Here is a 144179-nt window from a genome sequence, read left to right as displayed (position 1 = left end):
GCTAAAGATATTCAAAAGTGTAAGCACTAGTGGAAACTTTGCAATTAGCAAAAAAAGAAAATCATAAGAAGAACAAAAGATTCAAGAAGGTATTGCACTACTCGTAGAAAGAGAAGCTGATGGTGAGAGAGTCTTTAAATGTTGGAGTTGAAATGAGCATGGACATTTTGCATCTAGATGTCCTAAGTGAGTAAGAAAATCTAGAAAGAATTCGTTGTTAGATGAAGATGAAGAATTAAAAGAAAGTATGGAAATATTCTTGAACGATAATGATAGTAAAGATAATGAGCCTAAATTAGTTAAGAAAAATAAAATAATTGAAGAAATGGCTTCAATAACTATTGTTGATAATAATGAAGAAGACAATCCTAAAATTGTTAGATAAAATGTAGAAGTTATCATTGAGAGTAACAATAACTTGCATAATGGAAATTTAGTTGAACAACATGGATCTAGACCTAGAGTAGAAGAAAGAGTTGAGTTGTCAACTCCTAGTAGAAGTATAAAAAAGAATCACACTTCTAAATAGATCATTAGGAGCAAAAATAGTCGAGTTTAGACAAGAAATCATGTAAATGAGGAAGTATGTGATCTATTTCTATTTTCTCAAGTTGAGCCTAACAAAAAAGAAGAAGCATGCAAAGATGATCATTGGATTCAAGAAATGAAAGAAGAGTTGGATAAGATTATAAATAATGAAATATGAGAATTGGTTCCAAGAAATAAAGACAAAAATGTGATTGGAACTAAGTAGGTATTTAGGAACAAGATGAGTGAACAAGGAGAAGTATTTAGAAGCAAAGAAAGTCTTGTATGAAAAGAATATTTGCAGCAAGAAGGAATAGACTATCAAGAAACATTTTCCCCTTCTACCAGAATTGAAGCAATAAGAATATTTTTGGCTTATGGAACAAACAAGAAATTAAAAGTGTATTAGATGGATGTGAAATCAACATTTCTGAAAGGAGAATTTGAAGTGGAAGTGTACATTGAATAGCTTGAAGCTTGCCCGTTGATAGAAGAAAAGGATATGGTATGCAAATTGAACAAGACATTGTATGGATTGAAGCAAGCACCTAGAACTTGGTATGCGAGAGTAGACAAGTATTTAGCACAATTGGGATTTATTAAAGATACTATAGATAGTATTCTTTATCTGAAGGAAAAAAAGAAGGATTGTTCATAATTGTAATATTTGTTGATGATATAATCTTTCAAGGTGAAGATGAAGCAAGTGTTAAGTTTGCTGATAAAATGAAGAATGAATTTGAGACAAGCATGATTAGCAAGATGAAATTTTTCTTGGGTTTGTAGATTGTGCAAAACAATGAAGATATATTCATTTCTCAAAAAAAGTATTTGAAAGACTCGTTGAAAATATTTGGATTAGAGAGTTGTAAACCTATTGGCACAACAATTATAACTATGTCACAAGTTATCCATCAAAGATGAGACGCCTATTGTAGAGAAGAAGAACTACAGATCTATGATTGGTGGATTACAATATCTTATTCACACAAGGAAGGACATAGAGAATCTAGCTGGAATAGTTGTAAGATTTCAAGTAGATCTTAGAGAGATACATTTTGAATCAATAAAAATATTTTTAAGATATCTGAGGGAAGCACCTAATTTTGGCCTATGGTATGCTAGATCAAATGAATTTATCCTATGTGTATATACATATGCAGATTGGGTAGACAATATGGATGACAAAAAAAGTACTAGTGGTGGAGCATTTTTTCCTTGGAGGAAGATTGGTTTCTTGGTTAAGCAAGAAACATGATTGCATCTCACAAAGAAGGGTAAAAGTAGAGTATGTTGTAGCACCAAATAATTGTAATCAGGTTATTTGGATGAAACAAATATTGAAGGATATTAAATTTTTAGAGCCTATTGTTATATATTGTGACAACACAACCATAATGAGTATGTCCAAGAATATAATATTACACTCTAAGACTAAGCACATATCTATTAAATATCATTTATTGAGAGAAAAGGTTGTAGAAAAGGAAATCACATTCGAGTATGTCATCATGGAGAAGAAAATTGTAGATATTTTCACTAATCCTTTACCTAAGGTCACATTTGAGTATTTCCATGGTATGCTTGGTGTTATGCTACTTCCTACCTCTAAGTAGATGTTGCAAAGAGTGAATCATTCCAATGGTACATGTTGTGGTTTCACAATGCATGACTCATTTCTCCTAGAAATGGGGACCCCCTAGTAAATTTTTTGTTTATCCAGACTCCTAGTCCAGGGCTTGGGTTAGTTTTGGAACTCCACTGAGAGTTTAAGTCAAGCCCTAGTCCTCTAACTGAGAAATCTAGATCCCAAAAATGGGAAATTTTGGCCAAAGAGTGAATTTTTAGTGCTAAATTGTGCACTTGTGAACCTAGTGCACATGTGTACCCTTCTAGGGTGTGCAGGTGTGCTAAATGCACAAGTGCACACTTATCTCACTTTGGAGATGCATACATGCATAGGTGCAAATATCCAAAGGTGTGCACTATCCAAGGCCTATAAAAGCCTAGGACCCCCTCCTCTTTTCTCCATTATGCTCTAAACATAGTCAACAAGCACACCTCCACACCTTCAAAGGTGCAACACTCTGCCAAATTGCACACACACACAAACAGGCATAAGTCATCCAAGGTGCACACATGCAGACCTGTTCAAGGTGTACATGTGCTCACCTTTTCTCACACTCAAAACCAAAAAGGGATAAAAGAACTCAGTAAGGTGAAAAACTAGGGCTTTTTCACATAAATCATAACACATTGAAGATAATGGTTCAAAAATGTGCATCATCGGCAGACCATTATTTTAGCATTATACCACTAAGTATAAGGGTGTGCACATGTGCACCCCATCAAGGTGCCCTAAATTTTTTCAAGATTACCTTTATTCTCCCCCCCCCTGTACATACTTTGCAATGTGCTCAATGACACATATGTGCACGTGCACACACCATCAAGGTGCACACCTATGTAGGTGCACAATAGTACATGAACTAACCTCTTTAAGGTTATTAAGCACACCTAGCACACCTATTAAGGTGTGCAAGGTATGCTAAAATGTATATCAAGGCTATTAAGTTGGTTTTAAGTGATTTTCTACTATTTTGGTGTTGAGGGTCTAATTTTTTAGCACTTAGGGTTTGTTTAGGGTTTAATTTTCAGCTCTTTAGACTAGAGATTTTCTCTTATGTGTAGATAAAATGGCTTCCTTGTCATCATTGATTACAAAAAAGATGATATAGGGAGAATGAGAAACAGGTCATAGAGATAATACAATCATCATTTTTTATTGATAGAACACTAGTGGGATGCAAGGCAGGAAAGGTAGAAATGACTAGAGGGTATATGAAGGATAACATTAGTTATGTCATTGTACTATCGAGCAAAATAATTGGTCTACTAGTAGCAGGACATCTTTATATCTAGATGGTCCATTTCATAAAGACCATTAGAATAGTCAAAATGCCAATTGATTAGGCCACAATACTAAGTGCAAACTTAGATAAATAACTAGTAGGAGTTAAATCTAACACCAAGTTTTACATGACATCATATTTGGTGTACTAATTGGTAGCAAAGACAATTGACTATCCAAGATTGTACAAGAAGGAAAGCATGCAAGATACCAATGATTGGCCTTATGTGATATATCCTTGGTAATGAAAAAGCTCTCAGATCAAAGAAAAGAATTCTATATAGTGAATGATGCTTTCATATTTGCAATAATTTGATTCATATAAGGTGATTATGCTAAGAGGATGTTAGTAGTGGTAGTAGCAAGGATTATAGAAATCAATGACTATTACATCAATTTTAAAACATCCACTTACCCAAGGGTAGGTGGTATGGCAATGAATTCAAAGAAACTCCCAAGATATCCATCAGATAGGCTCATACTATTGGAGATTGTAAGACAACTCAGATTTGCATATGGCAGAGTGAGAGAATACCATAAGAAGACATGGGTATGGCCTATTACTAGAGGTGCATTTGTAGTAAAGTAGAAGTAGGATATCATGACTTTTGAATTAGAGTGGGTTCAATATCCATTGGAAGATTACAACTCCCCTCATCTCTATTTTGACAATATTGGTAGAGTTCAACATTTGGCAGGGAAGTAGTTTGTGCATGAAGAGGCCATCAAAGACTATTGGATGAACACAATAGATGACTATAATATCCAAATAAGGGATTATTGCAGGTTGACTTTATATTAGTTAGGGAGCACCTTAAAGATAAAGGTCTCACTCAAGGTTGTTTAACAAGGAACTCAAGATGTCTTGGATCCCTTGTATAATAGAGACAAGATATATGATAGGCTAATTATGAATGCTGAGATCATTAGGGATGAAAATGAAAATATAAACCATATGGCTAGGATTATAATTTAGTTGAAAAGGGACTAGATCAAGAAGCCTTTTGACCTTGACCCAGTTCCATAGAATATGACCTTTTAAGCCACAACACACCTAATCAAGGGTAAAGGTGCAAAAGTTACAATACCAAAATTCCCTTCTCAACATCCAGTTAGGCCAAAATTGGTATATCAACATGACATGGATGTTGGGTCCTTTAGAGTAGATAAAGGAGAAAATAAGAGGAAAAGGGAGTCCCCAAAACAAGATGAGCCTAAATCTAAAGAGCCTTAAGAAGAGGTGACTCAAGCACCCAAGAATGAGGAGCCTCAAGATAAAGAAGCAACTTAGGCTCAAGATACTGTACAAGTGCCACTACCTAAATAGGAACAAGAATAGGAACCAAAGTAGGAAGCATAAGAGGGGACACCACCATCTTAAGAGGAAGAAACCTCTCCTATAGTTTCTAAGAAAGCTAGGGTTGGACCGATTGTGAGAAGAACCAAAAGAAAAAAGATACAAAATAAGATTATTCCCATCCCTCAAGTGCCTGAAACCATCCCTAAGGCAAATGATGATAATGAAGAAGAAGATAATATCCCTTTGAGTCAAAGGTCTCATTTAGCTAGGGATACAATAGAATAAAGAAGAAGGAGCTCAACCATATTGTTGTCATCTATTCCTAAGGAACCTATTTAGGTTACCATTTTTGAAGATGAGCAGAAGTAGTGGATTGAAGAATAGGAGGGGCAACAAAAAAATGTCTTTAACATATTTTATTTTGATTTTATGCCAATGGGAACTAAAATGATGGCTGATAAGATATGAGATACACCTATGATCCAACCTTTGGGAGAGTATTGGAACAAAAAACCACCTTAATCACAAGGGTTTCTAGGTACATCACCCCTACCATTTTAGGGCTTTTCTTTCTTGGAAAAAGGTTCAACCACTCCTCTTCCTTGTGTCATTGAAGAAAAAGGAAAGGTAGTACATGGAGAAGATCCAGAACATAGGCTAGCTAATGAAGTATCAGAGGAGGGGTAGATACATGAAGAACCTCAAAAAGCTTCTTAGGATATAGAGAAAAGAACTATGGTTACAAAAGATTAAAAAAACTCTCAATGTAGATCTCTCTCAGAAGGAGAAGACATAGGAAAGAAGTGACAAGTGAAAAGGGCTTGCAAGGGAAACCTTCTCTTTATCCAAATACATGTCTCCTATGGGCACTACACTAGCCTAGTTGAAGAGGAAGGTTATGGTTACACAAAAGAGGCAAATGAACTTGAATGAAGAGGAGAGTATGGATAAGCTAGTAGAAACCATCAAGAAGCCTAAGCCATCTATGGATGATGCAATAAAATTGCCCTTCATAATGAAGAACCAAGATTATGACTTGTTTGCACATATTGCTATCCCTCCTCCACATGTTGACATCAAGGATTTGACTCCTAATGATTACCCAATCATGGTGGTCCTGTTAGGAAAGCCCATATTAGAGACTCTGCAGGTAGAGAGATATGAGTCAAAAATTTTAATATTGAGGAATAAAAAAGAGCTTTTGAGAGGCTATTTGTTTAAGGTTGCAGGTGTTGTTGACCTAAACAGTCTAGAGATCACTCTTCTTATGACACTAGACAGGAGAGATAATGAAAGTGTATATATAGATTCATTTTTGGGAGCATGTTACACCATGTTCAAACTAATGCTAATAAACTAGTATCCATAGTGAACTAGGATTTTGGGTTGATAGATGAGGTACATACTTGGGGAAAGGACCTTTAGTTGCTTCAAACAATAAAGGGTCAAAGGTATCATTCACTTAAAGCGGTGTATACAGTGGATGAGATTGATAAATTGAAAGATTGGATTAGAAAGATATCCATCAAGGATAAGGTAATCAAAGGATTTCACATTCAAATATTTAGAAGTTGAAAGATCAAACACAAGAGCAAAATTTGGAAGCTGAGAAGTATTACAATGATGCTTGCCTTGATATTTTTGAAGATGAGTCTAGTAATAAATTATTTCCACTAAAATCAATGGTTCAATAGTTCTAAAAAACCTTTTGAAGATGCTTTATGAGAAGAAGATATCAGACAAGCATTTAGGACTGAAGTGGTTCTATTGGAGTTGGATACTAAACTAGATGATTTTGTGGATATTGCTACAGAGATTAGTAACTATTGATAGATAGTTAAAGGTAAGTATAAAGCATTGGATTTTGTAGAAGCTTCCCAAATTGTGGAGATTATAGAGAAAGTCAAGAGCAAAAATCCAGACATAGCTCTGGTATAAAATGGAAGAAAACCCAAAAGCTAGAAATTCAATTTTGACACGTGGGAAAATTTTGGATTTTTTGAGCCTACCATCAAGGTGCACAAGGTGTGCTATTCTAGATGTGTACTTTTCTAATTGCTAGTTCCAAATCTAGAGTTTCACATGCACTAGAAATGCATTCTAATGATAGTTCAACTCCCAGAAATGCCTAGTTCAAGTCAAACTTCCATTTTTAGAGTTTCCACTAACTCTTAGATCTTCTTACAACTTCCTTCTTCTTATCTACTTCCTCTTTCTTTGTTTTAAGATATGTAAAGGCTTGTGTACCCATTAATTGATATAAAGAAGGGTGGAGTCCTACTTAGTACCATTTAGAGATGTAGTTTGTACATAATTAGATTTGTTTTATTAGTTTAGAAGCATCTGTTTGCATTAAGAGATTTTTCACTCTCAAATACAAATTGAGGAGATGATTTCTTATGAATTTAGGAATGTAACATGTATTATAGGCCATTATTTTGATGCAATAATATATGCTATTGGTTCTCTCATTCTGAGTGTAGTTATTCTTGCCAAAGTGTGTTATTTTTTGTGAATTCTTATTCATGATAATAATGGAGCCAATAGTTTTGTTGTGTTATTTTGATTGTGTGATTTTTTAGTTTTGGTGTTTGCCACATGTTGATGAATTCCATTAATGTACTATGTTGGAGAAAAGATAACCCTTTTGATCCTACATAGCTAGTTGTCTCACATGAGCACACTTCTCATAGCCTTGCAATTTGATAAGAATTGAAGCATCTTTCAGTTTTACTAAATTACCATTGATAATTGGATCAATGAATATCAGGAAGCACTTTTCCTATTTTCATTGGTTTCCTATCTAACCTTTTGATGATTTAGCTCACAAACATGTTGTTACCATGGTTTATGTCCATTAGGGATTTCTCTTTCATCCTATTTGATTTCATCTCTTGTTACATTATCTTTGTTATTTTATTTGCTAACACTTGGTTAAATTAGGGATTCATATAGTTGGATTGATTAGATTGCATTCATTTTAAAAATAGAAAATACCAAAAAATATATCTCTTTTGTTGTTAATTTTGAAATAACAAGTGGATTGAACATCTTATCTAAAATTGGTCAGAACTAGGAAAGGCCTCCCTATGAATAAACCCATTTATCTTCAACTAAGTGCATTTTAGTAGGGCACAAGATCATCTGGAACCTTGGAGTTGATGAAGATTATTTTTTCAAGAGTTCAGTTCAAAAGGATTCCTGCCATTAAGCATCGTGCAAAATAACAACTCAATAGAAGTGGCGCTAGAAGGATGAGCTAGAATAATTCAAAATAGAAAAAAAAATTCAAAATTCAAAATTATGCATTTCTTACAAGTTTAGAAAATTTTCCATTTGTCACTATCTGAATGTGCACAAGGTATACCATATTTTTGACAAAGTGTGCATCTGTAGGGGTACACTTTTTTGAGAATTGACATAATCTAGAAGATCCTAATCCAACATGCCTATTTCAATGAGCTTTAAGATCTTTAGATATTGAGAAAGAGTTCTTAGAACTCAGTCATTTTCATAAGCCTCATAGTGACAAAGAATTTCCCATAATTCTCTTACTTTCATTCAACATTTCATCATCTTCCTTAGTTTTGCCTCCAAACCAACCACCCATTGTTCTGCCAAATCCTTGACCAATGGCCTTCTTTGAAAATGTTGCAAACTCACCAATAAAGTTGAAGGGTGTCATTAATGATCTTCCTAAAAATCCTAATAAATTTTTCCCAAGGCTCATCTATGGAGAGACAAGAAAAACTAAAGATCACATCAAGTTATTCAAAGAAATTTGCAATCAAAAGAAAATTGTTAATGAGAATGTGGCTCTTCAATTACTCCCATACTCATTGGGAGAGGTTTCATTTAATTGGTATGTTAATTTTCCTCCAAGATCTGTTGGAAACTAGGACACATTCAAAAAATTATTCTTGGAACAATTCAAAAATTTCATCAACCCAGTTGTGATACATCATCAATTCATATCAATCAAAAGATACCTAGTCGAAATGGTTTCATGCTTTAATCATTGCTTTCAAAAGATACCTAGAAATGCCATATACTATACTAGTTGAGGTCACAATTCAGACTTATCTAAATTCTATGGACCATCTTATGGATATTTTCCTAAGAAGACTTCCTACTATAAATATCAACACATTAGACAAGGTCTTATCAGAAGCAACTACCTTCACAAAAAAATCCAATCCTAATGGAGGAGGATTGATGCCCCTAGCTCAAGTTATTACCACAATAGAAAAATATCCTATTGGAGCATGGTTGATGCCTAGCCAATTTATTCCAATGAATCCAAATACACTATAGAAGGCACCCACTCCACAAGTTCCTACTATAATATACCCAGAATATGAATAGCCAAAAGTTTCTTTCTTTGAACAAAAGACAGCCACATCTATTGAAATAGAGAATGACATTGCATCTAAGCTTGGTCAAAGGAAGAAGAACATGTCTCAAATTACCAATGAGCTAACTTGTTTGAGGTTGTCACAAGGATAGAATAACAAATTTCAATGAAAAAATGCCAGTCCTTACAAAAGAAACAATTACAGTTAGAACTACAATAGGAATTTTAGCGAAAATAAAAATGGAGGAAACAACAATGGAGGAAACAATTCCAATCCTCCTGATCACAACAAAATATTCCAAAGCTAGAATTGACAATGGATAATGGAAATAAAGAGAAGACACATTCCAAAAGAAATACCCATGGAAAATCCAAGTTCCACATACATATCAAAAGTTATGGGGAAAGATGGAGAAGAAAAAGATCTTAATGCATCATATAGTGATACCTCTTCAGATGGTGGAGGTTCATCTTCTCCTCCACTATGAATGATTAAGATCTAAAGAAGGAGATTTTTCATGAAAGGCCAAGGTTGGAATTTGGTATTTGTTCATCCTAAGCCTAAAGTTGACATAATTATAGAATTGATTGGGGAAATTCAAGATCAACAAGAGAAGCATACGCCCCCCATATCAAAGATAAATAATGAAAAATCATCAAGTCCAACCTTGAGAGATTAAAATGGATCCCAAAGAAATAATATTTTAAGTTTTAAGTAAAAGAAAAGCTATAGAAAAACAACCATAAGTCTAGGAAGATCAAAGAAGATCCAATCTGAACACTCTAGTTTGATGACTCTAAATGAAAATTAGGAGCCAATATAAGCATTCAATTAATCAACACAAAAGGTACATCTTTTTATGAAGCATAATTATTATAGTTTAGATAGACTAACAATGTTGTAGAGTATGAATCCTTGATTCATGGACTTCTCTTTGCATTAGAGAAGAAAGTCAAAACTCTCATAATCAAATGAGACTCCTAGTTGGTTACTAGACAAGTGAAATAAATTTATTCTTTCTATGATAGGAGATTACTCGCTTACTGAAAGAGAGTATGGGATCTAACGGATGACTTCAAATATTTGAACATAAAGTCCATCCCTAGGAGGAGAAACATGGTAATAGATGCCCTGGCAATTTCAGCTAGTACGTTACAACTCGTCAAGAGAACAAAATTGAAAAGATTTTTAGTAGAATTGACTATTGTCCATCTATCCTAGACAACATTATGAACTTCCAAGTTTTCTAGGATGACCTAAACATACTTGATTTTATCATGTGCAATGACCATTTTAAAGGACAAGAGATTGATGACACTGCAATTGACAAACCTGAGGATGAAGAACTTGAAGATGAAGATGAGATTCTCAATTTGAAAACCAACACTATTCCTAAGGGAATGATTGAGTTGGAATGCATATTTGATCATGATGAATTAGCAGTTACCAAGAGAATGGTCAAAGAAGAGGGGATCAAGGAATGTGATTTATATAATTTGGGTACATATCAAAATCCTAAAATGGTAAGGGTTGGAAAGGCTTGCAATGATCAGGAAAGGGAAGATATGCTCCAATTTTAAAGGGAATACAAAGATGTCATTGCTTGGAGTTATGAAGAATGCCAAACTTATGATCCTTAAATCATTCCACATGAAATTCTATTGAAATAGATGCCAAACCTTTATGACAAAGGAGAAGACCTTTTAATTCCATTATTGAACCATTCATAATGAAAGAAGTCAAGAAATTTCCCGATGCTAAGATCATCTTACCCATTCTCTATTATACATGGGTAGTTAACTTGGCTCTAGTGAGGAAAAAGACTAGAGAAATTTTCCTTTGTGTGGATTTTTGCAATTTAAACCTAGCATCTCAAAAGGATAACTACCCTTTACCTTCACTTGATGAAGTATTAAAAGTTGTCAATGGATCCAAAATGATGTCTTACTTAGATGGATATTTTAGATACAACCAAGTTATGGTTGGTGAAGAAGATAGACTAAATACTACTTTCACAACAAAATGGCAGACTTTTTCCTATAGGAGAATGCCCTTTGGGTTGATCAATGCAGGGTACACATTCCAACAAGCCATGGAAAAAGATTTCAAGGGGCTAATAAACAAATGTATAGTCATCTACATGGATGGCTTAAAAATCTTTTCAAAGGTTCAAAGAACTCATATTGCTGATTTAAGATAGGTATTCAATTAGTGTTAGAATATGGCATATTGCTTAATCCCAAGAAGTGTTCATTTGGGGTCACTAAAGGAAAGATCCTAGGTCACATTATCTCTAAAGTTGGAATCTCCATTGATCCTAAGATAATTGTAGCCATTCTAAAGTTGTCACCTCCACATAGTCATAAAGAACTCAAGTCTTTCTTTGGGAAGATAAATTTTGTGCAAAAATTCTTAAGTGGATTTGTTGAGATAGTTCACCTCCTTAATGATTTTCTCAAGAAGGGAGCAAAAATAGAATGGGTTCCATAAATTAATAAATCATTTAGAGATATCATAGTGGATATTTCCATAGCTCCAATAGTTGTCAATCCAGATTATGAGCTTCCATTTAAAATATACTATTTTGCTTCAAAATATTCATGTGTTGGGATTCTTATGTAGAAGAAAGAAAAATAAAATGAAAAACCCATTTCTTTCATGAATTTTCCTCTAAAGAATGTTGAGTTGAACTATTATAATCTCAACAAAAAATCTTTTTCTTTGATAAAGGTAGTCAAGAAATTTTACCATTATATACTAAGGGGCAAGTTGTATGCAATTGTGACTGATCCTCCTGTTAAGACATTACTGATGCAAAAAAATTGGGTGAGAGACGAGAAAAATGGATGTTGATATTGCAAGATTTTGATTTAGAGATTCAACAAATGAATTTGGTGAGAGGACAAGGATTGATGAAGATGATAGCTAATAATGAGATAAAAAATGAGAATAAATTCAGATTTGATGATGAAATTAGCATAGAAGATGAACAAAAGAAGATTATAGTATCTCAAGTTGATATTGATCAAGGTATAACAATGGATGTTTGGCATTAGGATATTTTTTACTATCTTTTATGAAATCAATACCCCAATTGGATGAATAGTTCCTAGCACTGAGGTCCGAAGATGAAGTGTGAATCTTACATGTTGCAAAATAGGAAATTGTATAAAAGGAACTATGACGGAATCTACCTAAAGTGTTTGGGATGGGAAGAAGTAAAAGAGGCTTTGGAAAAGTTTCATAATAAGTATGGCATAAGACATGCATCAATAGAAGCTACAACCCATATGATGTTAAGATCAGGTTATTTTTGGCCTGCAATCTTTAGGGATACTTTTGAACATGTGTGTACATGGCACATTTGTCAAACTAGTGTTAATAGAGAGAGACATCTGGGGATTCCATTACAACTAGTGTTTGATGTACGCTCTTTTGCAAAGTGGGGGATAGACTTTATTGGTCCAATAAACCCACCATCATCAACATGATATAAATTCATTCTCATAGCTATAGACTATTGCATGTGTTGGACTAAAGCTAAAACCTTTAGAAATTGCACAATGAAGGTGGTTACATATTTCCTAGAAGAACACATTATTACTAGATTTGTGATGCCATTCCTTCTAGTTTGTGATAATGGATCAGCTCGTGTCAATATTCCCTACCCAATAGGCCTTGGATGACTACGTTATGATCAAGTTCTCTTAAAATTACCATATGCAAGGAAATGGTGTGGTAGAATCTACAAATAAGAACTTGATCATGGTGATAAGATGTTTGTTGAAGGAAAATCCTAATGGCTGGCATACTCAACTCAAATATGTATAATGGATGGACCAAGTCAAGGTTAAGAATGCTTTGGGAACATTCATGACCTCCATAGACAAGAGCTAGTGTTCCCACTTAACCTCAAGATTCCTATTTTGAAATTCATGAGTGGGTACACTAAACATGCTGCCAAGGTTCAAATTAGATTAATGAATCTCTTGGAAATGGATGAGAAACTGATAATTGCTTTAGAGCATATGAAAAAATATCATGTTATTGTTAAAATGTGGTTTGAAAAGTGGGCCACAATCAAGTCTTTTAGAATATCTAATCTTATTCTTCTGTGGGACAAGGCGAAAGAAAAGTTGGGCAGCCACACTAAGTTTCAATTCTTGTGGATTGGCCCTTACAAAACTATTGAAATTCTAGGAGAAAATAGTTTTAGGTTAAGATCCTTACAATGGGAGTTACTTCCATTTCCAATCAATGGGCAATTCCTAATACATTACTTTGAGGCCTAAAACAAAATAAAAATAAAAATAAATCATTTTTACAAGTATGTTTGTTTTCAGTTGTGTGTTTATTTTCTAGAAGTGTGTTTTCTTTTAGTTGTGTGTTTGCTTTCAAAGTTGTGTTAGTCCAAGGGTTATGTGTCATGAAGATTCTATCTTGCCACATTTTGTTAACTATTTTTTCTATTTTCAACATTTGGGAAGAGGTATTTCTTTGTCAAAGCATTTAGACAATTTTTTTTCTTGTACCAACTAAAGAATATATGTTACTTGTAGTAATAAAGGACTTCTAGTCTTGAAATCATAATTGCAGATCAATAGCTCTTTACACTTTGCAAATTTAAAAGATTGACTATCTTAGTGTTTTAAAATCAAGGTTGATGGTAGTGAGGGTTAGTCCAAACCCTACCAATTCAAATGAAAGGTCTTTTTAAAGGAATTTCTAAGGTCATTATTTGACATGAGATTTTCCATAAAGTTCCTAAAAGAGGAACACAGAGGTTAACAACTAAAGAAAGAATCTAAGAAATGACACTAAATGCCTTGATCACCCAGTCTAAGTGTGGTTAGGGTACAAAAAGAAAATTGAAGAAGAGAGGTGGTGATAAGAATGAAAGATTCCAAATGGTCTAATAAAGGTAATATGATAGTAGGGATATGCACTCCAAAATGGTTATCCAATATTTATACAAATTTCTTCATGGAAGAATCAAATGGAAACATGTAAGCTATGTGAAACAAAATTTAGAAGAATACCTAGGACTTCAAATGAAAAATATGATAACCCATAAAAATCCCTTAGAAAATATTCTCTTATCTGGTCAAATAAGTGATTGATAAAAATGTTTTGCAAGGATTCCTAATGAATGGACCAATGGGATGAAAGATTTTCTCCAAGTTGCTAGAAGCTCATTATTGACTACATCTAAGATGTTGAAGGAAAATGAATACATTGAGCACACACTAAGCCTGAAGATTCAAGATTCTAAAGTTTTTACTATGAAGCAACCTAAAATATGCTTTAAGTATTCAAGATTCAGTTGGTACTGGAAACATGTCAGAAGAATGCTTGCTGATGAAGCAATGCCTTTTGTCATTTTTTACCTTTTGTTGGGGCTATTTGTTGTGATTTCACAATGCATGTTCCATTTCTTCTAGAAATTGGGACCCTCTAGATTTTTTTGGTTTTCCCAAACGCTTAGTCTAGGGCCTGAGTTATTTTTGGAACTCCACCTGGAGTCTGGGTCAAGCCCTAGTCCTCTGACTGAGAAATTGAGATCCTAGAAATGGGAAATTGTGGTCAAAGAGTGAGTTTTTAGTGCTAAAGGGTGCACTTGTGCACCTAGCCCACATGTACACCATTCTAGGGTGCATAGGTGTGCTAAATACACATGTACACTTATCTCCCTTTGGAGATACACACCTACACACATGCACAGGTGCACACCTCCAAAAGGTGTACACTGTCCCAAGCCTATAAAATCCTAGGGCCCCCTCCACATCTATTCATTATGCTCTCAACACCATTGACAATGACACTTCCACACCTCTAAAGGTGTGATACTCTACCAGCGTACACACACACAAACATACATTATTCATCAAAGGTGCGCACATGCACATCTATTCAAGGTGCACATGTGTGAACCTTTTCTCACACTCAAAACCCAAAAAGGCTAAAATAACTCACTAAGGAAAAAAACAAGGGCAAGGTGCACATGTGTGCACCTCCCCAAGGTGCTCACATGCACACCTTTCTCACACAAATCATAATGCATTGAAGATAATGGTGCATAGATGTGCACCTAGTTAAGGTGCACATCTATGCACCATTGTTTTAGCCTTAACGCACTAAGTATAAGGGTGTGTGCATGAGCACCCCATCAAGGTGTGCATATGTTCACACTTAACACTTTTAATATTAGCTTTATTCCCCCTGCCCTCATACAAATGGTTTGTAATGTGTGTAGTATTGCACATGTGCGTGTGCACACTCCATTAGGATGTGCATCTATGTAGGTGTGCAACTATGCAAAAAATGACCTCTTTAAGGTTATTAAGTACACCTAGAGAACTGATCAAGGTGTTGAAGGTGTACAAAATTTCATATCAAGGTTATTAAGGGGGGTTTAAGTGATTTTCTACTATTTTGCTATTCTCGGTCTATTTTTCAGCAATTACGGTTTATTTAGGGTTTAATTTTCAACTTTCTAGGATAAATATTTTCTCTTATATGTAGATAAAATGGCTTCCTCATCATCCTCACTTGTAGAAAAGATTACTTTAAAACTCATTGTACTTAAATTTCAAGTTGAACCAACGAAATCATATTTTCATGATAATCATTCAGAGATCAGAGATAATGCATTAGGACACATAGACAAACACATTCCTTGTACTCTACAATAAGCCTAAAGAGAGGTCTTTGACGGTATCAACACTTATCAAATCAAAATGCCACATCACATCCTACATCAGTGTAGTATTCTAAGCTTGTTATGACTCTAGTCAAGAATTATGTGTGAAAAGAAAGAGTTGTCAAAAGTGTCACATGGAGGATAGTCCTAGACCTAAGACTAAGGAACATTAAGAAAGTTTTCCATCTGCCATGATTGGATCAATATATGAAGATAACTTATCATCAATAAGAAAGACAAGTATAGGGAGAATGAGAAGAAGCACACAAAGATAATACATTAATCACTTTTTATTCATAGAACACTGATGGGATGTAGAGCAAGAAAGGTACACATGACTAGAGGGTATATGATGGATGACATCAATTATGCCATTTAACTTTTCTTTAGAATCATAGGTCTACTAGTAGAAAAACATCTTCATAGCTAAATGGTCCATTTCATAGATACCAATAGAACAACTAAAATTCTAATTGATTCAGCTACAACACTAAGTGACAACTTAGATGGAAAATTGGTAGGAGTTAAAGCTGACCCCAAGTTTTACATGACATCATATTTGGTGTACTTATTAGTAGCAAGGATAATTGACTACCCAAGACTGTACAAGAAGGGAAGTGTGCAAGATGCCAATGCTTGGCCCTATGTAGTATATCCTTAGTTGGTAAAGAACAATCTCTCATATCAGAGAAAAGAATTCTAGATATTGAATGATGCTTTCATATTTGCAATCATCTAATTCATAGAAGGTGGTTATGCTAAGAGGATGTCAATAGAGGCAAAAATAAGGATCATAGAGACCAATGCCTATTACATCTAGTTTGAAAATTAATTTACCTAAGGGTAGCTAGTACGATGGTGAATCCAAAGAAACTTTTGAGATATCCATCTTATAGGCTCATTCTATTGGAGATTACAAGACAACTCACATCTGCATAAGATAGAGTGAGAAAACAACATAAGAAGACATGGGTGTGGCCTATTACTATATGTGTAGTTGAGGTAAAGAAGAAGTAGGATATGATGACTTTTGACTTTGAGTGGGATCAATATCCCTTGGAGGATTACAGCTCTCCTCGTCCTTATTGTGACAATATTGGCAGAGTTCAGCATTTGGTAGGGAAGTGGATTGTGCACAAAGATGTCATTGAAGACCATTTGATGAACACAATATATGACTATGATATTCAAATAAGGGATTATTGTAGGATGACTCTATATCTGGTAAGGTACATGTTAAAGATAAATCTCCCACTCAAGGTTATTTAGAAAAATACTCAAGATGTCTGGGATCCCTTACATAATAAAGATAAGATATATGATAGACCAATTATGAATACTGAGATTGATAGGGATAAAAATGCAAATATAAACAATAGGGATAGAAACATAATTCAATTTATAAGGGACTAGATCAAGAACCCTTTTAATATTGAACTATCTCCATAGGCTATTTCCTTTCAAGCCATAGCACACCCAGTTAAGTGTAAATGTGCAAAAGTTATAGTACCAACATTCCTTGTTCAATCTCTAGTTAGGCTAGAAATCGTATATCAACATGACAAGTATGTTGGGTACTTTAGAGTAGATAAAGGAAAAAATAAGAGGAAAAGAGAGTCCCCAAAATAAGCTAAGCCTAAATCTAAAGAGCCTCAAGAAGAGGTGGCTCAAGGACCCAACAATGAAGAGGATCAAGATAAAGAAGCAACTCAATCTCAAGATACTGCATAAGTGCCCCCACCTGAATAGGAATAGGAGAAGGAAATAAAGTAGGAAGCACAAGAGGTAACACTAGTGGCTTGAGATGAATAAGCCTCTCCTTTAGTTGCTAAGAAATCTAGGGTTGGACCTATTGTGAGAAGGACTAGAAGGAAAAAGTTACAAAAGAAGGTTATTCCCATCCCTCAAGTTCTTGAAACCATCCCTCAAGTTCTTGAAACCATCCCTAAGGTAGATGATGAAGAAGAATAAGAAGAAGATAATCTCTCTTTGAGTCAAAGGACTCATTTAGCTACGAATATAATAGAAGAAAGAAGAAGGATCTTGACCATAACACCAACACCTATTCCTAATGACCCTCTTTAGGTTACCATTTCTAAAAATGAGCTACAACTGTGGATTGAAGAACAAGAGGGGCAAGAAACAAATGTCTTCAACATATTTGATTTTGATTTTATGCCCATGGAAACTAAAATGGTGGGTGCTAAGATATGCGGTACACCTAAAAACCAGCCTTTAGGAGAGGATTAGAACCAAATGCCACTTCAATCATAAGGGTTTCTAGGTACATCATCCTCACCATTTCAAGACTTTTCTTTCTTGGACAAAGTTTCAGCCACTCCTCTTCCTCCTATCACTAAAGAACAAGGTCAAGAAGAACATGGAGAAGAGCTAGAACAAAGGCCAATAGATAAAGTATGAGAGGAGGGGTAGATACATAAAAAACCTTAACAAACTTCTTAGGATATAGAGGAAATAATTATGGCTACAATGGATACATAAACTCCCAATGTAGATCTCTCTCAAAAGGAGAAGATGCTAGAAAGGAGTGAAAAGGGAAAAGGGCTTGAAAGAAAAAATTCCAAGCTTTAGCCAAATACATGTCTCCTAGGGGCCTACATCAACCTAGCTAGAGAGGGTGGTTATGGTCAGACAAAAGAGGCGGCTGAACTTGGATGAAGAGGAGAGTATGGATGAGTTTGTGGAAGCCATCAAGAAGCTTGAGCCAACTATGTGTGATGCGCTAACATTGACCTTTGTAATGAAGAACCAAGACTAGGAATTCTTTGCACATATTTCCATCCCTCCATCCCTCATCCACATGCTAACATTGAGCATTTGACTCCTAGTGATTACTAGATAAAGGAGGTCCTCTTAGGAAAGCCCAAAGTAGACATTGCTAAAGTTTTGATCACTATGGGTGTAAAGGAGGATTTTAAGAAAGTGGACATATATGAGTTAGAATATGTAACATTGAGGAAGTAAAATGAGCTTTTGAGAGGCTATTTTCTTAAAGTTGTGGAACCTATTGACCTAGATAGTACAGAGATCACTCTTGTTGTGGCACTAGAGAGGAGAGATAAGGAAAGTCTATATATAGATTCGTTTTTGGGCACATGTCAGAAATGGTGTGACAATTTTGAGGATAAAGGTGTACCAATTATATAGGCTAATTTGAAACTCTCACACCATGTTCAAACTAATGTGGATAAATTGGTATCCATAGTGGACTAGGATTTTGGTTGATAAATGAGGTGCACGGCTAGGGAAAATACCTTCAAGTGCTTCAAATGATAAAGGGTCAAATGTCTCATACACTAAAAGAGGTGTATGCAATGGATGAGATTGATAAACTAGAAGATTGGATAGAAAAAATATCTATCGAGAATAAGGTAATCAAAGCATTTCATGAAGATATTCAGAAGTTGAAAGATCAAACATAAGAGTAGATTTTGGAAGTTGAGAAGTATTATAACAATGCCTCCTTTGATATTTTTGAAGATAAGTCAAGTAGTAAATTGTTTCTAGTACAGTTAGTAGTTCAACAGTTCTGAAAAACCTTTTGAAGATGCTTCATCAGAAGAAGATATCAGATAAGCATTTAGGATAGGAGTGGTTATATTAGAGTTGGACACTAAACTAGGTGACTTTGTGGATATTGGTATGGAGATTAGTAACTACTAATAGAAAATCATAGATAAGTATAAAGCACTAGATTTTCTATAAGCTTCCCAAGTGTTGGATATTATAGAGAAAGTCAAGAACAAACATCTAGAAACAACTCTGGTATAAAGGGGAAGAAAACCCAGAAGCTAGAAATTCAATTTTGACACTTGGAAAATGTTTGGAATTTTTTGAGCCTGCCACCAAGGTGCACTAATAGTTAACTACTAGTTCCAAATTTATTGCTTTCTATGCATTGGAAATACATTCTAATGATAGTTCAACTCTCAAAAATTCCTAGAGAAGGTCAACCTTCCATTTTTAGAGTTTCCAATGACTCTCAAATCCTCTTACGATGTCCTTCTTCTTAGCTGCAACTTCAATCTTTGTTTTAAGACATGTAAAGGCTCATGCACCCATTAATTGATATAAACAAGGGTGGAGTCCTACTTATTACCATTTAGAGAGTTAGTTTGAACATAATTAGATTTGTTTTATTATTTTAAAAACATATGTTTGCATTAAGAGATCCATCACTATCAAACACAAATTGAGAAGATGGTTTCTTATAAATTCAGCAGTGTAACATGTATTCCAAGATATTATTTTGATGAAATAATATATGCTATTGGTGCTCTCATTCTAAGTGTAGTTATTCTTTTCAAAGTGTGTTATTTTTTTTGAATTCTTGTTCATGATATAGTGGAGCCAATATTTTTGTTGTGTTGATTTGATTGTGTGATATTTTAGTTCTAGTGTTTGCCACATGTTGACAAATTCCACTGACATTCTAAGTAGGAGAAGAGATCACCATATTGTTCATAGATAGCTTCTTATCTCACATGAGTGCACCTTTTGTGGCCTACAATTTGATAAGAAGTGAAACATCTTTTGGAATTTCTTAAATTCACATCAATGATTGCATCAATGGATTTCGAAAAGCACTGCTTCTATTTTCATTATTTTCCTACCCGATCTTTTCAATGATTTAACTCTTAAACATGTTGTTACCATGGTTTATGTCTATTATAAATTTCTCTTTCATGCTATTTTTTTAAACATCTCATTACCTTATCTTTTCTATTTTCTTTGGTAATAATGGATTACATTAGGAATTCATATAGTTGCATTTATTTCATTACATTCATTTTAAAACTAGAAAATACTAAAAATCATATATCTTTTGTGGTTAATTTTGAAATAACAACTAGATTAAACATCTTATCTGAAATTGGTTAGGACCAACAAAGATGTCTCTATGAAAAAACATATTTATCTTCAACTGAGAAGATTGTTGTAGGTCACAAGATTACTCAAAACGTTGGAGTTGATCCCAGATCAGCTTTTCAAGAGAAAAGTTCAAAAGGATTCATGTCATTAAGCATCATGAAAAATGAGAACTCAATAGTAAATAATACTATTGGACTAAATGTTGATGCTTCCTATATCAGGGAGTATTTTTGGTTGAGCAAAGTCAACAAGAACTCTTGGTAGCTGGTAAACTAGTGTCTTTGGACACTTGAGCTAATTGGATAGATTGATTTGAAGATTGACATAATGATACCTTTGTCATTGATGTCAATGAGGGAGAGATGCACATAAAAAAATCTTCTGATAGTATGGGGGAGATTAGTGAAAGATTAAAGAAAACACTTCTAATATGGGAGAGATGAGCATATCTCTATTAGGGAGATTTAGAAGGATTCATGTAGACAAGAGTAAGGAATATCTCGATGGAGGAGATATTAGTCATGTTTTTGCCTCATGTTTTTATGAATATGCCATTTTGTGAATTTTACTACTTCTTATCAGAAAATTAGGGTTTGGTTCCTTTTCAAATGATTAACCCTAAGAAAAATGCTAATCAAACCAAATTTGTGTCCTAAGTAAGCCCTTTAGGTCGTATGCCTTTACTTTGAAGATCGAGGGGGAAAATCATTTTTGAAAAAGGTACATATATTTTGGGAACTTTTTAAAGAATTTTCATTGTTGCTTCATTATTCCCTAAAAGGTTCCTTACTATCAAATCCTTTTATGATCTATGATGGTCCTCTTGTTGTTATAAAAAATTATGTCCATTTTACTTCATGCGACATAGTGACCAAGTAAGAATTACAACTAGGATATAGTCAAATAAGCATGACTTTAATGTGTTTTTCCCATGCTATCTGATCCTTTAAGATCTATTATGGTTGCTATGCCACCACTGAGAATTGCAAGGTTTTTACTGGTCTTAACATGGCAACCTTCTATAAAAGTGAAAAATGAATGGACCAATCCTAAAGATGGGTGCTGGGATTTTGGTTTGTTATAAATGAGCTTCACCAGCATGATTGATTGTCAAATGTTTTAGGTGCAATAAAGGAGGTACCAAGGAAAGAACGTGTTATTTTCTCTTTTCACGATGCCAAATTTTTGCAAAGTCATGATGGTCATTATGTCACCACTAGAAATTGTGAGAACTTCATTGGTAGTGACATGGAAACCTCTGCAAAAGTGAAAAATGGTGGGGCCAACACTGAAGATGGGCATTGCAAAGTTTCTTTGTCAATTAATAAGTTGTGTCATCATTTTGGAATGTCAGATGTGTTAGTGTAGTAAATAAAGTATCATAATGAGAATGTACTTTTTTTAGGATGCTAGATTTCCTTGAAGTATATGGTGGTCGTTATGTTGCCACCAAAAATTGTGAGACCTTCTCTGGTAAAGACATGGTGACTTCTTCTAAATTAAAAACACAGTGGGACCTAATTTTTAAAAAAAAACAATGCCAAAAGGATTAATTTTCATAAACAGCCTTGTCAACATGACAAGATGATATCATGTCACATGCCACGTAGATTCAGACTCAGAAAAGGATACATGTTGATAGAAGTTGTCAGATCAAAGGTGCATCAACATTAGGCACCATGTCACTATGGAAACTTGCTTGACTTTTAGTGCATGTGACATAGCGACCAAAGGAAAAATATACGGACCCACCATAGTTGCATTAAACCACTCATAAAATGTACATTATCAGATCAAAGATGCATCAATGATGGTCACTATGTCACATGCAGAAGTTGCTTCATTTTTATACATAGTGACATAGCAAGAGTGTGACATGTGTCCATGAGTGCTAGTGGGTCCCAAATAAGTTGCCAGTAGTGGAAGGAAAAGCTTACGTGGAGAAACATGATTGGATTGATAGCCAACCTAGCAAAGTGAAAGTGAGTCATTCATGATTTTATTCCTGGATCATGGGATTTTTTAAAATCGACAGTGTGTTTTCAAAATTTGAAGGTGGTCCCATGATGTTTCTCCTTACAATTCATTTATGAAAATTGAAAACTCCCTATGTAAACAAGAACTAGACGTATCTTGCAAAGATTTTGCCATTTCTTCTCTATGCAAATGAATTTTAGAATTTTACAGAGCTAAGAGAAATTGAAGAATTGTTCCTTGTGTGATTAAAATGTGAAAGAATTTCTAGTATCCATAGTGTGTTATAGAATTGCAGTAAAAGAGTAACAAACAACCAAGTATCTGAATCCATTAGACTGTAAAGAATTATGGTATTTTGCGCCACTAGAGAACATGCCTCCAAAGAAAGTTTTCTCAGGAAAGGTAAATTATGCAAGTAGAAATATACATGATGATTTTCTTAAACTATTGCCTGAGTTTACAAATGTGTCTGCTTAGATGAAAAAGTTAATTTCTATTGACCCTAGGCTCAAGATTGTGGATTGCCTATATGATAGAGGGAATTGGATTAGGGATGCTACCACTACTAAAATAGGGCTCCATCTTTTAAACAAGTGGTTTTTAGAAAGAATTTTTTTGCTCCGCATGGAAACATTTGGAATTTTGATTTGGGAAAACTAGTGGTCCCTAGTGTTTTTATAGATTCTGACCTACTTATGCCCATAGCTAAAAATCATGACCCAGTAGAAAGGATAGTGAGAAGAATAGATGGGGACTGCTTGGTAAGAATAAATGCTGAGGAAATTTGAGAGATCTTTGGTCTGGAACCATTTTCATATTATCATGTAACCATTGACCTACTAGGACTGAAGAAATAATACTTTTCTAAGAGGGATAAGAGCAGGCAAGGTGCACTTAGGGCACACTACGGTTCAATTGGAAATTTGTAATTGGTTACAACATCTACTAAAGAGCCCTTTAAAAATGAATTTTTCACGTCTAGGGCCATAGAAATATATTTGACTATATGTAGGGTTTTTGGTTAGGATGAGCAAAATTTTGTGCTAATAAAATTTATGTATATGTTGACTCAGATCTCTTCTTTTGGTGTCGATATTATTTTTGATTTTGCATCCTATATAGTAGAAGAGATCCATATAGGGTTTAGTTGGAATTGTAAAGAGAAAGGTGGAAAAGACTTTTGGCCATTATTCACTATTAATGCACATGTTCCTATTTAAATGGTTTAAATATTTTGAAAATGAGATGGTCCTAAACGAAAAGTATGAAGAAGAGGCTCTACTAGTCCAATTGTGGAGAGAAAATATGCCCTGGGATGCAGAGGAGGCTAGTTTTATTAGGTTTGATAGGTATTTTTCCTCTAGATTGAGAAGCCTCTTGTTAACAAACAATCCCAGAGTCCCCCATGAACAAATGGATTTTATTAGACCTATGGATAATCCTTCTAGTAACCGATATCATACCTTACCTTGTTTCTAAAATTTTTAACGTATATGATTTTCAAGGGACTCCCCATGTATTTCCCTACTAGGTGCCTTTGAAGGTAGGGATAGTTGAGATGTTGTGGCAGATAGGGGGATTGGAAGAAGCACAATTGGTCAAAAGAAATAGAGGCTCAAATTTCCCCACTTACACTTTGGCCCACCATTTCATAATCACAAAGGGTGGTTGGTTATACTTGTATTAATTCTTGGAATAGTATAAGATGGTTGTGTCTCATCCCCATTTTTGTGATACTAGGGAATTCTTTGATATATTTAGGAAAAGAGCTAAAGTTGGTTCTAAAGAACACTAATTCTACTTTCCTGAGGATATAATAAGAAATGAGTTCTCTTGGCAAGAGCAAGAGATCAAGAAAGAAAAATGTAGAGTTTATTCTAGAATTATGGAATTCATTCATTGTTTTGATAATAATTACGAGCCTCTAGCTGATGCAAAAATAGAGGCAGATAAGTTAATTAAACTAATTACTACTTTTCCTAAAATTATGGAGGTCATGAATGAAAAAAAACTATGTTTTATCAATTCTATTCCAGAAAAAGTCAAAGAGGTCATGAGGAGATTATCTTTTACTCGTATAGTAGCATTAGGGTAGTTGATTATTCAAAAGAGACCTTGCTATAATGTGATCCAAAATAAAAAGGAAACTGTAGATAAAGGAAAATAGATAATAGGATCAACCAATGTTGTTCTTGAGGAAAGACATGATGAGCCATCATCCAAGAAGTAGAAAATAGTAAAGGAACAAACACTTCAAATTGAGGAATATTCACCCACTTAGTCTCCATTACAAATAGGAGATGAACAACTCACTAGGGAGAAAATGGAGCAATTGGGATCCTACGGGGGAGTATTCATTACTCAAGAAAAGTTAGAAGATGGAAATCCTTAGGAAACTCCAATGCCAAGCCTTGAATTAACTGTGGTAGTTTACAGAGGAAGGGAGTTAGACCCTCTAATGGAACATGCTTGTCATGAATTCATCTTTGATGATGATTTTAACAAATCTAAAACCTTTTATCAATTTTCTTGGATAAAAAACATTGGAATGTTTGAGGAAAGATGCAACAAATTGAAAATAGAGCATATAGAGATGGAAGAGGTGAATGTGTAGAACCAAGTCAAAGAAGAAATGATGCAAGAATTCAAGAGCTTGACCCCTGAAGAGGGGAGACAAATGATAAAGGAATCCAAGGTATTATTGCTACCCAATTTGGATATTGTTGATGCTATGGTTTTTAATTCTATTATAGATAAAATGAGTGTAGAGGATATGGGGAAGAAAGAAATGAAAGGTGTTAAGTTTAGTGAGGACAATGTTGCATTGGTCATTTGGTCAATGAGAAAAGGATCTAGGATTGCCTCTTCCTAGCTTGATGATACTAGCTTAATAGGCAACCTAATTATGAAAAGAGTTGAAGAAACTATTAGTGTAGAAGCAACACATCTAGGTGTTGGATCAGCTATCTTTACCTTAGGCACAACTCAAAGAGATGAAAGGGAAAGGCTGGAATTGCAAGACAAATATGAGAAATTTCAGGCTATATATAATAAAGAAGTTCAAAAGAGGATTGAACTAGAGAATAAAGTGATGGGATGATCCACCAGGCCAAGAATTACTTATCCTTTCCCTTTGGTAGAGCCCTTTAAATCCAATCCTCTCATTGAGATTTTAGATACACCACAAAGGCTGTAGTATTACATTGTAGAAGATTTTGAAGAAGAAAAGAGCAAACTATGGGCACTGCATGTGGAACTAGATGTACAATATTAGGATAAGCTAAGGAAAGCCCTCATGTATTTAGTTAATAAAATTGATTGGCCCTCATTTTATGAGCAACTAACAAAGACAATAAATATATGAGATGATATAAAGGTAGATGATGAAGCCTTCAAGCCAATTGTCAACAAATGGAATAAAAGGAGTAAAAAGGTTACTCTTTTATGTTTTTCTATCATTATTTTATCTTATGAGTACATGGAAAAAAATTATGACATTGCCAATGATCTCTTGGAATTTGATGATAAAAGAGTTGAGCTACAAAGGAGAGTTATTATTAATCTAGAAAAATATAAGAGTTTTAACTTTAGAATGTTTCCACATGCTTTAGATAAAAAGGATAGATTGGAAAATAAGGAAGAGTGGGCTAGGAGTTAGATGTTTTATTCTACCTTCGAATGAACGAAGTCATAAATGAAAAAGGAAATGCATGATGGGTACCCACAACTAAGGAGATTGTAAAAGCTTAGTTATTCTTAATTATTTAAGGCAAGATTTTGTTGAAATTGATAAAGTTGCATAATATGTTATAAATAAACAATATGACATTCTACAATTTAATTGGCCAAATGACACACTTTCTGACAAGTGAATGGTAGAATTAGTTGATACAAAGCAATTAGAACATGCTAAAAAGGATGATGAAGATATGGAATAGGATGAGGTACATAGTATTGACACATCACAAAAAGAGGAAGGGGACAAATGTGAGAAACCAATTGTAGTTGCAAGCATAGAAATCTAGACTAGTGACTTGGCAAAAGAAAAATTAGATATAACTGCGCTCTTATCGGTTCATGATGATATTGTTGGTATAAATAAGTATTTACTTATTACACTTTACTTAAGTTTACTTAGGTAAATGTGTCATTTTATTATTTATTAGTTGACACTTAGGAGTTTGGATAATTAACTAAGTTGTCATGTAGATAAAATAGTTATTTGCACTCTTAATTAAGCACATGGTGTCTATAACATAATTTTATGTGCTACACCTTTGTAGGCTTATCCTCTCATCATTGCACTTACTCCTGTGCTTAATGGAGGATAATCCACTCCCAGTGGACATGTGCTTGGTTGTAAGACTTATCAATGTGTTGACTCTTAGGCATTCTAGAAGCATTCCAAAGGCCTTTATATTCAAGCACTCCTAGTGTATATGTAAATGACATATCATCAATTCATTTTTACATTGTTATTCTAATCATACTCTTTTGGTCTATTTTGTGCTTGTTCTTGAGTTCCTTGATATTGGGTGATTTTACCCTAAGGAAAATTCTTACATGGTATCAAAGCCATAGGAGCATCATTCCATAGCCATTGGAGACTATTCTAGCTCCACGTCTCTGAGCATACCTTAACTTAGATCTAGAATATCCATAGATATTGGGAGTGTCTAGAGCCAAAGAAAACCTCACCATTGCATCTAGAGTGTTGATTCAATGAAAATTGACTATAAATTCACTTATATTGGGCAATAGTCAATTTTGAGGCAATTTTTTGGCAAACCGGCACCCAAAGGCCCAATTTGCAAATTTTGTATGATCATCTTAGATCTTTGAATTTAATTTTTAGATTGACATATTTTATTATTTTAGATTCTACAATTTCTCTAGATTATTTTTTAGATCTGCATATTTTGTCCAAATTCTTTTTTGCTATTAGTCCAGTAAGAGAGATTTTTTGCAGGTGAAGATTGGAGCTTGCTAGTGCTAATCAGATACTAGCATCATATTCAGAAGGTCAAAAAACCCCAAAATTGACTTTTGTTTCACCAAAATTAGACATCTAAGGTGAAACTTAGAGTCATTTGACTTTTGGAGGTGCCGTGATGGCAATTCAAAAATAATAATAATAGAGATGATTTTGAAACAACAATATCTCCCTCATACGGACTCCTTTTTGCAAGCAATTTTTTTTGTTTTGGGGTAGAATTTCATGATCTACACATTGATGTAGGATATTTGACCTCTCTATTCTTGAATTTTTTTTCAAGTCACAAATACCAATTTTTGCAATCTCAAATACTTAATACAAGCTCATTTGGACACATAATTACATTCCATTTTTTGTTAAAGTGCATAATTTTTCATCTACTTTCAAGATCTGCAATCAAATTATAGGCTTCTATGGATAAAAGTATTAATTTCATAATTAGGTATTTTTCTGCATTGTATTGCTTTGATTACTCTTCAAAATTATTGTACATCTAAGCTATAGTGCTTAGTGTAGACACCTAAAAACCTTTAGAAAATAAAGTATTTTTATTTTCTAAAAAAGTCTTGATGACATCATCATTTATTAATTAATTAATTAATTAATTTTTATGCCATTAAATCCCTTTATCTTAATTAAAAATATTTAATTAAGGAATCCCTCCCAAAAATGTTTAAATCTTATTTAAACATTATTTCCTTATTTATTAATTATTTAATTAATAAATTGACCAAAAATCCTAAAATAAATAAAAAATTTATTTTTTGCCCAAAACTTGGCCAATTTCCTTATGACCAATAACCTCTTCCAAAATCTTCTAATCCTTCTTTAATTTCGATTAAAGGCTAATCTCATCAGTTCCTACCCCTAACCCCAACTCAAAATATTTAATTAAAATTAAATATTAATCCTCATGGTTATTAAAAAAGTTTTAATAAATATCTCCTCAACTCAAACCCTTGAAATAAATAAAACTTTATTTATTTCCTAAAAATCTAATTTATCCTCATCCTAGGAAATTCTAGACTATTCTAGAAAGTCTTTATCCTCATCCAAAATCTAGACTCTTCTAGAAGATGTCTTTAAACCTAATCCTAATCCCCTCCTAACCTTGTCACATTCCCTAAACATGGGTTAAGACTTGCTAACTCAAGCCAATGTTAACAAATATCTCCTCCTTCACCCACCCTCATTAATTGCAATCCACTTGCCATCCACTTGCCTAGTCCTAAGCCATCTCTAACCCTTCCTTTAATCATTTTTACAACCCTAAGAAAGCTTGAAACCCCCCTAAACCCTCAAATTTGAATTTCATGGTATCTCTCACAAATATCTCAACCATAAAACTTTATGAAGTCCACTAGGTCATAAATGACTCTTACAAGCCCTTTTATTGCTCTTACAAGTCATTATGAGGGTCTTTATGAAGATTTTATCCCTTGAGCCTCCTTTGTTGACTCATCCTTCCCCTTTCCTCCATCCTCTCACCACGTGACATGTGTCACTCCTTGATTGGCTATAAGGAAGCACAATCCATGTGCTCTCCTCTCATGCAATCTGAGCCCTCCATAAGCTTTTTCCCATCCTTGCATCTTAGCCCTCAAACCCTCAAGCCTTTTGCCTATAAATTGGATCCTTCCCCTTTGCAAAATAACACAATCCATGAAGTAAATTCATAATGCCATTTTGAGAAGCCATTTTACATCAAAACCATACACTTACATCCAAATTCCAACTCCATTTGAAGCCCTTTTTGAAGCATAAGCTTGAGCATACATCCTTTCTATTTAGACAAAGCTACTCAACAAGAGAGCTTCTCATTGAGAGAGCCCATTAATGACTCATATTCTCAATTGAGAGCTCATCTTAGTCTATCTTGAAGTTTATGAATTTTGTTTAGTTTGTAGAAGCTTTATTTAAATTTGGTTTCTATTAGCATACTAACATTGCTCATATACACTTAGCACCAAATTTTAACCTCAAAAGATAGTTGTAAATAACAAAATTAGAAGTCCACGTTGTACTTTTTGACAAGTGGCCTATTGTAAACACACTACCTATAAAGTTCCCAATCATACATTAGGGGGGGAGGGGGGTTCTTTGATTATTATTTTTCATTTTGGGGGGTACATTAATTAGTACATCATGGATAAGGAAGATTTAATTACCTTGGCAACACAAAAATATAAGCAATGGAGTGAATTGGTTCTCACTTATCTTAGTAAGCATAAGGCATTGCCATATGTCAAAGGACTTTCATACAATGATGAAACTATTTCAATCATCTTCCGTGCACTCTTTCTCCATATGGATATGGAGGTTATGGATTCACTTGATGACATGAAGTCAACTAATTTTTATGATATTTGGATCTATTTTTGGGAGATGTATGGAGATCCACACATTCCTCCATTCCCAAAATATTTTTTACCTCCAATTGTAGTTGCATCCTCTCCAAATGAGATCACATCTCCTAATGCTCCTGTTGCTACTACTGATCCAATTCTAGCCACAAATGCTTCTAATTCAATGCTATAGGAAACACCAAATCTTCCTACTTTAGCTTCATGGGACAACTTCCTTCCAGACATTGCAAGGTTGTTCATGGAGTCTCACATTAAAGATGTGGGATACATCATTGATGATAATCATCTTCTCTTTGTTGAGGCAAACACTTCATCCATTGCCATAGTGATAGGTCCAACACAGTATGGTACACCTTGTCTTCCAGCTCCAACATTAGTGGATGATATTTTCATGTATATTTCAGGTTTGTTTGTGGAGTCCCACATAGCAGATTTGGGAGACATCATTGATGATATACATCTTCTCTTTGATGAAATAGATCCTTCTTTAGTTGTCACGAGGGCTCACTCTGACCCTCCTATCCATTATCTACATGATTAGTCTTCACAGGTTGATATGATTGTGGATCCTTATGTACATTAGTTGTAAGAGGCCTCTTTATCATTTGAGGAGACACATAGTTCTTTGGGATAGGTTCTACATCCATCCTTGCTAGATCTAACATTCATCTTTTTAGCAATATTAGAATGGGTAATAATCAATATCAATACAGGGATAGTTGAGCAGGTTTTTGAGACACCATTCATCATTTAGATTCTTTATACACATAGGGGAAGCATCTCACATGTACTTCCACCATTTTTTCTTCCCAAAAGGTGGAACATTATTCAATAGTCATGGATTAGCTTCTACATTGGAGTGGCTATCGCTGATCAACATTCTTCATTTGGGGGTGGGGAACTACCTTGTCTCCTTTCTTCTTCTCTCTTGTGAGGGGACCTTCTCCTCTTTTGGGATTGTGTTCTTCTCATAGTTCTCTATTGTATATACTTGATGTATATCATCCATGCATCTTGTTTTTTCATCTCTCTTTTTGGGGGAGGTTTTTTTCCTTGATATTTTCCCTCTATCTCTGCTTTATGAGAGATTGCATTGCATTTTTTACATGGGTACGTAACATGGCCTAGTAGATAGGACCCACCTTGCATTTTCATCCTAGCTTTCATAAGCTTAAGTGCATTTCCCTAAGTTGCACTTAAGGGGGGGTGTTGGTGTAAATAAGTATTTACTTATTACACTTTCCTTAAGTTTAGTTAGGTCAATGAATTACTTTATTATTTATTAGTTGAAACTGAAGAGTTCACATACTTTTATGAGTTGTCATGTTAACAATATAGGAGTAAGCAACTATAATTCAACACATGGTGTATACAACATTGGAGTCTGCATAATTAATTGAGTTTTCATGTAGACAACATAGTTATTTGCATTCTTAATTAAGCACATGGTGTCAGAAACATAATTTTATGAGCTACACCTTTGTAGGCTTATCCCCTCATCATCACACTTACTTCTATGCTTAATGGAGGATAATCCACTCCTGGTGGACATGTGCTTGGTTGTAAAACTTATTAGTGTGTTGACTCCTGGGAATTCTATTAACATTCCAGAGGCCTTTATATTTAGGCACTCCTAGTGCATATTTATGTGACATAACATCAATTCATTTTGATATTGTTATTTTGATCATACTCTTTTGGTATATTTCATGGTTGTGCTTGAGTTCCTTGATCTTGGGTGATTTTTCCCTAAGGAAAATTCTTATAAATATAAATGGAGATCCTTGAGTTAAAGTGAGTTTACAAAATCAAAGCTAAAAACATCACTATCAATTCCATTAGACACATCTTCCAAGGAGCTACAACAACAATAAAGCCAATCATTGGCCTTTTCATGAATAAAAAGAGTAACAAAAGGATGTAGCAGAAAATGTTCCCACCAAAAGAATATTTATGATGTAAAGTTTTTTTGTTGCAGAATTTTTTGTCTTTTATAACAATAACAATTGTAAACATCTTTTTTTCTTAAGAACAACTATCAGTTCTTTATGGCTAAAGCTTGTTCCACCTCACCCTATATAAGTGAGATCCCAAGGCTAGAGAGTGGGTCCAAGTATTTTACAATTTTAGTGTTACTAAGTATTGTTCAGCCTAGCTTCTTCATTCAAACTTTATGATGTATTTTCTCTACAAGTATCTAAGAATACATTAATGTTATAGGATCTTAATGTCTTATCTTGAGTTATTTTGAGTTCTATTACAATTGTTATACAATTTTCAAAGGAAATTAATACAAACATAAACTGTCTCCATATCTTTTCTATCTGAATCTTGTCTCAATCACCCTTATCTGGTTATCTTTAAATTGTATGAGCAAAGCTTCTTCAATTCAATGTAATTAAATTAGGTTGTATGTCATTTCACTATTTCTTTTAGTTCAATTAATTAAGTAAATTCTTTAGTGAAGTTGATAAGATTTCCAAGGTAGTAGGTGTTAGTATGTGGTGACTGATCAAGAATGTATTGTACATACTAAAGTAATGGCTAATTTATGGATGACATGTAGTAACCCTAAAGTGGTTTAATACTTGTATAAAATGGCTTAGGGGTAGGTTTTTTTTATAGTGGTGATGTGAAATAGGTTCTTGTGATGGTATTGAGCTATAAAGATTATAGATTGTAATGAAGTTGTAATCACTAGATTGTAATAATATTGGACTTGTTGTTTGGTGGACGTAGCCTAGGGATTGGGTGAACCATGTTAAATCTTGGCACCTTGTGTTCTTTTCTATGTGTTCTATTATTTTCTATTATTGGTTATATTTGCATGTAATTGTTATTTTTTATCTATGGTTTAATCCTAATAAGTGGCATCAGAGCCTACTTGTTTTTTAGTTATCCTCTGTAGGAAAGTCTCACAGTTGAGTGGGAGTCTCACGGTTGAGTGCAAGTGATGGAAGATGAGGGTAAGCTAAGGGAAATCATGGGAAATCATGGAAAATCAAGAGGAAATTCAAAGGGGAGGAAGTCTCAATCGAGAGGACCAAATAACTACTGGTACTATGGAAAACTAGGGCATAAAAAGAAAGATTGTTGGAATCAAAAGAAAAAAGAAGGAGATAAATTAGATGGAAACAAGGAGGCAAATGTGCTAAGTAAAAAATCCAAAGAGGATGCTTTTCTTGTATCTTTAGAAAGTGTTGATGATTCATGTGTTTTAGATTCTATTGCTTCATTTCATGCTACACCTCATAGAGGTTATTTCATTGATTATGTCTAAGGGGATTTTGGACTTATTTATTTGGGGGATAATGAACCCTGTCAGATTGTTGGAAAGGGAAAAGTTAAGATGAAGTTGTAGAATGGGAATCATTGGCTACTACATGAGGTAAGACATGTTCCAACGCTGAGTAGGAATTTAATTTCAGTAGGGAAACTCGGTGATGAAGATTGTGTAGTTACTTTTAATGATAAAATTTGGAAGGTTTCAAAAGGTTCCCTTGTAGTAGCAAAAGGTGTGAAAGTAGGCACCTTGTATCTTTGTACAAGTTATATTGTTCCTTCTACTTCAATTTTTTCAAAGAAAAATGAATGTTTAGGAACAATTTTTGTACTTGAGTAGGGAGAACAAATAGTTGTTGTAGATTCTGATACAACACTATGGCACAATAGACTTGGCCACATTAGTGAGAAAGGTATGAAAGTAATTCATTCAATGAAAGTTTTACCAGGTCTAAAATGTGTTAATATGAATTTTTGTGAAAGTTGTGTGTATGGGAAACAAAAGAGAGTGAGTTTTGTGAAGACTAGGAAGGAAAACAAAAAGGAGAAATTAGAGCTTGTGCATACTGATGTATGGGGACTAGCTTAGGTATCTTCCCTTGGTGGCTCTCATTATTATGTTACTTTTATTGATGAGACAACTAGAAAAGTATGGGTTTATTTCCTTAGATATAAATTTGATGTATTTCAAACTTTTAAGAAATGGAAATGCTTGGTTGAAAATGAGACTGGTAAGAAATTAAAATATCTTAGATCTGATAATAGTGGTTAGTATTGCAGTCATGAATTTGAAGATTATTGCTCCACTAATGGTATTCATAGATAGAAAACTATTCCAAGGACTCTAAAGAAAAATGGAGTGGCTGAACGTATGAATAGCACTATAATGGAGTGTGCAAGGAGCATGAGGTTGCATGTTGGGTTGCCCTTACACATGTGAATGGAGGCTATCAATACTATTTTATATTTGATTAATAGAGGTCCCTCTACTCCTTTGGGCTATGGTATTCCAAAGGAAGCATGGACTAGTAAGAAGTTGAGTTATTCTTTTCTCAAAACTTTCAATTGTGAAGCATTTTCTCACATAGATTCTGAAAATAGAACCAAGATGGAAGCTAAGTCAAAGAAATGTATATTTGTTGGATATGGAATTAATGAATTTGGTTATAGGCTTTGGGATTTTGAAAATAAGAAAATTATAACAAGCAGGGATGTCATATTCAATGAGAATGTGTTGTACAAAGATCTATTGCAACAGCATGAGAAGAAAGAAGATGATTAGGTAGTGCTAGCTAATACTCCAAAAGCTGATGTTCTAGCCATTCCTCATGAATTTTGCAACAACTACAACAACAAATAACACACACATCAGTGAATGTTAGATAGTCAACAAGGAAAATTAGACCTCCACAAATATTTTCTCCCTCTTTGTATTCTATTTTATTTACTGATGCTGGTGAACCTAAAAGTTATGATGAAGCTGTGTAGGTAGATACTAAGATTCAGTGGGAGTCTACAATGAAAGATGAAATGGACTCTTTGCTAAAGAATAAGACATGAGATTTGTGTAAGTTTCCTATAGGTAAAATGGCTTTACAGAATAAGTGGGTTTACATGTTAAAAGAAGAGGAAGGAGGTAAGAAAAGATTTAAAGCTAGGTTAGTTGTAAAAGGATTTGCACAGAAAAAAGGAATTGATTTTAATGAGATATTTTCTCCCATTGTTAAGATGACTTCTATTGATACTATTTTAAGTCTTGTGGCTACTGAAGATTTACATTTGGAACAACTTGATGTTAAAACAACCTTCCTACATGGTGATTTGGATGAAGAGATATATATGGCTTAGCCATAGGGATTTGTGGTCAAAGGTAAGGAAAACTTAGTGTGCAAATTGAAGAAAAATTTATATGGCTTGAAGCAAGCACCTCGATAATGGTATCTAAAATTTGATAGTAAGAGTTGTAGTCCTATGTTATACTCTTGTTTTTAGTACAAACTATATAATATGTTATAGCAAAGTTATACTCTTATTTGACTATAAGAGTATACTATCTTATAGCAATGGTATCTATCAAGCAAGAGTTGTAGTCCTATATCCTTTGTGATTGGTTCCCCTATTTGTCAATATATGTCATATTTTCTTATGTCCTTCCTTTGAAGTCAAAAGCTATTTTGTTTCTATGTTTTCGCTAGAATAGGGTGGTGACTCAGTCAAGGTTTTGAAGCTAGTGCTTATTTTATAAGTAATCCCACAAATGGATGACAAAAGGAAATGTACACAAGCTCGTGCAAGAGCAAATCCTAAAATACCATTGTATATTGATTTACACAGGGTGGTAGGAAGAACCCAAAAAAAAAGAAAGTAGATCCAAATCCTACCTAGAAACCAAGGGGTAATACATCTACAAGCTCTCAATACTAACCAGTGGTAGGGAGAGAATTTTCCTCATTAAGTTTAGAATCAGAAACCACAAGGCTCTTAGGAGGAATATTTAGTAACACATTGCAAGATGAAAGAATCTATCAAGATAAGGGTATGTAACCAATGGGAGATGCATTACATAGACTAGATGTAATGGCTAAAATGAATTAGAGGTTGGGATACAAGAATGTAATGTAGGATCCTTTTAATCCTAAAACAGTTCCATATGTGGAGAAAAACCTTATAGATCTTGAGGACCCTACTAATTTAGAGGCCACTTCTATAGATCCAAAAGAAGTATGCTCAAAGATAGGAGTTTTAAAGAAGTGGATTGTAGAAGAAGAAGCCAAATGTTCTTTTTTAGAGAAAGAAAGAGAGCAAGCCATCTTGAATGCCATTGTTGAAAGAGATGACTTGCTTAGAAGGATGGTTACCTTAAAGGAGCAAAATAAGAAGTTAGAAGAAAGGACTTATGTACTTCATGTTGATGTCTTTGGGGATATTAGTAGTCGAAGATCCAAGGTTCAAGATTAAGAAAAGCTCCTAAGCCAAAGGCAAGAACCTGTCATATCCCAAGTCCAACCTTACAAGCCTATTTAGGTAGACCAAGTAGAACCTACTATGAAACCCACATATAAAGGGAAAGGTAAGGCTGTAGGAATCAAAATAAATGAGCCTCAAGTTGTATCAAGTAAATAAATAAACCCTCTCATGTCTAAATCAGATCTAGACTTGGAAAAGGCCTAGAAGGAGAAGGAGGATCTTGCCAAAGAGCTTGAAAAGGTTGAAAATGAAGCTCATGCTATACAAACTAGAAGAAATATTTAGTTTATCATGTCCAATTTTTCTTTTTCCTTGTGGTCAAACTTGTGTACCCAAGTCACAATTTCTACACTTTCTTGTGGACTTGTAGTCTCTAATCAAAACATATCTCAATCTACCCCTACTTCCTCATCCACCACTAGCACCCAAGTCCCTACTATTCAGATGCAACAATCTCAAGGTGTTACCCATAACCAGAATAATATAGCAAGCACCTCAAATATTGTTGACTTTTAGAAGAAACCCATTTACATGGAAAAGTATAGAAAAATGTCATTCTTAGGTATTCCTAGTTCTCCACACCATATATCATTTGACCTAAGAGACAAAGTTGTCAAGTTTTATGGAAATAATGTTGTTACTAGTGATGAGCATTTGAGAATTTTCATAGATATGCTAAATGTTTTGAAGTTGAACATGAGGATCTAGTAATGAAGTTTTTTGTTCATTCACTGACTAAGGATGCAAGGGATTGGTTTAGGAGATTGTCTGATGATAGCATTAGTTCTTGGAGTGATTTGAAAAAATTATTCAAGGAATAATATGGAGATAATACTAATGTTGGATTTATGCTGAATGATTTGAATAATATCAAGAAGAATCCTAATGAATCTATATTTGATTTCAATGCAACATTCCAAAAAGGAATGTAAATTTTTTTCCAAGTCATGACATTGAATGAGGATTTCTACCTTACAACATATTTTAATGCTTTTGATATCAAGATGGCTTATCAGTTAAGGGATAAAAATCCCAAGACTTTAAGGGATGCTTACAAGATTCTAGTGAACATTGATGTAATAGGAAAGCATTTGGTAAGCTTGGAAGGAGAGATGACGCAAAGCTATTCAATCCAAAAAATAATAAAAAATAAGGTTGATAAAACTCCTATAGGTAAGAAGCCTGAAGAGGCCACAATAGGTCAAGTGTTGGACTTATTGAAAAAGATGAACCCTACAACTTTTAATACACACAAAAAAAATCTTCATAAGAAGGCCTTGTCTCACACCTCTTTTCTTGAATAGTAGATACTCTAATTGCATAGATAGGAAATAATGTTCTAAGAACTTTACTTACAATAGTTTCTTTCTTGATTTCTCCTCTAGAAGCTCTAATTGCACTAACACTGGCTTTGATTCTTTCTACATATTTGGCAATATTTTTATCTAATCAAACTATCCTCTAAGGCTTTCTACTTTGGCTCTTGTTACATTTTCATCACCACCATCGATGTTTTTTTAGCTTTCTCCACATACCAAATGTAGTTTTGTAGTCCTTGATATCATCAAATTCATCATAGCTAATAGCAGATGCAATATCAATCATCATGGTGTTATGGTTCTTTTTCTCAACAATTTCTCCAACAAATAGTGTACTAGTGGGAGTTGTGTATTCTTCACCAAGGTATTCCAAGCCTGAATCACTAATGGAAGCTAGATGAAGTCGCATGAGTCCATGCCATGCTGAAAAGTTATCTTTGTTAAGCTTTGAAATCTCTCTCTTCTAAGACATCCTAACCTTTAGCTTAGGTCCTTGAAACCTTTCCTGCAAGCACCAAAAGCTCTGATACCAATTGTTGGAAATATAGGAGTAACTAAGAGGTGAGGGGTGAATTATTTACCACTAAAATATTTCTCAGATCCCTTAGATGTCAGATAAAACTGATTTCTATTGTTATTTGATAAACACATAGAAAATGTTGTAACTTGGTAAATGTGGAGTGTGATTTACTTTTAAATGATCTTAAAACATTAATAGTGATTAATTTGAAAACATAAGAGAAATAAAATGGAAACTCAATATGGAAAAAACCACCAATGTAACTAGTTAATGTTTTCATTCTTCTGAAGTGAGCCCTATTAGGAAGAAACCTGATCAAAGGTTACAAAACACACTATTAGGTGTGACCTTGTTAGAGGATTTAATCACCTTGTATGGAGTGGCCTTGCAAGAGGTCTTAAAAAAATTCAAAGGAACTATCACCTTGTTAGAGGATTTAAAATTGGTTGTTAAATGAACTCTGTTAAGAGATTTTACATCATTATTACAATGGTAAGAAAGTAACAATGAAATGAACTGATTATGATGCAACTAAATTGCTAATTACATATCTCTATTCTATTTCATACTTCACCGTTCTTGATTGTATAACACTTTTCTACTCTACAAGGATACCTACTTATCCTTCAAGTTTGCTCTTACTCTTTCTTTCTCAATTCAATCAGCACATTCACACACACTTAAAAAATCTCAACTTGACCTTTCATTTATACCATCCAAATTGTCAAGTTGGCTCAATTACAAATTACAATTATCAATAATCATCACCATAGTAAGCTAGAAACAATACTTAAAATAATTAAGCTTCTTATGTCAAAAGAACAAAATCCTTCATTGGCCGACCCTGCTCGATAAACACTGGTTTTGAGATGATAACCAACAGAAGCTTGGTTAACACTGTAAACTTGAAAAATCCATTGGAAACTAAGTGAACTTAGTAGACACTAATTCTTTCTAGAATTATTTCAACACCCAAGTGAGCTTGGTAGACACTGTCTTCATAAAGTAATCTTCAAGAATGCTCGGTAGACAAGGAAAATTGTCTTGTTGACCAAGTGAACTTGGTAAGCACTAACTGAGAACTAATATGACATTTGCATAACATCAAAGATAACACACAATTAGACAATTGAATCCAACACCAGTCAAAAACAACAATTTCAATAGACAACCAAGAATGCAAAATTATCCCTCTACCACCCAATGGAAGGATGGTAAACCAATTCCAAATTAGACCCAAAATGTGAAAGATAAGGGTACCCTAGATCTTTTGAAAAGAAACTCTATTAATATGAATGATGATGTACCATGGTGCATCATATGTCAATCACCTCACTCTTTAGATTATTATCTAGTTTCTCAGTCATTTGCATTAGATCAAAATACACAAAATGAAGAGGAGGAAGAAGAAAAAGGCCATGATGATGTAAGCTGTAATATGGTTACCATGTGTGATGACTGTGTAGATTCTAATTTAGAAGAATATGAAAATGATATTAGTAGTCAGAGAGAAAATTTACTAATTGCACCATTAGCAAATATTTCTAGATGATGAAAATTATGATGAAGATTAGGTAACTGTTACATCTTATGAGGTTGGGCATATAAATTTAAGAATGCCTTCTAAGGAGGAGATTGATAGGATTTCAATAGAAATGATTTCTCAAGTTCATAGCAATTATAATTTGAGAAATAGAATAGTTAATAATGAAGTTGGAAAACCTTTTGGTATTTTTATAAAAGACATTACACATAAGATGAAGGATGATAGTAAGAAAACTAGTTTAGAAAATGCAAAATCTAAAGACAACAAGGTTAAGAAGTGGGAGCCCAAGATGAAAGTTCAATTCCAAACAAATGAGACAATAAAGGAAATTTTGTAAGAGAAGAAATTAGGATTTGATACTATTAAGCAAGTAATAATGCTTTTTGTTCAAAAGACTTCTACTCTAGGTATTCTTGTAAAAACCACTATGTTTAAACCTATTGATATGATATCTATGTTGTCACAAATAGTTGTCAAAGTACCTTTGACTAAATTACTTAGAATTGATGAGCATAAGAGAAAAACCTTGTTGTGGTTGGGTGGGATATATTATTGAGCAAAGTATCATTTAGCAAACCTCAATGATAACTAAAGACAGTCGTATTATATCCCAAATTCCCCAAATGTTCCTAGATAACTCATTAGTAGCCTTTTTGGAAGATGTTGACCCATTTTTCCTTAGTTTGATTGTAAAAGGAAAGACTCTAAAAATTTCATGATAGACTTAGGAGCCTCTAATATCATTATGCCTTTCAAAGTCATCGAAGCCTTAGGTAAGAAAGTAGACACTGAAGAAAGTAAATGTAGAGGTATGGGATGCTAGGGAAGTCCCAGTCGTAGGTACTATCAATGCATTTCTATTGAAGCTAGTTGCATACGCTGAGGTAGAATAGATAATGTCAGTCCTTGTAGTTGATATTCCTCCACATTATGGAATGTTGCTCTCTAGAAAATGGAGTGCTGCTATGGGAGGTAGCCTATAATGTGACCTGTCCTATGCAACTTTCAACATAGTAGATAAGGCTATTAGGGTAGACAAGGACCCAAGGGTAAATCACATTTTTGGAGATGAAATTGATAAGGATGACACTTGTTTCCTAGACACTACTGTGAATGAATTTAGGACTAAGCTGATTATTTAGTAAGTTGAAAAAGTCCCTATTGTGATTACACATGAAGTTGAATGTTGCATGGACTCCCTAATTTTGTGGACTATGTACTTTGATGGGGCCAGTTCTAAAGAAGGTTCAAGAGTAGGAGTAGTTTTTGTTTCTCCTAAGAATAACACTTTTAGATAGTCATTCACCTTAAAATTTATCATGCACCAATAATATAATAGAGTATGAGGCTCTTCTATTAGGATTGAAAGTTGCAACTCACCATGGAATCAATAAGCTATATGTCATAGGTGACTCTGAATTAGTGGTTTCTCAAGTTAGGGAGACTTATGCTTCCAAGGAAAAAAGGTTGAAATAGTATATAAATGTTGTATGGGATTAGATTTATTTATTTGGTGCATTTGGTATTTCTTGGATAGATAGAAGTTAGAATAATATGGCTAATCTATTGGTAAATGTAGTTATATGGCCCAAAAATGTGTCATTTGTACGAATTTCATAGATTGAGGTTTAAAGTTGGCCTTCAATACTTGACAACATAGGGCATTGGAAAGTCTTTGAGAATGATAAAGATATTTTGAATTTTATGCTAAGCATGAAGGCAAATACCATGGTCAAGAATTAGATTGCAAAGATTTAATTGAAATCATAGATGGTAATGAAATAATTTTTGGTCAGGAGATCATATAATTGAAGACTAATAAAGTACCCAAAGGGTTAGTTGTTTTAGAGAACATGTTTGACAACCAAGATAGGGTAAAGCCTAGAGTTAAAGACCATAAACCCCAAGAGCTAGAAGAAATAAATCTTGGTACTAATAAAGCTCCCAAGAAAGTTTATATTGGTCAAAACATATCTGCTAGAATTAGAAAGCCTCTAATTGACTTGCTAAGAAAATATAGACATGTTTTTGCATGGTCATATGAGGACCTTAAGTCCTATAGAGAAGACCTAGTACAACATGTCATACCACTAAAAGAGAATCTAAAACCCTTTAGGAAAAAGTAGAGACTAGTAAATCCCACCTTAGCACCTAAAATGCAAGAAGAGATGAAGAAGCTAAGGGATGGAGGGATAATCAAAAGAATTAGGTGCTCCACTTGGGTTTCAAACTTGGTTCCTATTAGAAAAAAGAATGGCGACATAAGGATATGTGTAGATTTTAGGAACTTGAATATAGCTTCCTTGAAAGACAATTATGGGTTACCAAACATGGAAGCTATGCCACAACAAGTGACTGGTTCTGAGTTGATGTCCATGATGGATGCATTATCAAGGTATAATTAGGTCCTTATGAAGGAAAATGAATGATTTAAGACAACTTTTACAACTCCATGGGGTACCTATGTGTATGTGAGAATTCCATTTGGGTTGTCTAATGCAAATGCAACTTTTGAAAGGGCTATGGATGTAGCTTTCCATGATTACCTTAAAAATTTTATGGTAGTGTACCAAGACAACCTTACAACATATTCCAAAAGGGTTGAGGACCATTGTAGACTTTCAGAGAATATTTTCATCAAATCTTTGGAATATGGGGTATCCTTGAACCCAAAGAAGTGTACATTTGGGGTGATAGAAGGAAGATTATTAGGACATATAGTGTCAAAGGATGGTGTAAAGATAGATCCTAAAAGAGTGGAAGCAATTGATAAGGTGACTAAACCAAAGAATGTGAAGATAATACAATTGTTCTTTGGGAAAGTCAATTTTCTAAGGAGGTTTGTTACAAATTTTGTTGAAATTAATAGACCTATCTCCAAAATACTTAAGAAGGGAGCTATTATTAATTGGGATGGTGAACCTTCACTTTCAAGATATTAAAACTACCATAAAAGATGTTCCAATCCTTAGGACCCCAGATGACAACAAGCCAATGAATATATTTTCTTTTGCATCCTTCCATACTATAGTTGTAGTTTTATTACAGAAGAATGAGGAGGGGTATGAAGAACCTATTGCATTTTTTAGAAAATCCTTGCAGCTTGCTAAACTGAAGTATGAAATAAATGAAAAATAGGCTTATTCCTTGGTAGAAGCTATCAAAGCTTTTAGATGTTATTTGGTACGTGCCATTGTCATTGAATTTTACCTAGTGCAACTATTAAAGACATATTTACCTAGTAGGGGGTATCAAGTAGAAGGTGTAGATGAATCAACGAGATCCAAGAATTTAACATTAAAATTTAGATCACAAAATTGTTAATAGGTCAAGGGCTAGCGAAGCTTATGGCTCAGTCCAACTTGGATGCTAATCAAATAAATATAGTAGAAGATGACCTAAGATCATATTTATGTGATATGGATCACTGTGAATGGTGTTACTAATTTCATATATTACTTGCAACACATGGAGGCTCCTTCCCATTTGATAGAAGATGAGAAGAGGAGTACAAATTACAAGCTATTAGATACATTATTGTTAGGAATGCTTTATGGTGGAGAAACCTTGAGGGAGTGCTACTGAAATTTGTTGATCAAGAGAAGGAAAAATATATATTGAATGAAAAGCATGCTAGAGCCTATGGAGGACATGATATTACTAAAACCACTACTCACAAAGTGATGAGAGCTGGGTTCTAGCAGCCTCCCATTTTTAAAGATGCTCAAGTAATGGTTAGAAAATGTGATGCCTATCAATGATTTGTAGGTAAGCTAAATTTTTTAGGGAGTACTCCATTAAAACTAGTTGAAGTCCAAGAACGATTCCAATAATGGGGAATGGATTTTATAGGTGAAATTTCTCCTAGGTCTAGCACTAGTTACTCATGGATTTTGGTAGGTACTGACTATTTCACAAAGTGGGTCAAGGCTATTCCAACAAGGAATGCTACTAGCAAGGCTGTGAATAATTTTCTTCTCAATAATATCATTTCAAGATTTAGATACCCTCAAAAGATTGTGACAAATAATGCAATGTGTTTTAGATCTGAGGAATTCATAAAATTTTGTGACAGATATGGTATAACAAGGTCAACATCTTCCCCCTATAATCCACAAGGAAATAGACAAGCTAAATCCACAAATAAAAGTTTGTTAAAAGTCATTAAAAGGATTTTAGAAGATAACAAGAAGGCTTGGGATTCCAAATTGTACTTAGCAATTTGGGCTGATAGAGTAACTGTGAAAAAAGCCATAGGTGTAGCACCTTTTGACATTCTATATGAGGATCCAGGCAAGGATGCCTCAGAAAAATTTAGTGGGTCTATATAATTACATCCATATGTATGATGAGGACATTATTAATGATATGCAAGAGAGATTGGATGAGTTAGTAGGGCTGACTGAGACTAGGAAGGAAGCCTCTCTCAAAATTCAAAAATTACAATTACAAGTCAAATCACTCTATAACAAAAGAATAGTAAGCAAAAAGTTAAAAATTGAAGATTTTGTTCTCATGTGGAATGCCAGGATTGAGGATAAGGGGAAGCATGACAGATCTTATCCAATATGGTTGGGTCCCTATTTAATTGAAGCCAGATGGGGAGAGGACTCTTATATTTTGAAGAATCTATCTGGCAATATTCTTAGATTGTCAGTTCATAGACAGTTCTTGAAGAGGTATTTTTTCTAAAATACTTGTTTTCTTCCATGAATAATGGTCTAGGGTTTTTCTATACATTCTATAAATACTTTGTGCCTTTTGTATAGCCTTTGTATATTTCTTTTCTTATGTGGTTTCTCTCTCAAAGTTGTTAAGAAAGTTTCTAGGTCAAGTTTGTGGTGTGCTTCTCCCAAGGATTCTGAGCCCTCATATGAATTTTGCATATTCATTGTCCCGAAATAGAGCCATTGTTGGTCATGTTTTTGCCTCACATTTCTATGAGTATATCATTCTATGAATTTTCCTATTTCTTATGAGAAAATTAGTGTCTGGTTCCTTTTCAAATGATTAACCCTAAGAAAATCCCTAATTAAACCAAATTTGTGCCCTGAGTAAGCCCTTTAGATCGTATTCCTTTACTTTAAAGATTGAGTGGGAAAATCACTTTTGAAAAAGGCATATGTTTTTTGGCAACTTTTTTAAAGAATTTTGATTGTTGCTTCATTATTCCCTGAAAGGTTCCTCACCATCTGATCATTTTAAGATCTATAGTGGTCATCTTGTCGTTATAAAAAATTGCCTCCATTTTACTTCATGCAACATAGTGACCAAGTAAGAATTACAATTGGGACCCATTCAAATAAGCATGAGCTTAATGTGTTTTACCTTCATTGTCCAATCCTTTAAGATCTGTGGTGGTCTCTATGTCACCATCGGGAATTGCAACATTTTTACTAGTTGTCACATAGCAACCTCCCATAAAAATGAAAAATGGTGGGAGTAAACCTAAAGATGGGTGCCAAGATTTTGGTTTGTCATAAATGAGATTTTCTAGCACAATGGATTGTTAGGTGTGTCAAGTGTAGTATAGGAAGTACCAGGGAAAGAATGTTCTATTTCTTCTTTTCACAATACTAATTTTCTACAGCCATAGTGGTCACTATATCACCACTAGAAATTGTGAGAACTTTTCTAGTAGAGAAATGGAAACCTCCCATAAAAGTGAAAAATGGCAGGGCCAACACTAAAGATGGGCACCATAAAGTTTATTTAATTAATAAGCTATATCATCATTATTGAATGTCAGAGATGTCAGGTGTAGTAAATAAAGTATCATAACGAGAATGTGCTTTTTCACAATGTTGGACTTCCGTGAAGCATATGGTGGTTGCTATATCACCACTCAAAATTGTAAGACCTTCCTCGGTAATGACATGGCAACTTCCCACAAATTAAAAACACAGTGGGACTTGATTTCAAAAAAAAAAAGGTGCCAAAAGGATTAATTGTCATAAAGAGCCTTCCCAACATGACAAGATGGTATCATGTCACATGCCACGTAGATTTGTACTCAGAAAAGGATACATGTTGATTGAAGCTATCAGATAAAAGATGCATCAATGGTAGGTGACATGTCACTATGGAAACTTGCCCAAATTTTAGTGCACACAACATGGAAACCAAAGGAAAAATAGAGGGACCCACAATAGTTGCATTAAAACACTCATGAAATGTACATCATCAGATCAAAGATGCATCAACCATGGTCGCTACATCACATGTAGAAGTTGCTTGATGTTTATGCATAGGGACATATGGAGAGTGTGACACATGTCCATGAGCACTAGTGGGTATCAAATAAGTTGCCAGTAGTGGAAGGAAAAGCTTATGGGGAGAAACATGATTGGGTTTACTACCAACATGGCAAATTGAAAGTGAGTCATTCACAATTTTATTCCTAGATTGTTGGATTTTTTAGAATCGACAGTGTGTTTTCAAAATTAGAAGTTAGTGCCATCCTATTTCCCCTTACAATTTATTTATGAAAATTGAAAGCTCCCCATGTCAACTAGAACTAGAGGTATATTGCAAAGATTCCAAAATTTTAAAGAGCTAAGAGCCATTAAAGAATTTTTCCTTGCATGATTAAAGTGTGAAAGAATTTCTAGTATCCACAGTGTCTTGCAGAATTGAAGTGAAAGAGTAACAAGTAGTCAAGTAAGTATTTGAATCCATTAGATAGTAAAGAATTATGGTATTTTGTGTCACTAGTAAACATGCCTCCAAAGAAAGTTTTCTCAAGAAAGGTAGGTTATGCAAGTATAAATATACATGATGATTTTATTGAACTATTTCTTGAGTCTATGAATGAGTCTACCTAGATGAAAAAGTTAATTTTTGTGAACCCTAGGCTCAAGATGGTAGAGGGCTTATATGATAGAGGGAATTGAATTAGGGATTCTACCACTACTAAAATTGGGATCCATCTTTTTAAGAAGTGGTTTTGAAAAAGAAAATTGTTTTCTCCCCATGAAAACATTTGGAATTTTGATTTGGGAAAACAATTGGTCCCTAGTGTTTTTATGGATTCTGACCTACTTATGACCATTGCCCAAAATTATGACCCAGCAACCAGTATAGTGAGAAGAATAGATGGGGAAAGATTGGTAAGAATAAGTGTTGAGGAAATTGGAGAGGTCTTTCGTTTGGAACCATTTTTAGATTATCATGTAACCATTGACCTACTAGGACTGGAGAAAGAATACTTGTCTTAGAGGGACAAGATTAGGCAGAGTGAACTAAGAGGACACTTGGGCTCAACTAGAAATTTTTCATTGGTTATAGCTTCTACCAAAGAGCCCTTTAAAAAGAAAAATTTCACTTCTAGGGCCATATAAATATATATGACTCTGTGTAGGGTTTTTGGTAAGGATGAGCAATATTTTGTACCAATAAAATTTATGTATATGTTGACTTAGCTCTCTTCTTTTGGTGTCAATATTATTTTTGATTTTGCATCCTATATATTAGAATAGATCCATATAGGGTTAGTTGGAATTGCAAAGAGAAAGGTAGAAAAAAACTTTTGGCCATTATTCACTATTAATGCACATGTTCCTATTTAAAGGGGTCAGAAAAGGAGATGGTCCTGAACCAAAAGTAAGAAGAAGAGGCTTTTCCAATCCAATTATGGAGTGTAGACATGACTTGGGATGCAGAGGAGGCCAATTTTGTTAGATTTGATAGGTATTTTGCCTCTAGATTGTGAAACCTCTTGTTAAGGGACAATCCCCAGAGTCCCCAAGGTACTGATAGATTTTATTAGACCTATAGATAATCCTTTTGATTTGAAAGTGTCATAGAATTGGGCTAATATCATACCTTACCTTGTTTCTATAGTTTTTAGGGTATATGTTTTTCAAGGGAATGCCCATGTACTACCCTACCAAGTGCATATAAAGGTGGGGATAGATGAGATGTTGTGGTACATAGGGGATTGGAAGAAACTCAATTGGTCAAAAAAAATAGAGACTCAATTTTCCCCACTTGCAATGTCACCAACCATTTCATAATCAGAAAGGGTGGTTGGTTATTCTTATATAAATTGCTTGACTAGTACAAGATGGTTGTGTCTCATCCCCATTTTTTTGATACTGAGGTATTTTTTGATATATTTAGGTGAAGAGCTAAAGTTGATTCCAAAGAACACCAATTCTATTTTCTTGAGAATATAATAAGAAATGAGTTCTCTTTACAAGAGCAAGAGATCAAGAAAGAAAAATGGAGAGTTTATTCTAGAATTTTGGAATTCATTCACTATTTTTATAATAATTACAAGCCTCTAGTTGATGGAAACATAGAGGCAGATAGGTTAAATATACTAATGACCACTTTACCTAAAATTATGGAGGTCATGAATGAAAAGAAACTTCTTTTTATCAATTCATTTCCAAAAAATGCCAAAGAGGTCATGTGGAGATTATCTTTTACTCGTACAGTAGCATTAGGGTAATTGATTATTCAAAAGAGACCTATCTATAGTGTGATCCAAAATAAAAATGCCATTTTAGATAAAGGAAAATAGACAATGGGATCAACTAGTGTTGTTCTTGAGGAAAGACCTGATGAACCCCTACCCAAGAGGTAGAAAATAGTAAAGGAACCAACACCTCAAATTGAGGAATATTCACCTACTCAATCCTCATTACAAATAGGAGATGAACAATTCACTAGGGAGCAAATGGAGTAGTTGGGATCCCAAGTGGGAGTATTCATTACTCAAGCATGGTTAGAAGAGGGAAATCCTTGGAAACCTGTAATGCCAAGCCTTGAATTAACTGTGGAAAATTATAGAGGAAGGATGTTATACCCTATGAAGGAATAGGCTTGTCATGAATTCATCTCTGATGATGCTTTTATCAAATCCAAAGCTTCTTATCAATTTTCTTGGAGAATAAACATTGGAATGTTTGACAAAAGATCCAACAAATTTAAAATAGAGCATCTAGAGATGGAAGAGGCAAATGTATAGAACCAAGTCAAAGAAGAAATGATGTAGGATTTCAAGAGCTTGACCCCTGAAGAAGGGAGACAAACGATAAAGGCATTTGGGGTATTATTGCTACCCAATTGGGATATTGCTGATGCTATTATTTTTAACTATGTTACTGATAAAATGAGTGTAGAGGATATGAAGAAGAAAGAAATGAAGGGTGTTAAGTTTAGTGAGGACAGTGCTAACTAATTGTAAAAAGAGTTGAAGAAACTACTAGTGTAGAAGTTGCACATCTAGGTGTTGGATCACCCAACTTTACCTTAGCCACAACTCAAAGAGATGAAAGGGAGATGTTAGAATTGCAAGACAAATATGAGAAAGTCCTAGATACATACAATAAAGAAGTTCAAAAGAGGATTGAACAAGAGAATAAAGTGATGGGATGATCCACCAGGCCAAGAATTACTTATCCTTCCCCACTAGTGGATCCTTTTAAATCCACTCCTCTCATTGAGATTCCAGATACACCACAAAGGCCACAATATTATACTGTAGAATATTTTGAAGAAGAAAGGATAAAACTTGGTCATTGCATGTGGAACTAGATGTACAATATGAGGATAAGCTAGGAAAGCCCTCGTGTATTTAGTTAACAAAATTAATTGGCCCTCATTTTGTGAGAAACTAACAAAGACAATACATATATGGGATGATATAAAGGAAAATGATGAAGCCTTGAAGCCAATTGTCAACAAATAGAATAAAAGGAGTAAACAAGTTACTCTTTTATGCTTTTCTGTCATCAGTTTATCTTATGAGCACATAGAAAAAACTTATGATATTACCAATGATCTCTTAGAATTTGATGATAAAAGAGTCGAGCTACAAAGGAGAATTGTTAGTTATTTGGACAATTATAAGAGTGTTAACTTTAGACCGTTCCCACATGCTTTAGATAAAAAGGATATATTGAAAAATAAGGAAGAGTGGGCATAGGAGTTAGATGATTTATTCTACCTCCAAATGAATGAAGTAATAAATTAAAAAGGAAATGCATGGTGGGCAGCCATAACTAAGGAATTTGTAAAATTTAAGTTATTATTTGATTATTTAAGACAAGATTTTGTTGAAATTGACAAAGTTGTAGAATATGTTAGAAATAAACAACATGATATTCTACAATTCAATTGGCCAGATGACATAGTTTTTGACAAGTGGATTGTAGAGTTAGTTGATACAAAGTAGTTAGAACATGTTGAAATTGATGATGAAGATATGGAATAGGATGAGGTATAGATTATTGACACATCAAAAAAAGAGGAAGAGGACAAGATGAGCAACCAATTGTAGTTGCAAGCACATAAATCTACACTAATAACCTAGTAGTAGAAAAATCAGATATAACTATGGTCTTATCAGTTCATCATGATATAAATGGAGATCCTCAAGTTAAAGTGAGTTTGCAAAACTCAAAGCTAGAAACATCACTATCAATTCTGTTAGCCACATCTTCTAAGTAGCCACAACAATGATAAAGCCAATCATCAACTTCTTCATCAACAAAAAAGTGTAACAAAAGGATGCGGTAGAAAATGGTCCCACCAAAATAATGTTTATGATGTAAAGTTTTTCTGTTACTCAAATTTTTATCCTTTGTAATAGTAAAAATTATAAATATATTTTGTCTTCAGAACAACTATTAGTTCTCTATGCTTGAAGCTTTTTGCATCTCACCCTATATAAGTGAGATCCGAAGGCTAGCGAGGGCGTCTGAGTATTTTACAATTTTAGTGTTACTAAGTATTGTTCGGTCTAGTTTCTTGATGTAAACATAATGATGTATTTTCTATGCATGTATCTAAGAATAAATTGATGTTATAGGATCTCAATGTCTTATCTTGATTTATTTTGAGTTCTATTACAATTGTTATAAAATTTTCAAAGGAAATTAATACAAAGATAAACTATCTCCATATCTTTTCTCCCTAAGTCTTGTCTCCATCTTCATTATCTAGTTATCTTTAAATTGTATGAACAAAGCATGTTCAATTGAATGCAATTAAATCAAGTTATATGTCATCTCACTATTTCTTTTAGTTCAAAGAATTAAGTAAATGCTTTAGTGAAGTTGATAAGATTTCCAAGGTAGTAGGAAGAATGTGTATAAGAATAAGTTTTAGTAAGAATTTCTGATAATATCGATTTGAATGTAGTCAATTAGGTTTAGAAATTGGATAGACTCTAAATCCCAATGGATGAGGCAATGATTTATCTGTTCATTTTATAAATGGAGAAATCATGAACAAGCATCAAGCTTAAAATCAAAATCAATTTTACTATACTTTGTTTGAAGAATGTCAAAGCTATCTAGCACTTGTTTACATTTAACCACCGAGTCTTAGTTAGCTGCTATTGCCCAAAATTACCTGTAAATCTAAGAAGAATTGTGACCAATCTACTATAAGGGATGTGTATTGCTTTAAAATGTCATGGAATGAGTGAAACATCTATGTAGTTTTAGATTGAAAATCTTTTATCCCTCAGGTGCACCCGCCTTGGTTTTGCAAAGCCAAAAGAGTAGAATTATTTTTTATGATTTTGTTGAAGTTGGGTCCAAATCTGAAGAACAAATAACTATTTATGGGAAATAGCTAATCCTTAGGTTATTGAGATCTTTATTATCTTGGCATTAATTATTTTGTTTCTTAATAGTGTAAAAACACCAATAGGACATACACAACATGAAAAAATATTAATGCCAAATGAGAAGATAAGTCCAAATGGATAGTTGTTCTAGTGAGTTTTAGATTTGATTGATGAAGAGGATTTGAAAAAGAAGAAAGACTATAGTAGTAGTAATTGGTTTAGTATTTATAGAATTAGATGTTTTTAATCTATGTTTCCATCAATGCTAAAGGGGGAGTTTGTAAGAAATAAATACTGATGATATTCTTTGGGGAGTATTTGAGGTAGCTAGAGAAATTGTATGTTGCATTCATGACTATGTTTTCATTGTGTCAACATAGTATTGATCTATGAAGTCTAGAAATGAGACAAAATGAGGTTGAGCTAGCAAAAATATTTGGTATCAATTAGAGAATTGCGCAGTTGCAGGAATGTTTTACTAATAGTCTTGAGTATGTAGTCAAGTGCACAAGCATGGATATTAAGAGAAGCTTAAGTTATGCGATGTTTGGTGAAGATTGTTCTAAAATAGAGCATGTAAGAAGAATTTTACAATTATCATATTATATCTTTTAACAAGGATAGAATCATGATATGCATAGTTATGTATAAGAAGAAGACAATTTCTTGTCAACATGGTTAACTAGGTGAGATCAAGATTGCTCATATGAAAGAATTTTTGATTACTAATAGCTAATAGTAATATGTAATTTTCCAAATAAGTGCTTATCTTATTGAGGTCCTATTTAATTCATTAGAAAAGGCAAATAGCCAACTCAAGTAATTATTTTGAGGATGTGGTATAAAGGAAGAACATTTTCCTTATTTGAGATATGGATTGAATGTGAAGAAGTGTGAATTAGAGCAGAGCATTTGTTAAAGGTGAGTAAGTGATCCAAGGGATTATTGGATGCAAGATCGGTGATCTAATTGAGATAGAGGATTGGTCTAGTTAAAATGATAGAGGAAGAGGATAGTACAATTATAGATCATTATACTATTCTACAAGGAATAATACAAAGACCAATTAGATAGTGAGTTCAGTGATCTTGCCCTTGAAATTGTTTGGATAGTGGGTCCTTCTACCTTCTACAACTCCTAATAGGTTTGGCAGAACTCCTAATAGGGTCCATCCTCTTACAAGAAACTTTTTGATTAGTACATCATTTCGTGGGTACCATTCCAACTAGGGTTTTTCCTCTGATCAAGGGTTTCCCTAGTTAACATATTTGGTGTTATTGTACACTTATGTGTATTTTCTTATGGTTGTCAATTACATTTCTCAAATTGTTAAGGAATATTTAGGTTGATAGATGTTTTAATAATTAGATAACTAATTTAGCCCCCCTCTCAATTATCTTGCTAGAATTATATTTCTAACTTCCTCAAAACCATGATGATTCCATGATGAGGGTTCATGGGGAAGCCACATTTCACAAAATTGTTAAAACAAGAAAAACAAAATGTCTATTTATAAATGATTTTTTATACTACAAACCAATGAACTCCTATCAACCTAAAATCTAAACCAAACTGCACTATAAGAACATTAACTAAAAGGATCAAACAAATAAAAAAAGTCCTATGTATTAAAGCACTTATGCAATGGAAAAACACCAATACTATCAATTCTACAAAACATTTTCATAGTTTTTAGTTTTAGGATTCACTTATTACAAACTCAAACACTTGGAATCAGTCTCCTTAATGGTCTTATATTTTTTCTTAGAGGTTTCAGATAGTTATCCTAACTAACAACTCCATCTCCATGATATGCAACATTCTTGTCAAATCTTGTCATGCAAGTTTTCAAAGTTGTTGACAACATTTGCATTTTCTAGAAAATTTGGCATTTACCATGTGAGAAATTCCAAATTGGCCCACTATGATCTATTTATGATGTCTAAGAATGATTTCTCCTTTAAATCATTGACTTACATGATTTGGACCACTTTGATCTAATTGACAGCTTTTGCAACTTTCACAATAATTATCATCTTTCCCAACATTGTTTCAAATGAAAAAATATGACCTCAAACCTATGCAAAAAGATGTAAAAACATAATGAAAGACATAGTAAACTCAAATCCAAACTTTCTTCAAACTTATAGAGTAGAGGATCCATAACCCTAATATTGCTTCCAAAAAGCCTAAACACAAGGTAAGCAAAAAACATCTAGAATGGATTGAGACAAGTCAAATTCATCTAGGAGAAAAATCACATGACCTTATAAGGTCGAAACACATGAAAATGAATTCGCTAAGGTCAATACAAGCCAAAAAACAAAAAGTGGAACTAGGACTAGGAGTTAGCCTAGGTTCTCCTACACCAATTACACAATCCCACATGTTAATGACTATCTCTGAAGAGGGTAGGCTAACAATATTTGGACCTTTGAATTTGGTGAGATTTAACTTCTACTAACCCATTTCTTGTGCCATACATTTCATGATATTATTAGAACACCTCTTTGTCTTCATCAAGGTCAAAGCACCTGAAATATATCCATTGATAATTTCTCTTGCAAAGATTTTTATCTTCAAGCAAATAGGATTCATATTTCATCTTTAGACCTCTATATTGAGAATAGTTCATACCTTGAGGGAATAATTTCTATAGGAGATAATATGCAATATCCTAAAACCAAAACTTATTTATGATCCCTAAATCTATATAAACATGAGATACTATGCATTGCTATCATTTTTGGACATTATTTTAATCAACCCTTGTCCTCTTACTATTTTCATGGGCTGAACTTCCAAGTCCAATTCTTGTAGGATAGCCATCCACTTCCCCCATCATTCTCCCAACTCATTATACATCAATAGTGCTTTGACCATGAGGTCATGTACTTTGGTATACACATTGTTCTAGAGTATGTAATGATAAAACTTCTTCATCACTTTAACCAATGCAATGGACTATTTATATAGATTTGGGAACTTCAACTCCACATTCTTGAGTGGATAGCTCATGAATATGATTGTCTCTCATCCTCACCATTTTTTATTTTTTGTGAGGATGATATCACTTTAATTCTCTAAGGAAAAAGAGTAGAATTTGAAAGGTAATTGATAGTATAGGATGACAAGGACTGAGGTAGTGGAAATAGCCACCTTGATATCTTCAAAAGACTTTTTGACTTTAGGTGTCCATTCAATATTTACTCCTTTCTCCAATAGGTCATTCGGAAGATGAACTATTTCAACAAAAACGCTAATGATTTTTCACACAAAGTTGATCTTCCCAAAGAAATATTTTAACTCCTTGTGACTATTGGGTGGTAGAAACTTCAGAATCACCTCAACTCTCTATGGGTTGACTAAAATGTCCATTTTTGAGATGATGTGTGGGAGTAGATTCCTCTTAGTAACCCCAAATGAACACTTCTTGGGATTGAGGGATATGTCATATTTTCTACATATTTTAAGTACTTATTTTAGGTCGATGATGCGGTTGCTTCTATCTCTATAGAACACTGTAAGGTTATCCATAGAGATAATGGTGGTTGCGACCCCACTTCCTCTTATACACTTGTTTACTAATCCTTTAAGTACTTTATCCATAGACCATTGGAATTTATCTCCCAAATGGATTAGGACAAAAGGAATTTTCCTATATGTATATATACCCCACTTGGTGTTGAAGGTACTTGTTTTCCATGAACAGTAGTTAGGTTTTTATATCTTTATACATAATTGTAAATAGTCTCTATATATATGTATATACCTTTGTATAGTCTCAAAAAATTGTCTCAAGTTGTGTCTTGTGTGGTTTTCTTAACCTAGAGACTCTAAATTCTTGCATAGATATAGGTATCCATCATCCCTAGATAGAGCCACTAATAGCCCTCATTTTCACTATGCTAAAATTTTGAATATTTATTGTGAAAATGCTCTGAACTGTGTTGTATTGTTAGGGTTTTGTGTTTCATTTATTTTTAGTTTTCAAAAGAATCCTAACCTGGTTATTTTGCCCTAGGTCAATATTGAAAATATTTCCCTATGGGAATAATTTTATATGCTAAGGTCATGGTTTTTCCTTATCACTAAAAGAATTTGTTAAATCTACAACTTATTACCCTTACCCTAGGTTTTATTCTAAGCAAGAGATTGTTTGCTATTCAAATTATCTATTATGATCTCACAATAAGGTTTTAGGAATCTAGTCATAGGCTTCGAGTCTTAGTCTCCTAATCTTAAGATAGGTTATGTAGTTGTAGCATCACTAGGTTTCAAATTGATATCTTTGATCTTGCAACTCCCTTTATATCATATCATCTTATGTTTTTTTTGGAAGGGTTCAAAGTCAAAGTCACGATGCTACAATAAGCTAGCAATTAGGTGACTATAAAAGAAGAAATAAGGACTCTCAACCATACAATGAGTTATGTGTCATAAGATGGTAGAAGTATGAAATGAAAAGGTTAAATGGAGTCTCGATGTTACTACAAACAATGCATCGCAGAATCATGAAAATAGAAGTGAAGACCAATGACTATACAAGAATAAGGTGATTGTAGAATCATAAGGACAAAAAAGTAGAAAGAGTAAGTGGGGTTATCACCATACAAAAAAGGATGGATCAAGGCATCATAGAGAATTTTAAAGGGCTAATAATGATATGAAATGTTTATGATCATAGGATCATGGGAGCATATTTTAGGGTGTCCAATGGTATGATAAAGACATGATCATAAGATCATAAGCTGAAGATGACAAAGCACGATGGTGCAAGGTGCAACTACATGAAGTTTTGAGATGCATGGTATGTTATGTTCTATGATGCTATGAAAATCTATAGAGCATAATATCTTAAGGGAAATTTCAAAGGTTTATGAAGCTATGAAGAAATTTTAGATCATGAGATCGTAAAGGTAAAAAGGAAAGCTTTTGAGGCTATGATAAAGGATAGATAACTGCTAGCATGTGGTTGTAGGTTAGTAATAACAATAAAAGGGTAACCAATGATGCTATGAGATCAATTTCTAACTATGTTCATAAGGTCCTAAAAAATATAATGCTAAAACACGATGTTATGATATCTTTTGTGACTATAACATTGTAGAAGTTTAAAAAGGCAACTATCAAAGTTACCAGACCTAGCATCAAACTACAATTGTAGGATTGTTAGATAGCTAGAGCAAGGACAAGATGTTGTGACTAGGTATGTAAGCTATTTTGTGAGATCATAAGATGCTTAAAGGAAAGTTTCCAAGGTACAATAAATGTTATGTCATAAGATTGTGGAAGCCTTTTCCTAGGCTTACAATGGTGAGATAAGGGGTTATGAATTCAAGGACCCCTATGTAATTTGTAGAGATGCTACATGTCTTGGAGTTACTAGTTAAAAACTTTTTAAAGTATTTCTACAATAACAAAAAGAAGAAGATTCTTGTTTGCAATCCATGGAAAAAGAACCTAGCAAAGTTAATCTTTCAAAAAAATTTGTGGATGTTGATTTGGTAAAGGCCTTGATAAAATCTTATAACCTAGCCACCAAATCATTCCATAGGAGGGATGGAACTATTCTATGTACATTGGACAAAGCTTCTTTCATTGAAGCTTTCAAACTAGATGATACCATGGGTGAACAAGTAGACTTGGTTGAGCTATAGGGAAAATTTGAAAGAAACACCAAGGCATATATAGGGAGGTCAATGCTACAAAATATTTCCATGGACCTAAAGTAGGTGGGAGACTATCCAAAGAAAGTAGAAAAGAAGATGCCACTAGATGAATTTAAGAATGATTTTCTAAAAACTGTATATGGTGTCCATAATGTAATTTGAAAAGATGGAACATACATGGTGTATGGGGCATAATTAATCATAGCAAACAATATGAAAGACTCCTACCATGGAGGAGAGTATGATCACGCTGACTATATTCTTACAAAGATGAAGGAAAAGATTAGATTGGCCTAGAGGGGAGAAATGGAGAAATTTAGTTTCCATCACTACTCATTTTTTATGAACTTGACCCTGCACAAGAATGTGTGGTATGGGACAATTGACGTCAATAGAGAGATGCTAGTCCAATTTTGGACATGGGTATTGGACACTTATCATTATTATAATATTATCATATTTTTCAATAACTTTAGTACTAGTATAATGAAGATGTTAGACCTAGGTTATTTTAGGGCAATTGAGGTATTAAAAATTTATTGAGACCACCCCTCCCCTAGAAAATAAAAGACTAGACCATAATTGGGTAGATATTTTCCTATTTCCTACTTTTTCCTTGATGAGGGTTTAAGTTTGTCCCCAAACCCCACATATTTTTCCAAAATTTATTCCCCTAGACTAGTCATCATTCAATTCATGTGGCAGTTATTTATGGTTAATAAGGAGTATCTAGGGCCTAAGGTGCACAAGGGCACTTTCGTATGTAGGTGTTTTAAAGTATGAGATTTTTCAATTGGAAAAAAATCCCTTGATCAAATCCATTCTTTTCTTCATCATTACAACTTGTCTATTGGGCCATATAGAATGTATGATCCTGATAACTAGATGAGGAAAAACATAAAAGAAATAAGGAATTATGTGATGACTAGCACCAAAGAATCACCCCATGAGGACTTTAGTCCACATATTATTTCTAAGAGGGAGGTAGCTGACAAACTATCAAAGTTTGATGATGTGGTAAGGGTGGAGAGAGAGAGAGCTAAAGAGAGCTGATCTAAACTTGAAAGGGTTTTACCTTGATATCCCCTACCCTCAAAGGGTTAGAAAGATGGTGGTTGACCATGCACAAATCATGGCATAGATGCTAGAGGAGCCACTTGGATATGAAGAAAGGGTGAATCCTGATAGCCCAAAGCCTAATGTAACCTTTGAATTAGAAGAAGATAAGCCCCTTGAGGCTTCATGGGTTACAAAGGGAAACAAGTGAAAAAACATTGTCCACATCCCAAAGAAAGTTAAATAAAGAAAACTATAGATTCTACCTAGTAAAAGTCAGTACTTTTCTAACTTAAGGCAAAACTATATACAAGACAAGGTCATTGCAACTAAGAACATCCTCACTAACCTAGAACTAGGTGCAACAACATTGGATGATAGGATCATCCAAGCCCAACAATTTATAGAAGATGATGAATTCATCAAATGAACATATTTCAAGAGCTTCTTGTAGAAGCTAAAATAGATGAATTGGTGCTAAAGATGAAACCAAGATGATGATATGATAAAAAGAAAGAACTAATTGAAAAATTGCATGCCTATGATCCTATAATGTAAGTCATGACTATGGAGGAGATAATAGATCTAGTATAGAGGAGTGGGATGTTGTTAGTGCCTAGGTGGGATTTTGAATAAGCATTCATGCTTCACTAGATTAGGAGATAAGAAAATGACATTTCCTATGAGGCATATGGTGCTGGAGGACTACAGAGAGGATCTAGTTTTAATATAGACACCAAGTCTGTGGTAGTATGGAGCATGGCTCCTTCAACAAACAAGCCCAAATTAATGGATATGTAGAGCACTAATTAGGGCAACATGATAGTGTGGACACTTCAAGGTACCTCAAGTACATAAATCTCCAAGGCTCTAAAGCATTTTTTGTTTATGAATGAGGCCAAGGTAGAGGAGATAGAGACAAGGCTAGGAAAATCTTTTCATGATTATACTGCTATTAGGAAGCTCTATGAAGAGGAAATAAGAAAGAGCCAAATTTAAAAGAAAAAAATTGAGGAGCTTGAAGCTAAGGTCCAAGGTTTGGGAGCAAAAGTTGCATCTCTCAGAGAGTAACTAGAAAATACAAAGTAAGTGGCTACTACATAATACAATAGAGAATAAGATAGTTAAGATCAACCATCTAAGGTCAAAACAAAGACCACAACATAAATAGATGAGCTAGACGCAGAGGATACAATAGAGCATATAAAGATTAGAATTGATGCTCCACCAATGTAGCAAGGAAATGAGGTAAGGACATCTATCCTTAGGTGTATGATTGGCCATCGGCTTGAGATTCTGAAGAGCATATCACAATAGGCCTATACGTTTTATATTTCCTTATAAGATGCTAAGCAATTCTACAATGAAGCACTTTCATGGCTATCACCCACATTCAATTTGTGGGGGCCATATAGTCAATTCTTAGTGAGGCTTTTTATATTGATGGCTAAAAATGCAAATTTTCCTAATAAGATAGTCCTAGTGAAGGAGATCCTTGATATAGTTAAGGAATTAATTGGCTTCTTCATTGGGAAATTACAAATTATACAAGGAAAGCTAAAAGTTTTATCTTAGGGAATTGAGCCCTACATACCACCAATTTTGGATAATAACAACAATTTGAGAGAATTTCATCAATGGTCTGATACATTCAGTGAAATATTGATTGAAGAGGCCACAATGGCAATATTTGAAGACAATAATGATGCCCCTTTCAATAATTTGATTCACTCCTTATTCAGAGTAGAAATAGATTCAAATAAATTCATAGTGGGGTCTAAAGCCATAATAGATGCTAGGTGGAATAAAGCCACAAAGGAAATAGAAAAGGTTAAAAGCATAGAGTGGCCCACTAAGTGAAAGATTTATGTTTGGTAAGCAGTGGGAGAAATAAATGATTTGCCAATAAGGGGTAGCTGAGAATTAACTTGATTAAAGGAAACAAGAGATTAAGGATAAGATCATATACATTAAATATTTCATTAATAGAATAAATCTCTCGTAGATACATATAATAAATTTTGTAACTTTTGAGGAAAAAAAGGGTAGAAGAGGACAAAAATAATTAATGTTAAAGTTGATGTAGTATAGTGCCACCTGCTGACTTTTCAACTACCTTCTTATTTTTGGATCAAGCACAGAGGAATTTTTTGTATATCTTTTTGTGTATGTCTCACTTTTTTCTGTTCTATTAAGGTTTTGACATGTCTCCTCCTCCCATCTAAATTTTGTTGCAATCCTTTATAAGGATTTCCAAGATGTGAAGTATAGGTCAGAAGTCTATATATTTTTCTATTTTATGTCTCCTTACAATCCATCTAGTTTTATTATTTTATGAATGTGTTCAAAATTTTGAATTTGAAGGAAAAGTGAACGTGAATGATCAAGTTGCCAAGTTTTGAGTTATATTTAGAATCTATACTATTATTATATTTGCCTTCAAAGGAAGTTAATAGAAAAGGAAATTTTACATATCTACATATTTGAGTTTTGTCTCCTTCCTTGCATATTTGTGATCTTGGGATTGAAATGAGCAATGTTATTTTCGATTTAATGCAATTTAGATAAATTGTATGTCTCTTATTGATTTCTTTTGGTTCAAAGAATTAAGTAATTGCTTTTAGTAAGTGATAGGGTTTTGGGTACATAAGGGGAATATGATAAGAATGAGATTTAGAGTTCATTATTGACAAATTTAATTGTAGGTCAATTAAATAGGTCTAAGATTGCTGGTTTTGACTCTATATAACAATGGATAAGGCACTAATCAATTAATTTTAGTTCCAAGTTGATGGTTTATATAGTTGTAAAATGTACATGTATCAATTAAAAATAAATTTTACATTTAATGTAACGAAGAACTAAATTTGTTGGTCAGCCCTTATTTGTAATAGCTTTCCTCTTGATTATAGTTACCTATTATGATCAAAAAGTTCATTAAAAAAAAGAAATAAAAAATTGTGACCAATATCTTCTATAGGGGATAGGTTTGAAGGAAAAATTATTAGTAAGCAAGTGTCTAAAGAGAAAATTCAAATCATCAATTACATTCATATCCCTAAGGTTGACCCACCTTGGTCCTATAGAGCCTAAAGAGTAGGGAGTACTTTTTACTTTGTTGAATTTGGTCCACAACTAAGACTAATCATACTAAATATAGGATTTAGTTAATCCTTAGGTTTGTTTCCATATTTTGCAACTTGGTATTGGGTTCAGAGTACCTAATAGTCCAAAAAACACCAACAAAATGATGGCTCTACTCGGGAGTTATGTAAAGAATGTTCTTATATAAGCTATTCTCCTTGATGTTGGCTTATCTAGTGCCTTGTTAGTAGAATAAGTTGTGTTACTAAGTGTGTGGTGTTCTGATTGGTCATCTTTGTCAAGAAGTTTTCCCATTATTTTTGAGTCTAAAAGGTCATTTTCAAAGTATTTTTCCCTTCAAAGAGTGGCAACTAAAGTCAAAGGTTTTGCAGCTAGTGCTATATATTTGAAATCTTTTCAACCAATGGCTGATAAGAAGAAGAATACCCAAGATTTTACAAAGGCTAACCTAGAAATACCACTATACACTAAATTACCTCCTATAGGTAGGAAGAACCAAAGTAGAAAGAAAGTAGATTCCAATTCCACATGGAAGTCTAGGGCTAGTGTATTAACCCATTCACAATACCAACCTATGGTAGGAGTGTCATCTTCCTTAAGCTTTGAATTTGAAACCAATATACTATTGGGAGAAACATTCACCATCCCATTTCAAGAAAAGAGAATTTATCATGACAAGAATGTGTCCTCTATGAGGAACATTACTGTTGCCTATTTTTTGCCTCTCCCCAAAATTTGAATTCGAATACCTCGCCCCACCCAATGGTCACTCTCCATATTTAAATATTTAAAAAGCCTTGAAATATGAAAAAATTAAATATTTAAAACCTTATGGCATTTTTTTTCTTCCCTAAATTTATTTCTGTCGGCCTGTAACTTTCCACACTGTCAGATCTTTCATGATCTACGATGGGCACTTTCTCACATTCTCCAAATGCACAACCTTTATGTAATGTTAGGAAGCCCCTTTGTGACATGTGGATCGGTGGGTCCTTTCATTTTCTATGGGCCATAGAAAGGAAGAAGGTTAGTCCAGCTAGCAATTCTATTGGCGCCCAATTTCTCACATTCTGAGTTCTATCAAACTTCCTAACAATGTGGGGAGGTTCTTTTCAGCTGTGTGGTAGGTGGGTCCATCTTCTTTGAACTGCCATAGATAGGATGGACAAGGTGGCAGGGTTATTTGGCAGTTCAATTGGTGCTTGCATTCCTACATTTTATCTTTTGTTAGGCTTTCTGACAATGTGGGCATGCCCCATTGTGACACCTATCCCATGATGTCACACATTCCTAGTTATACCTTCCACCATCAGATCTTCATGGATCAATGGCTAGCACATGCCTGCAATATGAAGATGCAAGGACTTTAAGCAATGCAGGCATGCCCCTTTGTGATGTGTGGTTGTTGTGACATCATGGGCCTACTCTTCTTAGGAGAGATAAATAAAAAATTTCATGCAACTTGTCAGAACATGTGGGTTTGAAAAATAAATATTCTATTGAGTATCAAGATCCACTGTTTGATGCAAATAGATTAAGGGTTGGCACTTTCCTGCAAGGTGAAGATACAAGGATGCTAAGGAATGTGGGAAAGTGCCTCACTATCGCGTGTCCTTGTGGGGTCAGGTTTGTTCCATATGCCATAGGGTGAGACCAAGGTGGTGCCAAGTTGCTGAGTTAGGTCACTAAGGTGTATGCTAAGTGTTTTGTGGGACCTAGAATTTTGAAGGACATGCACAATATATGGAGAATCTTCATGGTCATTGATCTTTCAGAGATGAACTATTGGTGCTTCCCCACAATATGAAGATGTGAGGACTTTAAGAAATTTAAGAAAGTGCCTAAAGGACACATGTCCTAGTAGGCCCAGCCAAGGTATTAACAGTTAGCTTTAATAGCTGGGCTGGCAGTTATGTGACTATCACGGTCAAGATTTTGAGGAGGTGGCATAGTTAGTAAAGAAGATGTTGGTCAACTAGGTGGAGACTCTATGGAGTGGCAAAACAAAAGAAGATTTTTGGTCCACGTGGCTCATCCTAATTGTAGAGCTTAGTTGACTTACTATTTTTGTTGACTGATGAGCCAGAGATGAAGAGAGATCAAATTTTCCTGCACGACCTAATCCCTGTGATCAATGCCAACCACTCTTGGATGAATTCTAAACCTAGTGAATGTTGGAAAACACTCCACCACCTTTGATCAGATCCATCTACTTGGTCAGACAATTTAATGTCACCATTTTTGTCTTCTTAGGGCCCTATTCGAATAAAGATTAGATATCATTGCATCTGGATCTATGCTCAGATCACATTTTATTCAGATCTCCATGATTATTCTCTATAGGGTTTAATGGAAATGTTTGTAGAGTAATTTCAGTTGGAAAATATCTTAGTTATGCTTGAGATATAAAGGAAAAAAATCTAGATTTTGAAAAGGTTGACTCTTCTATGATTTCTTTGATATTGCTGTGCAACTTTAGAGTAAATTCCCTTATCCTCTGAACTGTATGGAATTTTGCCTTATCTCCTCTAGCATTGATGTAAAGTGCAAGAACTATTTGCCTCTCATTGGTGTATTGTAGAGATCTACAATCTTGCATGACTGTATCTCGTTTGGCCTATGAATGGTATATAAACGAATCTTCTCTTTCCTTGTGTCATTCATTTGGGTTTTCTGATCTACATGTGATTGTTAGATTAAAGCAAGTCTAAATGTGTATATCTTTTGGTGTCATGATGGTTCAATAGTGAATGTATGGGTAGAGATTGGTTTGAACATTCTATTTTGGTGCATCACCCCCTTAGATTAGAATAGGTAGATTTTCTTCTATGCATTCCTTCTCCCTTTTCCTCTCCAAGAGTAGTTAGGTGCACCCTAATAGTAAATGAAGTTGGCCTTCTTCGGAGACTCAAACTCACAGTTCAAGTCCCATATCTTAGAGGTTGTTTCCATCTTTCACAAGCTTGTCCTTAGGTAAAAGCTTTAGACGTGGGTGCAAACCTCTGTAACAACAATTTTTGGCACGCTTGGTGGGACACTATTTAGAAAATTTCAAGTCTATTGGTGTCAAAAGGAAGATTTCAAGATTAATACTGAGGAGATAGTATTGGCTTTAGTGTTCAAGCCTTCAAGAGGTTCATTCTTCAACTACTTGGCAACTCTAAGCTTCAAATACATCTGGTTCCAGACCAAAGTTGTAGTAATTCATGCCCAAAGTTGAAACAAAGGCATCTTCTAGAGGTAAATTTCATTACCAAGAGCTTTCATTTTCAAATCCTAGAAGAGGGAGGACTAGAGTATCTTTATCACTAGTTAGGAGTGCAATAGTAACAAATTAGAAGATCACTTGTCTATATGGCACAACCTAGAGCCCACATTTTTGCCACCTTTAATGGTGGAAGTCCTCTTTTATTGGCCCAAAGACATGACATACCAATAGCTGCATTCAAACATATACCAAAGTCTACTGGTGAAACTTCTATCTCTCCCTCGGAACACATTCAAGAAGTTGCAAATATCTACAATATCTATGGTATTATAGAGGATGATGTTGTAGTTAGGCTTCTAGCCTCATCCTTGAAAGGAAATTCATTATACTGGTATAGAGGTTTGGCTCATGGTTCTATAACAGATTGGGATGGATTAGGAGTAGGACTATGTAAACACTTTGAGGACAAAAGTGACTATTTGTCACTTTTAGAATAGTTGACTACTATAAAATGAGCCCCCCATGAATGTATGACTGACTTCAACTATAGATTCCAAAAGGCATGGGATAGAATACCCACTTCAGTAAAACCTACCCCTGGTAATGCCTTCTTCCATTACCTTAGAGATTTTAATAGTGACATTGCCACTACAATCCAAACTATGGGAGGAGATACCTTACCTAATTCTTATGACATAGCAATAAGGTTAGAAAATATCCTAATACAAGGAGGTAAGCTAGCTCCAGGGCCTCCCATGCCTTTCTTTCCTGATGTTCCAAATCACCAACTAGTAATGGCTCCTCTTCCCACAATTTCCACATCACAATCCCTTGCTCTAGTCCCTCAACCTTCCACATCTTTATATGGAATAGATGAAATCAAGGAGATGATGCAATTTATGATGCCAAACATAGATAAAAGATTGCAAGGTCAAGAGAAGAAACTGGAAGATAGCTTCTCTATGATGCAAAAAGTGAGCAACAAGGTGGTAACTTTAGAGAGACAACAAGATCAAGGTAGTAAGGCTCACCAATTGCAACATCAAACTTTGAACAGTGGTAGGACTCAAAGTCTTAATTATGGGAACAATTCTTCTGATCAAAATAGGAAGAGTAGTCATGTCTCAACCTCAAATGTAAACCAAAGTAGGGCCATAGTTCCTCAAAACAACATGGCCCAAGATCAGGACTTTTGTCCCTCCTATAACTACTCCTATGCTCGTTGCATGTGTCAGAAGGCTTGATCTTATTTGGCTTTGACCATCCAAGAGCCTACAATAGGACAATCATACAAGGAGGACCAATTTCAAAAGGCCTCATATATGCAAGGACAAGGAGATTGCTCCTTTATGAATCATCAAGTGGAGGAACATTGTAATGTAAACCAAGATTCCATTGCTCATAACACTAGGAGCAAAATAAGGGCTATTGAAGATGCTACCCCTTCTCTTCCCAATCAGGCCTCAACTTCAAATGTAATACCTCATGATCAATCAACAAATGATCAATGAAATACCTTTTAATAGTAGAGGAAAAATAATGGTAGAAAGAATGTAAGTGATCCTTAGGTTGTTCCACCTCAACCTCCTACAAATGTAGCTCCCAAGGTTTCTACCAAAGCACCTACTATGCCATTCAGTGTGGTAGAAAAAATGAAGAAAAAAAATGTGAATATTTCCACGTGGGATGTTGTTACTACTATACCCATGCAAAAGAGGTTGTTGTAGCAAGAATTGGAAAGTATTGAACCAAAGGATCAGCCACCTAGCATGGAAAGTTCCACAAGCCTAGTACAGCCATCAAGGGAGGAAGAAACAAGTAAAAAGGTTAGACCTCCTCCATTTTATGTTTCTTTAATTATAGGGGATAGAATAGTCCACACTTGCATGATTGATTTAGGGGCTAGTAGTTCAGTGATGCCTTGGTGTGTTGATGGTGCTTTGGGAATTAAATATGAATCCATTGTTAGGGATGTGTTACAGTTGGATGGTAGTACTATCAAGACTATAGGGATCCTTAGGAATGTGGAAATGGCCCTACATACATGCCTTGGTTGTATTGTAACTCAAGATATATCTGTTACTGAAGTCAAGCCACATTTTGCCATCTATTTGTCAAGAGATTTCACTACCCAAATAGGTGGTTACATATCTTCTGATTGGTCATATATGTTTTTTAGGACAAGATATGGGGTGAAATATTTGATCAAAGTAGAGCCTCTAGCCCTCCATCATACTAAACCTGACACCCCTAATCTCATCAACATGAATTGCACTATCCTAGAAGTGGATGAGAATGACATAATGAATGAGCCTACTACTTCACTAGCAGAGATACCTATTTTTCTCTTAGATGAATGGGATAATGCATATCAATTTGATCCTCTATTAGAAACCCTTGAAACAGGCCTTAGTAGATATTGTCTATTAGAGAAAGATGCTCTAGGTCCAAATCTTGTGGAGACTAAAGAAGATATGAGTGGGGTATGGAGTATGTACTTTGATGGATCAAGGAATAAGAATGGATCAGGGGCTAGCGTGATGTTGATTTCTCCTACATAGGTAAGGTACTACTTCTCCTTCAGGCTCTATTTTAGTTGCACTAATAATGTGGCCAAGTATGAATCCTTGATTTAGGGTCTCCTACTTGCTCAAAAAAGAGGAATTCAAGCCTTAATTGTATATGGAGATAGTGAGTTGGTGGTTAATCAAGTGAGAAATCTGAATATCACCAAGAATCATTTTCTCAAGTCTTATAAACATGGGTATGGTATTTTCTTGAGGGTTTCAATGTATTTAATATTCAAAGAATCCCTAGAAAAGAAAATAGACATGCTAATAGACTGGCAACAATAGGTGCATCTCATGATGTACCAAGAAATCTTGAGGAGGAGAAGAAGCAACAAATCAAAATGGTAGTAAGGCATGCCATCCCTGACAACAACATCCATTGGCAAGTGTTTAAATCTAATGAACAAATTGTAAGCTTCTTGCAAAATGAAGCAAAATTTTTAAATAAGAACCAGTCAAGACTATAGGATCAATATGGTGATCAAATCATTAACCTCAGTTCCAACAAGCTGCCTATGGGTCTCATTACTTTAGAAAGTGTTTTAATCCTACTAACCAAGTGAGAGGCAGAGTCATGAACCTAGCTATTGACAAAGATGATCACAACCCAGTCATGGTTGCTGATGGAAAATCCTTAAACATGGGGAAGGTATGTTCTGAGATTGATCAAGAAAGTTTTATTCATCTATGTCAAGAATTTAATGATATATTTTCCTAGACATATGATGATTTAAAGGGTTTTGACCCAAGGTTGTTTTAGCATACCATAGATTTAATTGATAATGTCAAACCAGTAAGACAAAAACATAGGCTAGTGAATCCCAAAATTGAACCCTTAAAGAGAAAAGATCTATCCAAATTGATTGAGGCCAATATAATTTTCCCCATCAAGTACTCGTCATGGGTAGCAAACCTTGTCCCTGTTAGAAAGAGGAATGGAGAAATTCTATTGTGTGTGGACTTTAGGGACCTTAACCAAGCTTCCCTTAAAGATAACCATCCCCTCCCTTCCATGGAGCAAATTTTGTCCAAGGTCAATGGTTCAAAGAGGTTTTCATTTCTTGATGGATTTTCTAGCTACAATCAAGTACTGGTTAAAGAGTCTGATAGGTACAAGACAACATTTACCACCAAGTGGGGTACCTATGCTTATTGTAAGATGCCATTTGGGCTAACCAACATAGGTGCTACATTTCAGAAGGCAATGGAGATGGAGAAAGGATAAGTCTAGAAGAAGTTATGTAAGTTTTGGTGATGTCTATTCTGAGATAGAGTTTACAGAGGCATACTCTGGTAAACTTGATATATCTCTTAGCAGAGTTGATATTTTGAGGATGAAGTTTGAGGACATGAAGAAGAAATGCTTTTAATGATGTGGCTAAGTTTCTTCATCATAATATTGCATGTGCAGAAATTTATTCAAGTTGCAAGGCAAAGGATTAATGTTATCATTAAGTGTAATTTGTTCTTAATGTGGTCCTATAATAGTTAATTGAGAAGGTCTAATAGCCAAATTAGGGAATTTTTTTGAGGACTTGGTATGAAGGAAGGAAATTTTCCTTTATCATGGCATGAGATGATATGTTTTTATGATTGATGATAAGAAACAAAAAGAGTAGAATGCAAAGTTGAGTAGAGCAGTGCGGAAGTGAAGGAAACTTCATTACTAAGGTTTTGCTAAGTTATCTAAGGTTTGATATTTGGATTTGAGGTTGGTGACCTTGTCTAAAAGGTTTGATAGTGATTGGTTCAATTGAAAAAATAAAGGAAAGGAGAACATAATAATAAATTACATGTTTGAGTAGTGAGCTCTTCTTGTAGTTTAAATTTCATGTATAGGCAATGGGCTTATCTTGCATACATTGTACTACAACTCCTAACAGGGTTGGAATCTCCTAATAGGAACTCTAATTACTAAATGTTATAATAGACTCCTACCAAGGTCTATCCTCTAATAAGGAATATTTATATTAGTACATCATCTTGTAGGCATCATTCTCACCAGGGTTTTCCCTCTAATCAAGAGTTTCCCTAGTAAACGTATATGGTGCAATTTTCTATGTGCATTTTATTATAGTTGTTGTTTACTTTGGTTGAATGGTTAAGTTTGTTTAAAGAAGATAAATATTTTAACATTTAGATAACTAATTCACTCCCCCTCCCCTTGAGTTATCTTGGTGAACTATTGTTTCTAACAATTGGTATCAGAGCATCAAGTCGTTGAAGGAAAATATTAACATCTTTGGGAGATCCATGGAAACCATGTTTAGGAAAGATAGTCTGAAGTTTGATGGAATAAATTATGATAGCTAGAAGGAAAAGATGAGGACACATTTTTTGTGTATGGGTTTGGGATATTGGATCTTGACAAAATAAGAGAAGACAATCATTTTTGAAAAGGATTTGGAAATTTGCACTGAGGTAGAAAGAGATCTTTTCATGTGTGACATGAGAATTGGAGAAGCTCTATTGGTTGCACTTTCTAAAATTGAGTACAATCAGGTAAAATCACTTGCTACTTCACATTTGATTTAGAAAGCTTTGGAAAATAGTTTTGAAGGTGACAGACATTCTATGAAGTTGAGGCTACAAAGTTGGATTTGTGCATTACAAGATGCTAAAATGATGGAAGATGAATCTGTAAGAACATATATAGGTAGGATATCAAAAATTATTGTAGGTATCAAAGCTCAAGGATGAATCAAAGAAGATGATGAGGTTATATCCAAGATATTGAAGACTCTAACACCACCATTTAAGTCAACAGTTTAGATGATACAATTATTGATATTTTGTACCAAAAATTTCACAAAGGAGTCATTTCTTGGAAGACTTGAAGGAGTTGAGAATGAGCTTGGGTAGTCTAGAGAATTGACTAGAATAGAGACAACATTCAGTGCCATGAATATTTGACCTAGTTTATCAAGGAGTACAAGTGCTTGAGGAGATTTTTCTATCAGCAACAGATCTAAGGAAGACAGAAATATTGAAGAAGGAGTAGCTCTTCTAGTAAAAAGAGAATAATAAGGTAAGAAAAAATTTAATGTTGGACTTTTGATGAATATGCTCATTATGCATCTAAGTGTCCTAAAAGAGAGAAGAAGTATAAGATAAATTACAAGCCTAGAAAAGATAGAGAGTGTTTGTATCCAAATGAAGATAATGATTCTGATGAACAAGCATTAGGTGCTAGTGATGATGAAATTGGGTTTGTGGCAATTAAAGAAGAAAGCCCAAAATAGTTAGCTTTGGTGTCATAGGTTGAGAAGAAATGTAATTGGATAATTGATAGTGATTGTTCACATCATATGACTAGTCATATGAATAAGTTTGTTGACTTCAAAAGTCAGGATGGAGGAATTGTCAGAGTTGGAAACAAATGCAACATGCCAAGTTAAAGGTATTGTATGTATAACTCTTGATGGTAAATCTAACACCAAGGATATATACTTTGTTGATGATTTAAAGCACAATGTTTTGAGTGTTGGACAACTAGTAGACAAAGGTTATCAATTGTAGTTCATAGAAATGACATGCATGATCAAAGATAAATATGGAAATGTAATTGGAACATGAACCAAATCTAGAAGTAATGTATATGATTTGAATCCTACTAAAATGATATGTTTGGTTGCAAAGATAGATGATAGTTGGTTATGGCATGAGAGATTTTTTCATAAAAACTTTGATAGTTGTGAGGTCTAGTAGAGTGTTTGCAGTTAGAGATTTGCCAAAGATTGTAAAGCCTACTAACACAATCTACAAGAAGTGTGTTTTGGCCAAGCATAATAGAACTTCTTTTCCTAGCAAGAATTTTACAACTATAGCAAAGCTAGAGATTGTACACATAGATCTCAGTCATCTTAAAAAGAAAAAAGGATTCTATGGTGAAAGGTATTTTATGATTCTAGTTGATGATTTTTCTAGAATGATGTGGGTTGCATTTCTTAAAGAGAAATCTAAGGCATTTGATAAGTTTAAGATATTCAAGAATAAGGTTGAGAATGAATCTAGTATAAAGATTAAATGTCTAATATTAAATATAGGAGGATAATTTACTTCAAATGAATTTAACATGTTTTGTGAAGTTAATTGAATTAAAAGACAATTATCAACTCTGAGAACCCCTAAATAGAATGGCATTGCAAAGAGAAGGAACAGGTTAGTTACAGAAGCTGCAAGAGCTATGTTAGTAGAGAATGATGTATCCAAAACATTTTGGAGAGAATCTATGAATAGAGTGCAAGTTATGAAACACATAAACAAAACCCCTTATGAACTATGGTTTGGTCACTCAGGTATAGTTAAGTATTTCAAAATTTTTGGGAGTAAGTGTGATATCAAAAGAGATGATGATATTGGTAAGTTTGATGCTAGAAGTGATGAAGGTATGTTTCTTGGTTATTCATTGAAAAGAAAGGCTAATAGATGTTATAATTAGAGAACTAAGACTATTATGGAAAGTGAAAATGTAAGAATTGATGAGAAATTCAGAATACAAGAGAGAATAGTTGATTACGATTATGATGATGATGTTATTACTAAGCCAAGGAATGATGAAGTATTTCTTTAGACTAACAATTATTTATAGAATGAAGGAGAGCCTAGGTAGTAACAAAGCTCAGAAATTTTAGTAGAGTCAAGAGTTGAAATAGAAACTCATACTTTAGGAAAGAATATGATAAAGAATCACCCATCCAAGTAGATCATTAGAAGAAAAGACAAAGGTGTGATGACAAGAAGCAGAATAAATGAAGAACTATGCTTGATATCTTGAGTTGTGCCTAAGAATGAAAATGAAGCATGTAAAGATGATTATTGGAAACAAGCCATGAAAGAGGAATTGGATTAGATAGTAAAGAATGAGACATGGGAATTGGTCCCCAAACTAGCAAACAAGAATGTGTTAGGAACTAAATGGGTATTCAGAAACAAGATGAATGAACAAGGAAAAGTTGTAAGAAACAAAGAAAGATTGGTATGTAAAGGTTACTCACAGCAAGAAGGGATAGATTATGAAGAGACTTATGCTCCAATGGATAGAATAGAAGTAGTAAGATTATTCTTAGCCTATGTAGCATATAAGAAATTCAAAGCATATGAGATGGATGTCAAGTCAACATTTTTGAATGGAGAACTTGAAGAAGAGGTATACATTGAGCAACTTGAAGGATATCCTTTAATAGATGACAAGGATATAGTATGCAGACTGAGGAAAACATTGTATGGATTGAAGCAAGCCTCGAGAACCTAGTATGCAAGTTTGGACGAACATTTGACAAAACTTGGATATAGAAAAGGTATGGTATAGTAATCTGTATTGGAAAGAAATTAATGATGGTTTGATTATTTTGGTAATATTTTTTGATGATATCATATTTGGAGGAAATGATGAAGACATTTAAAAGTTTTCTAAGGTGATGAAAAAAGAATTTGAAATGAGTATGATATGAGAGTTGATTAAATATTTCCTAGGATTGTAGATTGTACAAAAAAAAGAAGGAATATTTATTTCTCAGACTAAGTACTTGAAGGATTTACCGAAAAGGTTTGGTTTGGAAACATGAAAACTAGTTAGAATACCTATGGTAACTAAACACAAGTTATCTACAAAGGATGAGACACCTACTATTGAGTAGAAGTATAGATCTATGATCAAAGGATTGCAATATTTGACTCACACAAGGCCAGATATAGTAAATGCAATTGGAATTGTTACAAGATTCCAAGATGATCCTAGAGAAGCACATCATGCAGTAGTCACAAGGATATTTAGATATCTAAAGGGAAAATCTGAGTTCAAATTGTGGTATGACAGATCTAATGATTTTACTCTAAGTGCTCATACTAATGTAGATTGGGTAGGCCATATGGATGATTGAAAAAGCACCAGTGGTGGGGCCTTCTTTCTCAGAGGAAGATTGGTTTCTTGGTTAAGCAAGAAGTAGGATTGTACATCACAAAGTATAATAGAAGTAGAGTATCTTGTAAAAGAAAATAATTAGAATCAAGTCATTTAGATGATGCAGATGCTAAAGGATATAAGGATAGAAATCAATGAACTGTTATCATACATTGTGATAACACAAGCATGGTAAATATGTCTAAGAATCTAGTATTGCATTGTAAGACCAAGCACATTTCTATTAAGTATCATATGCTAAGAGAGAAAGTTACTAAAAATGAAATTAGATTAGAGTATATGAGCACTAAAGAGAAGATTGCAGATATATTCACTAGGCCTCTTCCCAAAGAGACTTTTGAGTATTTGTGACATATGCCAGGGGTTATGCCCCTTCCTACATTAGAGTAGAAAATGCAAGAGTACATCAGTCTAGTGTAATAGAGCACCATACTTTTTTGGACTTAATGCGGATGCTTCCTATATGGGGGAGTATTTGTGATGGACAAAGTCATCTAGGACTCTTGTTGGTTTTCTTTTTTGAATAGTGCCTTTTGATACTCAAGCTAGTAAACATTTGATATAGTAAATTTAGTTGCTAAAACCTTTGACCTTGATGTCAAAGGTGGAGAATATTGCATGAAAAAAATTATTCTAAGGAAGATGTTTAGCATGAGTATAGTATGTTTTGCATAAGTACAACATGGAATGATAGTTGGAAGAAATCATTTTGAAGTATATCAATAGGGGAGGATGATTTTTGAAGAGGATTTGAAAAGATGAATAGTCTTTTGTTGGTATTATTGGAACTAGATGTTTTTCATCTATGTTGCCATCATTGCCAAAGGGGGCTACTTTTAGAAGATTGGTTGGAAGCATGAACGATGATGATATTCCTATGCAGGAGTATTGTAGATATGTTACTATGATGATATCTTACATTCATGACTGAGTTTGTCATTGATGTCAACATAGTAGTTTTCTATGGTATTTGACAGAAGTACAATGGAAAGCTAAGTTGGTATAGATAGCTAGTTGAGTATTCTAACTACCTGAGGTTATCAAAGATACTTCTAAGTATTTGGTATATGTAGTTAACATTAGAAGGAGAATGGATAAGTATCGAAGAAGTTATGTAAGTTTTGGTGATGTCTATTTTGAGATAGAGTTTATAGAGGCATGTTCTGGTAAAGTTGTTATATCTCTTAGCAGAGTTGATATTATAAGGATCAAGGTTGAGGACATGAAGAAGACATGTTGGTAATCACATGGATAAGTTTTCTCATCATAATATTATGTGTATGGAAAGTTATTCACATCACAAGGAAAAAGATTAATGGTATCCCTAAGTGTAACATGTTCTTATTGTTGTCCTATACTAATTAATTGAGATTGTCTAACAATTGACTTAGGAAATTATTTTGAGGACTTGGAATAAAGGAAGGACATTTTCCTTTATCATGGCATGAGATGATATGTTTTTATGATTGATGATAAGTAGTAGCAAGAGTAGAATGCAAAGTTGATTAGAGCAGTGTGGAAGTGAAGAAAACTTCATTGTTGAGGTTTTGTTGAGTGATTTGAGGTTGGTGACCTAGTGTACAAGGTTTGATAGTGATTGGTTCAGTTGAAATAAAAAAGGAGAGGAGAACATAAAAGTAAATTACATATTTGAGTAGTGATCTCTTCTTATAGTTGAAATTGCATGTTTGAGTAGTGGGCTTATCTTTCATACATTATACTACAACTCTTAATAGGGATTCAAATTCTCCTAACAAGAGCTCTATGTACTAAATGTTGTAATAGACTCCTAACAGGGTCCATCCTCTAATAAGGAATATTTATATTAGTAAATCATCTTGTGGGCATCATTCACACTAGGGTTTTCCCTTTGATCATGGGTTTCCCTAGTCAAGATATCTAGTGCAATTGTCTATGTGTATTTTATTATGGTTGCTATTTACTTTGGTTGAATGGTTATGTAATTTTAAACAAGATAAATGTTTTAACATTTATATAACTAATTCACACCCCCCCTCTTAGTTATCTTGGTGGACTATTGTTTCTAACAACTCCTAGAAAAAGTCCATATGAGGAGAAAAATCTCATAGATCTAGATGATCTAGTAGATTCAAAAGCCACATTTGCAAATCCAAAAGATTTGTTTTTAGAACTAGGAGCTCTTAAGAAAAGGGTTGTAGAAGAAGAGGTCAAATGTATATGTTGGAGAACAAGAAGAAATAGATTACTTTGAATACTCTCATTGAGAGAGATAACCTTCATAGGAGAATGGCTTCCTTGCAAGAGAAAAACAAAATATTGGAAAAGAAATCCTCCAAACTACATTTAGATGTTCTTGGAGACATTGATGTATTGAGATCCAAATTCCAAGACTAAGAGTGCCTTCTTAAAGAAAAGGAGAGGCCAATTATTTCACAAATTTAACCTTACAAGCATGTTGAACCAAAGGTAGATATAACTATGAAGAACCTTAATAAGGGGAAGTAGAAGGTGGTAGGAATCCAAATCAATAAACCCCAAAATCTACCAAAAAACCCTACCATATCTAATCTTGACCTAGAGTTAGAAAAGGCCAAAAAGGAAAGATAAGACTTGGCTAAGGAGCTTGAGAAGTTTGAGAATGAGGCCCTAGTTTATGAAACTAGGAGAAAAATATATTTTATCAAGTCCAATGTTGCATTAGCATCTTGCCAAAACCAATCCTCGCAAGTTGCCCCATCTATCCCTACTGGTGGAGCTATCCCAACTAACCAAAACAAACCTTAGTCAAACCCTACATCATCTTCTAATACAAGTAGTTAGATACCTATTACTTGACAAGTCCAACAGCCCCAAATCCCTATCCAAATTTAGGTTATTGGGCCAAGTACCTCAAATATGATAGGATTCTAGAGGAGACCCATCTATATGGAAAAATACAAGCAAATGTGATTTGTAGGTATTCACACATTCCCACATCCTATTTCTAATGATTTTATTGATAAAGTTACCAAGATTTTAGGCAAAAGTGGTATAATGGTTGAAGAGAACTTAAGAAAGATAATAGACATGCTCAATGACTATGAGGTAGAGCATGAGGATGTAGTAATGAAGTTATTTATACACTCCTTGACTGTAGACGCTAGGGACTAGTTTAGAAGGTTGCTAGATGATAGTTTAACCTCATGGAATGACTTGGAGAAACTCTTAAAGGAGAAATATGGTGATAACAATTATACTAGCTTTGTGTTGAATGAGTTTAGCAACATAAAAAAGAACCCAAATGAGTCTATATTTGATTTTAATGTTAGCTTTTAGAAAGGGATGTATAAATTATTCCAAGTAATTAGACTTGGTGAAGATGTATGCCTTACCACTTACTTTTATGCTTTTAATAGTAAGATGGCATATGTTCTAAGGGAAAAGGATCCTAGAAAATTAAAGGAATCTTATAACATGGTTATAAACATTGAGAATAATAGAAAAAGCCTCCAGTAAAGTGGGGAGAAGGGACAATGTGACCTTAAATTGTTTAATCCTAGGAACAAGAAAAAGGTGAAAGGACTACTATAGGGAATAAACCTAATGAGGGTACATTGTTTCAAGTGTTAAACTTGCTAAAATATTTAAATCCATTAGTAAACTAGACTAGTAAGAAAAATACTGGTGATAAACCTTAGGATAACATCCCTTACAATAGGCATCCTAGAATGCAAAATTATCTATATACCGCTCAGTGGAAGGATGCTAAACCAATCCCTAATCCTACTAAAGGAAACAAAGATAAAATTACACAAGATACTTTATATAGAAATTCTATAAATATAATAGATGATGTTCCTTGGTGTATTATATGCTAGTCCCCTCATTCCCTTGATTACTATGCATTGGCCCAGTCTTTCTCTATGAATCAACAAGCACAAAATGAGGGAGAAAACCATGATGATGTAGGCTATAATATGGTCAATTTTTGTGATGATGGGGTGGAATATAATTTAGAATAATTTGAATATGATGTTGTAAATCAGAAAGGTGCCTATCAATTACACCATCAATAATTATTTTTCAAACAATGAGGCTCATGATGGGGACAAAGTATGCAATACATTGTTAGACATGGATCACACAAACTTAAGGAAACCATCTAAAGAGGAGATTGATAGAATCACTACTGAGATTATTTTTGAAGTTCATAGCATCTACAATCTGGGAAATAAAGCTATCAACAATACTGGTAGTAATTCATCTAGTATATTCATCAAGGATACTGATCATAAAGAAAATGACATGAATAAGAAACAAGATCCATTGGTTGTGAAATTGAAGGACAATAAGGCCAAGAAGTCAAAGCCAAAGAAAAAGGTTCAATTTCAACAACTTGAAATAGTCAAAGCTAAGGAATAATAAATGAATCCAAGCTCTGATGTTATCAAGCCATTGAAGGAACCTACTACTCAAGAGCAAACAATCAAAGGTAATCTTCCCAAAAATCCTGCATATGATTCTTTTGATATGATTTCTATGCCTTCTCAAATTACTGCTAAAGTCCCCTTATGAGAAATATTTAGAATAGAAGAGCACAAGAGTAAGGCCCTGTCTTGGTTGAGTTGTATAGGAAATAGTGATATTGCTGAGCCATAATCATCAGTAGTACAACATATACCAATAATAATAAAAGATAAAGAGGACAAAGGTTGGACAATTCCTTTATATCCTACTTGTAGAATATTGATCCTTTCTTCCTTAGTCTAGTTAGAAATAGTGAACCTTAAAGAATTGTATGATTGACTAAGGGGCATCAAACACTATCATGCATTTTAAAGTCATGGAATCCCTTATCCTAGTAGTGGATACCAAATAGGGTAGATGTAGAGAAATGGATGCAAGAGAGGTTCCTAAAATAGGAATAATTAATGCCCTACCTTTCAAGTTAGTTGCTTACCCTGATATTGAAATGACCATGATAGTCCTTGTAGTTGATATTCCTCCCTATTATGGGATGCTACTATCTAGAAAATGGAGTGCTGCAATGGGAGCTAGCTTGCAATGTAACCTATCATATATAACTTTCCATATAGAATACAAGTCTATCAAAATTGATATGGAGCCAAGGTTTACCTACATCTTTGAAGATAGTATTGATAAGGATGCTACTTGTTTTCTGGACATTGAAGTCAATGCATTTAGGGTTGAACTTATCATTCAAGACATTGAGAAACCATATCCCATGATTACACAAGAAGTGACTAAATGTTTGGATTCACAAAAAATATGGACCATGTATTTTGATGGGGCAAGTTCTAGGGAAGGCTTAGGAGTTTTGATAGTATTCATATCCCCAAAGAAAATCAATTTTAGATACTCATTTACTTTGAACTTCACATGTACCAATAATGTTGCAAAGTATGAAGCACTTTTGCTAGGATTAAAAGTTTCAGTTAGTCATGGAATCAAGATGTTGCATGGTATTGGGGATTCTAAATTAATTTTGTCTCAAGTTAAGGAGAAATATGCCTCCAAGAACAAAAGATTAAAATAGTATAGGAATTTTGTTTAGGATTAGATAGAATCACTTGATGCCTTTGGCATTTCTTGGATGGATAGAAGTAATAATAAGATGGTTAACTTGCTAGCTGATATGGAAATCTAGCCATATGATATATAATTTTCTAGTGTGCCTATAATTGAAGTGTAGAATTAGCTTTCTAGCCCTAATAATGTGGAGAATTGGAAAGTCTTTGATGATGATAAAGATATCTTGAATTTTCTACTTATTGAGGATAAATATCATCATCAAGAATTAGACTATAGTGCTTTTGTAGAAATTGTAGATGGAAAACCAACCAGTTTTAGTCAAGAAATCTTGTAGCTAAAAACCAAAAACGTCGCTAGGGGATCAATAGTTCTTGAGAGTGTTTTTGATAATTAGGATAGAGTGCAAACAAATATCAAAGATAAGAAGTCGCAAGAACTTGAAGAAATAAATTTGGGCACCATTGAATCTCCAAAAAAGGTATACATTGGTAAAGCCTTATCTTCTACAATTAGGAAATATCTAATAGATTTATTGAGAAGATTTAGACATGTTTTTGTGTGGTCATATGATGACCTTAAATCTTATATATAAGATCTTTTTAAGCATGTAATACCTCTAAAAGAAAATGTCAAACCTTTTAAGCAAAAATAAAGGCCTATTAATCCCACTCTAGCTCCTAAAATACAAGAAGAGCTTATGAAGCTAAGAGATGGGGGTATTATCAAACCAATTAGACATTCCTTGTGGTTGTCTAATTTAGTGCCAACTAGAAAAAAGAATGGGGATATTAGGATGTGTGTTTACTTGAGAAACCTAAATATTACATGTTTAAAAGATAACTATGGTCTACCTAACATGGAGGCCATGTTGCAACAAGTCACTAGTTCATAATTGATGTCCATGATGAATGGTTTCTCAAGATGTAATTAGGCCCTTTTAGATGAAAAATAAAAATTGAAAACAACTGTCACTACACCCTAGGGAACCTATGTATATGTTAGGATGCCTTTTGGCTTAATTAATGTAGGGGCAACATTTTAGAGGGCAATGGATATAGCTTCTAAAGAATATATTGACAAGTTTATGGTTGTATATCAAGATGACATAACTACATATTTAGCGAAGGCTAAACATCATTGTAAACATTAGAACATATTTTTATCAAAGCTTTAGAATATGGAGTCTCTTTAAACCCAAAGAAATGTACTTTTGGAGTGACAAAAGAGAAGCTTCTTGGTCACATAGTATCGAAGGAAGGGGTTAAGATTGACCTTGAAAGAGTAGGAAGAATTGATAAGGTACCAAAGTCCAAAATGCTAAATGTATATAGTCCTTCTTTCGGAAAGTGAATTATTTAAGTAGATTTGTAACCAATTTTGCTGAAATTAGAAGACCAAGCTCAAAAATGCTCAGGAAGGGAGAAACTATCAGTTGGGAAGGAGAACCTACTATTGCTTTCCAAGAAATTAAGAATGCCATTAATAATGTACTAGTCCTTAGGACACCTAATTACAAAAAGACTATGCATATTTTTTCTTTTACATCCTTTCAAACTATAGCTATAGTCCTATTACAAAAAAATGATGATGGACATGAACAACCATTTGCATTTTTTAGTAAATCTCTTCAACGAGAAAAAATTAAGTATGAAATTAATAAGAAACAAGCATAAACACTCATTAAAGATATCAAGGCTTTTAGATTCTACCTAGTGGGTGCTATTGTTATTTTTTTTGTGCCTAGTACAATATTTAAGGATATTTTCTCTCAATGGGAAGTATTTGGTGGGTGTAGATGGGTAAACTATTAGAAACAATAGTCCACCAAGATAATTGAGAGAGGGGGATTGAATCAGTTATCCAAAAATTAAAACATTTATCAACCTTAAAACATATCATCTATTCAACCAAAATAAACAACAACCATAACAAGATGCACATAAACAATTACACTAGATCTGTTAAGTAGAGAAACCCTTGATCAAAGGGAAAACTCCACTGGTAATGATACCCACAAGATGATGTACTAATATAAATATTCCTTGTTAGAGGATGGACCCTATTAGGAGTCTATTACAAAATTTAGTACATATGAGTCCCTATTAGGAGACTTTGAATACTTATTAGAAAATTCCAACCCTGTTAGGAGTTGTAGAAGACAGAAGGACCCACTGTCCAAATAGCTTCTAGAGCAAGATCACCGGACTCACTATCCAACTGATCTCTCAACTATTCCTTGTAGAATAATTGTATATACTATACTTTAACTTATTTCTTTCATCCTATCAACTAGACCAATCATTGTCAAACCTTGTCGACTAGGTCACACACCATAGATCCAAGTATTCAACTTTGGATCACACAATAAAACCTCATCAAAAACATTTCCTTCACCTTCACTTAGCTCTACTCAACTTTGCATTCTACTCTTTGTGCTACTTACGATCACTTCACATCCATACTCATGATAAAGGAAAATATCCTTTCTTTATATTGAATGCATAATAAAATTTCCTCAGTCAACTATTGCACCTTCTAAATTAATTATTATGGGACCACATTAAGAAGATGTTACACTTAGAGATAACATTAATCTTTCACCTTGAAACTTGAATGTATTTTCATACACATGAAATTATGATGAGTGAACTTAGCCACATTATCATGAACATGTCTTCTTCACATCTTTAACTTCAGCTTCTCAAAATAACAAATCTGCTCAGAGATATAACAAGAATACTAGAACATGTCTCTATAAACTATCTCTCAGAATAGTCTTTACAAAAACTTGCATAAGTTCTTCTAAACTTAATATCTTATTCTTCCAAGGTTAGCTACATATACCACACATTTAGTAGTATCTCCCTTTAACTTCACTACTAAATTTACTCAATGATCTATCCATACCAACTTGATCTTTCCATTGTTCTTTTGTTAGATACCATAAAAAATTGCTATGTTGACATCAATGACAATCATAGTCATGAATGTAACATATCATCATGATAATGATCTGATCATGTTTCTAAAATACTCCTCCATAGGAATATCATCAATATTCATGCTTCCAATAGTCTCCCACTTTGGCATTGATGGAAACATAGATGAAAAACTTCTAGTTCCAAAAATACCAATTGCAAAAGACTGTTAATATTTCTTTTCAAATCCTCTTCATCAATCATTCTCCCCCATTGATATACTTCAATGTGCTTTACATCAAACTATTTTCCCATGTTATACTTCTTCAACATTTTTTCTTCTTCAACTTGTTTTTCATGCTAAACTTCTCCCCCATTGACATCAATGTCAACGGTTTCAGCAATGAACAATCTCTGCAACAATTATTTCTAACCAGCTCAAGTGCCCAAAGACATTGTTCAAAATAGAAACCAACAATAGTCCTAGATGACTCTATCCATAATAGATACTCCCCCACATAGGAAGCATCAATATTCAATCTAGACAAACCATAGTGCTTTATTACACTAGACTGATGCACTCTTGCATCATCTACTCTAATGTAAGAAGGGGCATAACCCCTAGCATACCTCAAAAATACTCAAAAGTCTCTTTTTGGAAGAGGCTTAGTGAAGATATCTACAATCTACTCTTTAGTTCTCACATATTCCAATATTATTTCCTTTTCTTTAACTTTATCTCTCAACATGTGATACATAAGAGAAATGTGCTTAGTCTTAGAATGCAGCATTGGATTCTTAGAAATATTTACTATACTTGTGTTGTTACAATGTATGATAATAGGTTCACTAAATCCTATCCTTATATCCTTCAACATTTGCTTCATCCAAATAACCTGATTATAATTTTTTTTTGCTACAACATATTATGCTTCTACTATGCTTTGTGAGGTACAATCCTACTTCTTTCTTAGCCAAGAAACCAATCTTCCTCCAAGAAATAAGGCTCCACCACTGATGCTCTTTCTATCACCTATACTACCTACCCAATTAACATCAGTATAAGAATTTAGAGTGAAATCATTAGATCTATCATACCACACTCTGAACTCTAGTGTTCCTTTTTGGTATCTAAATATCCTTTTGACTGTTGCATAATGTGCTTCTCTAGGATCAACTTGGAATATTGCAAAAATTCCAACTACATTTTCTATATCTAGCCTTGTGTGAGTTAGATATTGCAATCCTTTGATCATAGATCTGTACTTCTTCTTCTCAACAGTAGGTGCCTCATCCTTTGTAGATAACTTGTGTCTAGTTACCATAGGTTTTCCAATGGGTTTACTTGTTTCCAAACCAAACCTTTTCAATAAATATTTCAAATACTTAGTTTGAAAAATAAAGATTCCTTCTTTATCCTACACAATTTGTAATACTAGAAAATATTTCATCTCTTCTATCATGCTAATTTCAAATTCATTCTTCATTTCTTTTGCAAACTTGTAAATTTAATCATCATTTCTTCTAAATATGATATCATTAACAAATATTACCAAAATCATCAATCCATCATCAATTTATTTCCAATAGAGATTACTATTTTCCATGCCTTTGCTATATCCAAGCTTTGTCAAATGCTTGTCCAACCTTGCATACTAGGTTTTGGGTGCTTGCTTCAAGACATACAATGCTTTCTTTTGTCTGCATACTATGTCCTTGTCATCTATCAAAGGAAAACCTTTAGGTTTCTCTATGCACACCTCTTCTTCAAGTTCTCCATTCAAAAATGCTGACTTGACATCCATCTAATATACTTTGAATTTCTTATATGCTGCATATGCTAAGAATAACCTTATTACTTCTATTCTTTCTACAAGAGCATAGGTTTCATCATAGTCTATTCGTTCTTTCTATGAGTAACCTTTACATACCAATCTTGATTTTTTCCTTACAACTTCACCTTGTTCATTCATCTTGTTCTTGAATACCCATTTAGCTCCTATTAAATTCTTGTCTATTGGTCTTGGGACCAGTTCACATGTCTCATTCACTACTATCTAATCCAATTCCTCTTTCATTGCTATCTTCTAAAGATCATCTTTACATGCTTCATCTACATGCCTAGGTTCAACTTGAGATATCAAACATAGTTCTTCATTGATTCTACTTCTTGTCATCAAGCCTTTATCTCTATTTCCAATGATCTAGTTAGGTGGATGATTCTCTATCATATTCTTAGCCAAAGTAGGGGTTTCTATCTCAACTCTTAGCTCTATTGAAGGTTTTGAGCTTTGTTCCTACCTTGGCTCTCCTTCATTTTTCAAATCATTGTTAGTCTTAAGGAATACTTCATCATTCCTTGGTTTAGTAGCATCATCATCATCTAAATTGTAATCAATTATTCTTTCTTGTATCCTGAATTTCTCATCAAATCTCACATTTGCACTTTCCGTAATAGTCTTTGTTCTTAGATTATGACATCTATAAGCCTTTCTTTTCAATGAATAACCAAGAAACATGCCTTCATCACTTCTAGCATCAAACTTACCAATATCATCATCTCTTTTGATATAACACTTACTAAAAAAAATTCTGAATTACTCATTGTAGGTGGTGAGTGGTCAAACCATAGTTCATAAGGCATCTTGTTTGTGTCTTTCCTAACATGCACTCTTTTCATAATGTAGACTACTGTATTCACAAATTCTCTCCAAACTATCTTGGATTCATCATTTTTAGCTAACATAACTCTTGTTGCTTCTATTACTAACCTAATTCTTCTCTCTACTATACCATTTTATTCAAGGGTTCTTGGAGTTGATAACTATCTTTTTATTCAATTAGCTTCACAAAAGATGTTAAACTCATTTGAAGTAAATTCTCCTCCTCTATCTAATTTTAAAAATTTAATCTTCATACCTGATTCATTCTAAACTCTATTATTGAATATCTTGAACTTATCGAATGCCTCAAATTTTTCTTCAAGAAATGCAACCCACATCATTCTAGAAAATTCATTAACTAAAATCATGAAATATATTTCACCATAGAATCCTTTAATATTCATAGGACCACTGAGATTTGTATGTACAATCTCTAATTTGTCTATAGTAGATTAAAATTTTTGCTGGGAAATGAAGTTTTGTTATGCTTTGCTAAAACAAACTCCTTGCAAATTGTGTTACTAGATTTTACAATCTTAGGCAAATCTGTAACTACAAACATACTACTAGTCTTCACAATACTATCAAAGTTTATATGACAAAATCTCTTATGCCATAACCAATTGTCATCTACCTTTGCAACCAAACATGTCATTTCACTAGGATTCAACTAAAATACATCACCTTTGGATCTAGTTCCTATTCTAATTGTCTTTCCATCTTCGTTTCTAACCATGCATGTCTTCTCTGTGAACTACAAATAATAACCTTTATTGACTAGTTATCCAACACTCAAAAGATTATGCTTTAAACCATCAACAAAATATACATCCTCGTAGTTAGTTTTACCATCAAGAGCTATAGATCTAATACCTTTAACTTGGCATGCTGCATTATTTCCAACTCTGACAATACCTCCATGTTGACTTTTGAAGTCAGCAAACTTGTTCATATCACCAGTCATATGATGTGAACAAGCATTGTCAATTATCTAATAAGATTTCTTTTCAACATGTGATACCAAAGCTATTTTCTCTAGAATTTCTTCTTTAATTGCTACAAATCCAATTTCATCATCACTAGAACTTACTGATTATTCATTAGAATCATCTTCTTCATTTGCATACAAACATTCTCTATCTCTTCTAGGTTTGAAATTTCCTTTATACTTTTTCTCTCCTTTAGGACACTTAGATGTGTAATGACCAAATTCATCACAAGTCCAACATTTAAAGATTTTCTTACCATCTTTTTCTCTTCTTACTAGAAGGGCTACTCCTTCTTCAATCTTTCTGTCCTCATCAGATTTGCTCTTGCTAGAAAAGTCTCATCTAGAACTTGTGCTCCTTGATAAATGAGGTCAAATATTCAAGGCACTAAAAGTTGTTTCTATTCTAATCAATTCTCTAGACTATCTGAGTTCATTCTCAACTACTTCAAGTCTTCCAAGAAATGTCTCCTTTGTGAAATTTTTAGTACAAGAGATTAACAATTGTATTATATGAAATGCTAACTTAAATGGTGGTGTTAAGCTCTTCAATATTTTCCATATCACCTCATCATCTTCTTTGGTTATTCCTTGAGATCTAATACCTATAGTAATTTATGATATTATGCCTACATATGTCCTTATAGATTCATCTTCCATCATTTTAGCATCTTGAAATGTACAAATCCAACTTTGTAACTACAATTTCTTAGATTGTTCATCACCTTCAAAACTATTTTCCAAAGCTTTCCAACTCATATGAGAAGTAACAAGTGACTTTACCTAATTGTATTCAATTTCAAGAAGTGTAGATAGTAGTCCTTCTCTAGCTCTCATATCACACATGAAAATATCTCTTTCTTCCTTGGTACAAGTTTCTAAATCTTTTTCAGCAATGACTATCTTTTCTAATTTTGTCAAAATCCAATATCTTGGACCCATACACAAAAGATGTGTCTTCATCTTTTCCTTCTAGCTATCATAATTTTTTCCATAAAACTTTAGACTATCTTTCCTAAACATGCTTGCCATGTATCTCTTAAAGTTGTTAAACTTTTTCTTGAAGGACCTAATGATCTGATACCAATTTTTAGAAACAATAGTCCACAAAGATAATTGAGAGGGGTGGTGGGGGTTGAATTAGTTATCCAACAATTAAAAAATTTATCAACCTTAAACAATATTATCCATTCAACCAAAGTAAAAGGAAACCATTACAAGATGCACATAGATAATTACACCAAATCTATTAACTAGGGATACCCTTGATTGCATGAAAAACCTCAATGGGAAAGATACCCACAAGATGATGTACTAATATAAATATTCCTTATTCGAGAATGCACCCTATTAGGAGTTTATTACAACATTTACTACATATGAGTCCCTATTAGGAGACTTTGAATCCTTGTTAGAAGATTCCAACCATGTTAGGAGTTGTTCTAACCCTATTAGAAGTTGTAGAAGATAGGACCCACTATCCAAATAGCTTTTGCGACAAGATCACCAAACACACTATCCAACTAATCTCTCAACTATTCCTTGTAGAATAATTGTATATATTGTACTTTAACTTCTTTCATTTGTCCTATCAACCAAACAAATCTCTTTCATATCTTGTAGACCAAGTCGCAAACCATGGATCCAAGTATCCAACTTTGAATCACACAATAAAACCTCAGCAATGAAGTTTCCTTCACCTTCTCTCTGCTTTGCTAACTCCATATTCTGCTCTTTGTGCTACTTACAATCACTGCACATCCATACACATGATAATGGAAAATGTCCTTCCTTTATATCAAATCCATAAAATAATTCCCTAATTCAGCTATTATACCTTCTCAATTAATTATTATAGGACCACATTAAGAACATGTTACACTTAGCAATAACATTAATCTTCCACCTTGAAACTTGAATATCTTTCCATACACCTAACATTATGATGAGAAAAATTAGTCACATCATGGCTAACATGTCTTCTTCACATCTTTAACTTTGGCTTTTCAAAATAACAAATTTTCTATGAGATATAACAAGTTTACCACAACATGACTATGCAAACTCTATCTCAAAATAGTCTTTACTAAAACTTGCATAAATTCTTCCAAACTTAATATCTTATGCTTTCAAGGTTAGCTACATATACTAGACACTTAGTTTTATCTCCCTTTAACCTTGCTACTAAATGTACTCAACAATCTATTTGTATCAATTTGATCTTTTTGTTGTTCTTCTGTTAGATACCATAGAAAACTATTGTGTTGACATCAACGAAAAACACAGTAATGAATGTAACATATCATCATGATAATGATCTGATCATGTTACTACAATACTCCACTATAGGAATATCATCATCATTCATGCTTCCAACATAAACATGATACAAGAGTTTAATATAAATATCCAAATCACCAAGTTGGGAAAAGGGCAAGGATTAAAAAAGTTAATGGGTCAATCTAATCTAGATGCAAATCAGATAAATGTTTTATGTGAAAATCCCAAATCTGATACATGTGATATGGATCAATGTAACAAGTACAAATATGTAATATACTACTTACAACATACAAAAGCTCCACCCCATCTGAAAGAAAAATAGAAAAGGGCTATAAAATTGCATTTAGTAAGATTCATTATTGTCAATAGTAGTCTATGGTGGAGGAATTTTGAAGGGATACTTTTGAAATGAATTGACCAAGAAGAATTAGAGAAGGTATTAAGTGAGATTCATTTAGGGGTATGTGGTGAAAATTACATGGAAAATACCAGAACCCACAAGATCATGAGGGAAGACTTTTGGTGGCCTAACCTTTTTAAAGTTGTACAAATCCTAGTAAGAAATTGTGACTCTTACCAAAGATTTTCTACAAAATTAAAGTTCTTTAGAAATATTCCCATGAAATATGTTGAATTAAAAGCACTTTTTTAGAAATGGGGGATGGATTTCATAGGTGAAATATTGACCTAGTCTAGTAGTGGCTAGTCATGGATACTAGTTGCAACTAATTACTTTACCAAGTGGGTAGCAGCTATCCCTACAAGGAAAGATACCAGTAAGGTGGTGAATAATTTCTTGCTAAATAACATTATTACAAGATTTTTATGTCCTAAAAAAATAGTAATTAATAATGCTATGTGCTTTAGGTTTGATGACTTTATAAATTTTTGTGACAAATATGACATTACCAAGTCAACTTCATCACCTTATCATCTACAAGGGAATGGATAGGTTGAATCTACTAACAAGAGTTCGTTGAAAATCATAAAGAGGAAACTAGATAATAATAAGAAGGCATGGTACTCTAAGTTTTAGTTAGTAGTCTGTGCAAATAGAATTATAGTAAAGAAGGCAATAGGTATTGCACTTTTTGATCATGTATGGAATTCAAGCTAGAATTCTACAAGAAAATCTTATGGGTTTGTATAATTACGTCCAAATTTATGATGAAGATACCATTAATGATCTAAAGAAAGGATGGATGAATTGATAGGGTTCATTGAAGAAAGGAAAGAAGCCTCTACTAGGAATATAAAATTGTAGTTGTAGACAAAACATCTGTATGATAAGAAGGCACTAGCCAAAAAAAATTAACTTGATGATTTGGTCCTAGTGTGGAATGCAAGTATTGAGGATAAGGGAAAGAATGGAAGATTTGATTTTATCTAGCTTGGCCCCTATCTTGTTGATTCTACATGGGGTGAACATTCATACTTCATCAAAGATCTATTAGGAAACTTTCTTGAATTACCAGTTCATGGACAATTCTTGAAGAAATACTTTTGTTGAAGGTATTTGTTTTCCATGAATAGTAGTTAGGTTTGTATATCTTTGTACATATTTGTAAATAGTCTCTATACATATTTATATACCTCTATATAGTCTCATAAAGTTGTCTCAAGTTGTCTCTTCTGTGGTCTACTTAACCTAGAGATTCTGAATTCTTTCATGGATATAGGTATCCATCATCCCTAGATAGAGCCACTGATAGCCCTCATTTTCACTGTGGTAAAATTTTGAATATTTATTGTGAAAATGCTCAAAATTGTGTTTTATTGTTAGGATTTTGTGTTTCATTTATTTTTAGTTTTCAAAAGAACCCTAACCTAGTTATTTTTCCCTAGCTCAATATTGAAAATATGACCTAGGGAAATAATTTAATATCCTAAGGTCATGTTTTTGCCTTCTCATGAAAAGAATTTGTTAAATGTGTAACCTTTTTGTCATGCCCAAAATTTACAAGACAAAAACACAACTATTATTATTATTATTTAAAAAAAAAAACTAAACTAGGGGTATCATATGTTAACATGTGCATGATTCAACCAGGTTATCAAATAGTTAGGTGACATTTCCAAATGGTTTTCTTGATCGATACTTCATTATCACTACTTATATGCCTTCATGGTAGACCACAAATCATTTTTTGAAGTTCAAGTGATAGCACATGGTCTACATTGTAATTTTTTCTAGGGGATAAGCTTTCCTAAGGCCTTGTTATGCATGTTTTTTGATAAGTGATATCACTTTTAATTCCATAACCTATCTTGAAAACAATATTATATTCCTAGATGTGGGATATCAATTCGTTATTATTTATTCTATGCATTGCTATGAAATGATAACCTCTAACAACTCGTTTGTCCATAATTAACATTTCTATTTCATTGTATTATTATTATTTATATTTTCTCATATGATAGCTTGACCATAAATTTATTATTACTGATACTTAACTATGATTTTAACTTCCTAAGTCCCACTTGAATTTAAACTCTTAATAATTAATACTTTTGATTACCATTCTATTCTATATGTTGATCACCTAAGCTATTCTTTCCATTATCTAACCCTCAACCCCAAACATTATGCTAATCCTACCTTTCTATGTTGACCTGCTATACTCGATAAATTATGTGTTTTTTTAAAAGAAGGAATCCTTACTGATCACCTTTATTCTACTATCTACTAACCCATTTTAGTTTTCTAACACCCATCTTGCATCCTTCTAATAATTAGTCGATTATTGACTAGGAATCACCACTAGCCTCTCTTGTAAAATTTAACATATGAATCTCATTTTAATCTCATACACACACACACACACACACACACACACACACACACACACACACACACACACACACACACATATATATATACACACACACACATATATACACACACACACACACACACACACATATATATATATATATATATATATATACATACATATATGTATATATACACATATATATATATACATATATGTATATATAAATATATATATATACATACATATATGTATATATAAATATATATATATATATGTATATATATGTATATATATACATATATGTATGTATATATACATATATATATGTATATATATATATACATACATATATATGTGTGTGTGTGTGTGTGTGTGTGTGTGTGTGTGTGTGTGTGTGTGTGTGTGTGTGTGTGTGTGTGTGTGTGTGTGTATGTATGTATGTATGTATGTATATGTATGTATGTATGTATGTATGTATGTATGTATATGTGTGTGTGTATATATGTATACATATACATATATATATATACATATACATACACACACACACACACACACACACACACACACACACACATAAAGATTCTCACTAAAAATTAAGACAATAATAACATAATTATAAAATAGGATGATATGCAACCTGCTTTCTAAAACCAAAATTTAATTATATATTTACTAAATAATGTTTCCATGATCTCTTTATTACTACAAATCCTAATTGTTACACATACTATTCTTTAGTTGTTTTATTTTTGTATGTAATATTATCGTTATTATTCCAAACTATCTTATTTATTGATTATGCATAATTGATTATTAAATTAGGTTTATCATATGTTCCTAATATCTTCTCACTCCATACCCTATGCAATAGTAAGAAATCCCTAAGCATTACTAGTAATCCTATCTAATAAGAGTTCTCCTTAAATCCTACTAACCCCCACATTTCTAAAAAGAAAATCCCAATTAATTAAAAAAACACATTCTTTTCACAACACATAATCATAAAATAAGAAAAAGAAAATTAGAACAATTAAAACATTATATTTTAATACAATTATCGTTATCTACTAACCTACCCTAAATTTGCTCAAGTTTCTTTTTGATCACCTTACTTATCCAAACATATAATACTCCTAAATCTACTATTTACCTTTTTTTTCCTAACACTACCTCCTTCCCAATACCACTAATCCCTAGGTGGATGTCCATCTCATCTTGCACAAGCTGGCATGCCTAGGGAAGACTCCTTTGACTTTATGTTAGATCCCAAACATATTGAAATTTCTATGATGTATGCCTAGCATGAAATCTTCCAAGGGATGGAGTATTAAACAAGGCCAAGTAAAAGTTGTTTGATTCTGAGGAGGAGGCACCTTGGTGGGTGGTCCACTACATGTCAGAGGCAAGTCAAAATTTCCATGCACTTGAAAAGTTTAGAGAAGAGGTATAGTGTGAAACAAGGTTTATGTAAAAAGGTATAAGTGCCCTTTCCTAGGTGGGTGCCCATGTGTTTGGAGTTTCTTTACTTATTTACATGTTAAGTTTTCTTTTATCATTTATTTTATTTTATTGTGTACCATCCCTTCATTTGATTTGTATAAGTATATGTCTCTTTCAAAATCTTCTGAGTTTGGGAAAAACTTAGGGGGACCTAGTGTTATCCAACTCATATTTTAACCCCTAAGTCTTTTAGTTTCCTAGTAGAGGGTATCGAGCATGTTCTCTATTATTTTATTGGTCTGTAATTTGGATGCGATCTAATTGCTCACCCCATACAAATTCTAGAGAGAAAAATGATAGCTACATGAGGGTTTTATTCTAAGTTTAATACATTTATCTCCTTTCTCATTTTAGGAGTCCATATTTAATGAGTTGACAAGGATTTTCTCTTTGCTTTCGTATTAATTCTTAATTCGCAAGTGGGAATCACTATAGTATCTTTCTAGCTTATCTAAAGACCTATTAGAACTTGAAACACAAATGGATTAATGTTCATGCATATACAATGACTATCAAATCATAGTAAAAAATTTCTTTCTTCCATTTTATAGAGTGCATTACATATAATTTCTACCATGCAATTACCAAGATTAAATCAACTATATCAAAAGAACATTCCATTATGAAATACTTCCACCAATTGATTTATAAGAAGAAGTGTCTAATTTACATGATCTCCATATTACATGAACTCACATAATGTAAAAACTCACAATGACTATTTCAATACAAGTAACTTTATACAAATTCTCATCCTAACCTTACACCAATTCAACCATATAGAATCTTAATGAATAAACATGTCCCTAATGCATCTTAATGATTAAACATTTCCACATGAAAACAAACAAACATTTATGAAGAAAAAGACTTTCACAATGAGGCTTTTGAATCTTCCAAATATTCACCTTGGTTAAATGGTGTTCACAAGGGTTTGGAACTTGCTTCCCCCAAGAATTTCGATGGTTCCACTTCCTGCACATTAAACTTGAACATCAATAGTCCAAGGAGGTCATATAAATAATATATATCATAAATTCATATAAAAAATCCATATTAACATAATTCAAATTAAATTTCCTTTCATAATCAGTTCAAATAAATCATTCAAGATGTTAGAATATCAAATCTACGTATCATAAACCATCATAATCATTTTAACATCCATCTACAGATCATAAATTATTAAAATCAATTAAACATTTGTCTACATATCATAAATCATCATAATCAAATTAATATTTCACATTGCATTATAATCTAATACTATCTTGTCATAAAGTTGCATCCGTATGTGTTTGATCATTCCATTCACAATATCAGGTTCATAGTACATATCATAGATGTAAAACACTACTAGAATATCAAAATCATTAAATAGGGCAATCCACTGTCCATCTAAGTCTTGAATAACTATCACAATATGAAATTCTCAAATATCAAAATGCTAGTAACATGTCTATGCTACGATAGGTCAGGATGAGGCCTCACACTTTTACCCTTACCCTAGGTTTTATTCTAAGTGGGAGATTGTTTGCTATTCAAATTATCTATTACAATCTCATGATAAGGTTTTAAGCATCTAGTCATAGGCCTTGAGTTTGAGTCTCCTGATCTTAAGATATGTTATGTGGTCATAGTATCACTAGGTTTCAAACTAAGATCTCTAATCTCATAACTCCCTTTGTATTATATCATCTTATGTGTTTGTTGGAAGGGTTCAAAGTCAAAGTCACGATCCTATGATAAGCTACTTAGCGTGATCATAAGAGAATAAATAAGGACTCTCCAACATAAAATGAGTTATGTGTCATAATATAGTAGAAGTATAAAGTGAAAAGGTTAAATGGAATCCCAATATTATGATAGACAATGTATCATGGAATCATGAAAATATAATTGAAGATCAGTGACTACACAAGAATAATGTGATCGTAGAAAAGTACAAAGAGTAAGTGGGGTTAAGACCATATGACAAAGGGGAGATTTAGGCATCATTGAGAATTTCAAAGGGGATTACAAAGATATGAAATGCTTATGATCATAGGATAATGGGAGCATATTTTATGGTGCCTAATGGTATGACAAAGACACAATCATAAGATCATAAGCTAAAGATAACAAAGAATAGTGGGGCTAGGTGCAACTGCATGAAGCTTTGAGACACATGGTATGTTATGTTCTCTGATGCTATGATAATCTATAGAGCATAAGATCTTAAGAGAAAGTTCAAAGGTTTGTGAATCCATAAACAAATGTCAGATTGCGAGATCATAAAGGTAAAAAGGAAACCTACTAAGGCTATGATAAAGGAGAGATAATAGCCAATGTGTCATCATAGGTTAGTAGTAACAATAAAAGGGTAACCTCTAATGCTACAAGATTAGTTTTTAACTATGTTCATAATTTTTTAAAGAATATAATTCTAAGACATGATGTTATGATATCTTTTTTGACCATAATATTGTAGAATTTTGAAAAGGTGAATGCTGAAGTTACGAGACCTAGCATCAAACTGCCATCATAGGATCATGAGATAACTAAAGTAAGGATAAGATGTTGCGACAAGGTATGTAAGTTGCTTCATGAGATTGTAAGAGGATTAAGGAAAAGTTCCAAAGGAATGATAAATTTTGTGTCCTAAGATAATGGAAGCCTTTTCCTAGGCTTACGATCGTTAGATAAGAGGTTTAGTTTTGAATGATCATGAGATCACAAAGCCAAGCTTTCCCTCCTAATATTATATGAAGGAATTTTTCTTTAGGGTGTTGTAAGATCTCAAATCCCTGATCTGACATGAAAAGGAAATTTTTTCATTTTTTAGGAGCTATAATAATGACAAGAAACCCTAGCCAATAAAAATTGAGTAAAGTACAAAGACTTCCTAGCTAGACAGTAATATGGACACTCCTTCTGAGGTGATAGACAACACTAGATTTAAGACTTGAGCATGGAAAATCAATGCATAGAATGGGTTGATGAAGGTACACTCAGCATAAAACATTCCATGATCTAGTATTAAGTTACCATTTGTAGAGATTAGAGTTTTCAGAGCAATCACAAAGCTTCTAGTATCAACGGATTACTATCTTAAAAGCTATTTGTAAAAGTTTTCTAGTATTTATAGTCTATTTTACAAGACCTCTAACAAGGAGGTAGAAGAGATACAAGCATTAGAAATGGAATTTGTTGAAAATTCAACATCAAGAAGAGAAAAAACCATACAAAAGAAACCAAATAGGTTTGTTGAAGAGTGGATAAATTTATTTCTAGGATCCTCTAATGTCATTTCTACAAATGACCATGAATTTAAGGACACATACATGATTTTTAGAGATGTTATATGTCCCAGAGTCACTAGTTATGAAATTTTTAGGTGTTTCTACAATAACAGAGAGAAGAAGATCCCTATTTCCAATCCATGGAAGAAGAACTTGGTAAAGTTAATCTTTCTACAAGTTTTGTGGATGTTGATTTGGTAAAGGCCTTGATCAAATCTTATAACCCAGCCACCAATCATTCCATAGAAGGGATGGAACTATTCTATGTACACTAGAGAGAGCTAATTTCATTAAATCTTTCAAACTAAATGGTCCCATGGGTGAATGAGTAGACCTAGTTGACCTACAAAGAAAATTTGAAAGAAACACCAAGGCATATACAGGGAGATCAATGCTACAACATATTGCCATAATTTTGAAGTAGGTGGGAGACTGTCCAAAGAAAGTGAACATGAAGATGAAATTAGATAAATTTAGGATTTATTTTGTGAAAACTATATATGGTGTCCACAAGGTGATTGGAAAATATGGAACAAACATGGTGTATGGGGTAGAATTTGTTAGAAATAGTAGTTCACCAATATAATTGAGACGGGGGAGGGGGGCAAATTAGTTAAATAAGTATTTAACATTTTAAAACAATCTCAACTATTCAACCAAAATAAAATAGTAACCATAGAGAAATGCACATACACAATTACACCAGATATGTTGACTAGAGAAATCCTTGATCAAAGGGAGAACCCTGGTGAGAATGATACCCACAAAATGATGTACTAATATGAATATTCCTTCTTAGAGGGTGAACCCTCTTAGGAGTTTATTACAACACTTAGTACAAAGAGTCCCTATTAGGAGACTTTGAATCCCTACTAGGAGATTCTAACCCTGTTAGGAGTTGTAGAAGGAAACTAAACCCACTGTCCAAATAGCTTTAGGATTAGATCAATGAACCCATTTTCCAATTGATCTTGGTGCTATTCCTTTCAAAGTAATAGATGTGAGATGATCTTTTGCTTCTTTCTCTATCCATTATGTCAAACTTCTTCACCTTTAGATCATGCAATTAGATATAGAACTATGAACCCATCAATAATAACCCTTGAGGTCAGACATTAACATATTACTCTGCTCCTCTACTTCACAATTTGCAAGTCTTCTTTGCTTCTTTATTTCAATGATGATGTCCAAAACTTAGGAAACATCTTTCATTTATACCACACTCAATATTAATTCCTTGAGTCGGCTCCATACTTTATTATAAGTTAATTAAATGAAATACACATTTAATTAATGTTGTTGGCTCACAGTTATACGCAAACTTTCACACACTTATGTACCTACGCACTTGTTGACATCATTATTGGTCAATATATTTCCTCCAATTAACTGTGAAACCCTTCATTCCAAATACAATGTGCTATATTGATCATATAATAGAAACTATTTTCCCAATGCTTTGTTTTCCTGTGATTCACTATAAATCATCAATATCTTCCATACGCTATTGATTTAGGTTCTATGCACTTGCCCACATGTCAAATACATGCTTCAGTATATGTTGGTAACTACACACAAGCAGATATGCAATGTGATGTCCTTAATACACAAATCTTAGTCTACTACTTTTTTAGTCTTTTACAAACTCATTCCTGTGTTTTCATCATTGACAAACATAGTCATAACACTATTCTGCAATACTCCTCCATAGCATCAACATTCATGCTAATAATCTCCCCCTTTGGCATTGATGGCAATATAGATGAAAAAAACTAGTTCAAAGAATACCAATAAGTTTCTTCATCACTCAAATCTTACTTCATGCAAATCTCTAATGTTTTTCATGTCACTCTCTCCCCCATTAACATCAATGTCAAAGATAGTACAAAGATTGAACATACAAAAATCTACCAGCATGACCACAAGCTAGTAAGTTGCTTTACAACTTTTACATATAGTTCTATAAATAACACAAGTGTCTAATGATATTTTTGCACATCAATTACCTATTTCCAAGAGTCCTTAACTAACTCTATTCATCATAGATACTTTCCCATTGAGGAAGCATAAGCATTTAGTCCACTCTAACAATGGTGCTATGTACACTAGACTGATGCAATTTTGCATCTTCTACTCTGAGCTAGGTAGGGGCATAACCCCAAGCATACCTCATAGGTACTCAAATGTATCCTTTGGTAAGGCCTTTGTGAAAATGTCTACAATCTATTCCTTAGTATTAATGTACTCTAATCTATTTTCTTTCTTATCAACTTTCTCTCTCAACACATGATATTTTATGGCAATGTGTTTAGTCTTGGAATGAGAAATAGGATTCTTAGACATGTTAATTGTACTTGTGTTATCACAATAAATGATAACAGGTTCTCTAAATGTAATTCCAATATCCTTCATCATTTGCTTCATCCATATGACTTGATTATAGTTGTTTTCTGCTACAACATACTCTACCTCTATAGTACTTTGTAAGGTACAATCTTGCTTTTTGCTGAGCTAAGAAATTAATCTTCCTCGAAGGAAGAATGCTTCTCCACTAGTGCTTTTTCTATCATCCCTATCTCTGGCCCAATCAGCATCTATATAAGTACAAAGAGTAAATTTATTACTTCTATCATACCAAATACCATAATTTGATGTTCCTTTTAGATATCTAAATATCCCTTTTACTGCTGCATAGTGATATTCTTTAGGATCAGCTTGAAATCTTGCCACAATTCCAATTGCATTATCTATATCTAGTCTACTATGAGTTAGATACTACAATCCTCCAATCATAGATCTATACTTCTTTTGTTCAATAGTAGGCATCTCATCTTTTCTTGATAACTTATGAAAGGTTACCATAGGAGTTCCAACATGTTTACAATTATCTAGAACAAATCTTTTCAAAAAATCTTTTAAGTACTTGGTCTGAGAGATAAAGATACCCTCTTTGTTCTGAAAAATCTGCAATCCCAAGAAAAATTTCATTTCTCCTATCATGCTCATCTCAAACTCATTCTTCATGTATTCTAAGAATTTTTTACTAGCTTCATCATTTCAATGAAAAATGATGTCATCAACAAATACAATGATTATTAGAAAACTATCTTCTATTTTCTTCAAGTACAAGTTACTATCTATTGTCCCTTTAGCAAATCTAAACTTTGCTAAGTATTTGTCCAACATTGCATACTAGGTTCTTGGTGCTTTCTTTAATCCATACAATGTTTTCTTTAGTCTACATATCATATCCTTCTCTTCCATTAAAGGAAAACCCTCTAGTTGTCCAGTGTAAACTTTTTCTTCAAATTTTCCATTCAAGAATGCTAAGTTAACATCCATTTGATATACCTTTAAATTCTTATTTGCTGCATATGCTAGGAACATTCTAACTACTTCCATTCTAGCTATGGGTGCATATGTCTCCTCACAATCAATTCCTTCTTGTTGAGAGTAACCTTTGCATACAAGTCTTGCATTGTTTCTTATTACTTCTCCCTGTTCATTCATTTTATTTCTAAATGTAATACACCAAAATTGGCTCATTGCCATGTTAACCAATTCTGGTCTATTTTGATCAACTCTAAAGTCCTATTTTAATATGCAATTCTTATTCTAAGTATTGCTACTTGACTTAATTGTAAAATGCCAAAAACCCTAATTTGTATTAGTCATATTACTCATTTAATTCCTAAAGTATTGACTCAGATTAGCTACATTAAACCTATTGATTAGATTTAATTTAAATATAAATTGCTTATACTTTAATTAAATTAAATTATATCTTAAGGCTAATGTACTAAGGAATTAAATTTATTTAATTTAATAATGCGGTTACTTCAATTAATTGAGTGTGATTATTCAATTAATTGAAATATACATTTAATGAGGTCATATCTCACCTTATTAAATTAAATAATCTCTTCAAAATCTTCTCTTCAGTTCCAAAATGGAAACTCTAAGTGAACTATCTTCTAAATTGGAATTAATCTAGTTAACTTGTTCTCACACTCATGAAAAGCTCAATTAACTACTCATCACACTCACATCTGAAATAGATAACTTCACCTACACAAGGAAGTTTCCATTTCAACTAAATCTTCTCTTTGATCTTAACCATTCATCCCAATCAATCTTGACCATTGATGGATTTCGGGATTCCTATATAAGAGGCTTCTAAATCCTCATTACAGGGGTTAGAATTTGAATTGTTTTGAATTGTTGTCAAAGTAATTACTCATTTAAGTTCTAGCTTTTACATTTGGCTTAGCATTTGATATCATTTTAGAGTAAAGATGCATACATTTAGCTTAATATCTTTTGTTTCTCAGATTAATGCTTGCATTATTGGTGTTTTCGAAAAAACTATTAAGCAACAAAATGCTCAATACCAAGATGACATTACTCACATAATCTAAAGACCAGCCAATTCTTATTAACAATTGTATGTGCAAAGCATTTGGGCCCAACTTCAACAAAACCAAGGGTGGTTTTCTACTCTTTTGGCTCTGCAAAACTAGGGTGGGTATACCCAGGGATGATTGAAGACTGGGAAAAACTGTATGAGGATTATTTTAGTTTCATTTTTATTCTCATCTCAAATCCTCAAATACATGCATAAATCATGACAATTTTTTAAACACATCCCATATAACAGATGTGGCCAAAAATCTTCTATAGATCTGTAGGTGTTCTGAGCAATATTGGCTAATTAAAGCTAAAACATTCCATGCAAACAAGTGCAGGCCAACTTTGAAGATCTACAGGAAATACAAGTAAATTTGATTATAATTCTACATTTGAAAATCATTTATGACACATTTCTCTTCCAACTAAATCAATTTGACCAGTGCCTAATCCATTGGGGTTCAGAGTCTACTACAAATTCTTAGATCTAATCTATTACCTTACAACAAATTTTATCAACAGTTCTTAGTAGAATTCATCATTAAAAAAAATAATTTCCGCTACAACAACAACCTTATCAAATTCATCAAAGCTTTTACTTAATCCATTGAATTAATAGCAGTGATGAATATATATACAACCTAACTGGATTGCATTCAATTGCACAAGCCTTTGCTCATACAATATCAAGATAACCAAGTAATCAAAAGGAGACAAGATTCAGAAAGAATTGATATGGGGACAGCTCATAATTTTTATTCATTTTCTTTGAAAATTGTATACAGTTACAGTAAACTTAGAATGACTTTAGGAAGAAACATAGAGATCATTCTATTACTCATGTATTCTCAAGAACTAACAGAGAAAATACAACACAAACTTATTCAAACAATGGACCAAAATAAGACTAAGTATATCCCTTCGAAAAATAGAATTCGAACCCTTCTCTAGCCCTGGAATCTCACTTAAAATAGTGTGAGATGGAACAAGCTTTAGGCTAAGAGAAAATGATAGGTGTCCTTTACAAGAAACATTTACATACACCTATCACAAAATGACAAAAATGTGGGTAACAAAAGATATCAAAACATTCTTTTTGATGGGTTAGCTTTTGTCACATCTTCTTTTGCTGCTGAGTTGGCTATCATTCTGATCTCTCCTTGTATGCAACTGCTAAATTAGCCAACAATGAAGCTTGTTCTGATGATGGCACATCAACCTCCACCTGTGGGCTTTCACTGTCTTTATCTTGTATGGTGGGAGTAACTTCTACCTTTTCCTCTTATTTGGTTGTATCGACATCCTGTGGTCCCAGGTCTACAACTAAAGGTGACAGATTATTCTTTTCTTCTTCTTCTAGTTGGGCTTGAGTAGTGATGGGGTCAATGATTTGGATCTCCTCACCCCATAATTCATCACTATCAGTTTCATCTTCATCAAACTATTCACTAGGAGCCATTTCTACCATTCACTTGTCAAATAATGTGTCATCTAGCCAATTAAAATGCAAAATATCTTTCTATCCTTTTAGTATATAATCAGCCTCATTATTAATATCAACAAATTCTTGTTTTAAAGAATCAAAGAATATTTGGGCTTTCACCATTTCTTCTATTGTGGTGGCCCACCATGCATGCCTTGTTTCATTTATGACTTGATTCATTCTTAGATAGAATAAATCATCAAGTTCCTTTGCCCATTCCTCTTTGCTTTTCAAATTATTTTTCTTATTTAAGGTACGAAAAAATGAACTAAATTTTTGGCTCTTGTATTTTTTTAAGTAGCCTATTATTATCTTCTGTAAATGTATCCTTTTATTGTCAAAATCAGCAAGATCAGAAACAATGTCAAAGGTTTTTTCAATCTGATCATGAGAATTATTTATAATAGATAAACATAAAAAGGTCATTGCTTTCTCCCTTCTTACCCATTTTTTCACAATAGGCTTTAGAGCCTCATCATTTTCTTTTAACTCCTCCTAGATATTAATCACCCTGGCCAATTGATCATGGATTAGAGGCCATTCAACTTTGTCCCCCAGATATGTGAGAGCTTTTCTTAGTTTATCTTCATATTTAGATTCTAGCTCTACATGTAAGGCCCACTGTTTACTCTTTTCTTCTTCAAAATCCTTAGCAGTGTAGAATTGTGGCCTTTGGGGTGTATCTGGCATTTCTATGAGGAGGGTAGATTTGAATGGTTCAATTGGGGGGTGAGGGTATGTTATTCTAGGCCTAGTGGATTTTCCCAATAGCTTGTTCTCAAACTCAATTCTCTTTTTTACCTCTTTGTTGTAGGCATCCACCACTTCTCATACTTGCTATGCAGTTCAAACATGGCTTGTTTCTCCTTCTTAGTAGTGGCCAAAAGAAACTTTGAAGAATCCACATTCCAGTATGCTACCTATACATGGGAGGTGTTAGCAACCCTTCTTACAAGTATATTCCCCATCAATCTAGACTCATCTAGTTGCGATGATGTGGCTCTAGATCCTCTTTTCAATGACCAACTAAGCAATGCAGCTTGATCTTCAATAAATGCAGTGCCTTGGAAGTCCTTTTTATTTGGGTCTTGCAACTCCAATTTATTTGAAATAGAATTGAAAATTAATGCATCTGCAATATCCCAATTAGGTAACAATAGTATGTTAGAAGTCTTTACCATTTGCCTTCCCTCTTCAGGGGTAATGTTCTAGAACTCTTGCATCATTTGTTCCTTTATTTGTTTTTGGATGGAGGCTTCATCCATTTTTGAATTCTCTATTTTCAATTTTTAGCACTTTTCCTCAAACATATTCATGTTTTCCCTCTAGGAAAACTATTGAAAAGCCCTAGATTTCACAAAATTGTCATCAGCCAAAAATTGATGACTTGCCTGTTCTAACACAGGGTCCAATTCCCTTCCTCTATAATCAGCTATTGTTTGGTCCAGAATTGGTAGAGGAGGCTCTGGAGGGTTACCTTCATCCAATTCTTCTTGAGTAATAAAAAAACCTCCCTGTGATCTCATCTCCTCAACTTGCTCACTTGTGAGCTATTCTTCTCCAATCCTCAAAGGAGATTGAGTGGGTGAATGTTCCTTGACTTGAGGCCTCTCTTCTCTTATTACCTTCTGCCTCTTGGGACTAGGCTTATCAAGTCTCTCCTCTAGGACTGCACTGGTGGATCCTATTATGTGTTTTCCCTTATCTACAAGAGCCCTTTTATTTTGAATTACATCATAATCAGGCTTCTTCTGTACAATTATTTGACCAGCTCCTATATTAGGAGTTAAAACCAACCTCCTCATGACTTCTCTGGCCTTATCAGGATAAGAATCAATAAAAAATTGTTTCTTCTCATTCATGGCTTCCATTATTGTAGGGAAGTTACTCATGAGCTTATTTATTCTATTAGCCTCTGCATTAACATTATTTAAAGGACTATAATTTTGATCGAAACAATGAATGAATTCTAGGACCCGAGAGTAAACTCTCCATTTTTCTTTTTTAGTTTCTTGTTCTTGCAATGAGAATTCATTTCTTATAATGTCCTCTAGATAATATGAATCATGTTTGACCAGTCCTAGCTTAATCCTATGCCTCAAAGTCTGATTGAAAAATCCCTCAGGATCACAAAAATGGGAATAGGAGATAGCCATCATATACTGATCAAAAATTTTATACAAAAAGAGCCAACCCCCTTTGGTAATTATGAACTGATGGGCCACTGTGCAGGTAGGGAAAATTGACCCTAGTTGCCTCTTCAATAGAAATATTTCTTCTATTCCTCCTAGTTGCCACAAGACTTCTGCCATTCCTACCTTTAGAGGTACTTGGTAAGGCATGACATGAGGACTCCCCTTAAAACTATAGATTCTAAAAATAGTAGAAATAGAGTAAGGAATGATATCTCCCCAATTATGTGAAACTTTCAAATGATGGGGGATATCCATAGGCCTAATGAGACTCATTAGTACCTTAGGGATTCTAGGATTGTCACTCAATATGAGACATCTCAATTTAGAAGCAAAATATCTATCAAATCTGACAAAACTAGCATTATTTGCATCCTAGGTCCTATCTGTGCTCCACAACTGGATTGGCAATGTTTCCTCATTTTCCTCTCTGTTCAATTCCATCTCATTACTAAAATATGTCACCCCCTTGAACAAGAACATATGCATTAATAGAGAGTAGTAGCCAAAAGTTTTCTCCACCTTGCCTCTCACAATTCCAACCAGACCAATGTGAATCTCTTCAGCTAAAAAGGAGGCAAAATCAAAGATAACATCTACACCAAAAGAATTAATTTGAACCATCATATACATAAGGCCAATGGGCATGAAATCATGCTCATCTTCACCAAAAACATGCCACAGGGTCCTGTATATCTCTATAGCCTGGGAAGTGAAAAGATTCTTCTTAAAAGGTTCTCTAGAGGCTGTAGTAATTACTAGTAGAGTTCCTATAGTACCAATGTGTGCCCTCAGTGCACCTTCCCTAATTACATCTCTCTTTGCTTTGTGTTCTTTTTCTAATTCTAGCAAATTGATTGGCACATAGTAATTTGATAATGGTTCTAAGTGAAAAACCTCTCTAATTTCTTCAGGGCTAATTGAGACTAGAGGCACACCATCAGTTCTTCTCACAACCCTAATGGCTTGGTCAAATTTTTTGGCAATGTCTTCTAGCAAATCATAATCCATGAAAACACTTGGAACTACTAGCTTTCCCAAATCAAAGTTCCAGATATTAGGGTGAGGGGCAAACAACTTCCTTTCTAAAAACCACTTCTTAAACAAAACAAGGCTAGTTTGAGTAGTTACTACATCCCTAACCTAGTTCCCCTTGTCATATAAGCCATCAGCAATTTTAAGCCTATGGTTTAATGAAATTAACCTTTTAACCTGTGCAGGCTCTGTAGTGGATCCTGGGAGTAATTCTAACAAATCATCGTGGACATTCCTGTCCATATAGTTAACTTGCCCAGAAAATGCTTTCTTAGGAGGCATATTGATTGCAATAATGGGAACTAGAATGTCACAGAGGTTATATGTGAGTACTTACTTGATTTGCCAGAATTATCCTTCTTTGAACTTCTATAGTTTCTCTCGAATAGATGTGGGATTGCTTCACATCTTTACAAGCTTAACACAATATGATCGACAGGTTCTTATACTCAGAAAACATGAAATCTTTGTTGGAGTGGGACTATAATGAATGAAAATCTTTTGTATTATACTCTATTTTTTCCCACACATGAAGCTTTCATTCATCATAAATGCATGGAATAGAAAAACTGAGTAGCATCACACTTCCTTTTAAATTTGTGCCATTGATCCTTGAAAAATCCTACAATCTAGGAATGAAAACTAGGCTGACTCAATGTTCCATTTAGCATGCTGGCAGTCAAACCAATAAACTACCTCCATCTGTATATTTCCTTTAAAGCTAGCATTTCAAACTAGGCCCATGAATGACCAAGGACACGTGTCATCAACTCGATAACTTGCTATACTTATCTTTCGAGCACCTTTCCATAGCAAGCTATTGATAATTGCTGATCTTGCTTTGATCATATGGCAGATATTTGAAATGAATTTTTAAGAAAGCAATGATGGGTCCCTCGCTCACTAACTCACTATACTTAGACTTCAAACATCTCTTCATAGTGAGTTAACGAACATTGTTGATCCATACCTAATCTGGTGGATAACAATTTACTGCAACAATGGTGGGGCCCTTGCTCGTTAACTTACTGTACTTAAACTTCAAGCATTTTTCCATAGCGAGTTAACAATGGCCTTTGATCCTATTTTGATCTAACAATCAAAATTCTTTGTGTGCTTTAGCCATGGGGAGTGGGTCTATATACTACTATTGCTGAGATGGATGAACACACTGGCACACACATGTATCTTTTTTTATCTTTTAATGACATCACATGTTCTTAGCCTTGCCACGTTTGTGACTTTCAGGTGGGTCACTACATCGTTATTAGAAAAACACTAAATATTTGGCTAGCAATACAATGAGTTCTAATGAATCTAGATTTTCCAGCTTATAGATATGCAATAGGATGCCACCATGTAATTTGATCTGTACAACTCAACTTTTTCATGTCACTCGTTCGGGGCCCACCTTTGAGGATTTTCTGATAAACCACTACTTTTTGACCAGTCACTACATCACTACTGGCAAAACACTAAATATCTGGCTAGTGATATAGTGACCTAGTAAATAGATGTCAGGAAATAAAGTTCAACTTGCACAGAAGTAAAAGAAAAGACTGCATAAGATTTTCTTTGGGATTCTCAAAATCATTTCTAGTTATAAAAGAACGCCATGTTTTGCAATGATCGAGATCTCGCTATGTTGCTACCGAAAAAGTGGTGTTATTCTGGCAAGCGATATAGCGACCTTCGATGGATTCTCAATTTCGGTGACAGAAAGCAAAACACACATTGATTGAAAAACCTACCAATTAATGCTGGTGTCAGAGAAGGTGCCCATGCACATTTATAATACTGTGTGGGAACTTTTATGGTCATATCAACCTTTTAAAAGAACACTACCTTTTTTGCAAAAGCTGAGCATTTTCTTTGTCACCACTGACAAATCGCATGGATTTTTTGATAGCAACTTAGCGAATTGCCAGAGAAACTTGGATGCTGGTGACACCATTCACAATTTTCTTCACGTGCATTTATTCTTAAAATTGACAAGCTTGGGACACAACACATGCCAAAATTTACCTCATGTTAATAGAATTCTTGGCACTAGATTTGACTTTTCAGTATCATAGACACATGTCATCAACTTGCTAACTCGCTATACGTAACAATCAAGCATTTTTCCATAGCAAGTTAACAATGACCATAGATTCAAAAAAGATCCAACGGTGGGGTAAAACTTTTTTCACAAGGATTGAACAACGACCTCAACATAGGCAGGAAAAGAATATTTGCTTATCCTCTCTTTTTAAAAAAATTTCGCACCAGGGAAAATTTAACTGGAATGGGCCATAGGATTTTAACAAAAAATTTAAAAGGCTAACAAAAAAATTACTTAGCTAGAATCCTATTCACCATTAATGGATTCCAATCTGAATTTTTTTACCTGGACAAAAAAAATTTATTATGCAAAAATTCAGACCAACATGCACTTCATATAGATTTCTAGAAAGGTCTGGTTTCCTAATCCTCGATTTGAGAGCATATAGGCATAATCCTTCAAGTTAGAAAGCAACAAGTCACATTGTTAGACCTCTTAGATAAATGACTCAATGTTTATTCTAGGATGACTCTGCATCTAATGACCATGTTGAAGTGTGTGTGAGGTTCAAAACCCCACAATCTAGACATAGATTTCTAGCAAACACTATAGGGTAGACAAAAATAATTTTTCTAGCCTCATATGTCTAGATTTCTGATATTTTCATCATTCTACCATACTTGTCTATACATTCTTCCAGATTTTCACAAGGAAAATCTATTTTTTGTACAAAAAAATGAGGGTTTCGCCCATTTATTTCCACTTTCTTACATGAAAAAGTACCCTATTGCATGGATTCTCATGTGGCACCTCATTTTCTTGCATGTGTAAGTGAAAGACTTTGTGTAGACCTATGCAAAATCTTGAAATAACATAGTTAGATTCAATTTTTTAGTATGTTGTTTATCATTTTTCACTAACATGCTTTCTCTAAAGCATCTTTATTTTGATTTTCCTAATTTTTTGTAGCCTAATAGTTGTCTGTAGGATGTTTAATGAAGACTCATTTACACAAACCTTCCAAACATGAACTGACTGTGTGTTTGTAGGATGCTATCAAAGATACGATTGTCAAAGACCAATTTTAGAACCCACATAAAATATTGTCTTTTTCTTGCTTTCCAAACACAGTCTAATTAGGGCTTGTGAACTTTGTAGGGTGCAAGATAGAGGAATAGGGGATTATGCTCTTCACCACTTGGAAGTCATGACCAAGGGTGAATCAAAAACCTAGAGGTTTCTGAAAGACAACATCTAAGGGAGGCAAGTAACTTAGTGGTTCTCTAGTGTGAATCCTCTTCTATGATGGGATGCTGATTTCATTTTAGGGGATCAAAATATTTAGAAAGGATAAGTCTAGATTTGTTAAGCTAAGCAAATGATTAAAAAAATTTTTGTGTTTGGGTGGGGAAATAAGGTAGAGGAGTATGCTCTTTCCCCTTGAGGGAAATCATAAACTTCAACCCTTATATTCTAACCACTAGTCTGAGTCAATCCTTTACAGGACCTGTTGGAGTGATCCAACCTCTAAGAAAAACCCAAGTGAGTAGACTCCTTTTGCCAAAGATTCCAACTCACTATAATAAAGAAGCTTTGTAGAGTGAAAGACTCCAAAGCCATATTAATTTCCTCTCCTTCATTCTTGATATTGCATATCAATGAGAGGCTCTCTCTATTGCACTAGCTGGTGTTTGCCCCAATCTTGTTAAGCGAGTGTGTGCAATTTTAGATGCTGGTGTGGGTTGTTGGTCTCAACTCTGCTTGTAGATCCACCAAGGATTAATATGAATGGAAGCCAAGTAAAAACCTTTAGTTAGAGGCCACCCGGTTCACCTCATAAAGGGAGCATAATCTTTGTGCAAGGAGGGGGAAGAATCTCTCCTGTAGAAGTCACCATAGGCATGCTACTAGGTGTTGGAAGGTGGTATACATGCTTGACCCCTACCAAAAGGGTGTTCATTCAACATTTATGTTATTGAGCCCTTTGAATACACCAAAAATATGGGTGCCCTCTAGGGGGTGACATGGTTATGTGAGGTGCATGTATGCACATAAGTTGTGGGACAAAGGTTTTTCCTTCTCTACCATTTTTTATTTTTAGGGATAAAGTGTGTTTTTTATTGAGTCTTAAACATGTCTAAACCTATCTAAACAAACTAAAAGTCAAGACTCCCCTATCCCTTTAAGTTTATTTGTCCTCATTTGGATTGTATTCGACTACTGCTTGCTTCCCATGTCTTGTTGAAAACACTTTGTCTTATTTGAAACCCAAAGCTATTTCACAACTTGAAAGTCAACCTTGTTATTTTTTTGAAATTTGTTAAACCAAACAAAAATTTGTCTAGAATAGTCTAAAATTTTCAAAATCTAGTTCTATTGTTAGTTTGGTCTCAATTTTTGTGTAAGTACTTTTTGTCCTAAACAAACTGAAAGTCAAGACTCCCCTATCCCTTTGAGTTACGTTATCCTCAGTTGGATTGTATTCAACTACTATTGCTTCCCATGTCTTGTTGAAAACACTTTGTTTTATTCAAAACCCAATGCTATTTCACAACTTGAAAGTCAACCTTCTTGTTTGTTTGAAATCTATCAAACCAACCAACAATCTATCTCAAACAATCTAAAATTTTCAGAATCTCTTCAAAATCCAGTTTAGTTGTCAGTTTGGTCTCAATTTTTGTGCATAATTTGCAAAATTTTGTGTGAGTATCCTTTTTCCTATCATTTCTTCATGCAGCTCTATCCAGGTCCTCACACGAGTACTTGTACATTCTCACCTAAGATCTTTCTATCAACATTCTATCTTGTTTTGCCAAGTCTTAGCACTTCTTGATGTGGCCTGTAGCACATCCTAAATGGAGTTTAGATTGTTGTTCTAAGACTTCAGTTGTGCTTGTCTACTTTCTCGCGTGCCTCCCAGAGGGTCTTCATGTAGGATCTTGAGTCAAAATTTTCAAATCAATCTATTAGAGCTATCTATGCTCTATGTCTAGTCTATTTCCTACATTAGTTTACCTCTTCTTTGTTTGTAAATAGTCCCAAATAGTGGCATCTTGCTTGGCTAATAAATCATGGTCAATACTTTAACTAGTCTCATCTCTCAATTGTCTTGTTCTCATTCTCTAGTGTTCATTATATTCTATTTCATGATAGTCATAATCTTCAATTGTTCTAGCCTTCACTCAGACTACTCGTACCTTAGTATACAACACTCCTCTCTTGCTTTAGAAACTACATTTTACTATGATCCTTATCTTGGTCTTCACTTCTTGTCCTTGTCTATGACTATTGCAAAAAGAAGTGGAAATGTGTTTTATCCCCTTAGACTTAGATGAGGTCAAGTTAGGGGTCATAATCATGGTAGAGACCACCTTCCATTTTATACATAGTCTGTATCCAGTTCATCCAGTCAGGAATCTTCATGATTTCCTTCACCTATCAAATCACCTCAAGTCTAATGAACATTCTCCATAAACTTACAAAAAACTAGGAACCCCATGTATCAAGAGGATCTTGAAACTAGCAAAGGTCCCACATCTCTGAACAACACTTCTAAATTCTTTTTCAAAGGACCTTTCTAATAATAGTTTACTAAAAGTGAACACATTCCTACAATGGTTGATTATGAACCTGAACATGGTAATCACAAAAAAAACCATGACCAACCTAGGAATGCCAAAGAAAAAGACCATGACTTTAATGATGACCAAGAAGAGGTGGAAATTCCTAAACATATAGCAAAGTGTCATAAAGACAAAAAAATTTAAAAGGTCATGAAAATCCTACTCAATGAAGAGAAAGAAAAATAATTTCTCAAACATGCCCAAGAGGGAGCTAAGCCACCCCATCATTTCAATGTGGAAACTATCATCAAACCCAAAGAGGAAACTGAGACTTCCAAACTCCAAAAAAAACTAAAAATCATGCAAGATCAACTACCTCAAATGATGCATGATAAAGAAAAATTGATGAAAACATATACTATAGATGCCCTTTGTCCATTTCCATTTGACAAGAGCATAGACATGCCTCCTTTTCCAAGAGGAGTAGAGTTACCTAAGTGTGATAACTACCCATTTTGATTTTTAGGGATAAAGTGTGTTTTTTATTGATAAATACCATTTTTTATTTTTAGGGATAAAGTGTGTGATTCCTTTAATTTTTCTTTGTCCTCAATTGGATTCTATTCAACTACTACTTTCTTTTGATGTCTTGTTGAAGACACTTTGTCTTATTTGAAACCCAATGCTATTTCACAACTTGAAAGTCAACCTTATTGTTTTTTTGAAATCTGTCAAACCAAACAACAATTTGTCTGGAATAGTCTAAAATTTTCAAAATCTCTTCAAAATCTAGTTTAGTTGTTAGTTTGGTCTCAATTTTTGTGCACAATTTGCAAAATTTTGTGTGAATACTTTTTGTCCTAAACAAATTGAAAGTCAAGACTCCCCTATCCCCTTGAGTTACTTTATCCTTAGTTGGATTGTATTTGACTACTACTTCCTTCCCACATCTTGTTGAAAACACTTTGTCTTATTCAAAACCCAACACTATTTCAAAACTTGAAAGTCAACCTTGTTGTTTGTTTGAAATCTGTCAAACCAACCAACAATCTGTCTAGAATAGTCTAAAATTTTCAAAATCTCTTCAAAATCCAGTTTAGTTGTCAGTTTGGTCTCAATTTTTGTGCATAATTTGCAAAATTTTGTGTGAGTAACCTTTTTCCTATCATTTCTCCATGCAATTCTATCCAGGTCCTCACACGAGTACTTGCACATACCGGCCTAAGATCTTACTATCAACATTCTATCTCATTTTTCCAAGTCTTAGCACTACTTCATGTGGCTTGTAGCACATCCTCCGAGAGTTTAGATTGTTGTTCTGAGACTTCACTTGTGCCTATCTATTTTTGCGCGTGCCTCCCAGAGGGTCTTCATGTAGGATCTAGTCAAAATTGTCAAATCGATTTATTAGAGCTATCTATGCTCTATGTCTAGTCTATTTCTTGCATCAGTTTACCTGTTCTTTGTTTATAAATAGACCCAAATAGTGGCATCTTGCTTGGCTAATAAATCATGGTATATACTTTAACTAGTCTCATCTCTCAGTTGTCTTGTTCTCATCCCCTAGTGTTCATTATAGTCTATTTCATGATAGTCATAATCTTTGGTTGTTCTAGTCTTCACTCAGACTACTCGTACCTTAGTATACAACACTCTTCTCTTGCTTTTAGAGACTACATTTTACTGTGATCCTTGTCTTGGTCTTCGCTTCTTGTCATTGTCTATGACTATCACAACAAGAAGTGGAAATGTGTTTTATCCCCTTAGACTTAAACAAGGTCAAGTTAGAGGTCATAATTATGGTAGATGCCACCTTCCATTTTATACACAGTTTGCATCCAGTCCATCTAGTGAGGAATCTTCATGATTTCCTTCACCTATCAAATCACCTCGAGTCCAACGAATGTTCTGCATAAACTTACAACAAACTAGTAACCCCCTATATCAAGAGGATCCTAAAACTGGCAAAGGTCCCACATCTTTGACCAACTCTTTTGAATTCTTTTTCAAAGGACCTTTCTAATCATAGTGTACTAAAATTGGACACATTCCTACAATGGTTGATTATGAACCTAAACATGGTAATCACAATAAAAACCACGATCAACCTAGGAATGACAAAGAAAAAGACCATGACATTGATGAGGAGCAAGAAGAGGTGAAAATTCCTAAACATATAGGAAAGTTTCATAAAGAAAAAAACTTTTAAAAGGTCATGGAAATCCTACTCAATGAAGAGAAAGAAAAAAACTTTCTCAAACATGCCCAAGAGTGAGCTAAGTTACCCCATCATTTCAATGTGGAAACTATCATCACACCCAAAGAGGAAACTAAGACTTCCAAACTCCAAAAATAACTGAAAATCATGCAAGACCAACTACCTCATATGATGCGTGATAAAGACAAATGGATGAAAACATACACCGTAGATGCTCTTTGTTCATTTCCATTTGACAAGAGCATAGACATGCCTCTTTTCCAAGAGGAGTAGAGTTTCTTAAGTATGATAAATACTTTGGAACTATTGATCCCTAGGATCATTTGTGGCAATTTGGTGCCTTATCTATGGAATTAATGCATAATCAAACATATCTCATGCATTTATTCCCAAGAAGTCTAGGTGGTCAGGCTATGGAGTGGTTTTTACACTTGCCTCTTGGTATCAAAATGTTTGATGATATTTCCAACTTGTTTGTCTAGCAATATTCTCATAACATTCAACACCCTATTAATATTCAAGATTTGTGTAACCTTAAGAAGAAGTTTGGGGAACCTTTCCTCACATTCCTTCAAAGGTGGAGACAACTCTATACTAAATATTCATGCAATATTCTTGAAATGGAAAAGCTTGACATCTTCACTAATAATCTCCTACTTGATTTTGGGTATAGAGTCCAACTTCAAGGTCTATGCACCTTTGAGGACATAGTCACACGAGCTATCCACACAGAGGAATCATGGTCAAAAAGGGAAAACTTACCCTTCAAAAGGACACAAAACAAGGATCCACCTCTAACAAAGAAAAACCCAACTACATCAACAAGAAATGAGAAATTTTACATGATGAGGTTGTTGACAATGTCACTCCTAAAACTACTAAGGTAGCCTTTAATCTCACAGATGGTCTCAATGCAGCCAAGAATGTTGAGAAACCTACTCCTAACAACAAGACATCTATAATTAGATTGAGAAACTCATGGGCTACACACCCTAAATGAGAGTATACACCTCTAGGTGAAACTTTGGATGTGTTTTACAAGACCTTGCTACAAAATAAGCTCATTTCACCATTGGAAAACTCTTGCCCTTATGATCTACAACCACACCCACCTTGGTGGAACAAAACCACATTCTACGAATACCACCAAAATAAGGGACAAAAAACTAGAAACTACATAAACCTACACTAGAAAGTCTAGGACATGATCGATGATGGTGACATTGTGGTAGATGGACATAACAAGAACTCAGATCACAAGGCTTCCAAGAAGCCCTTCTCATCTTATGAAAAAGGAGAGAGCTCAAAACCAAAACATAACAACAAGAACAACTATACATATTCTAATGATAACAATGTGATCAACATGGTTAAACCTGTGGATTTTGAGTACTTTGATGTTATCACCATCAAGGGCAAGCACGATAATGATAAACCCAAGACACCATTTGTCTTTGGGGGGACTACTTCCCACACAATTGACAATACATCTTCATAATATTGTGCCAATGTTGTTACACACTCTCATGCTAAGTTGGTGCTCAAAGGCCCTGCACCTTCTACTCTTGATCTTAAACAACATAAAGATAAAACCTTTGTTGGTCCATCTAGCAGAGATGAAAAACTTGCAAAAAATCCATCAACTACTAGCTACAGTATTCTCAATCAATTAAAATAAACTAATGCTCAAATCACAATCTTTGAGCTACTTAAAATCTCACCTACCCATAAGTAGATTATTGACAAAGCCCTCACTAAGGTAAATGTTTCTCAAGATCTTGATCTTAAGTGATTTCAATCTATGGTAGGTCATTTGACCTTGCCTTACTATATGTCCTTCTCTAAGGAGGAGGATAATTCATGAGTCACCCACACAATCAAACTCTACACATTGAGGTCATGATATATAAGACACATGTCCATCAGGTGCTCATCGATAATGGAGTTGGGCTAAACATTGTCTTCGTTGCTCTTTTTTGATAATAAAATTATTCTAAGGACTCTATTGATCCTCACTACAAGATCACTATCAAAATGTATGATGAAGTCGAGTGAAAGTCTCTAGGTCTTGTGGTGTTGCCCCTCTACATTGATCCTATAGAAAGGGATGTCATTTGTTAGGTCCTTGACATTCCCTTGGCTTACAATATTCTACTAGGAAGGCCATAGATACATGAGATGCATGTTGTGCCATCCACATACCATCAATGCATAAATTTCTTGTTTCATGGCTTCAAAGTCACTATCCCTACAAGTACTAGCTATAACTACAATATGCTGAAAGATACTAAGAATTTTGTCCTCACTAATAGGGAATCTATTGATTATCATGATAACAAGCTGAAGCAACTTCAGCACTCATTCAAGCTAAAAGAAACTAGCATGGGAAAATACCACATCAAACCAGTGTTGTCATTAACATCTCTTCCTAAGTCCCCTCATAATTATGGGAGACCATCTGAGGCAAAGAAGCCATTGTATTACACCTCAAACCAAGTATAATGGCACTTTTATCAGGGCTGCAGTCCCCTTAGAGGATGAAAGTGAAAACAGAGCCATTGCTACATGGCTTTACAAAGAAGAGACTCTAGTTGACCTCATAGAACAAGCTCATGAGATTACTCTTGGGAAATATGGCCCTGGTCTTAGACTCATGAAGCACTTTGGCTCTAAGGGAACTTGTCCTATTAGATGCAATAACAACGATCTACTTGATCTTATCAAAGTAATAGCTCAAAGAAACATAGATACATTGAGTCTAGGCTTTAAGAAGGTTCCATTCCATTTAGGAGTTAACAAATTCATCCTAGAGCCTAAGAGATCATCTAGAAATGAATCACAAGATGATTCAAATACTCTAGAAGACACTTCTAACAATGAGGATCCTTATCCTTATCCTATTCCTCATGATCTTGCTAAATTCTTTGCTGAGTTGGATGAGTTTATGACATGTGTCAGGACTATGGATGGTACTAGTGATTCTTCTAAGAATAATGCTGATCCACACTATGCTCATTCAGAATAGGAAGATTCTAGTCAGGTGTTACATGTTGAGTACTTGTGTAAAAATCTAGATGAGGAAGGAGAGTATGTCCATATCACTATTGGGGAATTCTATGACCTATCACCATGCAACACCAATTCTAAGGAATATGAATTTGACTCCCTTTCAAAAGAAACTACAAAGAAAGACATTGACCAAGTTCATGTCTATGAAAACAACTCAAAGTGGGTGAAGTGTCTAGGGTTATGTTAGATAGGTCTAATCCAACTAGTGTCCTCAAGTCTTTGGTTGATAACGTTAGTGCTCCAAGGCATTCAAACAAACTTGTGGATGAAGCTACTCTATGTCTCAAATTGTTAGTCTAAGCATTTAATAACTATACTATGAACACAATCAAACCTACCATTACTCTTTCACTCACATATCCTAAGCTTATAGACTAGAATTCTAATACATCTAGCAAAGTCTCCACATTCCAGAATGACTATGCTCTTGCCTACTACTTGAATGCTATCAAACTAGTAATGTCTTCTAGTAGAAAACAAAGAATCAACATGACTAAAGTTGACATCAAATACCTCAGTCATACAAATTTTTTTTTTTAAAAGAAGGTCTAATGGTGAAAACCACATTGTGGCAGTGTCAAAACCTAAAAAAGTAAAAATAAAAGATGTATCCAAGGGTAAAAACCTCTTTGAGGCACTTGTAGATGAGGTATTTGATGCACTTCCTAGTCACTTTTAGGATAAAACATCATCATTGATAGAGTCAACACAACCAATCAACTTGGGCATAGAAGAACATCCTCACATGATACATCTAGCATAGCCACTGTCTATAGAAGGAAAAGAGGAATTCATTGCCTTCTTCCAAGAGAAGAAGATAAAATTTTCTTGGACATATTCTGAGATGCTAGGACTAGATCCTGATCTTATTATGCATCATTTTTCCATTGCACTAGGCATTGAACCAATTAAATAGAAACTTTTGAAAATGCATCCTCATATTGAATTTCTCATCAAAGCTGAATTGGAGAAGCTTCTAAAAGCTAGTTTCATCTGTGCTATTGATTATGTTGAATGGATATTCAACATTGTTTCAATCTCCAAGCATGAAAAATGTATCATAGTTTGTACTGACCTCCATGATCTCAACTTAGCATGTCATAAGGATGATTTTCCACTTCCCAACATTCATATGATAGTGGGCATGATAGTAGGATATGAGATGTACTCACTCATGGATGAGTTTTCTAGTTATAATCAGATCAAAATTACACTAGAATATTAGGAAAAGACTACTTTACATGTGCATGGGGAACCATTTGTTGGAACATAATTCCATTTGGCTTGAAAAATGTTGGTGCTAGCTATCAAACAGTAGTCACTACAATTTTCCATGATATGATGCATAAGACCATGGAGGACTACATGGATGATACCTTGGTCAAGAGCACAAAACACAATAATCATGTGCAAGATTTGGGACCTATCGTAGATCACATGGAAAAATTCAGTCTCAGGCTTAATCCTCAGAAATGTGCATTTGGTGTCACATCAAAGAAACTACTAGGATACATTGTGTCTATGAAAGGAATTGAGGTGGATCCATAGAAAATTCAAGCAATTATGGATATGCCTCCACCCCTTAATATTAGCCAGATGATAGGTCTACAAGGAAGACTCCAATCTATATGTAGGTTCATCTCATAGCTAGCAAATAAATCACAACCTTTTACAAAGACTATACACAAGGGAGGAAAATATAACTGGAGCCCAGATTGTGAACAAAGCTTGACACAAATAAAACAATATCTTGCTAATCCACCAATATTGATGCCTCCTATTTATGGAAAGCCTCTAATTTTGTACATCTCAATAACTAAAACATCTTTGGGTATCTTATTAGCTCAGGAGGATAACAATAACAAGTAAAAAGCTATTTACTATTTGAGTCACATGCTAATCTCTTATGAGATGAATTATAGCATCATTGATAAATATTTCTTGGTATTTGTCTTTGCTTCCCAAAAATTGAGACACTACATGCTTGCTCACACTATGTGACTAGTGGCTAAAATTGATCCACTGAAGTACTTGCTCTGCAAGGTAGCTCTAATAGGAAGATTAGCTAAGTGGGTCATGATATTTAGCAAGTTTGATATTTAGTATGTTGAATGAAAGGCTATCAAGGGACAAGCAATTACTGATCAGCTAGTGGATGCACTGATGCAGACTCTTCTCCCATAGAACATTGATTTTCTAGATGAGTCAATTTTGATACTCACACACCAAACATGGGTGATGTTCTTCGATGGGTCCTTTATGCAATAGGGATCTGATGTTGGGTTACTCTTCATAATGCCATAGAGATATTCATTACCCAAAGCATACAAGATTTTATTTCCTTGTACAAACAACATTGTAGAATATGATGAACTGATTAATGGCATGAAGATTGTGGCTGAATGGAGAGTGGATTAGTTAAATATCTTTGGCAACTCTTAGCTCATAATCAACTAGGTTAATGATGTGTATAAAAAAAAGGATGAGAAATTGATCCCTTACAAATGCATGGTTGATGACATGAAGAAATATTTTGCTCACATCACCTTCCAGTAAATTCCTTGAGCAGATAACAAAGTGGCTAATGCCATGGCTACTCTAGCCTCCTTACTAAAAATGCCTAAAAATGATCTCTGACATGAGTTCCTGGTGGAAGCATTACTCTACCCTACCTATGATACTCTTGATTTGAGGATGATCTATTCTATTATAGGACAAGACTCATCTCGCTACCACCACATCTACTCCTATCTCTATGACCAAACCATTCCAAATGGTCTAACCTAGAATAAAAAATGTTACATTATCTGGAATGCTTCATAGTATGTCATTATTGTTGATGACTTGTTTAGGAGAGGTCTCAACAAAACACTCCTTAGGTGTCTAGAACCTAAATATTCCAAATGTGCATTAATGGATGTTCACTAGGGCATTTTAGATCTCACTCAAATGGCTTGAAACTAGCTCACAAACTCATTAGAGCTGGTTACTATTGGCAAAAAATGCAGCAGGAGGCAATCAAGTATGCCAAGTCCTACAAACAGTGCTAGCTCCATGGGAATCTGATTCATGCTCCTACTATGGAGCTAATTCCATCTACCACATTGTGGCCATTTCAACAATGGGCCTTCGATCTTGTGGGTCAAATTTACTGAGGCAATACCTCTCAAAATAGAAAATGGAAAAGTTGTAGTTCTATTTATCACAAATCACATCATATGTAGGTATGGTGTACCATCCTCCATCATTATTGACAATGGAGGATAGTTTAAAAATAAAGAGCTCAAGGAGCTATGAAAAATATTCAAAATCATGTAACATTGGTCTTCTATCTACTACCCCTAGGGTAATGGCTAGTAGAGGCATCCAACAAGGTGATCCTCAAGATCCTCCATTGCATAGTCAACAAATCTAGGAGGGACTGGCACCTCTAGATTAATCTAGCTTTATGGGCATACAAAACAATTATCAAGACTCCAATAGGTACAATGCCCTTTGCTTTGGTTTATGGAGCAGATATTGTGCTTCCAATAGAGGATGAGATTCCTACTCTAAGAATCTCTATGAAATGCCTTATCACAAATGAAGATTACAAACTTCAAGAGCTACTGTTACTAGATGAATATTGGCAAGTGGTGTGTGATCATCTACAAGCTTATTAGTAGCATATGTCCAGAAGCTACAATAAGAAAGTTAAGCCACATGACTTCCAAGTAACAATTAGTAACAATGGGCCCAAAAAGGGAAGTTTGAACCAAATTGGTTTGGTCCTTATATCATCACTATAGTGTTTGGATTTGGTGCTTACTAGCTTTCTATAGCTAAGGGAGAAGTGCTCAAGGAGACTATCAACAGTCTTCACCTGAAGTGGTTCTACAACTAATCTAATCTTAGTATCTCTCTGTACATATCTAAATGTCTTGAAAAAAATCTAACAAATTTCAAAAATTCCTAAACAAAATCATTATCTTGTTGAAAACAAGAAAAGTGCCATTGATGAAAACCTAGAAATAGGCATCATGGTAGAAAAAAAATAAAAGCTCTACCAAGAAGGTGAAAACCTAGCAAACAAGCACCTCTTGTTCCCAATGCTCCATCTTAAAGTGCATCCTCTGGCTTGCTATATAGTTTCTTTCCTACTTTAGTTTTGTACTTTTCCACTTAATTACCCTTGAATTGAATCTTGTCACAACTCGAGGGCACCACCCTTCAGTGTTATAGAATCTCTTTTGTGATAGTCACCAGTTGTTCTAACTGCATCTGCCTACTATTGCTAGTGTCACTCTTTGTTGAGGTTCTCCTCATAGAATCTCTTTCATGATAGTCACTAGTTATTTCAGCTACATCTACCTACTATTGCTTGTGTCACTTTTCAAGATTCATTTATTGAAGATCTCTCTTGTGACAGTCACTAGTTATTCTAACTATGTCTTCCTACTGTTGCTAGTGTCATTCTTTGTTGAGATTCTCCTCATAGAATCTCTTTCATGAAAATTTCTATGTCTACCTACTATTGCTCGTGTCACTTTTTGAGATTCCTTTATGGAAGATCTTTCTTGTGTCAATCACTAGTTGTTCTGGCTATATCTGTCTACTGTCGCTCAATTCTACTCAAGTTCTTCATAATAAAGATTCCTCTTTGACTTCAATCACTAGTTATTCTGACTACATCTATCTACTATCATCACCCTAATAAAGAGATTTCTTTCATCCATGTTTTAGATATTGGCGCTTGACATCAATCCTATAACACAAAAACTCTAAATGATATACTTTTATGGATATGCTCATCATTTTATTTGTTTATTTTTCTTTTGTCTCATCATGTCTCCCTAAGCAATTCAATGATGTCATTTTTGACTAGGGAAGTGATGACTGGGGGCATGATCTTTTCTTTTCTTTCTATTTGTGGTTTAGTTATAATAATTTGAAACATTCATATAAGAGGGTTGTCCACTATAAGAGCCTCCATCTCATATTGGATGGCTAAGTGTACCTCAACTCCTTTTATATTGATACATCAATAAAATTGGTTTTTCTCCTTGCTTGTTGGAGTGAACTCTTCATGCTATAGTAAATACTATTTTTCATCCTACTAAGTGAATGTATGGGTCACTGTGAGTATATCTAGCACGCCTTTGTCTCAGGTTATGAATGCAAGGGTCATTGTAGATAGAATACTTATGGAATACTTAGCATAAGATTGATCTCTTGTGTGTCTGATGTGTCTACACACAAGCAATATTCTAGTCATCCTAGTGTTTATGCTTTGATGCTTATTTTAACTTGCTACATTAAAAGAGACAAATGTTCTGATCATTCTGGCTTCTTGTGCCTTGAATGCTTATATTTAATCCTGACAAAACTAAAACATATGTCATATTCATATTTCCATGATTGCAATATCAGTGGGAATTTTATTACATATGCGGTTTCACTATCTGCTCAATGATGAAATTTTTTGAATCTTGGCAACTAGACCTAGGGATGCATCTAACATAGGTTGGCATTGCATACTTTACTTGGTTTAGCACCTAATTTGATTGCAAATCTACTTTTTTCTTTCATGATGAGGGATTGTTCATCTCTTCAAAGTATCATGATTCTTCATGGTTGCATAAGCATTCGATTCTTTGGTTCATCCTCTTGTGCTCCTTGATGGGATAATTGTCACTATCAAGCAAAAACATGAAACACTACATGAGATGTCAATCCATTTACCTGTGCATTTCATCCATAAATCCATAAATTCATTTCATCTACAAATCAAATCAAACATGCATCCATACATCACATCATGTTTTGCATCTTATAATCATAACATAAAACATCTCATGTACATCAAATTAAAAAAGAAACATTGCCAATGACATGTGCACATGATACTCCACTCAAAATCTCATATATATATATATCGATATCAATGAATATGATAGTACAAAAAAATGGGTGCTACTCGAGCACTATTGATAACAAATGATACAAAATGGTTTTGGCACACCAATCGATACATAGCTAGATCAAAACTTGGAGGAAAAAATACATCAATTCTAGCTCTGTCCAGTACCCTCACATCCTAGAGGAGGAGGAGGCAGTAGCATGTTTAGTCTGGCTAGTGGTCATGGACCCCCTAACTCTCAAGTATACTAGGAAAATTTGGGCACCTATTGAGCCTCATCAGGCACCACTATGAAGTAAGCTACAAAATAACATGCTACTTAGGTTGCTTGTAATCAGAACTCATCCTACAACATCTCTGCTCTCTGCTCAGCTACCTATACCTTCTCTTTTAGTCTAAGGATCTCGCATTCTCGCTCAAAAATCCTCATATCCCACATGACCACCTATATCTACAACTCACCTAGCTTTAAAGAAGCTTACCAAATATACTCTGTAGCCCTCCTTAGCACATCTTGGGGCCCAACAGTAGGTTGTTCGTATTAGAATTTTTTTAGAATAACTGAGCGGGGGGGAAGGGGGGGTGAATCAATTATTCAAGGTCTAGATGTCCCTTTAAAACTTTTCACTAAGTGTAGTGAATCCATTCAATCATTCATTCATCCAAACTTTAACTTATCTAATTAGCAAGTTACTATAAATCAACATGTATGCGTAACACATAAGAAATCAACACATGACACAATGATTTATGTGGAAACCCAATTTGAGAAAAACCACCAATAACATGCTACTCAATTTTCACCCTTCTAAAGTAATGCCCTATGAAAGGCCTTCCCTGTGAAGGGCTTAAAAAAAACTATTAAATGTGACCTTATTAGAGGATTTAACCACCCTATTAAAAGTGGGCCTGGTTAGTGGACTTTAGAACATTCACTTGGAATGCCATCCTGTTAAAGGATTTACAAATGGTTGTTAGGCCAACCTAAGTCCATAGGATTTTTAGATCTAATACAATTGCTAGAGAGTATTAGAAAAACTTGACCTGATTACAACATACAACTTATCTTGTAGATCTTAGATCACTTCTTAGCTCATACCCTTGCCTAGTCTTCTATCTTTGCAACTCTTAATTGCTTGCCTTATCTTTAAAGCTTTGTCTCCTTGAGTCTCCATACTCAATGTACTAGTGCAATCATCTCTTCATGACCACTTGTAGAAGTAGAGCCTCAGTGCTCTTCCTTCTCCTAGATGTCTCCCTCTTGACACCCTTTCAACCACTTCACAGATTTGTCACTTCTACAACAATAGTATTAGTAGCTCATTGCTTCTTGGTCTATGACTTCTTAAATAGAATTCTTGGAGTTCTTTTTCCCACTTGATCCTTCCATTTTTTCAATTTCAATTAACATGGATTAGGTAGGATACATTGTATCTAACCCATATTATGTTTCCTCTAGAAACTTCTTAACTAATCTTTTAGCACTTGCCCAAAAATGGTTTACATAGGTTTCTGTGCCAACAACTCATCATCCTTATCCTCCAATTCATTCACAAAATTCAATATAACCACTAAGTTGGCTTGGATTTGAAAAATCTTTGTAATTTGAAATAATGTAGTAGCTCAACACTATTGAAATACTAGTGCATGACACATACTGTGTTACTCGACATCAACTATGTTTTTCCTGATGCTCGACACATACTATGTTACTCGACATCAACTATGTTTTTCCTAATGCTCAACACCTAATCTTTACTTGGCACTTGAAAATCACTCAACACACACTAGAAATGTTTGTTACTCAGCTTCTACTTAGAATTATCTTGGCTTCAACTAACTTGCTCAGCACCCACTAAAGATTTTAGTCTAAGCTTTGCAGTCATCCTTGTTACAACTTCTTCCTCCAATGTTTCTAAGTGTGATCAACCTCCATATCTATGAGTATTTCATTAACACATTACATAGCCATTGTCTTAACTGATCCTTGCACTTCATTACAACATCATAATTGAAACATTCCCTTAGGTACTCTTGTTACATCTTGTTGATCTAATCCTCTTCATCAATCAACTAAGTGATAGTACTTGGATCTTATAAGAAAATATTATCCCTAAAAATAGAAAGTTTGACATCAATGGAAAAATATTGATTGAAAACATTCTTTTACAACAATCTCCCCCTTTGATCTTCAACAACAATGATCTTTTCAATTAGATTTCCAACAATCTCCCTCTTTGGCATTAATGGAAAAGCAAATTGATCAACCATCAGACTAAACTATTCCACCAAAAACTTACCAAGTTAGAATAGTAAGTCAAAATGCCAAAAAGTAAATTGTAACACTTTTACAACAATCTTCTTCTACTATTCTGATTGCTTCATTTCACTTCTCCCTCTTTGTTGCTATATCCTTTATCTTTATCTTTCTTCCTATGTATTTGATTAGTTGTTCACTTCTCCCTCTTTGACACTAATGCCAAAGACATATTAACATCTTAATATGTAGATATACCCCTTACAAGTTCATTTAATGTCTCCCTTTGTCACCTTGCTTGTGACTAATTTGAAGTTTTTAGCACTTCTACTACTTTAGGCATGGATCCCAAAGTAAATATCCTCTGCATCAATGTGTATAATTTTCAATAGTCTACTTATTTGTTGCAGGGCATACTTGCTTTTTGGGTCAAGTAGCCTTAGCTAGAGGTATCACCCCTAACTTATCTCTAAGATACTCAAAAGCTTCTTTAGGTAGTGCTTTTGTGAAGATATCATTAATCCATTCCTTTGAGCTGACATATTCCATCTTCACTTATTTTTCTTCCACTAGTTCTCTTACATAATGATACTTGATATCAATGTGTTTAGTTTTAGCATGCATTACTAGATTCTTTGATATATTGATAGCACTTGTATTATCACAATAAAGTGTCACAGGTTCAATTACTTTTTCCTTTATACCTTGCAAAAAATGTTTGATCCACACAATATTGGTGCAATTTATAGTAGCTACCACATATTCAGCTTCAGCAGTAGACTATGAGGTGCAGCTTTGTTTTTTGCTTGTCCATGTAATCAACCTCTTTCCTAAGAAAAGTGCTCCTCCACTAGTGCTTTTTCTATCATCAATGTTGTCTCCCCAATCTGCATCAGTGTAGGCTTTTAGTTCAAACTTCTCATTCCTCTTGTAGTCTAGACCAAAGTCATCAGTTCCTTTCAAGTATCTCAATATTCTCTTTACTGCCATTAAATAATTTTCTGTAGAATTGGCAAAAAATCTTGCTACTATTCCAATAGCTAATGCAATGTTAGCTCTACTGTGTATAATATATTGTAACTTTCCAATCATTGTTCTATACATTGTTTGATTTACTTCAATAGATTCATCATTTTTGGATAGCTTATGTCCAGTTGTCATTGGTGTGCTGACTAGTTTTGAGTCTTCTAGCCCAAATGTTTTGAGTACTTCCTTGATGTATTTGGATTGAGTCTAAAATATGCCATGCTTCAACTGATGTACTTGTAATCCAACAAAGAATTTGATTTCTCCAAACATTGACATCTCAAATTTATGCTTCATTTGATTAGCAAATTTTTTGCATAAAACATCTTTTCCTCCAAATATTATGTCATCAACAAAGGTTTTTTATATCAAAATGTCTTTACCTTCCTCAGCTTTGATGTACAGGTTGCTATTGTCATTTGTTCTTTCAAATCCTATCTTCACAAGATATTTGTGCAACCTTTCATACCATGCTCTAGGTGCTTTCTTCAATCCATACAGTGATTTATGTAGCTTGCAAACCATGTCCTTGTTCTTTTCATTGACAAATCCCTCTAGTTGTTCTATATAGACTTCCACTTCCAGTATACCATTCAGAAAAGCTGACTTCACGTCCATCTGGTAGACTTTGAAACCTTTATATGCAACATATGCAAGTAATGTTCTTACTCCTTCCATTCTTGCAATAGGGGCAAATGTCTCTCCATAATCCAATCCTTCTTCTTGTGCATAGCCTTTGTAAACTAATCTAGCTTTGTTTCTTGTTATTTCACCATTCTCATCAAGTTTGTTTCTAAACACCCACTTGGTACCAATCACATTCTTATTAGCTGATCTGGGAACTAAAGACCAAGTTTTGTTCTTCTCAATCTGATCTATCTCTTCTTTCATGGCTTTATACCAGTCATCATCTTGTAGTGCATCTTTTACTATTTTTGGTTCAACCTTTCTTAGTAGACATGATTCATTCTTGAGTCTATTCCTTGTCATTGATCTAGCATCCTTATCACCAATGATTTGATCTATAGGGTGATTTCTTCTTACATACTTAGCCAATCTTGGTTCAGTCCTTCTTCCCATGTTTGATACTTTAGCTTCAGAGTCATTTCATTCTTCTTCATCTAGTAATTCATCATTTCTTCCTTGCATAGTATTTTCAGAATTAGAATGTGCATTTTCCACATTCTACAGCTTGGGTTCTGAATGCAACTCGACATTTAGTGGTTAAGACTCGGTAGATACTAAGCTTTGTTGTTGATTCCCAATTTTATTTATAACATTGTCTTCAACTGGCATTCCTTTGTAGAAGTATATAAAGGATCTATAATCCTCTACTTGCTTTGATTTACCATGTTGAACTTTTGCATGCTCATCAGAATTTACATTTGAACTCTCCACAACTTTGTTAGTGTTAGTAATCAAACACTTATATGCCTTGCTTTTAGTGGAGTATCCAAGAAATATGCCATCATCACCTTTTGCATCAAACATGTCATTTCTAGTATCTTTTAGAATATAGCATTTACAACCAAACACTTTAAAGTGTTTAACATTAGGTGAATGACCATACCACAATTCGAAGGGTATTGTATTTTTACCTTTCTTGACTTGAACTCTATTTAGTGTGTAGATTGCAGTACTTACAGCTTCTCTCTAGTACTTAAGCAACATTTTTCTCCATCATTAAGGTTCTAGCACAGTCAATTACTAACCTATTTCTCCTTTCAGAAATACCATTCTATAAGGGAGTTCTTTGTGCTGACATTTACCTTCTGATACCTTTGTCATTGCAAAATGTTTCAAACTCTCTTGATGTGAACTCACCTCCTTTGTCTTTCCTTAGGCATTTTAGATTCTTTCTTATTTCCTTCTCAACTCTAGCCAAATACTACTTAAACACTTGAAATGCATCAAATTTTTTCTTTAAGAACATGGTAGTCATCATCCTAGAATAATCATCTACAAATAGCATTACGTATCTATCTCCTAGGTAGCTTTGTACTTCTATTAGACCACATAAGTCTATATGAACTAAATCTAGAACTTTATTGGAAGTGTGTGCTTTTCTTTTGAAACTAGATTTAGTCATCTTCCCTAGTTGACATTGTTTACACATTGTGTTTTTTGATTTTTGCAACTTGGGCAATGCTTTGACTTTGTTCTTCTTGCTAATGTTGATCAAATTATCAAAATTAACATGACATAACCTTTTATGCCACAACCACGCATCATCAAGTCTAACAATAGGACATGTTGCTTCTTTCATATCTAGGTAAAATAGATTACTCCTAGTTTGTTCACATTTTCCTATTAGATTTCCATCAATATCATAGATCTTGGCAGTTTTGTTTCCAAATTCCACTTTGCAACCTACATTGCCTAACTGAGATGCACTCAACAATTTGTAGTTCAATCCTTCAACATAGTATGCATTATCACATGAAATTTTCTCTATAAGTTTAATAGAGCCTTTTCCTTTGATTTGATATGGGGCATCATTACCAAATATAACACTATTTTCAACATATTGAGTAAAGGTAATGAACTTACTTTTATCTCATGTCATGTGATGTGAACATCCACTATCTAAGATCCACTTGTCATTCTTGTTCACATAGGTAACCAATGTTGTTGCTTCATCTTCATCTTTGTCTAATTGATCCTTCATGGCTACATAGACTACTTCATCATCATTTTGATCAGAATCTTCTTCAACAATGTAGCATCTCTTACTTTTTTCCTCACAGTCCTTACTATCATCTTCTTTCTTGTTCCTGTACTTATTTCCTTCTTTGTAATTCTTATTCTATGTACATCTTGTAGCAATATGACCTACTTCATTACAATTAAAACATATGATAGGAAGCTTACCTTTGAATTTTCCTTTTCCTCTATGAAATCTCCTAGCTAGAAGTGCTTCTAACTATTCTACATCTTCCTCATCTATGCTGCTATCACTAGATGCATGTTTTCCTTTTCTTCTCCTTTTTCTTGGTGTTTCCTCCTTAGTATCCTTCATTCTCATCTTGGCCTTGAAAGTAGATTCAAGGTTCTTAGGTCTGTAGTTGTCAAAATTGGATAGCTCAAATGTAGTCAGTCTTCCAACTATTCCTTCAAAAGTTAATGTGTTCCTTTGTACACACCTTAGCTCTTGCATGGCTGAAAATCTTATAGCATAGATAGGGAGCATAGTTCTCAAGTATTTGCTGATGGATGTTTCTCCTTCTAGTTGACCACCTAGACTTCTTATTGCATTCACCACTTGTTTTATTCTTGTAGAAAACTAAGCAACATTTTCATCTTCCTCCATCTTCATGTCATCAAACTTCCCTCTTAGGCTTTCTCTCTATGCTTTCTAGACATTCTAATCTCCTCCATAGATTTTTGACAGGGTTTTCCACATCTTGAATGTAGTGTTACAATCTTTGACATCATCATATTTGGCATAGCTAAGTGCAGAGGTAATCTCCAAAATTGCTTGATTATGCTCATTCTTTTTGTTCAAATCATCTATAGTAAGAGGTCCTACTGGAGTTACATGTTTTGTTCCAATTGAAGTTTGTGCATAGTCACCTATTGATCCAAGGTGCAATTTCATCAAACTCTACCATGCAGCAAAGTTGTCCTTGTTGAGCTTGGGATCTTCTCTCTTGGACATCTTGATCTTCTTGCTTCTAGTATTTTAAAACTAAATCATTAGATGACTCTGATACCAATTGTTAGAATTCCTTTAGAATAATTAAGGGGGGGCGGGGCATGAATTAGTTATTCAAGGTCCAGATGTCCCTTTCAAACTTTTCACTAAGTGTAGTGAATCCATTCAATCATTCATTCATCCAAACTTTAACTTATCTAATTAGCAAGTTACTGTAAATCAACATGTACACATAACACATAAGAAATCAACACATGACAAAGTGATTTATGTGGAAACATAATTTGGGAAAAACCACTAGTAACATGCTACTCAATTCTCACCCTTCTAAAGTGATGCCTTGTAAAAGGCCTACCCTGTCAAAGGCTTACAACACACTATTAAATGTAACCTTGTTAGAGGATTTAACCACCCTATTAAAAGTGGTCCTAGTTAGAGGACTTTAGAACATTCACTTGGAATGCCACCCTGTTAAAAGATTTACAAATGGACGTTAGGCCAACCTAAGTCAATAGGGTTTTTAGATCTAATACAACTGCTAGAGAGTATTAGAAAAACATTGACCTAATTACAACATAAAACTTATCTTGTAGATCTCATATCACTTCTCAGCTCATACCCTTGCTTGGTCTTCTATCTTTGCAACTCTTAATTGCTTGCATTATCTTTCAAGATTTGTCTCCTTGATTCTCCATACTCAATGTAACAGTGCAATCATCTCTTCATGACCACTTGTAGAAGCCAAGCCTTAGTGCTCTTCATTCTCGTAGATGTCTCTCTCTTGACACCCTTTCAACCACTTTGCAGATTTGGCACTTCTGTAGCAACAATATTAGCAACTGTTTGCCTCTTGGTCTATGACTTCTTAAATAGAATTCTTGGAGTTCTTTTTCCTACTCAATTCTTCCATTTTTAAAATTTCAATTAGCATGGATTAGGTAGGATACATTGTATCTAACGCATATTCTGTTTCCTCTAGAAACTTAACTAATATTTTATAATTCACTCAAAAATGGTTTACATAGGTTTTTGTGCCAACAACTCATCATCCTTATCCTCCAATTCATTCACAAAATTCAATATAACCACTAAGTTAGATTGGATTTGACAAATCTTTGTTATTTGAAATAATGCAGTAGCTTGGCACTATTGAAATACTGGCGCTCAAGACATACTGTGTTACTCGGCATCAACTATGTTTTTTCTAATGGTTGGCACATATTGTGTTACTCATCATCAAATATGTTTTTCCTAATGCTTAGCACCTAATCTTTAGTTGGTACTTGAAGATCACTTGACACACACTATAAATGTCTATTACTTGACTTCTACGAAGAATTTTCTCACCTTCAACTAACTTGCTCGACACCCACTAAAGATTTTAGTCTAAGCTTTTCTGTCATCCTTGTTACAACTTCTTCCTCCAATGTTTCTAAGTGTGACCAACCTCTATATCTATGAGTATGTCATCAATAAATTACTTAGCCATTGTCTTAACTAATCCTTGCACTTCATTACAACATCATAACTCAACCTTTCCCTTAGGTGCTCTTGTTACATCTTGTTGATCTAATCCTATTCATCAATCAACTAAGTGATAGTGCTTGGATCTTATAAGAAAATATGATCCCTACAAATAGAAAGTTTGACATCAATGGCAAAACAATGATTGAAAAAACTCTTTTACAATAATCTCCCTCTTTGATCTTCAACAACAATGAGCTTTTCAATCAGATTTCATACAGGTCATGCATCTCGTCATCTAACATTTCCACCTACTGCTTAGCCAACACTTGCTCCTCTATGCATAGTCTCTGCCACTAACCCTACTACACCCCACTGTCACCAGCACCTAGTTCTAAACCCATCTATTAGGCATGGATCTGCACCTACTTTACATAGTGTCTCACCTACTCTATTGATCCTATGGTGACTGTTATGTTGGCCATTGTACTGGTCCCTATATTGGAACATGCTGAGGTCCTTATAGCCTAGGAGCTGCCATCCATAAGGGGTCTATAAACCATGGGAAGGGATGGCTAACAAAATATCCCTAGTAGGCAGGCATCATCCCAACATCTACTATGGATGGAAGATAGTCCAACTATGTCACAACTAGGTTGCGCACATTGATCATCGACCTCCCCAGGTCCAATCTAGCTAACCACCCCTACTCTAGATCTCTAGCCACCCGAGCATATGAGAAATACTCTTGGCTGATGTCCTAAGGCCACCCATACTATCACCATACCCAAGTGATGAGAAATCTCTCTATAATATGTGTAGCTTAGCCTAATAGTGGCCACAATGTGAACATCTAGCTCAGCTCCTAAGGAGTATCATCCCAATACTTAGTCTCTCTCTAGGGCTACCATATGATGACGACTAGGTCATCAAGATGGGTCCTCCAATGCTCAATCTTCCCTAGACCTACTTGGGTAAGATCGCCCCTATATCTGCATATATACAGCTTTATGGGCTCCTATGCATCCTCAAAAATTGGTTGTGTCACTGGCAGGTGCTCTAATGCCCAGATTTATAAAATATAGACACTGATGGCCATGCTCCTCCACTCATGGTATATAATCAAATGCATCTCGTGAAACATAGGTTTGAGCATGCACTATCCCCATATGAATCTCTCTAGAGCATCTAACATCCATTGTAGGATCACACCCCAACCACACTCTAATGCATGTTGCCCTCTGTCAGTAAGGCCAACCTATGAGTAAGGCCATATGTATGTCATCCCATGTGTTGGCTCACCCTATTGCCAAGTCCCTCTGGAAGATGGTCCATAGGGCCTCCATACCCACTCTTCGCACTGTATCATAAACAACCCTCGGCTGATTGAAGGGTATGTGCAAAATTCTATAGATGTCCTCAGGGCTGATGGTCATCTCTCCCTATGGTAGGTGGAATGTGTTCATTTTTTAATGGAAATGTTCCATTAATGCTATCAATAGGTCATGATTCACTAGCACTGCTAGGATCTGACATAGATATGATAACTCCAATAGATCAATATGTGCCATATCGGCATCGTCAAGACTCTGCAACAAAGCTCCATAGGATGGACAATGGGACCTGAATGCAATGTCATCAAAGAAAACCTACACACATGAGCATGATAATAGGAAAATGGTTAGTTTCAGTTCAAAAATCCAATAAAATGACAAAATTTGAAGTTAATATGCTGAAATGGATACCAATTTTTCACATGAGTAAGTGCATTCTCATGTGAGATTTCATGTCTTCATGTAAGAAAACACATTCTCATGTGAGAAATGACAAGATACACCCAAAATCCCTCACATCTCATGTGAAAGGTGGGTATCTCCCATGCGAGGTTCCCCATTGGTGTGCGTGAAAAAACACTAGGCTATTGTATCTTCATATGAAGATAGATTGGGTCCACACAAGGAACAAAACCCTTGCACAAGAACTGACAAATCTACATTAAAAACATGCAAAAAAGTGCAAAAACACATTAAAATATGTAAAAAATTAAATGAAAAGAGGGATTGAAGGTCTGTAGTTCACCAGCCGGCTGTGTCATCGAGAGCTCTCAAAATGATGTGTATGCACAAGAAGTACCATTCTCACCTCAGAGCTCTCTTCTTCACTAAATACAAAATGCACAATTGATTTGAAAATGACCCTTTGGGCCCTTATATAGGTTTTAAACTAATTTTTTTAAAGTGCTATGATTTGTACAAAAATTACCCCTTGTCTGATTTGACCATTTTGAATCCATTTTTGGGATCAAATTCAAAATCTGACACACTTAAGAAGCTCAAAAATGCATTTTAAAATTTTGGGACTGACACAATCAAATGCTTTTGTAGTCCAATTTTTTTTGATACTTTGTGACTCTCCAAACCTTTTCAACTCAAAATCCTTCAATTTTTTAGACTTTATGCTAGAAAAAGTCAACTATGGTCAAATCTAATCAACTTTTGGTCAAACTTGGTCTTCTAGACCTTGAAATCATGCTAAATTGACTCTGAATTTTCTTCTAATTGTTTTGATCTCTTATTTATTTTACTGAATCTCAAATTTATTCTGTATCTCTTTATCTACTACTTTACATCATATTTCTGGTGTGTTATCTTTCAACTAAGCTCCTGAGGGGGCAGGATGATTACATCATTGAATCTAAATTTCAAATTGATCTAGATCTTCATTACTCAAGGCATCTTGTTCCCATATTATGTCCTCTTTACTAGGGGAATTTCATCACTTGGGGTATCTTTTGGCCCCCTATCTAGCATCTTTGTCATCTGTTTCATCTTTTGATCAGCTAATCAACCTTCTAACATTTTTGGTTAGAGTTCAATGGACAAGTATCGTGACAGTCTATACCCTCACTCCTAAGGATCAAGCCTTATTTTGAGGATGATTCTACGACTCATGATTGGATCCTATTATCTTTTATGCTTAGGTATCTAGGTGTTCTATCTAGATCCCTTAAGGTTAAGATTCATTCTAGAGATAATCTATAAAAGCTTATTCAACTTAGGTATCTAGGTTTTCTATCTAGATCCCTTAAGGTTAAGCTCCATTCTAGAGATAATCTTTAAAAGCGTATTCAACTTAGGTATATAGGTGTTCTATTTGGATCCATTAAGGTTAAGCTTCATTCTAGAGATAATCTTTAAAAGCTTATTCGACTTAGGTATCTAGGTATTCTATTTGTATTCCTTAAGATTAAGCTCCATTCTAGAGATAATCTTTAAAAGCTTATAAATTGGTCCATGTGTCATTAATTTTGGAACCAATCGTATCAACTCTAGGTATCTAGGTGTTCTATCTAGATTTATTAAGATTAAGCTTCATTCTGGAGATAAACTTTAAAAGCTTATCAATTGGTTTCTGCATAATCAAATTGTAGAATCAATCTCATTTCCTATTCTATGCATCATGCTTTCCAATTTTCCTTGAATTGAATGTGTTTCTCACACATTCATTCAAGGAGGAGAAAAATGTAATACCCCGAAATTGGCTCATTGCCATGTTAACCAATTCTAGTCTATTTTGATCAACCATAAAGTCCTATTTTAATAGGTAATTCTTATTATAATTTTCACTACTTGAATTAATTGTCAAATGCTAGAAACCCTAATCTGCATTAATCATATTACTCATTTAATTCCTAAAGTATTGACTCAAATTAGTTATGTTAAACCTATTGATTATATTTAATTTAAATATAAAGTGCTTATACTTAAATTAAATTAAATTATATCTTAAGGCTAATGTACTAAGGAATTAAATTTATTTAATTTAATAATGTGATTACTTCAATTAATTGAGTGTGACTATTCAATTAATTGAAATATGCATTTAATGAGGTCATATCTCACCTTATTAAATTAAATAATATCTTCAAAATCTTCTCTTTAGTTCCGAAATGGAAACTCTGAGTGAACTATCTCCCAAATTAGAATTAATCTAGTTAACTTGTTCTCACACTCATGAAAAGCTTAGTTAACTACTCATCACACTCAGATTTGAAACAGTTAACTTCACCTACACAATGAAGTTTCTATTTCAACTGAATCTTCTCTTTGATCTTAACCATTCATCCAAATCAATCTTGATTGTTGATGGATTTTAGTATTCCTATATAAGCGGCTTCTAAATCCTCATTTCGAGGGTTGAAATTTGAATTGTATTGAATTGATGTCAAAGTAATTACTCATTTAAGTTCTAGCTTTTACATTTGGCTTAGCATTTGATATCATTTTAGACTAAAGATGCATACATTTAGCTTAATATCTTTTGTTTCTTAGATTAATGCTTGCACTTCATATAGATTAATTGCATAATCATACCTTGCATAGAATCCTTCATCCTTGAAAGATCTAGTTTCCTGATCCTTGGTCTAAGAGCATATAGGCATAATCCTTCTAGTTAGAAAGCAACAAGTTTCATTATTGGGCCTCTTGGATGAATGACTCCATGTTTATTCCAAGATGACTCTGCATCTAATGACCATGTTGAAGTGTGTGTGAGGTTCAGAGGCCCACAATATACATTTACATTGAATACCCATTTTGTGCTAATCACATTTTTTTCATAAGTTCTCTGAACTAATTCCCATGTGTCATTTTTAATTATCTTCTAAAGTTCTTCCTCCATTGCTCTTATCCAATGATCATCTTTGATTGCTTCATCTGTGCTTCTTTGTTCCACTTGAGATATTAGACATAGTTCTTCATTAATTCTTCTCCTTGCCATTACTTCATATTATCTAATCAGTAGGATGATTTCTTATCATGTTCCTGTTTGGGGTAGGAGTTTCTTCTTCTACTCTTATTTTAGGCACTATGCTCCATTCTTCTCTTACATCTTCCATTTGCAAATTATTTTGCAAGTCATTGTTAGACTTGAGAAATAACTCATTACTTCTATTAGTCATTCCAAAGTAATCATCTCCATCAAAGTTATAATCCATTATCTTTTCCTTGGTGCCAAACTTTTCATCAATTTTAACATTTGCACACTCTAATATAGTTTGTGTTCTATAGTTGAAACATATGTAAGCTTTACCTTTTAATGAATAGCTAAGAAACATACATTCATCACTCCTTGGATCAAACTTACTGATATCATCATCTCTTTTGATGTAACATTTGCTTCCAAATATCTTGAAGTAATTGACTGATGGTGAGTGACCAAACTATATCTCATAAGGTGTTTTGTCCATACCTTTCCTATTCTACACTCTATTTAGTGTGTATACTACTGTATTGACTGCTTCTCTCCAAAAAATCTTTGGTACATCATTCTCAAATAACATAGACTTTTTTGCTTCAATAATTAATTTATTTCTTCTTTCAACAATCCTATTCTACTTAAGTGTATGGGGTGAAGATAGTTGTCTCCTAATACCATGCTCTTCAAATTAGATACTAAATTCTCTAGAGGTGAATTCTCCTCTTCTAGCTAATCTTAAGCTCTTGATTTTAACTCCAGATTCATTCTCAACTTTGTTCTTAAATATCTTGAATTTCTCAAATGCTTCTAATTTTTCTTTAAGAAAAGCTACCTGCATCATTCTAGTGAAATCATCAACAAAAATCATAAAGTACCTTTCTCCATAGTATCCTCTTGTTCTTGCAAGACCACTCAGATTTGTATGAATCAGTTCTAGCTTTTGTGTAGTACAAAATTGCTTGCTAGGACATGAGACTCTCTTCTACTTAGCCAAAATACATTCCTAACAAATAGTGTTAGTGGGCTTAGTGATCTTAGGTAAATCTCTTAAAGCAAGTGTATTACTCTCCTTCACAATGTTATCAAAGTTAATGTGACAAAATCTTCTATGCCATAACCAATTGTTGTCAATCTTAGCTACCAAACATGTTATTTCAGTTCAATTTAATTGAAGTACATTACCTCTAATTCTTGTGTTAGTACCAAGTAGTTTTCCTTCCTTGTTTTTGATAATGTATCCATTATTACAAAATTGCAATTGGTAACCTTTGTCCATAAGCTATCCAACACTCAACATGTTATGCTTCCGTCCATCAACAAAGTAAACATCATCAATGTATGTTTTACCATCTATTGTGATAGATCTAATTCCTATAATATGAAAGGTTGCATTGTTCACTACTCTGACAATTCCTCCATCATGGCTTTTGAATTTGACAAACTTGCTCATGTCACCAGTCATGTGATGTGAACAAACACTATCAGTGATCCAATATTTCTTTTCAACTTGTGAGATTAGCACAACTTCTTCTCTGATTTCTCTATCAAGATCATCCTCCTTTATAGCTACAAATCTTAATTCATCTTCACTATTATTTTGATCAGATTCTTCTTCCTCTTCATTGACATATAAACAATTTCTAGATCTTCTAGATTTGAATTTTCCCTTATACTTTAGTTCTCTCTTAGGACACTTAGATGCATAAAGACCATATTCATTACATGTCCAACATTTAAAGATATTCTTACCATCTTTTTGCTCTTTCCACAAGAAGAGCCACTCCTTCCTAGATCTTTTCCTCAATAGATTTGCTACTGCTAGCAATATCTCCCTACACTTTTGTGTTCTTTGCTAAACTAGTTTTGATATTCAGTGCACTAAATTATATTTCAACCTTTACTAATTCTCTAGATTGTTTTAGATCAAATTCTCCAGCTTCTAATCTATCGAGCAATGTTTCTTTGGTGAAATTAGTGGTATAATGTAATATTACCCGAATCATTTGTGTTATTTTCTTGAAAGGTGGTGTTAGACATTTCAAGATCTTCCATATAACTTCATCATCGAATTTCATTCCACTAAGAGATGTGATTCCTGCAACAACCTTAGATATTTTTCCAATATAGGTTCTCATAGATTCATCTTCCATCATCTTAGCATATTGGAATGCAAAATATAGATTTTTTAATCTAACCCTTTTTGCATGTCTATCACCCTCATAATTAGCTTCTAAGGTTTCCCAAATTTCATTACATATTTTGACTTATTTTACCTAGCTATACTTACTTTCAAGTAGTGTAGATATTATTGCTTCTCTTGCCCTTATGTTGCACATGAATATTTCTCTTTGTCCCTCGGTACAACTTTCAAGATTGTCTTCTTTTGCAATGTTTTTAGATGCCTTGGTTACAAGCCAATTTCCTAGACCCATGCACAACAAATGAGTATTCGCTTTATCCTTCCAACTATCATAGTTAGTGCCATCAAATCTAGGACTTTCCTTCCTAAATAAATTTTCCATGGATCTCCCAAAGTTGTTAAACTTCCCTTTAAGGACATGATGTTATGATAACAATTGTTAGAAATAGTAGTTCACCAATATAACTGAGGTTGGGGGGGGTGGGGGGCGGGGGGTTTGAATTATTTATATAAGTATTTAACCTTTTAAAAAAATCTCAAGTATTCAACCAAAATTAAACAGTGACCATAGAAAAATGTGCATAGACAATTATACTAGATAAACCCTTTATCAAAGGGAAAACCCTAGTGGGAATGATGCCCAAAAAACTATGTACTAATATATGAATATTCCTTGTTAAAGGGTAGACCCTATTAAGAGTATATTACAACACTTAGTACAAAGAGTCCATACTAGAATACTTTGAATCCCAGTTTAGAGATTCCAACGCTATGAGGAGTTGTAGAAGATAGCTAAATCCACTGTCCAAATAGCTTCAAGATCAAATCAATGAACCCACTATCCAATTCATCTTGGTACTATTCCTTTTAGAATAATATATGTGAGAAAATATTTCATTTCTTCCTCTGTGAATTACATCAGACTTCTTCACGTTCAGGTCATGCAATCTGTTGGAAATAATCAAGACTAACAAGGTTACTGAGAGGGGAGGGGTGAATCAGTAACTCTAAAACTTTAAATTAATTCTGCATAATAACATATTTACCATTCATCTATCTAATCTACTATATGCATGAAAAGATAAACATTTATAACACATGAACACACTGATTTGGTGACCTAGAAACCTTCCAATTAGAAAGTAAAACTAGGGTGGGGATGATGCCCACAAAACTTCAATACTGCAGTATAAAGTTGGCCTCTTAAGGCTTACAATGATCACTTCTGATGATCTTCCCTATTAGGAGCAAGTAGGATTGCTAGATCCACCTTGTTAGAGGATTTACAAACATACAATGAAGTATGCACTCTGTTAGAAGATTTACAAAAGACTGTTAAGTCTACCCTGTTAAAGGATTTACAAACTAATTCACCTATTAGAATGAAGCAGTGGATTTGGTTACAACTGACTTCTGATAAGATCCTTTATGCACTGATCATCTGATGTGATAGATATGACTTTTCTGCACCAATGTTGACCTTGTTGTATTCCTCTATTCTGCTAGTGATTCGCTTTTTCCTCTTCTCAAAAATTTCCATACAATACCAACAACAACATACAACATTGCTTCTTTTCAAATGATATATATCATTCCAATATTTACACTGGCAAAGTCAGCCAAACACAAGTGATCAAAACATTACTGAGTTGTCCAGATGGTAGAAAACTCGGGTTCCTCAAACTGACTCGGTGACCTTCTGATACTTGGCATCCACTACAATACACTACATCATCATGCACTTGGTAAGAGTAGAGGCATAGTCCATACTAATCATTCTAAGTAGCTTGGAACTCGGTAACCATTGGAGACTTGTTGAATATTGTGTCACGCGGTAAAAATTGAATCCATTGATAACCTTCTTCACTTGATAAACACTGATTCCTTCATTTACTTTGTTTACCTTGATCACTCGGTAAACACTAAGTCCTTCATTTACCTTGATCATATGGTAAACACTAAGTTCTTCATTTACCTTGATCACTTGGTAAACACTAAGTTCTTCATTTACCTTGATCACTCGGTAGACACTGATTTCAACTGATGACTCGGTGAGCACTGAGAACTTGGTAAATACTACTGAACTGCCCATATGCTCTGTTTCGAAGGGAATGCTCGGTATAAACTGTAGACTAAGTGATGAGCTCGGTAAGCATTCATAATTGAATAAGTGTTGTAACTAATCACAAATATATCATAATTCCAACAATCTCCCCTTTTGGCATTAGTGACCAAAAACACTTATGAGCCAAAACTTATATACAATATCTGACATACTGAGGACTGATTCAGCTAAATATACATGGCTTCCTTACATATAACTCCCCCATACAATATACACAAGGTATTTGCATGAGTTATATGACTCTTATTTACAGTATTTCTTTGTCCCTTTTGTACATTTATCTCACCAATATTTCTTCCCGAGTATCTATTTTTCCTCCTTTTTGACAATAATGTCAAAGAATAAAATAATGTATTTACATAGAGACATCGAAATGTGAGATAAACTTAGAATGTACCTGGAGAATGAGTTGTAGAGTTTTATCCCAATTCTTTTATAGGATTTTACATGTGGATAGAGCTACTTGAACTTCTGCAGAGAGTTCAATCACATGTTCTGCAATAGAGAAATTGTTGTCATGGATCAATGTTTTTGAATGTGCAATGTGCTTTTGCATTGTGTCCATGATGGGAAGGATCATATTCTGAATATCTAATAATGTAGATTGGATCCTTGCCTCTTCCCTCTATAGACACCTAAATTTGATTACACCGCTTTAGTAATCCTATTTAGTTATCTCTAAAGGCATCATTAATTAAATTTTTATTTAATTAATCCTTTGCCATCCCTAGTTGATTAATTTAATTAATCATCTATAGTCCTAATTGATAAATCAAATAACCTATTATTTATCAATTAAATCCTATTCTTCTATCTAATTCCAAAAATCCCCATTTATTAAATAAATCTATTTGATAAATAAAATCTTCAAATCTAAAAACCCCTAACTTATCCCTAATCCTCCATTTAGCCTAATCCACCCCATCCACCCATACTAAACTAGCTTAGCCACTAACTCACCCACCCTCATTAATGCCATCCACTTGCACATCTCTAACATCCCTAATCTAATCCTAAACCCAAGCCTAATCCACCCCCTAATGTTGTCACATTCCTTAAACAAGTTTAAGACTTTCCTAATCCAAACCAAAGTCTCCCCTCAAAAATCCCAACCACCAAGTCATGAGTGCTCTTACAAACCATAAAAGACACTTACAAGCCCACACATGACTCTTACATGCATCTTCCACACTCTTCCCTCTTCCACACTCATTCCTCTTACATCCCTCTTACATACTCAACCCCACTCATCATGCCTTTAACCAACCCTTTACCCTACCCTCTCACACTCATCCTCCTTGTGACAAGTGTCACCTTCCCATTGGTGCTAAACAAGCACAATCCATGTGCTCCCCTTTGAGTGCATCTTAGCCCTCCTTAACCATCTCCCCATCCTTGCATCTAAACCCTCCATCCCTCTACCCCTTGGCCTATAAATTGAATCCCATCCCAAGCCATTAAAAAAAACAATCTTTGAGCTAAAGTTACCATGCTATTTTGAGAACCAAAGCCATCAATCTTACCCTTATAATGCCAAATTGAGAGCTCACAAAGCTACCAATTTTCCATTACCCACCTCCATTGAATAATCTTTTGAGCATCTTGAGCATACATCCACATCAAAGGACACATCTACAAAATCAAGGAAGCATGGAGTGTTTCCTTTGTCTAATCTCATATGTGAATATAGTTTTAGTTTGTGAATGTTTGCTTTAATTTTAATGTTCCTTGCACACTAAAATCTTGTTCCACACCCTCAACAATTCTGCCTACTTCTCTGACAAAAATTTGATCCTAAGGTGATGAGATGAGCTTGAACTGGGGTCAAGGTTCAGGTTTTGTGTGCTTGCCTTCAGATCCTCATCTATCTTATTCAATTTCTCTCTTATCTCCTTAGTATATTTGGTAACATCACAAAGCTTAGCAAAAAGAGATGTTACATTATTAAAATAATTTTCAATGTTGGCCAAAACTATGGTTAATTCAACTTGTTTTATTGCTATATGCTGAGCAATGTGCTCAAGCACCTTATTATCAAACTTCTTTTCTGCCTTCTCCATCAACTTTTCTTGACCAGAGGTGTCCTCAATGAATTTATTTACAACCTCTTCTAACTGAATCAAAATGTGTTGAGTAGAATCTACTTCAACACCTATAGCTTCTATAATTATATTCCAGGCATTCTCAATTATTCTATATTCCTTATCCCTTTCGAACCTTAGCTGCTTTTGTGTAGCCTTCATCTCAATTAGTTGACTAGCATACCTCATTTCTTCAATGGTAGCATTTTCATAGTCAATATTTGGGATTACTATCTCTATGTCTAAGTCAATATCTTCAGGAATTTCCTTTCTAGTGATCATAAGTCTTAATGGTTTCTTTTGTTTGACTTCTGTGATGACTAGTTTGACCTTAGGAATAGACACAATAGTAGAGATGGAAGGACTAGCAGTGAAAATTGGGATGCTTGAGGGTTGAGTGCCAATAGGAGTATATACCAGATCAAAAATTAGAGTACTTACCAAAAATGTTGATACACTCGGTAATGCAGTATCTGAACTAACTAGGTCTAAAGTAGATGTAGATAATGCTGAAAAAATTATGGAGCTTACTGTTATATTGACTGATGATGATGGAGCTGAGGAGGCTAGCTCGGTAGCTGAAGAAGAGGGATGCAACTCAGTAGATGAAGTGGTAGACACTTCCATTGGTGATACCTAGAGCTGAGATGTGGCAGGTGCAGATGATAAATCTGATGTAGATGTTATCAAACCTGCTGAAGCTGACTCCAACCTTGATGATGTCATAGTTTTAGGTGGAGAGTGAGGAAGGGATGCAATTACTGCTGCTGCAATTTTCACCAGATCATCTTCCTCCTTATCTTCCTCTTTAGCTTCTTCCTCCTTGTCTTCTTCCTCTTTATCTTCCATCAGTGTATGCAGCTCTCCTGGTGAGACTGTGATGGATGGAGTGCTCTAAAACTCATCATCTTTGCTGCTATCATCATCTTTGATTTCTACTGGGTCTTCACTGGGCTTATGTAGATGATAGATGTTTGTCCACATGTTTGTAGCATCATTTACAACATGTTCAATGTCTTTAATCAAAATCAAACAGGTGTGGAATCTGATCATCATTTTACCTTCATGGCTTTTCATTTCAGTTTTTACTTCTGCTCCAGTGAGACTTGGTCAAAGATTCTTCAGGGATTGCTCATAAATATCTTTTACCATTTGGGTGGCTGAATCCCATCTTGGTTGCAATCTCTCTAGTAGTTCTTTTGAGATTAGAGGGGCAATCTGGTCTGGGGAGTATTTCCATTTACCCATCTTATTGAGTACCAGTTCCTCAATCTGCATTTTCTCAGCATCTGTTCTAGTTTCAAATTTCAATGCCTTGAAATTTGTGATGCCAGCTCCTTCTTCCAATTGTTTGAGCCTTTACTCAAATGTGGGTGCAAGCCTGACTAGTATAGGTTCCTGCTTACCTTTTCTGGTTCTTCTGGTAAATACGGATTCCTTCATTTACCTTGTTTACTTGGTAAACACTAAGTTCTTCGTTTACCTTGATCACTCAGTAAACACTAAGTCCTTTGTTTACCTTGATCACTTGGTAAACACTAATTTCTTTGTTTACCTTGATCACTCGGTAAACACTAAGTTCTTCATTTACCTTGATCACTCGGTAGACACTGATTTCAACTGATGACTCGGTGAGCACTGAGAACTTGGTAAATACTACTGAACTGCCCATATGCTCGATTTCCAAGGGAATGCTCGGTATAAACTGTAGACTGAGTGATGAGCTCGTTAAGCATTCAAAATTGAATAAGTGTTGTAACTAATGACAAATATATCATAATTCCAACAGCAATCATCTCTAGAAATCTGAACCCGTCAAAAGTAACCCTTGAGGTCATGCATTAGCAGATTGTTCTACTCTTCTTCTTTACAATTTGCAACTCTTCTCTGCTTCTTGATTTCAATGATGATATCTAAAACTCAAAAAACATCTTTGCTTTATACCACATTCAAAATTATTTCATTGAGTTGGCTCCATACTTTATTATAAGTTAATTAAATGAAATACACATTTAATTAATCTTGTTAGCTCACATTTATACACAAACTTTCATGCATGTGACTTCCGTGCCTGCACACTCATTGGCATAATTAGTTGTTAGTATATTTCCTCTAGTTAACTACACAACCCATCATTCCAAATACAATGTGCTATATTGGTCATACAATAGAAATAGTTTTCCCAATGCTTTGTTTTCTTGTGGTTTTATGTAAATCAGCAATATCTTTTGTACACTATCAATTAAAGTTCTATGCACTCGCCCACATGTCAAATACATGTTGTAGCATATTTTGGTAACTGTACATAAGCAAATATGCAATGTGATTTCCTTAATACACAAATCTCAATGTACTACTTTGTCAGCCTTTTACAAACTCATTACTATGTTGTCATCAATGACAAACACAATCATAAGACTATTCTACAATGCTCCCCCATAGCATTATCATTCATGCTAATAGAATCTATCATAGCTAGAGATGTGCAAGACTCCTATCATGGAGTAGAATATGATTATGTTGAGTATATTCTAGAAAATATGAAGGAAAACATTGGACTGGCCCAGAATGGAGAAATGGAAAAATTTAGTTTCCATCATTACTCACTATTAATGCACCTAATCTTCTACAAGAATGTGGGGTATATAAGCCTAGACTTTATTGATCATACAAAAGATGCCAATGGAGAGCTTCCAATCCAATTGTGGACATGGGTATCGGACACTTCTTATCATTATTCTAATTCTGTCTCATTTTTAAATAACTCTAGTACTATTATATTGAAGATGTGTAATGCCCTGCTTGAAGATCCTTGAAACAAGGATAAATATAAGCCAAGATATTTTTTTAAAACAAGTATGGATGCACGTGAAAATCAACATACAGGGACCAAAAATATTGCAATGGAAGACTAAGAAAAATCCAAACACTAACGGATCTCCAAACACCATATTGACCAAAAATGACAACCAATAGAAGAACACAAACAAGTTCAAATCCAAAACATTTTGAGTTTAAAATCCAAAACCAAGGGATTCAAGAACACCATAGGGGGTAGTCAAAATACCTCTCAAAAACTTCTAAAAAAATTGAAAAGTGTCTGATGTCTGCTCCAATATGTTTTCCCAAAGACACGGGCAACACTTTCATGTATTACTGTGTGATACTTTCTAGTATTGTACAACCTTTCCCAAGAGGTCATGTGATACTTTTAGGATCTAGGTGACACTTCTCCAAAATCCGTGCAATACTTTACCAGTATCATACAATGGAAACTCAAGGTGTGTAATAATTTCAAGTATCATGCAATAGTTTTCTATGGGTGTATGATACTTTCTAGTATCACACGATACTTCTTCTTTGGGCATGCAATACTTTATAAGTATCTCCCAATGTTGATACATTGTTGCCCAAGAAAAGTAAGAAATGCTCCAAGGACAAATAGAGGGATAAAACAAGGATTGAAAACCTTCACACTGGGAGTACTAGATCCACAATCAAGGGATAGAAACTCAAACACAATAGTAGAAAGACTGAAGCACTTCTAACCATCTAACATAGGAGTGAAGGAAAATTGCTAAAGGTAACATCATATTGTACAAAAATGAACATAAAGAAACTCATGCATAGTTCCTCCCAACCATAATAGCATCATGAGACCTCGAAGGTCCTAGCCATACCTCGCGTGTAACATCCCAAACTACCAACTTGATAGTCGAATCTATCTTATGAGGAGATCACTAATAATGAATAATAACATCATAACAACAATAAATCTAACATGCTAGTCTAATAAGAAATAGATACTCCAACTAAGAAAATAACATCATCTAATCATATGCTAAACAACATAATATAGGAATGCATCAAATAAACTAAAATAATCTAAACATGATATTCATACATTCCAATGAAAGTATAAATCAAAAGGAAGCATACTCTAGAACCTGAAGTATTGAGTGAAAATATCAATAAATAGTTGCACTATAACAATAGACCATCTCTATACACTAGTCCTGAGTAGTGGTGAAGGTAGCTATGCCTCCCAACCATGT

This window comes from Cupressus sempervirens, chromosome 7, assembly GCF_028749045.1.
Source record: "Cupressus sempervirens isolate cs-2001-9-10 chromosome 7, ASM2874904v1, whole genome shotgun sequence".
NCBI classification, from domain to species: Eukaryota; Viridiplantae; Streptophyta; class Pinopsida; order Cupressales; family Cupressaceae; genus Cupressus; species Cupressus sempervirens.
This window is presented reverse-complemented; position numbering follows the sequence as displayed.